The sequence below is a fragment of the Cricetulus griseus genome, chromosome 6 (genome assembly GCF_003668045.3).
Source record: "Cricetulus griseus strain 17A/GY chromosome 6, alternate assembly CriGri-PICRH-1.0, whole genome shotgun sequence".
Lineage (NCBI taxonomy): Eukaryota > Metazoa > Chordata > Mammalia > Rodentia > Cricetidae > Cricetulus > Cricetulus griseus.
In genome coordinates, this window is record NC_048599.1 from 12,517,125 (window position 1) to 12,661,303 (window position 144,179).

At 45.7% G+C, this 144,179-nt stretch overlaps 2 protein-coding genes across 4 annotated transcripts in view; both read right to left on the minus strand.

Moving 5' to 3' along the window:
* Cse1l (chromosome segregation 1 like) overlaps positions 1–17,327 on the minus strand; it is a 42,665-nt gene extending 25,338 nt beyond the window's left edge. The window contains exons 1-6 of one of the 2 annotated variants that reach the window (XM_027423372.2): positions 10,288–10,324; positions 9,732–9,826; positions 5,016–5,158; positions 2,917–3,018; positions 2,676–2,821; positions 2,296–2,386 (exon numbers count right to left, since the gene is read on the minus strand). In XM_027423372.2, coding sequence (XP_027279173.1) covers positions 2,296–2,386; positions 2,676–2,821; positions 2,917–3,018; positions 5,016–5,158; positions 9,732–9,816 — 567 coding nt within the window. In that variant the 5' untranslated portion in view covers positions 9,817–9,826; positions 10,288–10,324. Of the gene's footprint in view, positions 1–2,295; positions 2,387–2,675; positions 2,822–2,916; positions 3,019–5,015; positions 5,159–9,731; positions 9,827–10,287; positions 10,325–17,191 lie in introns of those variants that run through there. The other variant, XM_027423371.2, reaches the window with a different exon arrangement.
* Positions 17,328–25,697: 8,370 nt separating this feature from the next.
* Arfgef2 (ADP ribosylation factor guanine nucleotide exchange factor 2) lies at positions 25,698–104,175 on the minus strand. Of its 2 annotated transcripts, XM_027423373.2 has the most exons (39): positions 103,863–104,173; positions 88,515–88,545; positions 87,818–87,941; positions 81,349–81,495; positions 79,770–79,949; positions 79,132–79,387; positions 74,722–74,790; positions 72,642–72,793; positions 70,543–70,673; positions 68,824–69,058; positions 68,117–68,216; positions 66,708–66,847; positions 65,086–65,194; positions 63,669–63,852; positions 61,189–61,300; positions 60,588–60,793; positions 58,065–58,149; positions 57,658–57,829; positions 55,828–55,979; positions 53,860–53,988; positions 52,656–52,814; positions 51,576–51,723; positions 50,217–50,316; positions 50,026–50,066; positions 49,759–49,928; positions 47,946–48,097; positions 46,985–47,157; positions 46,026–46,186; positions 45,439–45,569; positions 45,179–45,308; positions 44,484–44,619; positions 43,129–43,267; positions 42,972–43,026; positions 40,494–40,608; positions 37,184–37,314; positions 34,164–34,332; positions 32,226–32,364; positions 30,145–30,262; positions 25,698–29,206 (listed from the first exon to the last, which is right to left on the minus strand). In XM_027423373.2, the coding sequence occupies exons 1-39, from the start codon at positions 103,981–103,983 to the stop codon at positions 29,030–29,032; spliced, it is 5,379 nt and encodes a 1,792-aa protein (XP_027279174.1). In that variant the 5' UTR covers positions 103,984–104,173; the 3' UTR covers positions 25,698–29,029. The 2 variants fall into 2 exon arrangements, 1 of the variants encoding a protein (XP_027279174.1); XR_004770625.1 differs by lacking the exons at positions 25,698–29,206; positions 30,145–30,262; positions 32,226–32,364; positions 34,164–34,332; positions 43,129–43,267 and having other exon boundaries at positions 37,287–37,314; positions 42,972–43,091; positions 103,863–104,175.
* Between the last annotated feature and the right edge of the window lie 40,004 nt (positions 104,176–144,179).

Below are 144,179 nucleotides of genomic sequence, written 5' to 3' on the forward strand. Positions count from 1 at the left end.
AAAAACAAAAACAGTTTCTATAAGAGATTCTTGCTGGGCATTGGTGGCGCAAACCTTTAATCCCAGCACTTGGGACGAAGAAGCAGGCAGATGGATGGATCTCTGTGAGTTTGAGGCCAGATTGGTCTATAGAGCGAGTTCCAGAACAGGCTCCAACCCCAGAGAAACCCTGTCTCAAAAAACCAAAAAAGTCTTGTACTGTTTGGTATTGAGATCATTTCCAACTGAGCATTATCCTAACTGTAGCAATGTGTTTATGTGCACAATGCTCTGCCTCTGCCTCTACTTTTGAGTCTGCGATTCTACGTGAATAGTACAAAGCACACAGACAGCACAGGCATGGTTTGGGAGGCCAGAGATCTGCATAGAACCCAGACTCCATTACTCATAAGGAATATTACTCTAGTAGTGAGTTACAGCTGGGTGTGGTCGGGCAAGACTGTGTGATCCAAGTACAGGCAGAAGGATTCCAAGGTTCAGGGGACCTAGTCACAAAAAAAAAAAAAACGTGGGGTAGGATGGGTGTAGAACAACAATGACATGTATGAAGCCAAGGGTCTGATCTTTGGCACCACATAACTTTGTCGGGGGTAGTGCATGCACGAACCTAGCTACTTAGGAGTTGAAGACAGGATCAAGGTCATCATCAATTATGAAAATTCAAGGATAGCCTGAACTATAAGAGACTATCTTAAAAATAAAGAAACAAGAGCCAGGTGTAGCATACCTCACACCTTTAATGCCAGCACTCAGAGAGTACAGGTGGGTCACTGAGTTCAAGGCCAATTTAGTCTACAGGCTAAGTTCTAGGCCTGCACAGTGAGATCCTGGGAGGAAAAATGGGGTGGCACCTAATTCCTGGACTCAAAGCCTGGTGGATCTCTTTTGTTTGAGGCCAGTTTTAGGATAGCCAGAGGTACATAGAGTAGAGAGAAGGGCTAGATAGATGACTAGTGGTTAAAAATACTACAGTGGATAAGAACCTACAGTTCCAGGTAATCCAACAGGCTTACACATGGTGCATATACATGCATGCAGGCAAAACATTCATATACATACAGCAAAATAAATCTAAAAGGGAGATACCCTGTCTTAAAATACTGAAAAAATGCCTACTATGTAGAATGTAATTAGCAAACATGATTTTCATATACTAAAAGTTCCTGCATTTTGCACACCTACTATGTGTTACTTGTTTATTCTGGAATTTAGAATTAAAAAATATTAAGGTTTTCTCAATGAACTACTAAACCAAGAAAAGCAACAGCATTCTTAACAGAATATTCAGAACAGTCATTTCATTCACTGTAATCTGGATAAAGATTCTTTCTTCTCCAGACAGTCTCACCATAAAAACCAAACTGACTGGTAGCATGATCATATAGCCCAGAAAGCCTCAAATTTCCAATCCTCCCGCCTCTGCTTCCCATGTGCTGGGATAACAGACATGTGAACTATGCCCAGACCCTGGCTAAGACTTTTTACATTGTTAGAAAACAAAACCCCCTGCCAATCCAAAAACTGATTACATTTTGTCTTAATTACTGAAAAAATTTATTCTAACAATAAAAACCCCTGTATAAGCTCCATATCTGAGTACTGCCTACGATACACTATTCCCTGTGAAGGTAAGAAATGAAAAGCATTTCTGCCAAAGGAAGTCAGACTTAAGCCCAACTTTCATGTTACTATTTGTGTGATCTTGACTAGGAAAAAAAAAAAAAAACTGAGTTAAATTTTTTCAACTTTATAGGATTCTTATAAACACCAAGAACATTCTAAAGAAAGTAGCCTGTGCTATGTAAAATGATGTAATTAATTAAATTCCACATATGGTCAAAAATACCAATCTCTCCTTAGAGATACATAATCACTTACTTGGGTGAAATGAAAGAATGCTTGGGTTTTGTTTTTAAATATCACTACAAAAATAAGGGAGCAGACCAAAAAAAGTGTCAGAACCTGATACTTATACAACATGGAAGCTCACTCCTCACCATGTGCATTTCTGCACAGGGTAGCAATTCTTCTAAAAGAAATGCTTCGGGCAGTGGTGGTGAATGCCTTTAATCCCAGCATTTAGGAGGCAGAGACAGGCAGATCTCTGTGAGTTTGAGGCCAGCCTGGTATACAAGAGTGAGTTCCAGGACAGCCAGGACTACAAGGAGAAACCCTGTCTCAAAACAAAAACAAACAAACAAACAAAAAAAAACAAAAGCAACAAAAACCCACATAAAATTTATGTACATATTTAAGCAATTTAAAATACGAGGTAATTTTCAAGACATACCATACCTTAAACAGATTAGTCAAAGGCAAAGCAAAGGCATCCAAAACGAGTTTAATCTCAGTCCATAACTCATTTGATTTAAACTCATGACGGTATCTAGAAAATAGAAAGGAAGTAAAGGAGTACAACTTTCTGTTAATTTAAATGATCAAGGACAGATGAATAGACACCTTCAACCAGACAGCCTTCTAAATTCTAAGTACAAATAATTTAATTACTTCACAGAAAAGGGCGGTGTGAGATGAAGTTCTCACTCAAGGAGAAGCAACACAATAATGATCTGTCACTTAAGGATGTTCATACTCAAAGGATTGAAGTTACACAGCAGAAAGTTACACAATGTAACAGAAAAAGCATACTAAAAGGTAAATTTGTACATCAATACCTTTTAAAAAGTGAATGTGCTGTACGAAGGACTCCATTAATAACATGGAAATCTCCACTCTGAAATCGATTCACCATTTCTGTCAACAAGTCAGGCCATTTCTGAGGGAAATCCTCTCTGCCTATGATGCTAATAGCGTCACTCAGCTGGGGAAGGAAGGGTTTCGTTAGCAGAGGCCCTCATAGGGCGCCCCTCCCCCCGCCCCCCGGGTGGGCTCAGCAGCGGGGAAGCAGGGCGTTACCTGCTTCTGAATCTGCTCGGGGCTGCTCAGCATCAGGTGCACGATATTGGCTTTAATGGCCACGCGGTCAGCTTCACAAATTTTGTTTGGTTCATCTTCAACCTAAAAGAGAAACATCAATGAGCAAGGGACACAGGATCCACTTTTACATCCATCTGGGGTCACAGATAAAATACAACCAATTTTATTATCTCAGGTCACCAAGGAAAATGGAGGAAGTTGCCATTTCTCAGTCTCCTCCTACAGGAATAACAACAGGTTTTAATAATCTGGCAAAAGCATGAACTCTTTCTTTAGAGACACCTATATTTGGTGACACCAAACAAGTCAATGCTCAGGGTCTTTCTTTCTAAGTACTCTCTTTCTCTAAAGCTTCATGTTTAAATTCTACATTAAAATATCTTTTTTTTTTTTTTTTTTTTTTTTTTGCTGGGGACGATGACGAAGACGGGAAAGACAGGCTTCTCAGCCCTGGCTGTCCTGGAACTAGCTATGTAGACCAGATGGCCTTGAACTCAGAGACCTACCTGCCTCTGCCTCCCAAATACTGGGATTAAAGACGTGTGCTGTCATCACTACCCAGTGTAAAATACCTTAAAAGAAACTCCGCATAAAAATAAAATAAACTAAAAAATAAAGGGAGCTGGAGACATGGTTCAGTGGTTAAGAGCACTGATTGTTCTACCAGAGGACCTGGGTTCAATTCCCAGCACCCACATGGCAGTTTACCACTGTCTGTAACTTCAGTACTAGGGACTAGACACCCTCACTCACCATATATGCAGGCAAAATACCAATGCATATAAAATTAAAAAAAAAAGAAATATATATTCCCTTCTAATTGTAATGTATGACATAAAAACCACTAGGGTTGGTTCTTGGGACTGGAGATTGCTCTGAGGTTATGAGCACTGGCTGCTCCACCAGAGGTCCTGAGTTCAATTCCCAGCAACCACATGGTGGCTCACAACCATCTATGAGATCTGGGTGCTCTCTTCTGGTGTGTAGGCATACATACCAGCAGAACATTGTATGCATAGTAAATAAATACATTTTTAAGAAAAACAAAAAAGCATTTTGGTTCTTGCCAGGCATGTTAGTGCACGCCTTTAATCCCATAACTTGGGGGGGAGAGGCAAGCAGATCTCTGTAAGTTTGGGGTCTACAGAGCGGGTTCAGGACAGCTAGAGCTACACAGAGAAACCCTGCCTTGAAAAAATAAAAAAAAAGAATATTGGTTCTGGGCTGGAGATGATTCAGCAGGCAAGAGGACATACTACTCTTGCACAGGACTCAGGTTTGGTTCCCAACACACATAGTGGCTTACAACCATCTATAAATCTAGTTCCAGGGATTTGATGCTCTCTTCTGGTCTTCCTGGGTACCAATCATGCAAGTGGTATTCAGACATACATGTAGGCAAAACATCCACATACATTATTTTAAAAAAAGAATTTTAGTTCTTAGGTGAAGCATGGAGACTGATAGCCTGTTGCAGTACATAGAAAATATTGATAGCATGCAGGAGCTCCTTGAGGCCAGAAAAGTGTATCAGATGCCCTGAAACTGGAATTTCAGGCAGCTATGAGCCAGGAGAGTACTGACAACCAAACCTGGGTTCTCTGTAAGAGCAGTAAGTATTCTTAAACTGATGGGCCATCTTTACAGACCTGTTACAACCATCCATAATTAGATCTGGTGCCCTCTTCTGGCCTGCAGGCATACATGCAGACAGAACACTGTATACATAATAAATAAATGAATCTTTAAGGGGAAAAAAAAACAAAAACAAAAACAAACAAACAAACAAACAACCATACACACAGAAAGTTATGTGGGCCAAGTGGTGGTGGCACTCTGGAGACAGAGGCAGGTGAGTTCGAGGCCATTCTGCTCTAGAGATCAAGTTCCAGGACAGCCAAGAATGTTATACAGAGAAACCCTGTCTCGAAAAACCAAAAAAGTTACGTGGAATGAAATAACAGGAGTTGTGGAGAAAGAGCTGTTTATGATGCATCTATATCTAAATATACTAAGGGAGTTGATATAAACCATATAAATATACAGAGTATTTAATTATGTATTCCCATGATACTTACAATTCTCCAGTTCCTTTTAATGTAGTTCTTGAAGGTTACTGAAGCACATACTTTAATGACATTATCCTGTGACTTTTCCAGTAATGTTAAAAGCAACAGTGGGTAATTCTGATTTCCTTCTACAGATTCAAGAAATTTCTCAGCTGTGGAAGAATTTTCATGTTAGATTTGTTATAGTAAAAACACTTACACTCCATACTTATATTGAACTATGTCTACAGTTAAAACATAAAGATACAAAAAAAAAAAAAAAAAAAGGAAAACAGTAGATGACAAATGATGATTCAGGATTTAATCTGAGCACCTGGAAGAGGCTCTAGGCCAACCCAGGCTAGAAATTGAACTTTAGGCCAACTGGAGGCAAACAACCCAGTTAGATACATAGAAACCAACCAACCAACACAAAGACTACAACATTTTTCCTACAGGACATTTGCTTTATCCGTTAAATGGCTTACACATAATGTTAGATGAAGTGTATACAAAACCTACAGTTTTCAAATGACCTCACTCAATTCTCCCACAGCTCTGGGTAGCCTACTCAGATAATTGCCCACCCAAAGCTGGTGCTCTCAGGAAAGTAGTGGATGTTACTGTAAGTTACACACCCCGCTTCCTTCCACAAAGATTATTAGGAGTACCAATGAGTGCATTTATGTGAACAGCTATTACCCATGAGCTAAACTGTCACTATCACCCATAAAGCCTGCCACTATTAGCTCATCTAAGATCACAAAAGAAAGACAAAAGATTTCTACTCTAGTCCTTTAGAAGATTTATTTATGCTCCAGTCTTGGTGGAGCACAGCTTTGATCCCAGCACTTGGGAGGCAGAAACAAGTGGATCTCTTGAGTTTTAGGCCAACTCAGTCAACACAGTAAGTTCCAGGCCAGCGTGGTCTACATACTGAGATCCTGTCTCACCTGAACAAATGGGTGTGGGGTGTGGGTGGGGAGGACACGTTTAGGAGAAAAATAAAAAAGATTTTTGTTTAACATGTATGAGTATTTTGCCTGCAAGTATGTACACGTGAATGTAGTAACCACATTGGCTTCCCCTCACGTTGTTTTGCATCTACCATGTCCTTCATGAAGAATTCAGACTGCTGAATTGAGAAATGTTTTCAGGAAAGGACATGTTGTTTTGTTGTTGTTGTTGTTGTTGTTTGTTTGGGGTACTTGTGTGATTGTTAAAAATTTGTTTTATATTTCTTTACTTATTTTTAAACTCTGTGTCTGTCTGCCCAGCTTATTGTGATGATATCCTATTCTACCATGTTAGTTCCAGAGATCAAACGCAAGTCATCCAGCTTGGCAGCAAGCACTGGTACCCACTAAGCCACCTCATCTACCTTCATTCATTCACAGACAGGGTCTCATGAAGCCTCAAATTTACTATGTAGCCAAGGATTAGCCTGAGCATCGGATCCTGCTGTGTCCCCTTCCCAAAGGATTACAGGGATGAGCTACCATGCCCAAATTACGCAGTTCTGAGGATTGAATCTCCAGGTTCAAGCATGCTAGACAAGCACTCTACCTATATCCATCGCTAGCCCTCAAGCATTCTTCTCAAAAGTTTAAGTCAATGTTTTTGTGTTTACTTTAACCTACATAATAAAGGCACCCACCATACATGTCTGTAGAAGCCTAACAACCTAAGTTCCATCCCTGGGAATCAGGTAAAGGCAGGAAGAAAGAATCAGCTCTACAAAGTTGTCCTCTGCCACAAGCACATTGTGGCATCTTATCTACCCCCTCTCTAAATTAATTAACTTAATTAAAAGTTTTCCATGTTGACCTTTGTCTACATAGCTAAGGAACCTCAAACGTCTTCCAATTCCAGACTGTGGAGATGGTTCAGTCAGTACACCAGTAAGCATGGTGATGACCAGAGTTCCTTCTGTCATCCTAGTGTTTGAAAGGTAGAGAGACGAGGATCTGTGAGGGCTCACTGGGGAGTAAGTCTAGTCAATGGGCAGGCTAGGTTCAGAAGAGATCCTGTCTCAAAAAATAGGTAGTGACACATGCCTTTAATCCCAGCACTCCAGAGGCAGAGGCAGGCGGATATCAGTAAGTTCAAAGCCAGCCTGGTCTACAGAGTGAGTTCCAGTACAGCCAGGACTACTCAAAAAAAAAATACCCCGTCTCAAAAAACAATAAACAATAAAGGTGGCATGTCAGAGGTAGAAACATGATACGGACCTCTTGCATCCACATACACACAGACTCTTTTTTCTTTTGGTTTTTCGAGACAGGGTTTCTCTGTAGCTTTGGAGGCTGTCCTAAAATTCAATCAGTAGACCAGGATGTCTTGAACTCACAGAGATCAGCCTGCCTCTGCCTCCAGAGTGCTGGGATTAAAGGATCGACCTACCACTGCCCAACTGAGTTTTTCAATTAAACTATGTACATCCAGACAGTTGTTACATCTCTATCAAAGCGGGGATCCAGCACACAATTTGTCTCTATCACATCATAAAGATGTAGACAGTCTAGCAAGTATGGGATCCTGGGTTCCATCCTCAGCACTGAGACAGATACAGACTGACTCTGTGAAAAATTTACTTCCCAGAAGGCAGTTTATTTCTATTTGTCCTGGGGTCATAAAGCTTTAGCATCCTCAAATTTTAAGGACATGCTTAAAAAAATTTTAAATTAATGTTGGTATAGGCTTTCTGGGAAATTCTAAGAAGATTAGAGCAATTAATTTTCCTATACCCAGGAACACATCAGGACAGTGTGACCTCTCAGAAAAAGACTGGGCCAGGGAGGTGGCTTGTCGTTCAAGCATGTGGACCTGAGTTCCATCCGTTACCCATATAAAAATGGGGTACAACAGAGCACAGTTGTAATCCCAGGGTTATTCAAGTAATGACAGGTTGATCCCTGGGACTTGCTGGCCACCCAATCAGTGAGCTCCTGGTTCAGAGACCCTGTCTGAAAAAATATTACAGGGAGGGGTCAGAGAGCCCTTGCTGCTATTCAAGAGGACCAAAGTTCAGTTCCTAGCATCCATGCGGCAACTTAACAACCAATCATCTGTAACTCTAGCTCCAAGAAATAAAATTCCCTCCTTGGGCACCAAGCACAGACAAGGCGTATATATACACACACAGACACAGTGCACACACAGGTAAAACACTCATATACATAAAATAAATTTTAAAAAAAGATAGCCAACATTTACCTCTGATTTCTGCATGTGCATGCACACATACATACACACACAGATATCACACAGGATGGGGCTGATAAAGAGGAGGGCAGTCAGATGAGGGGGTATATGTTCAAAGTACATTATATACTGGCTTGAAATGGCTTTAATAACACTGTATAATAACGAGAAAAAAATCACGCAGACTTCTCTAGAATAGGATGAGGCTAGTAATGTAATTCAGAAGTAGTTCTTAGCACTGGATTTCTTACCCAGCAAACAATGAGATGGAGAGTGAAGGGGAGTGGCATGGATACAAACCACCCACACAGTCCCAATTCTATTTACTGTATACAATCTTTCCCTCCACTCATGACTAACAGTTGTGTCTTCAGATCCTCTGAAGATAAATCCTCTCCACCAAACATGACATTATTAAGTGGTTAAGGGTATTTCTGATTCACACTGACATTGGTATCAAGGATCACCAACTGTCTGTTCATAAGAACTTTCTGACCCCCCCATTTCCAGTCTTTTGAAGTTGGTTATCATCATTCAACAATAGGGGTACTTCATATCAGTATCCTTATTTTCAAACAAAGTTTCAAATCTGACATAAAACTGGCTTGCTTCGTACTTAGAGTTACTATATTCCAACATGGCAGGTGGTGGTGCACTCCTTTAATCCCACCACTCAGGGGCCACAGGCAGGTGGACTTCTGAGTTTGAGGCCAGATTGGTCTACAGATGGACTTCCAGGACAGCCAGGGCTACACAGAGAAAAATCCTATCTCAAAAAAACGAAAACAAAGCCTGTTGGAGGCGCACACCTTTAATTGCAGCACTTGGGAGGCAGAGGCAGGTGGATCTCTGTGAGTTTGAGGCCATCCTAGTCTATAGAGCAAGTTCCAGGACAGCCAAGGCTACACAGAGAAACTTGTCTTGAAAAATAAAAACAAAACAACAACAACAAATCCAAACACTTACCCACCCTTAACAAGGACACATCTTTACAGACCACTAGTGTCCACCTGGCTAGAATCTTTTCATTTACTTTCATATCTGACTCTTAGAAACGTCTAGGGTTGAAATTCCAAGTTTATACAAGTAACTCTAGGTCTCTGACAATATTAATTAACTCAAGCTACCAGGGGAAGAAAAGAATCTTATTACTTGAATTCATTCATTTAATCACCTCTTGGGAATTACGTCTAATTTGATGCCTTAATTATTATGCTCCTAAACTTGGCAGATTTAAATGAGATTTTCAGAAAGTTCATGAGACAAAGCTTTCTAAACACACTGGTATTTTTATCCCAGGAGATGTCAAATAAAAGCTACTCAACAACAAATATTCTATCATGTGTTATAGCTACTGTAAGCAGCCAACCATGCCACATAAACTAAGCCTGAGAAAATAAGCAAACATGTATGTTAGGGTTTTTATTATTATTATTATTATTATTATTATTATTATTATATTTACAACCAGGCAGATTGCAAAAAAGGTTTCCGCCATGTGTCTCAAAGAATGAATCAATCAAAGAACAAAGACATCTTTACCTGGACGTCTAACGGCAGGATCTGGATCCAGGGTTTTCTTCAAATATTCTGTCAGTGTCTGCAAATTTGCATCGCTGAGCTCCATTGCTCTGAATCTAAAAATAAAAGAGAGTCTAAATAAGTGATCTCAAGGAGAAAGTAAATAACATAAATGAATCTTTTTGTTACTGTTTTCTTTTACTTTGCTTTAGAGAGGGTGGCCTCCTTGTTAGCTGGCCAGCCCAAAACTCTTTAGGATGGCCTTGAACTTGTGCCTTAACCCTGCTCTGTCATCTGTAAAGTATTCAGAATACAAGCATGCATCAGCACACCCAGCTAGGAATACTTTCGTATTACAACCCCTTTTCTAAAATCATGCAGTTGGAAGAGGGGTGGTTTTGGTTTTTTTTTTTTTTTAGGTGGTGGGAGCAGGATTTTTTTGAGACAGAGGTTCATATAGCTCAGTCTAACTCTGAACTAGGTATTTAGCCAATGATGACCTCAACCCTTTTTACAAATGTTATTATTTTGTATACTCATAAAAGTAAAATGCAAACCTGGCAGTGGTGCCACATACCTTTAATCACAGCAATCGAGAAGCAGAGGCAGGAGGATCTCTGTGAGTTTGAGGCCCATCTGGTCTACAGAGCTAGTTCCAGGACAGCTCTGGCAGCTGTTACACAGAGAAACCCTGTTTTAAAAAACCAAAATAAAAGAAAAAAAGTAAAGAGTAAAAACAAAAATATAAGGCTATGGCGACAGCTCAGCGGTAAAGGCACTTCCTGCAAAGCCTGGTGACTAGAGGGACTGATTCCCAGAAGCCACATGCTGAATATCGTATGCATCCCCTGCACCACACACACACACACACACACACACACACACACACACACACACACACACACACACACACAAATAAAATTCTTAGAAAATTAAATGCTAGTTTTAAAAAGCCTAATACGGGCTGGAGAGATGGCTCAGCGGTTAAAGGCACTGGTTCTTCTACCAGAGGTCCCAAGTTCAAGTCCCAGCAACCACATGGTAGCTCACAACCATCTATAATGAGATCTGGTTCCCTTTGCTGGTGTACAGGTGGAACACTGTATACACAGTAAATAAATATTAAAAAACAAAACAAAACAAAATAAAAAAAACCCAGCCAGGCGGTGGTGGCACCTGCCTTTAATCCCAGCACTCGGGAGGCGGAGGCAGGCAGATCTCTGTGAGTTCGAGACCAGCCTAGTCTACAAGAACTAGTTCCAGGACAGCCTCCAAAGTCAGAGAAACCCTGTCTCAAAAAACAAACAAAACAAAAAATTTTTTTTTCTCTGTTGTGTGCACATCCAGGCATATGCCATGGCATTTGTGTGGAAATCAGGACAAGTTGAGGGAGTTGGTTCCCTTTTTGTACTGTGTTGGTTCTGATCATTAAAACTTAGGCTATCAGGTTTAGTAGAAAGTGTCTTAACTCGTGGAGCTGTTTCACTGGTCCTTTAAATATATATTTGGGCAGAATCACACACGTGGCTATCAAAGGATAATTTTGTTTTGTTTTGGCCTTTATATGAGTTCCAGGGATCAAACCTAGATTCCCCCAACCTTTTTGTTGGCCTGTACTTTTGTTAGGGTTTTAATTCATTTTATTTTTATTTTTTTGTTTTTGTTTTATCGAGACAGGGCTTCTTTAGCTTTGGAGCCTGTCATGGAACTGGCTCAGTACACCAGGCTGGCTGGTGCTCACAGAATTCCACCTGTCTCTGCCTCCTGAGTGCTAGGATTAAAAGCGTGTGCCACTACCACCTGACGGAGAAAAAAAATTTAATTCTCAATTTTTTTTTCCTGTGCTAGAAATGAACAAATGTTAAAAATACATACATCCCATTGAACTACATTCCCAGCTGTCACATTACAAATCTAAATTAGCTGACATAGATATGGCTGATAAGGAAAAACACAGCTCAGGAAACTGGAGCATGTGACTATGGTCAATAACAGTGGCTTTAAACTAGACACTAAGAATTGGTTTAGAGTGTTCTAAAACATATGGAGCTAACCAGGAAGGATGATCATTTGAAACTCTGGGTTCAATCACACCACTTAACTTGCAAAAGAGCTGTGAAGGCTGCTGGTAGCTTCTAAAACTGGACTAGTGACGGATGCAGAGTTGTATAACTTTATTATCAAACTAGACAGAACAGTACATTTAAAATAGACAAATCCTATGGTATATACATACCTTAATAAACCTTTTTAAAACCCACTTTTGGGCCGGGAAGTGGTGCCTCACTCCTTTAATCCCAGCACTTAGGAGGCAGAGGGAGGTGGATCTCTGTGATTTCGAGACCAGTCTAGTCTACAGAGCGAGTGCCAGGATAGGCCCGCAAAGCTACACAGAGAAACCCTGTCTCGAAAACAAAAACAGAAACAAAAAAAACAAAGAACAGACTCCCCTTGACAACTTCTACACATTCACTGTGGCACACTCTCCAATGAATAAATAGGGATAAAAAGACAGTGCCTGCTTGCAAGTGCTGCCCAAAACCCCACAAGGTATGTGGTGTAAAATGTGTTCACATATATCCCAAAGAAACTGAATTCTGAAAAACACTGTCTTCTGGAGTAAAAATGCCAAAGGAATCTACAGACAGTACTTAAAGGCTAGGAAGGTTACTGGAATATTAAGTCACCCAAGATTTATTAGGATTGAGTCCTGATTGAATATTGAGAATTAGGACTCATCTCCCTATGAGTAAAGTACCAGACCTAAGAAAAGACAAATACTGACTAGGAGAGTTAACACTAGATCTACTAGGTTCCTCAGAACCTAGTTGTTTCAGAACTTAAATGTATATACAGGGAGTTTTTCTTATCTTCTTAATTTATTTATTTTCTGTGCATTGGTGTTTTGACTTCATGTACCTTCACGTATGTGTGTATGTAAGGGTTTCCAATCCCCTGGAACTGAAGTTACAGTTGTGAGCTGCCACGTGGGTGCTGGGAATTGAACCTGGGTCCTCTGGGAGAGCAGCAATTGCTCATAACTACTAAGCCATCTCTCCATCCCCCTTTGATTTTTAAAAAATATTTATTTTATGTATTTGAGTGACCAGTCTTCATGCACACCAGAAGAGGGAATCAGACCCCATTACAGATGGTTGTGAGCTACCTACCATGTGGTTGCTGGGAATTGAACTCAGAACCAAACCTCGGGAGGAGCAGCCAGTGCTCTTAACCTCTATGCCATCTCTCCAGCCCCTTTTGATTGGTTTTTAAGACAGGGTCTCACTGTGTAGCTCTGGCTGTCCTGGCACTTACTATGTAGATCAGGCTGGCCTTGAACTCACAGATTCACCTGCCTGTGCCTGCTGGGACTAAAGATGTGTGTTACCATGCCCAGCTCACTGGAGATTTTTAAAGTGGGTGAAATTCAATTAAAGCAAAGAATTTGGAACTTTGAGCTGGTAATAGTTTGCAGAACAGAAGTAAAGAATGTTCAGACTGTTTTGAAAACAGGAAGGGGTAATTTGTATGAGCTAACCATACAGTGCTAGGTGAATTTATCTGCTTTACCATTTGTTTGTTTGTTTTTTGAGACAGTTTTTCTGTGTACCCTTGGCTGTCCTTAACTTGCTCTGTAGACCAGGCTGGTCTTGAACTCGGGGATCCACCTGCCTCTGCCTATCCCCAAGCACTGGCATTAAAGGCATGTGCCACCACTGTGCACCATTAATCTCAAACTACAATAAGGGAGGGAACTCGGTGGCTAATTTACATGCCCATGTTGCTATCAACTCAAATCTACCTGCCTGATTCATGATACTTTTTCTGCTCCCCAAGGCAGCCTCTAAGTGGAAATGACAAGGTTGAACTAAGAACATAACAGAAAGCCCAGTGTTAAAGAGAGCAACCTGGAAGCTGGAGAAAGGAGCTGCAGTCAAGGAGGACGACCAGACACCAATACCACCCTTTTAAAGAATGAGAGAGAGAGACAAGGTCTCACAAACTGGCCTTGAACAACTCTGTCAAGAACTGGGATTACAGGCATAATCACAATCACAGTACTACCATAGTCTGCTAAGCTTTCATCTTGATACACACTGAGAAAAAGTAAAGACAAGGACTACTCTCTAATGTGCCAACAGCCAGAAACCAAGACCCTCAAAAAAAAAAAAGAAAAGCTATGCTATCTGTATTCTTACTGCAGTCCTTTTCCCTTAGCTATAAAAGGACTTACCCCAAGGGGAGTCAATACTGAGCTTCAGAATGGGTGGCCAGACCTAACTTGGGGCACAGGTTATGACCCACAAGTTTGATACAATTTTGGGATAGCTTGTCTCCCACCCACAATGCTGGGCTTACAGGCATTCATGTTCCACATGACTATAAATGAGTGCTGAGATTTGAGTTCTAGTACTTGTGTTTGCTCTACTGACGCATTCACCAGCCCCCCAAAAAACTTGGGGTTGGGGAGATGGTTCAGCAATTAAGAGAACTTGCTGCTTGCTGTATGCTTTCTATAGCTATAAATACCATGCTCAAACTGAGCAGTGGTGGCACATGCCTTTAATCCCAGAATTTAGGAAGCAGAGGAAGATGAATCTCTGGAGCCTGTCCTGGAATTTGCTCTGTAGACCAGGCTAGTCTCAAACTCCAAGAGATCTGCCTGTCTCTGCCTCTCCCAGTGCTGGGATTTCAGCTTGCTTTCTTATACCACCCAGAACCACATGCTCAGGAGTGGTACCACCAATAGTGGGCTAGGCCTTCCTATAATAATCAGTAATCAAAAAATTAATAATAATAATAATCCCAGAGTCTTGCCTACAGGTAACCTGATGGAGACAATCCATCAACTAAGGTTCCTGCTTCCTAGATGACTCTTGCTTAGTCAAAGAACAAACGGCTATAAGAGGACCTTGACTAATTCCCAATGCCCACACTGCAACTCACAACCATTTGAAACTCCAATTCCAGGGAATGACACCCTCTTCTGGTTTCCTCAGTATCAGCCACACACATAGTACACAAAGGCAAACACTTAAACACACACAAAAAAATGATTACATCTTTTGAAAAAAATCTTGAATGAGTAACTGAAAGTCTAGCCTCTTCCTACAGTTACAAATGAAGGTTTTGGGAATAAACACTGTTTCCTATCGTCATCTCACAAACACCCAAGATAAAAATGACCCAAGATATTTGCCTTTTTCTTAGATATGTCTACTGCACTGAGATACCCATTTCTGAGGCCTTCCTTACATCTGAGGAGAGGGGAAGAAATCTAGTAAATGAAAACCTATAATACATAGTAAGAGCATAACTTAACACCTATCCTCACCTTAAAATTTTTAACAAATGTATGTGTATGTGTGTATCTCTGTATGTTTCTGCCTTTATGTATGTACACTTGACAGCAGATGCCCAAGGAAGGCAGAGGCCATCAGATCCCCTGGAGCTAGAAATATAGGCAACAGTGAGCCACCCATGGGTACTAGAAACTTACCTTGGGTCCTCTGCAAGGGCAATACATGCTTCTGATTCCTGAGCCACCTCTCCTGTCACCATAATTTTTACCATATGCATTTACTGTGTGCACGTGTGCTACAGCATGTGTGTGGAAGTCAGAAGACAATGTGCAGGAGTCAGTTCTCTCCTTCTACCATGTGGATACCAGGGAACAAATCCAGGTTGTTAGGCTAGGTAAGGATTACCTGCCCTCAATCCATCTTGCCTACCCTATCCTTAGCTTTTTTAAAAGAACAGTTATTAACTACACTTCAAGAGAACAGAAGGCTGGGCAGTAACTTGAGTGCCTACTGCCTTTCTCTGCTTCTAATCAATCACAGTAATCTACCACTCTGTATCATATCCAAACTCCGTGCACTACCTACAAAGTCCCATCTCTCTATTCTTCACACAACTGAACTGGATTTCCTAAAATATCCCAATATTCCAAGTCAGTTTCTAGACTTGAAATTGTGCATCCTACTCCCTCTGCCTGAAATGCTGTTCCCTCACTTTCCCCTGGATAGTCTCTGCTCTAATGCCACCTATTCAGAGAAAATGTCTTCACCTGTCAGCTTTCTGTCACTTGTCACTACCTGAAATAATCTAATTCATGTTCTCCCCGAAACTAGAATATAAGGTCCCCAAAGAGAAACAACAAATAAAGCAATAAATCAATTCCACAATTAGAGTACTGCTCTCACTCACCCAATCCCTGGTAGAGAATGGCTTCCCAAATCAAAGAAATCAAAGAAACCAGAGGGGGTTAAAATTGCTATGTGCAAATGGGAACAGGGTGAAAGGGAGTTGGGTGTGGTAGCCTACACTTGTAGAATGATGAATCTGAGGTCAGATCCTTCATCCAAAACTTAAAAAAAAAAAAAAGGCCTTCCATGTCTTCATGAAATAACAGGAGCATCCATCACGTGGCTTGCAAACGTGCAACCAACAAGAAAGGTTATCATCGAAGAGCTAACATCAGAGCAGATGAAAAGGACGAGAAACAAGCAGTAAGAACTACCTATAAGGTCAATGCTGTGGAGGAAAATAAAGCTGGGTGATGTGAACTGAGAAGTGAGAACTGATGCCTAAGAGGGGAACTTCAAAGGCAGAGAGGCGGGGAATTCTTAAAAAGGAGCGGGTCAGCATGGCTACAGTGCTTCTGGAGAGATGGAGTGAGGCGCACGGCAGCTCAGGTGAGACCTCTGGGAAGTACAGTCAACAATCAGTGGAACCCCAAAGCCGCTTAACCAAGTGTGCAAGTGATGAATGAATCTGAGTTTGAGGTGAGGATAAAAATGCCATTTCCGAGGGAGAGATTGCTCAACATGGGCGAGAACACGGACCCACCACCAGCATCACCTTATCAGAACATTACATTTTTTCACAGAGACGACGACCGGCTCTGAATTACACTCCTAGGGAGAGACTGTGTATGCAAGAGGCCAGATTATCCAACTAGAAAGCCAGCGCGCCCCAGGAAGGGTAACCCCGTTCGACTGTACGTTCCTCAGTTCCCAGGAGCGCGAACGACTCAGCCAGGTGAGACCCCGAGGCCCAGGTCCCCTGCGGAGGAGCCCGAGGACCCGCGAAGCCAAAGCGGTGCACGCTCCGGCCTCCTTCGGAAGCAGGGTGCGGACCGGCTCGGCCAACTCAGGCCTCGGCGCCCAACACCGCTCACGCTGCGGGCCCCGCCGGCGCGCCGAGAACGGACGCGCCGGCGCGGCCAATCAGCGGACACCTACGGAGCGAAGGGCGGCGGCGCGACCAATCAGCGCGGCGCCGGAGGGGAAGGGGCGGGAGCTGCGGGAGCCAGCGTGAGGCCGAGCCTCAAGCTGCCCTGGCTTCCCGGAGCGGTCAGGCCCGGCCCTGCGGCGGCGTGCGGGGAGGCGCCGGAGCGCGGCCGCACGCACAGGCCCGCACCCACTTCCCAGCGCTCGTCCCCTCCCCGCGGCCGCCCTGCTCACCCCATGCCTCACCTCGCGGGGACACCGAGACCGAGGAGGGAATCCCAGGCGAGAGAGAGCTGCAGCCGACGCTACCACTCCCGCCGCTGCTCCGCCTCACATTCAAACCCCGGCAAAATGGCGCGGCGGCGAGGGTGGCGGCCACGGCGCATGTGCGAGAGAGGCCGCGACAAGGGGCGGAGCCAGGGCTGCTTTTGGCCCCACCCCGGCTGCAAGGGCCAATCGGAACCCCGCTCGGTTCTGCGGTGGCGTCGCGAGAGACCACGTCCTTTGACGCAGGCTGCTGGTTTGGATTTCTTTGCTCAGACCATGGCTTGTTCTGCAAGTGGCTGTGCTATGGACTGTGCTCGTTCCCGTCAGAGAAGGGAGAGGCCGTCCATTCTAGGACAGGCAGAATAACCGAATGAGTAAGACTCCCAAGCTGAGGGATGGATAGCTCGGTTGGCTAAAGGTGGCCATGAAACTAACAAGATATGAGTTCGAATCCCCTGCAGTCAAATAAAAGTCCGCCTGGGCTGCTGACTGTAATCCCGTATCTGGGAAAGCAGGTACAGGAAGATCCCTGGGGCTGGTTGGCCAGTGTAGCTAATCGGTGAACTCCTGTTTCCATGGGAGATCCTGCCTCAAAAACTTAGGTGGGGAGGAACTGAAGAAGACGCATACGCGCGCGCGCGCACACACACACACACACACACACACACACACTGAGAATCACACACACACACACTGAGAATCACACACACACACACACACACACACACACACACACACACACACACACACACTGAGAATCACACACACACACTAAGAATCACACACACACTGAGAATCACACACACACACACACACACTGAGAATCACACACACACACTGAATCACACACACACTGAGAATCACACACACACACTGAGAATCACACACACTGAGAATCACACACACACACACACTGAGAATCACACACACACTGAGAATCACACACACACACTGAGGAAGACACACACACACACTGAGGCACACACACACACACAGACTTTAGAAGCCTAGAAGGATTTCTGAAGCTAGATTCCACAGCACATAGCACACGCTTATTACCCCCATCACTTGGCGTGTAGGAGGCGGAGGCAGGAGAATCACCATGTATTGATTCCACAGCACATAGCACACGCTTATTACCCCATCACTTGGCGTGTAGGAGGCGGAGGCAGGAGAATCACCATGTATTTGAGCCCTACATGGTCTACATAGTGAATTTGAGGCCAGTCAGAGATAGGGAGTGAAATCCTTTCTCAAAAAAAAATTTTTTTTTCAGTTGATGTAGCCAGTGGCAACTTGAAGATAACTGGGATGAACAGGGGAGGCCCCTGAATAAGAGAAAATTTACCTTTTCAAAAGCCAGGAGGCAGCTGTGTGCCTGTTGGCCTGGCAAGCATTGGGGAGAACGGTGAGGGCTTGGAAGCCAGCTCAGCTTGCTTGCTCTGTTCCTCCCAGCTCCAAGCTTACCCTACCTCACAGCACTGATACTTGCTCCTACCTCTGCCTGGATGCTCTTCTAGATCCAATAATGGTTGGCTCCCTTTGCATTTGGTCGCAGAACAATGGCAGCTCCTCAGGGATGTCTGAAATTGCCCACTCCACCTTAACTTTAACTCAACAGCACACCATTTAGCCAGTAAAAGACAGGCTGCCCAACTTGACACAAATTTCAGGGAGCAAACACTTATTTTTATAATAGATTTACAGGAGAACACTTGCCCTGCAAAAGCATGCATTGTTTATGTAAGGTTCCCATTGAACTGGGAATTCTGTATCTTTTTTGGTTTTGTTTTTTTGAGTCAGGGTTTCTCTGTGTAGCACTGGCTGTCCTAGCACTCACTCTGGAGACCAGGCTGGCCTCAAACTCACAGAGCTCTGCCTGCCTGCCTGCCGGAGTGCTGGGATTGAAGGTGTGTGCCAGCTGGGCATTCTGTATCTTATCTAGCAGGCTTGATTTCATTATATCATTCTGAGTTAAAATATTTTTAAACATTTATTTATGTAGGGGGAGGGGTAAAAGGGTGCCATGGTGCATGTGTAAAGGTCAGAGTACAACTTCTCCCCAGAGAGTCACTTCTCCCCAGCTTGTGGGTTCCAAGGATTGAACTCAGGCCCTCAGTCTTGGCAGCAGTGCCGTTACCCCCAGAACCAGCGTTCATTATGCTTTCTGTCTGGCATTTATAAGTCTCTGCAATTATCACCCATCAGCCCAAGGACTCTTAATGAAAGAGCTTAGGGCTTACTGTTCTTTATAGCTGTGACCCCAGTACTTAGCACACCCTAGATGCTCAATCAAGATGTGTTGGGTATTTTTTTTTAAGGTTTGTTTTTAATTTTCTGTGCACCACATGTATGCAGCTCCCAAGGAGGCCAGAAGAGGGCTTTGTTCCCCTGGAACTGAGATTAAGGATGGTTGTAAGCTACCATGTGGAAGCTGGGAACTGAACCTGGATCCTCTGGAAGAGCAGCGGGCATTTTTAACCGCTGAGTCACCTCTCCAGCCCTCATGTGTTGGGTATTCACATAGGAGTAGGTGAAATGTCATGTGTAAATACAATGCGTTTACTGTTGGGGCATGAGATTGAACTTGACACCTCATTTATACAAGGCAAGCACTCTACCATTGAGATATAACACCAGCCCATAAGGGAGTATCTTCTTTTAAAGATGTATTTATTTATTTATTTTGTATAGAGAGTTCTGTCTGCATACATTCGAGCAAGCCAGAAGAGGGTGCCAGTTTTCATTACAGATGGTTGTGAGCCGCCATGTGTTTGCTGAGAATTACTCTTTTGAGACCTCTGGAAGAACAGCCAGTGAGTGCTCTTAACCTCTGAGCCATCTCTCCAGCCCTCATGAGCAATTATCTTAATCATACTATTCTGCTTCTCTGAAACAACCATTTTCTTCTAGCCTTGGGAAGTAGAAAGCTAATGAGTTGCCTGTCTTTCATCTTTGAGGGCCATTCACAAGGCCTGGAGATATAACTCAGTGACAGAGCATTTCCTAGCCTAAGCAAGGGTGTTGTTAGAAATCTAAGTTCAAGGTCTTAAAGTAGGAGACGGCCACTCCAATTGAAATGTCAACAAGGCAAAATTTGATCTAGACTCTAAAGTCTAGACCAGTGGTTCTCAGCCTTTCTTGGTACCACTATGTGGTGACCCCCAACCATAAAGTTATTTTTGTTGTTACTTCATAACTGTAATTTTGCTACTGTTATGAATCATAATGTAAAATCTGTGTTTTCTGATGGTCTTAGGCGACCCCTGTGAAAGGGTCATTGGACCCCAGGTTCAGAACTGCTTGCTGCTCTAGATTCTAGAGCATGTTGCTCACAAAAGAGCAGGCATGGGGGTGGGAAGGCAGTAAGTGCGCTACATTTTAATTCTATGCAGGTGGTAACTGTGTCTTTTTCCTCATTGGCTGGTGTCTGACTTCACATTCTTTCTCGATCAGCTAGTTTCAAAAGGAACTGAAGAACCAGGCATGGTGATACAAACCTTTAATCCTAGTTGAAGTCAGCTTGGTCTACAGAGTAAGTTCCAGAACAGCCAGGGCTAAACAGAGAAACCCCATCTCCAAAATAAATAAATAAGTAAATAATAAAAAATTCAAAACAACAATGAAGCAAAAGGGAATGAAGGAAAGCAAAGGAAATAAAGGAGAGATAACAAGATTTGAGCTGAGCGGTGGTGGCACTCACCTTTAATCCCAGCATTCAGGAGGCAGACACACAGGCGATTCTCTGTGAGATCACCAGCCTGGTCTACAGAGCAAGTTCCAGGACAGCCTCCAAAGCTACAGAAAAACCCTGTTAAAAAAAAAAAAAAAAAAAAAAAAACCAAAAGAAAAAAAAAAAGATTTTAACCTCTTGTCATGAAGACAAGCTTTATAGTGTGTGATAAAAAGACTCTTAAGGTTTCTTACAATTTAATGCTCAGTCCCAATATCACACACACCACATACCCCATCATCACACACACATAATAAACACACATACACATATACACCATGCACACACACCACACACACACACCACACTTACACACACACACTCCACATACATATACACCACACACACACACACACACACACACACACACACACACACACACACACATATACCCTGAATGCAGGCTGGTATCCTGCAGCTACATCAGTACTTCTGCAGCTTTGGTGGATAGCTCACAAGTTGAGGCAAGATGACCGTGTCTGTTTGAGGATAAGCTCCTACCCCCTACCCCCATACCACGTCTCTGGGTAACAACAGAAGAACCCTGCAAGTGGGTGCCTTAGAGAAGCTCATTTGCATGGTGCATGGTGCATGGTCAAGTCTAAGGAGTACCGCTACCTATGCTCACTTAGTGTTGGCTACAACTATTCTAACAAAGACAATAACTGAGCCGAATTCCAAGTATCATTCATGCCATGCCTTTGTTTCCAAATACTAACAAAACAATCTGTCTAGTGTGTGGAAAATCATCCTGAAAAGATGCATTTCCTATGGTGCTCCACAGGAAGATCACCTTTATTTGGATTCCGAAGGGTGTGGGCATATCTGCTTGTGCCTGCAGAGACCAAGTCTTCTTTTGGCCCCATCTCACATTTAAAGCCCAGCTGAGATGAGAGAGATTGCTAAAACCAAGAAGCATCCCATTGGGTATTTTGTTTGTCTGTTTTAAACAGAGGCAGAGGGCTAGAGAGATAGCTCAGCAGGTGAGAGCCGTTGCTGCTTTGGGAGAGGACCTGGTTCAGATCCCAGCCCCATTCAGTGACTCACAACTGTGCATAACTCCAGTTCCATGGGTCCAACACCTTCTTCTGGCCTCCACCAGCATGCACTCATGTGACGTGCAAATGCATTCAGACAATCAAATCAGAATCAATCTTTTTAACCTTGAAGAGGGGCCTTTAGTTCTTATTGAGTGCAGTCCATGTGGCAGAAATACCCCCACAGTCCAGCACGGGACAGGGACGTGAGCTGGAAAGAAAACAAGTGTGATGTTTGCATCCTCTGCTTCTTCTCAGGTGGCTTTGGTTTTGGTTTTGAGACAATGTCTCACTCTGTAGTTCAGACTGGCCTTGAACGTGCAGTAGGTCTCCTGTCTGAGGCTCCTAAGTGCTGGGATCACAGGCCTAGGCCACGGTACCTGACTTGTTTTGGGCTTTTGAGGTCAGTTCTCATGACTGGCCTATGTAGACCATCTGGCCTTGAACTCCTGACCACCCTGCTCCATCTACCAAGTGCTGGAGCTACAGGCCTGAGCTTGACTTTTCTGTTCCCTTATTTAAAAAATAAAAAATCGGGGCTCCTCACATGGCTCAGTGGCTATTGGCCCTTGCCATCAAGCCTGCCAGTCAGAGTCTGATCCCCAGAAGCCATGCTGCCACTTCCACCTGTGCTGTAGCGTGCTTGTTTGCATGTGCAAATAAAGCATGCATTTGCATGTACATAAAAAGTATGACCAATAAAAATCCGTTTGAGAGCCAGGCATGGCACTGCAGGCTTTTAACCACAACTCAGGAGGCAGAGGCAAGGGGATCTTTGAGTTCTGGGCCAACCTGGTCTACAGAGGGAGTTCCAGGTCAGCCTGGGCTACACAGAGAAACCCTGTGTTGAAAAACAAAAACAACAACAAAAATAAAACAAGTCTTCTTGAATTAATTTTAGTTGCTGCAGATATAGCTCAGTTACTTGTCTAGCATATACTAACCCCTCATTCCCAGTGCTCCATAAAACCAGGTCTGGTAGTGTGCTATAGTTCCAGCATCTGAACGACAGAGGCAGAGGGATTACTATGAGTTCAAGGCCAGCCTGGGTACAGACTAAGACCCTGTCACAACCAGCCAACCAAATAAATGGAGGAGCTAAGACTGTAGGCATGCACCACCAGGCTTAGTTATGTTTGTTTTTGTTTTTTTGTAGTGTTAGAGATCAAACACAGGATCTCAATGCATGCTAAGCATGAACTCTACTGTTGAACTGCACATACCACCTCAGGCCCACCCATATTTTTCATAAATCCTTTCCCAACATCTTCATTCCCACAGGTGCTTCATGAGACCAGTCCCTGTTGTGGAATTATTCTTTTGTACACTGTGATTATATATTACTCTCATTGGTTAATAAAGAAATTGACTGGACTATAGCAAGGCACGATAAAGTTAGGCAAAACAACCAAACTGAGGATACTAAGATGAAGAAAGGTGGAATCAGAGGAGTCGCCAGCCAGCCAGAGAACAAGTCAGACACACAAAATAGGTTAGAGGTAAAGCCATGAGCCTTGGGGCAGCAGATAGAGGAACAGAGATTGGTTAAGTTGTAAGGGCAAGGTAGTAACAAGCCTGAGCTATTGGCCGAACATTTATAACTTACATGAGGCTTTGGGTCAATTATTTGGGAAGCAGCTGCCAGGTGTTTGGGAACAGGCTGTTAAGACAGGAAAACTCGGCCTACAAGCCCCCTCCTTAGAAGACTTCATTCTATCTCTGTTTTAGTTTCTCCCTCCTCACAGGCAATCTGTCCACTGGCCAAGTAGGTTAGCTCATCCAGAGAGTGTGGTCCCTTTGAGCCCTTCCTGAAGTCCACTTGCTCAACTACTTCTATTGGGTGTGTGCTAGGAGGAAGAGGCTCTCTCTCTCTCTCTCTCTCTCTCTCTCACACACACACACACACACACACACACACACACACACACACAGATGTGAAGAGGGTCACATAATGCAGGCCATGGGCCAGTCGGGTGGAGCCTGAGAATTCTACCTTTGAAACTGTTGGGACTGGAGAGATGGCTCAGAAGTTAAGAGCACTGACTGCTCTTCCAGAGGTTCTGAGTTCAATACCCAGCAACCACATGGTGGCTCACAACCATTTATAATGAGGCCTGGTGCCCTCTTCCGGCCTGCAAGCATACATGCAGGCAGAACATTGTATACATAATAAATAAAATCTTTAAAAAAAGATTCAAATGAAATAAAACTTGTTTCAAACCCATAGCTGCTAATCACTGAACTGAACTGGAATCCAGTTGCAGAGAAGGATGAGTGATGAGCAAAGGGGTCCAGACCAGGCTGGTGAAACCCACAGAAACAGCTGACCTGAAGAAGGGGAACTCTTGGTCCCAGACTGATAGCTGGGAAACCAGCATGGGACTGATCCAGACCCCAGGAACATGGGTTTCAGTGAGGAAACCTGGGAAATCCATGGGCACTCCTGTAGTAGATCAGTACTTATCCCTAGCATAGGTGTGGACTTTGGGAGCCCATTCCACATAGAGGAATACTCCCTGAGCCAAGACACATGGGGTGGGCCTAGGCCCTATCCCAAAATGACAGACCCTGAAGACCCCTTATGGAAGGCCTCACCCTCCCTGGGGAGCAGAAAGGTTATGTGATAGGTGGAGTTTTAGTTGGGGGGTGGTAGTGGAGGAGGGGGAGAGGGAACTGGGATTCACATGTAAAAAAAATCTTGTTTCTAATTCAAATAAAAAATGGAAAAAAAGAGAAACTGTTGTTATAGCTCATTGGTAGAGTGTTTGCCTAGCATGGATTTGAGTCCCAGAACTGCATAAAAACCAGTGCAATGCACACCTCATAATGCCAACACTGGGTATGTGGGGGCCGGAGAATGAGAAGGAACCCATCCTCTGCTTCATAGCAAGTTCAAAGACTAACCTAGGGTATATGAATTCCTCCCCCACCCCCCAAAAAGATTGGGTGTATAGCTCAATGACAGAGCACCCATCATGCCTTTACTCTGGAGCTCAACCCTCACCATGACATACTCAAAAGGGTCATCAGTATTACTATCTCCCTCCAACACTCAAGGGCCAGCATGGAGGAGGTGGCAGAAGAAAGGTGAGAGCTGGGAAGGTGGAGTGTTGCCGAATGCTGTCTCCTGGGCAGGGCTCGGCTGTTGCACTCTTGAACTCAGCGGCTGTGCAATAAGCATGAGGATGATACACTGTAACTACCAGACCACCCAAACAACCAACACCAAGAAATGAGGATTCTCCAGAAACCTCATGCTAGGAAAGGGAAAAGCCTAAATAGAGCCTGGACCAGCTGGACTACCACTGGTCCCACCACACACTTGACTACCCTGCAAGGGAGTGGACCCCAGACAATGATGGGTCAGTGACTGGTGACACCACACCTTGACCAGGACTGCTGCTGTACATATTTCTTGTTTTCTAATTTAGTTTTTACTTTATTATTGTGTGGGTGTGTGAAGCACCAAGTGTGGAGACCAGAGAAAGCCTCTTGAAGTGGGGTGTCTGTCTGCACCTTTATGTGGGTCCCAGGGGTCAGACTCAGCCCACCAGGCTTGCAGATCACACACTTTTACTTAAACCACCTCCTCCGCCTGGAACCAAGTCCCACTACCAACTGGAAAACTACAAGTTTGTATCTGCCCTGGCAACAAACTCAAACAAGCCCTACCTATATGGCTTGATAGAATATAAATTATGACATTAGGAGGAGCTTAACTTTTTAAAACTTTATTGATTTTCCACCTGATCAAAGCATGGGGTATTTAACAGTATTATACATAATATTTTTACATAGAAAACTTTACATAGCATTTCATATAATTCTGCTTTATTCTTTCAAAAATGTTTACATCCATAGGGCAAGGAATGCTTTTCATTAAATTATCAATATTAAATGCACTTAATCATTGTGTATGGATGAAATCAAAGTCACTAGTAACTAACTTGTAGGCATTTAAAAGAGGAAAACATACATTTTTTGCACATAAAGAAACATTTGATGCAAATATGCAAGATAAATTTTTTTAAAAAACTGAGAACACTGAGAAAAACCATACATTTGATGAGTGCCATTTTCTGAGAGCAAGGATTTTCAGACGGATTCATTCTTTATGACGCTCAGCTTTGGTTATTTTGCTTCCCAAACCACAAAGCTGCTGGTAGTACAACTCCAGGTCCCATGTGAGCCTCAGCTGTGTCTACCTTACCACAAACAGTGAAACAGAGTTCGGAGGGATGCGGTGCCTACTGCAACCGGTATCCACTAGCATCGTAGCAACAAACTCCTGAGTGGGGCGGCCACACCCGCCTGTGGCAGCAGCACCTTCCTTTAAAAACTAGAGAAACAACTAAATATATACACAATCACAAAAGAACACCAACAAAAATGATTTCTTAAGGGTGGTGTCTTTATAGATTTTCTGAATTTTGTACAAAAGTCACCTACTGGAGGAAAGTGCTGTGTTTCCAGATGTTGCCTACAATTTTCTTGATGTCTGGTTTAGTTGTACAGAATGAGGGAAGGTGTGTTTGGCTCTGAAGTGCACAGCAGATGTCACATCCCCACTCTGTTTGCTGCTCAGATGCCAAAGCTGGTGATTTTCTTAACAGACAACAACAGAACTGCTCAGAAGAGCAGCTTGGGGACAGAAGCTTCTTTAGAGACCCCAGCACATACAACCAACACTTAAAGCATTCTGATGAAGAAATAAGGCCTTGGAAGATGCTCCACCCTTCCTCCTCCGTGCTGCAGCCAGGCAGCATCTGCCTGTGAGGACACACAGCTGTTCTTTCTCTGCCCTGGTGTCCGGTGGGCTCAAGCTACATTTGCCATGAGAAAGAATAGACTTGTTCACCAAAAAGAATTTATACCGAATGGCTTGTTTCTGGAGGTCAGGGACACCACTGTCCACCGACAAAAATTACCCTGAATGGTTTTACATTGTTTTTAAAAGATCTATTGCTGTACAATTCAAATGCATCATTCAGAAAAATCAATCTTTTTACATAACAAAATTATAAAGACATTCAAGCCCGAATATCTCAGCAAGTAAGAAAACACACTGACACACTCCCTGCCCTGTAAAGGGCAAAAGTTACAGAGGAGGCAGAGAACACTGGGGGACAAGGGCTGGTGTAGATGGGTAGAATGTCACATGACAGGGGAGGGAAAGCTACCAGTCAGGGACACAGCTTAGGCAGGATGCACGACTGAACATGCATGCATGTTCCCTGATTACATGTGTAGTACAAATACTGCAGGGACCACTGATAGCTGAGGTCATGCTGAGTGGCAACACCAGGGAGAACATCTCAGGTGCAGGTTTGTGGTGCAGCAAAAGATGTAACAGACGCCAAGACCCGTCAGTCCAATGTGCTCACACCCTCCTTGCACTAACATTCTCCCACAGTCCCCTCCTTCGAGGTACACAGCCCTCTCAGCTGATGTGTGTTAGTGATAATCTCAACCTGCTTTTTTTTTCCTTTGGTAGAGAAATTAAATACTTTTTGGGAAATAAAAGCATAAATACAAGTTCTGCTGGCCAAACTGAGCATGTGACAAGGCTGTCAAAAATAAGAGAAAAAAAAATAGCAAAAGCACCAGGACTCCACTCTCTATAAAGAAAAAAAAGGATCCAATCCACAGACGCACTTCCAAGGGATGACTAGCTTCTAAGGCACCAGAGTTGACATAATACAACCCCAATTTGTAAGACTTGATGCAGGCAGAAGTCTGAGTGTCTCCAGGGCATTTCATGACACGGCTCAGCCCTGCTCCAGGTGAACAGAGGAGAGGGCACACTAGGAATCGTGTGTTCTTTCTTCCTCATGGGCTCCAAATCAATCAAGCTTCCTCCAGCCTGGCTGCTGTGGGTGTTGGGAGCACACAGCATTCACTCTACTGTGGTTCTGGGCATGGCACCCTTACCAACATAAGGATCCCAGAATCTAATCTTGCCAGACTCCAGCTCCTGGCTCTAGTTAACAAAAGCTCTAGGTGTCACCCCGGGCCATTGTCACAGTCCAGCTGTTCTGGCCCCACAGTAGCTCTAGTTCTACTCATGATGTGGCTGAGGGGGCACAGGAGTGACCCTTATTACACTAAGTTACTGTCCCTACCTCTGGTGGTCCCTTTAACAGAGATGACAAAGCAGCCACACTAACCATCAGGTACTCTACTGAGGGAAAAATTAAAAAGGTTTACTCAAAGAGAAACAAACTCTGGGTCAGTTATTTCGTTTTCATTACTATTTCATATTAGAGATTTCAGAGAGATGTGCAATGCATTCTGGAAAATTTACTGGGACACCCACACACAAATACTTCAAGAAAGGTTAACACCTTCATCAAATTATTTTTCCTACACACTTCGTCTCCCCACGTTACTAAAACAGGGAGCCATGAGGCACTACATTGTCTTCAACCTTGCAAGCTCTTTAAGTCTACTAAACTCTGCCTTTGATCAAATCTTCAATAATATAACTTTGTAGAATACTTTAGAAATCACTCAGACAATAACAAAACATAAGAAATAACCCTCTTTTCCTACCTTTCTTAATCTAACTAGGCTGACCCAAAACTGACATAACCATTCAAACTTCTCTAATACATTCAAACAACAAAACACCCAGCGTACTTAGGTGGCAGTTAGCCGTTACAAGGAATTTTATTAACATACTCTCTAATAAACACGAATCTATACAGCGAAGTTCAGTACTTCCAAGGAGAGTGACTTCCTCCAACAACACATTATCGCCAGTCTTGGAGCTCTGCGAGGGAATGGTAGTTTTCACAACAGATTTGACAGTTCAGTCAGCAAAATGGTACGACAGATGGAGAACTGACTGCCCACCTCTGTGGTACTGGTATGCAATGGTTTAATGAAGACACCATGAGCCTCTGCTTGGGGACTGTGGCGAGGCCAGTGTACAGATCACTGCTATCCAGGTCTGAACCCCAACAAGGTGGGTGGCTCCCTGTCTGCCAGTTGTGATGGCCCAACGGATACTCTGCAGAGCCACAGCAGTGACCGTGGGAGCCAGTGCTACCATGCCGATGACAATGCTGCTGGCACTTGTGAAGGCTCCTCTGGAATCCATATCTTATACACCAGGCCTATCCTCAAGAAGAACTTCCGAAGAACTGCTCGGAGCTCAGGGATCAGGTCGAACTGCATGATTTCACACAAGTAGGGGTAGTACACCGAAGCGTGTGCTTTGAACTTGTGGTGGGGAAAGCAGAGTACCAAGTTAGACACAGACATGGTTGTTTGTTTTCAGCAGCAGTTTTCCATTTGTCTCAATCTAAACAGCAATATTCTACAACACTGCTGCTTTTTCTTATTATTAAAACTTGCTGCAGCTAAAACTTATTTTAGCTGGATGATTGGTGGAGGACTAAAACAGGAAGACTGCAAGTTCTGGGCCAGTCTGGGTATGTAGCAAGACTCTCTTGTGAAGACGAAGCCTGGGTGTGACTTAGTTGGTAGAGTGTGTGCCTAGCATTAACAAAGCCTTGGGTTCAATCCCCAACACAATACAAAGCAAATAAATAAATCTTACAGTGCTGCAGAAGTAGAGACAAAAGGATGAGGTAACAGCTCATAGGGGGTCCTAGGCTAGCCTGGGCTATATGAGGCCTATCACAAAATACCTACACCCCCCCCCTTTTTTTTTTTTTTGGTTTTTCGAGACAGGGTTTCTCTGTGTAGCTTTGGAGCCTATCCTGGCACTCGCTCTGGAGACCAGGTTGGTCTCGAACTCACAGATATATCACCTGCCTCTGCCTCCCAAGTGCTGGGATTAAAGGCGTGCACCACCAACGCCCGGCACACACCCCCATTTTAATGATACTGAGTTTCTTTTAGTTATAATAGTGTTGCTGTCCTCAACAGGCTTCTTTCGCTCCATAGAGGGATTCCTAGTCTACATCACCACTCACAATCTTAAGCCTGTCTTCTTGTATTGAGACCATTATCACTGTCCCCAACAGCCACACACATGCTCACACTTTATCCTTTCTCAGCTGGGGTTCTTGGGAAAAGCCCTGTTATCTGAAGGTACCCACTTTCCTAATGAACTGTCTACAACAGTCATCTCAACTGGAGGAAAAACACCTACCCAGATCAGAGCCTACCAGAGACATTAGAGCTCATTGTACCTTTTCGTCATTTATTTTGAGGGTTTTGGTTAGAAGTAACAGCAGGAGATTCGTCCATGCTTCCCGATGGCTTTCAGAGTTGACAGTAATGAAATAGGCAAGTGCTTCGCTGCAAACACTAGAATTAAGAGGCAAGTATGTCACAACAGTAGTTGGCACCTTCACACCCAGATCCCTTCAGCGACCCTGCTGCATCCCTACACTGGCTCTGTCAGCTTGGGAAAACCACCAGGTCCTCATTTCTCTGTCACATGGTCACATGACAGCATGGCTCTGGCAATGGCCAGTGTGATGCTCAGTCTGTAGCACATGAAATAAAAGAGGACTTCTTCTCTGTCATTGTATCCCTCCTTATTCTGTTAACCAAGTGAAATTGTTCCAGACTTAAACATTATGCAGCAACCCTGACAAGAGAAGCTAAGAGTATATGCTTTAGGCTTGATTTAAGAAATGACCTGTTATAGCCGGGCGTTGGTGGCGCACACATTTAATCCCAGCACTCGGGAGGCAGAGGCAGGCGGATCTCTGTGAATTCAATGCCAGCTTGGTCTCTAGAGCAAGTTCTAGGACAGCTAGAGTTGTTACACAGAGAAATCCTGTCTCGGAAAAACAAAAACAAAACAAAACAAAAAGAAATGACCTGGGTATGGAGGAGTGAGGCAGGAGTTCAAGGCCAGCCTTAGATGGTCTAAGGAAACTTGGTCCCAAGGAAGGGAGGAAAGAACCATTGTATCTCCTTTAATTAAATAACTCTTCTTTCAGTCAAGATTTATGAGTGTCGGGTGGTGGTGCCCACCTATAATCCCAACACTTAGGAGGCAGAGGCAGGAGACCAGGAGTTCAAGGTCATCCTTGGCTACATGGTTAGAGGTAGCCTGGGCTACATTGAGACCCTATTTCAAAAGACCAAACAAAAGTCTATTATAATATCTTCACTGTAAGACAATTGAAAAGGGCATAAAATTATTACAGTAAAAAAGGAGAAAAGAATTCCATCATCTTAAAGAACACATGACAATATTTTATAGTTGACTTCTCCCCCTTTCTCTTTTTTGGGGTGTGTGTGTGTGGGGGGGCAAGCACGTGTGCAAGTGTGCGTGCGAGTGTGTGCGTATGAGTGTGAGCGTGTTGTGTATATATATGTTGTTTGTGTATTCATGTGATGCTAGGAAATGAACCCATGGTGACATACGTGGTAGGCAAGGACTCTACTACTGTACTATGTTGTACTCACCCCTCCTCCCCAAATGGCTATCAATACTTCATTATAGGAATACACCAAAATCAATATAAAACCAATATATTGATAATTGATATGCCACTTGACAGTTAAGGTCCACGGAATAATGTTCCTGTGTGTTGCTACTAGCTGTGTTGGAAACTGCACCTTCCCGCAGGGGGTCAATGCTGTGTGCTACTATATATTTCAGAAGAGCAGAAGGAGGCTCGGGGGACTTGAGGTGCAGGTCGGTGGTAAACCATGTACTTAGCCTATACAAGGTCACATTCATGCCCCAGAATCAAAGAGAAATACAAAACATGAGGCTCACCAGCCTTTTGGTGATGCCTAGGAAGTGGGTAGAAAAGAAACTGGTGGCCTACTGCTTACCCTGGTACACTTCTGTGTGCTGACCCTGTAACCCTATGACCCCGCATCTTCCCAGAAGGAAGGAACGACAAGATGCCAGGACTGACAGCAACTCCTTGGACCTCCTCCCAGGGGGAACAGCAACCTACCCCACCCGGGAGCCAGCCAGAGCCAGGGCTTCCCTCAGTCTCAGCACTCAGAAGTCACAGCACTTTTTACAGCTCTAGAGAGGGGTTGGAATGCAAAGGAATAGCCCTGCCTACTCTGCTCAGGATTCTAGGACCTTAAATAGATGAGGTGGCAGAAGGAAGCCAGTCACAGAGTGTTGCTCAGTAGGTATTTCTCTAATCCTGGCTGGCCTGAGACTCAAAGAGATACACTTGCTTCTACCTTCCAAGTCCAGGATAAAAGACACATTGCCACCAGACCTGGCTCTCCTATTCTTTTCAATTCACAGAATTAGGATGTGAAATTAACGGGAAAACAATCTTACGTTAAAAGTCGCTGCTGTATTTCACCCCAGGAATCCCTGCGGTCTTCATCGACATACATTCTAAACAGGATCCTCAAACAGCAGGCCAGGCTGCTGGTTTCTTGTTTGAGAAGATTGGGTTTGGACTTGCCCTTGAAGCCTAGAGGTAAGGCAAGCAGGTCAACAGTGCATGCTACCAGGCTGGACAGTACTAGGCTGCCACAGGAGACAGTCCTCTCGTCACCCCAGGACACGGGGAGGCAGATGGTGGCAGTCATAGATCTCCAGGGTGACCTGTGCAGATGCAGAGCTTCTTCCATTTGGTGAGGTACAGGCTCATCTCAATCCAACAGCTCTTAAGAATTCCAGTGCTGCCGGGCAGTGGTGGCACTTGGGAGGCAGAGGCAGGTGGATCTCTGTGAGTTCGAGACCAGCCTGGTCTACAAGAGCTAGTTCCAGGACAGCCTCCAAAGCCACAGAGAAACCCTGCCTCGAAAAACAAAACAAAACAAAACAAAACAAAACAAAACATCCAGCGCTGAGGCTGTCAAAAGGGCCCAGCGGGTAAAGGCACCTACTGTGTTAGCCTGGAGACCTGAGCTGTCTTCTGACCTCCACAGCACACATGCTATGGAATATACACATCTTTGTGTCATGCATACACAATAATTTTTAAATTTTAAGAAAGAATTCCCTTTAATTCCAGCACTTGGGAGACAAAGAAAAAAAAAAAGAGGGGGGGGGAAGATGATGGATATTTTTGGCCTACAAAACACATACGAGAACACAGTTTTTTTTTGTTTTTGTTTTTTCTCTGTGTAGCTTTGGAGCCTATCCTGGCACTCGCTCTGGTGACCAGGCTGGCCTCGAACTCAGAGAGATCTGCCTGCCTCTGCCTCCCGAGTGCTGGGATTAAAGGCGTGCGCCACCAACGCCTGGCAAGAACACAGTTTTTTAAAGAGCATAAAATATGTTTTATACATATATAATAGATAAAATGTTAATATATAATCAATGATTTGATTAATAATTAAAAATTAAAATTTTAGTACAGAAAATATTAGTATATTAAAAAAAACAATCATCCAGAGATGTGCCAACTACTCTGGACAAAACCTTCCTATGGGCATGGACAACAGTCATTAAGATGGGCTTAGTAGCCCATGCCTTTAATCCCAGGGAAACGTGGGCAGATCAATTGAGTTCTATAGAGTGAGTTCCTGGACAGGCTCCAAAGTTACAGAGAAATCTGTCTTGAAACAACGGACCAAACCAACCAACCAAACAATAAAAACAAAGAAACAAGCAAACAAACAAACAAAAACTCACACAAAACAAACCACACAAAAAAACTCAAGAGTCAGGCATAGTGGCACACACCTGTAATCCCAGTAATCAGGTGGATGAGACAGGGGAACTACCATGTTTCAGACTAGCCTAAGCTACTAGCAAGTTCTAGGTTAGGCAGGACTGATAGCAAAAACAATTTTTGTTTTAACAAAATAAGGCATGTGGGGAGAAGGTTAAGGGATGTTAACAAAAGACTGTAGTGTGTCTCTGCAAAGTTCAGAATTATAAGACCCTATACTCTCCATCCTTGGAGAAATAGATAAATATCACATACAAATATCATAAAAATGTAAGTATCAGAGATTGTCGAGACAGCTTCGTGGTCAGAGCACTGGCTGCTCTTCCAGAATACCCAGCTTCAGTACCTAGCACCCACATAGAGGTTCACAACTGTCTATAACTCCATTCCAAGGGGATGCTGTGCCCTCTTCTGACCTCCTTGGACACCAGGCACACGGCATACCAAAATACATGCAGGTAAAACACTAATACACATAAAAACAAACAAAAAATAAGTTAAAAAATTAAAATATCAGAATTCTCCAAAGACTTTGGTGTTTCAGGATGGTGGCCAGTGTGGCCTCTCACAGGACTGTCTGTGTACCTCACCTGCTCTCCAGAGGACAGTTCGCTGCTCATAATTGGAGTTGAAGGCCTTGGAGAACGAATGGGACTCCTGTAGGCAGTCTAACAGCTTGAAGAGGTGCTGGGAAGACATGAACTTGTACATGCCCTGATTCTCCGTCTCGATGTGGATATCTGCATCTAGTGTGTCTTGCTGGAGGGGAGAGACAAGATGGCTGAGTGAAGAGTTTAGGGGGGCTGAGGCATTGTGATGGCAGACAGACAAGGCTAACTCTTCCAGAACCATTCTTGGAACATTTCCACTCAGTCTGTTTCTGGCTACACCCTGAGTGGCTGTGCGGTGGTGGGCTGATGGGGGGTAAGTTTCCATGTTGTCAATACAGTCTATTTCATACAAAGGGTGTGTGTGCTTTCAGTACTTCACTACAGCACAGTGTTTTCCCCTTTCCAAATGTGACCAATGTGACAGAAGGCCAGAGTCCCAAGCATAACAAAGACAGGGAGAGGAGAGCTGAGCCCATGGTTCTCTGAGCTCAGTCAGGTGATCACTCAAGCCCAGTGACGGTCTTCAACACCAAAGGAAAGACTGGCTCAACATGTGTACAGTGCTCCAAACTGTTAGTGAGTATTAGCCTAAAACCTGACACATATTCAGAGATTCTATATTTCTGGAAATTTCTAGGAATTGGCCATCCTCCTCATAAGAAGCTGAGGAAGGCCAGGCGTTGGTGGTGTACACCTTTAATCCCAGCATTCGGGAGGCAGAGGCAGAGGCAGGAGGATCTCTGTGAGTTCAAGGCCAACCTGGTCTCCAGAACAAGTGCTAGGATAGGCTCTAAAGCTACACAGAGAAACCCTGTCTCGAAAAACCAAAAAAAAAAAAAAAAAAAAAAAAAGAAGCTGAGGAAGGAAAACCATAAAACTTCCCAGGTTGATCTAACTCTGGAGCAGTCCTTATCAAAATCCCAGCTGATACCAGATGTGTTAGCACACACCTGTTATCCTAGCTGAGGCAGAGACAGATGACCAAGACTAGCCTGGGCTACACAGTGAGTTCCAGGCCAGTCTGAGCTGTATAGCGAGACCCTAATTTAAAAAAATGGCACTACGCTGCACAGGAGATCTGAATTGGCAGAGAAATCTTGAAAACATACAAGATGGGAGGGCTGACGTGCCCAGCTTCCAAAACACACTAAAAGCTACAGTAACCAGGTCAGTGTGCTGCTGGTCCACGTAGATGCCAATGGATTAAACAGCACGGAGACACAAGAAACAGCCCTTGGTAAAGTGACTGCTGACAAGTGCCAGGAACATCTACTGAGGAAAGGAGAGACTGCATCCAACAGTGCTGAGGACGTGTGACCAGCACACACCACAGACAAAAACTGGGTCCCCAACTTACACAGCAGACAAGAGAGAAGTAAAACACACACTCTTCTTTCCTTTTGAGGCGGGTCTCTTTCATACAGTCCTGGCTATCCTGTGCATCACTACCTCTGGCTCAAAAAATAAAAAAACAAAACAAACAAACAAAAAAAAACTGAAAAACAGGTAGAAAGGGAGAGGAGTTTTCAGTCACTGTGGTAAGAGATGAACGTGTATCACAAACAATGTAACTTAGAGTTTAACAGTGAAGCAGTGATTTTAAAATAGTGAAGTGCCCACCAAGTTATTAGATGGTAATACTCTGCTGTTAAAGACACCTTTTTTTTTTTTTTTTTTTTGCAGTAGGGGTGTGGGGATGTGGGGGAATGTGGGGGTATGGGGTTGGGGGTGTGGGGGTGTTGAGACAGTGTTTCTTTGTGTAGCCCTGACTGTTCTCGAATTTGCAGATTCACCTGCCCCTGCCTCCCAAATTCTGGTAGTAAAGGTATGCGCCACAACAGCCCAGCTACAGTTTTCTTTTCTTTTCTTTCTTTTTTTTTTTTTTTTTTTGGTTTTTCAAGACAGGGTTTCCCTGTGGCTTTGGAGGCTGTCCTGTAGATCAGGCTGCTCTCAAACTCACAGAGATTGGCCTGCCTCTGCCTCCCGAGTGCTGGGATTAAAGGCGTGCGCCCCCAACGCTCAGTTTACAGTTTTCTAATGAGTAAGAGTACTGCCTGTTTTAGCTTCTGGAGTGTTGGGATTACAGGCAAGCACTACCACACCTAGTCATAATGGCCAGGGGAGCAACTGTGCTATGGAATGGTCATAGCAAAATGGTATTTGGCCATATGTAAAAGAAATACTGCTATGCTATGTAATACAAATAAACTCAAAACATTCTGCTAAAGTAAAGAAATCATACCCCAAAGCTCACACTCTGCACTCTATTTATATGAGATGCTCTGAACAGGCAAATCCAGAGACAGAGCCACTGGGTAACTTGTGGGGCTAGGAAGGAGGGAGGAGGGATTGCTGATGGTATGGTACTGTTTTCACAGGTCTCAAAGCATTCTCAAATGGCAGTGTCTGCGAGCCTTTGGAAAAATAAAGGACTGAACTGCTTACTTTTAAAAACATGAAAAAGGAGGTGGGCAGTGGTGGTGCACACCTTTAATCCCAGCACATTTTGTTTGTTGTTATTGTTTATTTTCTTTTTATCCTCAGGCTAGTGTGAAATTTACTGTGTAGCCCAAGCAGGCCTTGAACGCATGACAATTCTCTGGCCTTAACCTATCAAGTGCTGGGATCTCAGGCATGCGCCACCACACAGCTTTCTTAGTTATTGATGATGAAGCTATATACCAACAGTAGGGAGTTGTCCCTGAGATAAATAACATTTTCCCTAGCACCAAGGGAGGGTGGCATCTAAGCAGTGCTAGGCTCCCAGCTCTCAGGGGAATAAAGACCTGTGACTCTCAGTATTCTCCTGTCTCTCTGGTATGTTGTTCCTTCCCATCACGCTCAATTCCCAGTGACCAGCACAATGTTTCTAAATGTGAGGGTGGACAGAGATGAGCATGATGTGCTTGGGACTGCCCATCTGTGCTGGCTCCAACACGCTGCTGCTACTCACAGCCTCCCATGGAAAGGAGCCCCAGTCCAGGCCCTGGGGTGGTTACCTGGGCAGCAACCATGTGCTCCGCATCCTCCTTTTTGCTGGTGGCAGGGTAGAATACGATGTTGTCAATGGTCTGTATCAACTCCAGCTGAACCACACACTTGATGAGGAGGCTGGCCAACAATTTCTGATCTACATCAGATGACAAAGATTAACTCCGGCAACGACTCAGCACTGCTCACTGAGCTCCTCCCGTGTGCCCGAAACACTGCTTGGGCTATGGCAGGGCAATGAATGAAAACCCTGATGTATTCCCCGGTAGTGGAGATAATAGGTAAGACCTAAGAGTGATGTCTGCTGGCATGGCAGGGTAGAGAGAGGAACTACCAGCCTTGGGTTGCAAGTTTAAGCCAAATGCCAAGAAATGTCTCTCCAAAAATATGGTTATGAAACAACAAAATCAGGAAGAATGGGAAGAGTGAAGGAGGGAAATTGCAAAGGAAGGGAAGAAACTGAGCAAAGGTCTGAGGGTGAGAGAACCGACTGCTCCTGTGTCCTCCATTGAGTTTCACTGGCAACCGCAGCTCTACAGCACAGCTGGGGACTGTGCCCTCATGGTCGGCGGGCAGGTGGCTGATGCCAGCCAGGCTCTGTGAGCTGGCACTGCTCAGTCTATGGGGGCCAGAGAGCTCGTCTAAGTTCTTATTTTCTGGGCCACGTTTTTTTTCTCATCCTGGAAGTGGGTTTTCTTTTGTTTGTTTGTTTTTCAAGACAGGGTTTCTCTGTGTAGACCAGGCTGGCCTCGAACTCACAAGAATCCACCTGCCTCTGCCTCCTGAGTGCTTTCTGCATCTCCTACTTCTCTATGTCCTTGGCATGCTCTTTAGGGCACTTGTATCCATGAGGTTCTAGATTTGATGCCCACCCCAGGGTGGGGTATGAGGAGGTGCTTTTACCCTGTAGAGTGGTGAACCTTTGTCTGGTCACAGTTCTTTACCCTGACTTTTCCCTGTTCACATCTAGAATGCAGTTTCTGCCACTAGAGACTGACTCCATCCACCCTGTGTCTCCAGCATCTTGCAAGTGTTGTCCGATTAATGGTCCACTATGGGAAAAGGAAACATTCTCTCCCAGTGCACGTGAGAACAAGAGCGTTGGAAGTTCAGTATAGCTGCAGCGACAGAAGAGTGGAAAGTAGGTGTCTTTTTGAACGTGGGTGTGGAAGTCTACAGCCATGGAGCAACCCTTCCCTAGCATGTGAAGTCATTTGTCAATCTCTAGAGCTGCTGAGCCAAATCTCCAGCCCGCTAATCAAACTTCAATTTCATTTTATTTATTTATTTTTGTTTTTTTGAGACAGGGTTTCTCTGTGTAGCTTGGTAGACCAGGTTGACCTCAAACTCACAGAGACCCACCTGTCTCTGTCTCCCCAGTGCTGGGACTAAAGGAGTGCACCACCACCACCCGGCCCAAACTTTAATTCTAAAAAATACAAAGTCAACAAGGTGTAGTGGCCAACGACTTTCATCCCAGCACTCAGGAGGCAGAGTTAGGTGGATCTCTATGAGTTCAAAGCCAGCCTGGTCTACAGAGCAAGTTCCAGGACAGCCAGGGCTACACAGAGAAGCCCTGTCTTGAAAAACAAAGACAAAACCCAGTGAATTAACTGGGTGTGGTAGCATACCTTTAAGTCCAGCACTTAGAAGGTAGAGGCGGGCAGAGCTCTAAGTAGCAAGCTCTGGTCTAAGAGAAAGCTACAGGACAGCCAGGACTACATGGAAGTTAAGTCAGGGTTTACTTTACAGCCTGGCATGGGGAGAATGGGATAGGATGCTCTGAAGACAAATGATGGAGGACCCCACTTCAGACAGAACAGAAAACTTTGAAGTGCCAAAAGCATGTCTAGCCCCGTCTACTACACACACTGGTAAGTTATAGCACCTGCCACTCAAATGCATAAGGGACATTCTTCAAAGGCTAGCAGAAAGACCAATGACTTCACACATGGAACAGGACAATGCCTGGCACATAAACAGGGCGGATTGTGCCACCCTGGATAGCTTGATACTATCTATGTGGATCAGGATAGGAGCTTCAAACCCAGAGATCCACCTGCTAGGATTAAAGACATGCCCCAGCACCACATTCCAGTCCTTCCTTCCTTCCTTCCTTCCTTCCTTCCTTCCTTCCTTCCTTTCTTTCTTTCTTTCTTTGTTTTTGTTTTGTTTTTCCAGACAGGGTTTCTCTGTGTAACAGCCCTAGCTGTCCTGGAACTCACTCTGTAGACCACGCTGGCTTCGAACTCACACAGATCTGCCTGCCTCTACCTCCTGAGTGCTGGGATTCTTTTTTTTTTTTTTTTTAAGATGAATTTATTTTATGTGTGTGGGTGTTATGTCTACATGTAAGTCTGCACACCACAAGAGGGAATTGGATCCCATAGGACTACTGTTACAATGGCTGTGAGCCACCATGTGGGTGCTGGGAACTGAACCTATGTCTTCTGCAAGAGCAGCCAGTGCTCTTAACCACTAAGCCCTCTCTCCATCCCACATTCCAGTTCTTAAAGCTACTTTTCAAAATGAATGAGTAAAACACATGAACAACATTAAGAGACAAATCAGAGAAGTAACTGGAATTGGTTTGCACCCACAGCATCAGGTGTGTGTGACAGATGCAGAGCAGGTTCTCACAGGCATGGAAAAGGCTCCAGTCAACCATAATTAAACAGAAAGTCATTTCAGAGACACATAATTTTATTGAGGTATTCCCAAAGATCATGCAAACAGGAGTAGCCTTAACAGACGGCAATCTGGAAAAAACCGTCAAAATACCAAGTGCTCTTCTTAACCTCTAACCCCACTGCTAGTTAATTTCTAGGGATTTTTTTAATGACATGTGTTAAAATATGTCATGCAGAACAGTATACAAGGGCGATAGTCACAAATGAAGAATTCATAAATAAAGCAGCAAGTGTTCATTATTAAAATTCATTTAAACAAAGATGCATCGCTATATTGGGGTGACAGATCATAGCATGAAAGAATGAGAAAACTGTGTATCGAGAGTGAATGATGCATTACGTGAAGAGGGTGTGTTGCCTACTATCCTAACCCTGGCATGAAAAGGGGAGGAGGCATGTGTGTGTAGGTACCTGTGTGAATTGTATGTGCACATATTTGCAGGCATATGGATAAAATGACATGAGAGGCTGGAGCGAGCCTGGCAACACTGGGCCACAGAAGAGAGGAGGACTGGGGAGAACAGCATCCTGCTGGCACTTCTGTGCTTTCCAAATATCTGAGTCACATAAATGTGCTGTCCAATTAAGATAAAGAAATGGAAACACACCAATAACAAACAGGTCTTACTTGCATATGGAGCTCCCTTCCAGCTGTCATCAGTGGGGTTGGAGAACTGGCTCTGTCCTCTCTCTGAGGCGTTTCTGTCTATGCTACTTAAGGACTGGCGGTCCAGGTCCACATCCTGATGTAAACCAGATAAAAAAAAAAAAAAAAAAGACAAGTTTGCTTCTCTTTGTTGTCCAGCACAGATGTGACTCTTAATACCAATGGCTCGTGTTCAATTTAGTTAAAATTTCACATTCTTCTATTTAGACTCAAGACATTTCTCTACACATTATAATGATGAGTGTGACAGATTTTTAAAATTATTTATTTATTATGTGTACAGTGTTCTGTCTGCCTGCATGTCTGCTTACAGGCCAGAAGAGTGCACCAGATCTCATTGTAGATGGTGAGCCACCATGTGGTTGCTGGGAATTAAACTCAGGACCTTTGGAAGCACAACCACTGCTCTTAATCTCTGAGCCATCTCTCCAGCCCCAAGTGTAACAGATTTTTAACTAGGTCAAGTTAAAAAAATAAACCAACAATGTTGTAGTTACTGAAATTAAAATGAATATTTAAAGACAGAATTAAAAAGCCAGGGTCAACAAGATGGCCCAGCAGGTAAAAGTGCTGAACCTCGTGACCCAGATTTGACCTCCAAGCCCCATACGATGGGAGCAAAGGACTGACTCCTGCAAGCTTTCTTTCCAACTCTACCTGTGTACCACAGCAGACACACACACACACACACACACACACACACACACACACACACACATACACACACACAAACACACGGGGAGGGAGGGAGGGGGAGGGAGGGAGGAGGAGGAGGAGGGAGGGGAGGGAGGGAGGGAGAGAAGGAAGGAAGGAAGGAAGGAAGGAGGTGGGAAAATTAAAAAAGAAGAAAACGTTTATATTTATTTTAGGTTTTTGGAGACAAGGTCCCCCTATGTAGCCCTGGTCATTCTGGAGCTCACTACATGGAGCAGGCTGGGTTTTAACTCACAGAGCTCCATCTGCCTCTGTCTCCAGAGTGCTGGGATTAAAGGTAAGCACCACTGTACCCAGCACTGTACCCAGCAAAACCAACAAATACCATGCTTTACTTTAAACTGAATAAACTCTTGGGCCAGTGACATGGCTCAGCAGGTAAAAGCATGGAATCCTCATGATGAAGCTGAGAAGCACTCCTCCAAGTAGTCTTTTGACCTACACGGACAGACAGACAGACAGACAGACAGACAGACACACACACACACACACACTTAAAAAAATCTAAAAATAAAAATTGATTAAACTTTGACTTCATTCATTTTCATGTTTAAGGCCCAAATACCTTTAAAATCTAATATTCTTAGTGTTATTTGGGAATGCAAATGAATAATTTTCCTCAAATTCATACACCTTCCTGAAGTAGTAAAACAAAGAATTGTTTTGTTTGTTTTTTGAGACAGTGTTTCTCTGTGTAGCCCTAGCTGTCCTGGAACTTGCTCTGTAGACTCAATTGTCCTGAAACTCAAAGAGATCTGCTAGTCTCTGTCTCCTAAGTGCTGGGGTTAAAGGTGTGCACCACCATCGCCCAGTTCAAAACTAAGAATTTTAAAAGAGAGATTTAAATTAGAATTTTTAGGTTAAGAGCACTGAGTGTTCTTTCAGAGGACCAGAGTTTGATCCCCAGTACCCAATCAGGGAGCTTCACAACCTCCTGCAACTCCAGTTCCAGAGAATCTAATGCCCTCTTCAGGCCTCCATGGGTACTGCGCTCACATGCACAAATCCAAACTCTCACTCACAGATATACACATAATTACAAATATTTAAAATCAGAATTTATGTGACTTCATATAAAAAATAAGACAATCATTTCTTTGGTGAGCAGAATAATAATAAACAAGGAGCCATTCAAGGAACCCAACAGAGAACTGGTTCCAGAGAAAACAAACTTGCAGCACTGTGCAGCTCCCAAGCAGATCATTCTCAAAAGGACACAGAAACACGCTCACAAGGCTTTCTGCCCATCTGTCTTCATTTCAATCGAGTTAGAGTCCATGGCATGGGCAGACATAAAGGACAACAGGAAATGCACATGGTGACTTTTACTTCAGGAGACTTATTTATTTATGCCTGCTTTTGCCTTGAGCCTAGGGATCAAAGGTGTGCACTACCACACCAAGCAGGCATGCTAATAGTAGGTCTTGTGAACTTGTTTATTTCTATGAGAAAACTACAAACCATATAGGTTGACATTTTAAATCACATTTTATTTGCTTATTTTATGTGTTGGATGGGGTAGGAAGGGGTTGTGTGTGCCATGGTGTGCCTGTGGGGGTCAGAGGACTACCTGCAGGAGTCAGTTCCCTACCTCCACCATGTGGGCCTAGGGCACTGAACTCAAGCCATTATGCTTGGTAGCAAGTGCCTTTACCCACTGAGTCATTTTGTTATCCTAGGCTGACTAATCTTATGAAGATATGAGAAGAGAATAAAGGAACCTACCAAATGTTTATCTGATGACTCTTCCTCCATTCCCGCAGGTCTCCATGTCAGCAAACTTAAGGGAACAGGAGACAAGGCAAAGATCAGCATGAGTCGAATCTGGGAGTCCAGTGATGTCCCCTGGACACACAAACATGGTAACCGCCTTAGCACTTACACATGTGGAATGGTGGTTTTGAAAATATCCAACATGCAATTGCAGGTTTCGTCCCAAACAGCAGGGCTGAACTTCTCTCCATTGGATATCACTAGGTTCTCTAAGCAATTAGTACCTGATCTCGCCAACTGCTCATTATCTGCAAAATCCAACAGCATCTGCCATTAAACTTTAACTGTTATCCTGACACCAACCCCATGTCTGATGGTTCCATGGTCTTTATCTGCTAATGCGAGGTGAGGATTGTAGCTGGAGGTCTGTAGGCTTTAAAGAAACTAGACTATAAAGAGTCACATATTATAGCTAAAGTATGCCATTAAGAGGCACAAATTGGGGCTGGAGAGACAACTCAGTGGGTAAGAGCACTGGCTGCTCTTTCAGAGGATCTGGATTTAATTCCCAGCACCCACATGACAGCTCACAATTACTGTAGTTCCTACCCAGGGGATCCCTCTTCTGGCCTTCATGAACATTTGACACACACATACATGTAGGTAGAAACCCATTTACACAAAATTTTAAAAGTTAAAAAAAATATTTTTAAAGAAACAGTAATTCATTCAGTTTTGGTGGTGGTGGGGTGGAGGCAGATCAGGGTTTTGTTAACTTTAATTAACTGGCTCACATATAGGAAATGGCAGAAGATGCAAAAAAAGTTTTTCTGATTTAATCACCAACATCTCCAATTTTTCCATCAAAATAATATAGCTGTTTGCTGCTTACTTTAAAATGGAGTCACTTTTCAAAAATCTTAACTGAGGGGGCTGGCGAGATGGCTCAGAGGTTAAGAGCACTGGCTGCTCTTCCAGAGGTCCTGAGTTCAATTCCCAGCAACCACAGGGTGGCTCACAACCATCTGTAATGAGATCTGGTGCCCTCTTCTGTCATGCAGGCAGACATACAGACAGAACACTGTATACATAATAAATAAATGAATAAAAAAAAAAAATCTTAACTGAACTTAACTTTGCCCTGGCCAAAATGGGATCCAGGCCTGACTTGATACACAGTCTTTATCTGATATACACAAAGGTGAACACGCAACTACTCAAACAAAAGGATGATGAAGCTGTTGATCTTGACTCCAAAAGTACCCTTAAAAGTACTGTACTACAAAAAATTATAATCATATAAACCTTGAAAGCACAAAAGTGAATCTCATCTTTTACAACAAAAGCAATGAAATCTCTCTTTAAAATGTGCTTTATAGACCAGTCTGGGAAGGGACTAGTGGATTAAATTGTATACAGTATCCCTTGGCATTACATATACACTTAGACTTTCACAGACAGAAAATTTAGTTTTTTCTTAGACTTTGTAAGAGGAATGTTACCCTTCCCTGACTTAATGAATACCTTGTTTCACGCACCACTGCAGCTGTGCAAACACAGCAGAGAGAAGCACTTCATTTAAAGCCTCGTAGAACTGGGTGAATACGTCACAAATAGCATACAGTGCGTGATTGCAGGTGGTCGTCATCCACTCTGATTTCTAAAAACAGAAAAAGATGAATCTTCAAAACCAACTGCTCTGTAGTGAGATGGCTATTCTTGTAGCTAGAACAGCATTTAGCACTAAGTTTCAACATCTCAAGGCCACTCACTCAGAAGCACTACCTACAGAAACAGTCAGGTGTGTGAGCACATGTTTACTGAGGAAGATGTGCATTACCATGACATCTGTACTCTGAAAACAGCATGATCTGGGGAGTGCTTGTCATGTCCATGTTGTCCCTGCCTATCTTTTCACTGTGAGTCCTTAGGGACCAAGTGATGAGACAAAACAACAAAGGTGAGCAGCCAGGAGCCTGTCTAGCTGGCAAGCACAGTATCCAGGGCCAGGTGGGCAAACCACGAGTTACTCTTTTCCTTTCCCAGAAAAGGATCTCCCAGGACTAGCTGACACTGGCCTAGGAGGGACAGTCCATCTGTCCATCTGTAGAAACACCTTAAGTAGTTCAGTGTTTTCAAACCCCACAACCCCAGGAAGGTCAGCTAGGCTTTGGGTCCCGTCACGTCCACTCGTAAGCAATGCTGTAGCTGTCACCCACCTCCGACTGTTGCTCAGGGAGTTTCATGTTGTCAAAAATTCGAAACACGATTCTGAACAGGTCCTGCCACCAGTGCTTTGCAAAGGTGTGGCCATAGCTCTTCATGATCTCAAACATGACGGTCAGTCCCCTGGAGGAAAAGCAAAGGAGAAGGTGGGGAAGAAAACACTAAGACCAAGCCAGGGGAGGGAGTGAAGCAGTGGTGGACAAGCTGACTCATTTCAGTGACGTCAAGGTCCAGCTGCCCTGGGGACCATTACCTGGTGCGCACATCTAACTTGCATCTGCTAATGATGCAGGAGAGCTCAAACAGGATGGGAAACCAGCCTCTGACCCAGACTCTGTCACCAGGAGCCACATTCATGTCATCGCTTGTGTACTCTTGCAGTACCTGCAATGAAAATTATTTCTCAGACGCAGCCTAAGCAAGCAGCAGGAATCTGAGGCAACCACATAGACGGAGGCTCCAGACAACCTCTTTTCCCCAAATTCTCTGTTCAGCAGCATAGAAAGGGAAATCCCAGAGAGATAGGGACATTGACCTGCCCACTTGAGGTGTTATTCCCTCTCTCTGCCCCTCACCCAAGGATCTATGAACCTGAGTGAGGAAGCTCACAAGAGCCCTGGGACAGAGTGTGTTACATTAAGAACTGTGCTAAAATGCCTCGAACTCACAGAGGTCTGCCTGTTTGTGCCTCCTGAGTACTGAGATTAAGGCGTGCACCACCACTGCCAGGTCTTGGACACACTTTTCTAACACACTGGTGGGAAGGGCTTTGTCGGCAGCAAGAGTCTTGTCCCCAAAGCTTTCTGCTCCTGCCCACAAAAGCAAGGATGGGAGACACACCCGAGGCCTCTCTGAGACGTATTTCCCACAGAAGCGGATGAGCCGGATGGCCTCCATGCTGGTGTCAGGGAAAGCGGCATTGCAGGCAAACTCCGACAAGCACTTCACAGCATCCTGGAAGGAGTCGATGGCTGCAGGGAAATGGTGCTGGAAAATGGTTGCTGGGGAAACACAAGGCAGCAGCGTTTGGAAATGGAGGTCAGGGACAATGGCCTTCAAGAATTAGGACCTCTGGAGAAGGCTTTTCACAGCTGTTCTACTTCTTCTGTGCCTACAAGATGGAGGCCACAGAGGCTACTCATTGTAGTTGTGTTTACAATGTCCATTAACACCAACATGGAACACTAAATATCTGCTCCCATGGGAAACAGGAGCTTCCTATGAGCCTGTCATGTTCCCATCAACCAGTGACCACGAGCCTTGTTTTGGCTGTGTTTTTGATGCCTTGTGTAACAAGGCACTGTTAAGGCATCAACACTAAACCGACAACCAACAAGACCACAACAGCTGCCTACAGCAAGCTTGTCTTTCTGTACAAGACACATCAGTACATACTCGGAACTCAGCACCATACTCTGGGCCACTTTCAAAGTGAAATCTCCAACAGAAAGCATGAAAAGGTGAAAACTGGCACTTGGAAGACTCCAGAAAGGACCCCTGCTTGCCATGATGGGAGCTCCTCCTTGTTCTACCTCAGCTCAGAGTGTGCCTTGGGTGACTTGGTTTTTCTGCTGCTCCTCATACTCATGTGGTGGCAAGAACCACAAAAGCAGTGAGAGAGGAGCTGGGGTTTAGGTTTTAGGTGTACAGTGTAATGAGCCAGCATTGAGAACTGGCTGTATCTCCTTCCCTGTGCTGTTGCGAAGCTGAGCACATGCTTCTAACCGTACCCAGCACATTTTAGAGCAAGGAAGTCCCCATACAGGGGAGAGACACATGGGACAACCTGAGACACTTACAGACGATGTGGCCAGTGGTCTGGAAGGCCAGTTCCACGATGTTCCCATCGTGGTCAGAGGCCGCCTGGTGGAACACGGCAAAGATGTTCTTCCAGCCTGAGCGGATGTTGGCTGCCTGGGAGCTCACCATCTGGGCAATGCAGCGGATCACCATGTCCCGGATGGTTGGGGACCTGGGCAAGAGGTGGAAGGGTGGGAAGATAGACACATTCTGCCCTTCCAGGCAGCACATTTGAAAACCATGTTTGAAAGCACATAGTAACGCATATTTGACTAGGCTCAGCTTCTCCTCCTATCCCAGTACGGAGTTAGAGCAACCATTCTGCTGCAATCACAGAACCACAAGGTCAAGGAGAAAGTGCTACTTGGCATCCGACAGAAGCAAAGAATGGATGAGTCTGGGTTTATAAGGATTTGGCTGTGGAACCGGAGTTGGGACTGCCTATCTCTGACTTCTTGTTCATTGACAGTGCACAGCCTTCGGGAAGAAGCAGGCTGCACAGGCTGGTGTTCACTGACCACATCGTAGCCATTCAGAGAAGGCAGACAGCGCCCACAAAGTAAAGATGCAGCCTGCAGCAAAGGAGGGCTGACTGCCTACCCAGCCAATTTCAAAACCCCAGAAAACCGAATTTTGGTTGTTTTCCCATGTAGAATTTTCAAACTTAAGGGAGATGTATATGCATAAATATTTATGTATGTACACATATGAATGCATGTGTACATGTATCAGTGTGTGTATGTGGAAGGATGCATCTTAGGGACCAAAACAGGACAGCAGACATTCTAAGCAGGGCTAAGCTAGTCTTAAGCCCTTGGACTATGTGCTGATTCAAGGAGTTTGTACTCAGTTGTTCTACCACCAAGAGAGGAAAAAATTCATCATGTGGTCAGTGGTGGGTCAGACTTTCAGACAGCAATAGGGAATGGGACCAAGGGTCTCCATGATAGTGTTCATTACCTGTTTTTCTTCATGATATGCTCAAATGGCCTCAGAAAATCCTTCTGAAATCTGAAGTTGGCCAATTCTCCCTTCTCCAGAAACTTCATGGAAAGTTGCCTCAGTGAATCAACAGCAAAGATGGCCACATCTTCATTGGGGTTACAGCCAACCTAGCAGAGCAGGAAGTGAGAAGCAGGTTCAGTAGAATAGTTGTGGGTGTGGGGCTCTACAGCAAAGGCAGGCAGCCTAGCTGCAAACACTTGGGGAGGCATACCTAAAGCCAGAAAATGCTACTTCTCTGTCAAATGTCAGGTGTCACATGCAGATGTCACCGTGAAAGACCAGCAAGTCTCCAGCCTCTTTCCTGGGCTGGGGTTGATTACAGGTGTGCACTGCATTTCGGCATGCGATTGTTCTGTCTTTACTCTCAAGTGCTTACTTATTTTTGGCATGAGTGTAGTATATGCATGCGTGTGTATAGGGCTGTGTGCACTGCACGTGGAGGTGAGATGTTGATATTGGGTGTCTTCCTCATTATTTTACACCTTGTTGTCTGAGACAAGGTCACTCACCAATCCTGAGCCCATCAATTGGCGAGAACAGCTCTAAGAGCTTGTCTCTGTCACTACTGGGGTTACAAGTGTGCACTGCCTAGTCCAGCTTTTATTAGGTTCTAGGGGTCAAACTCAGGTGCTCAGGCTTACACAGCCAGACCTCTAAATAGAATGAAACCTTGAGTGGAGAAATGAAGTCATGGCTGGCTTACTCCAGCAGCTGTTTCAGAATGGCTGTTTGTTCAGGATGTCTTTGACTTGTCTCTGACTTACTAACAAATGATAGTTTTTCCAGCAGGGTTTTGGAAGGGGAGTGGTAATAGGGCCTGTGTGTAATAAGCTCTGACCCTCAACAGTATCTGAGCATGGCTCTGCCGCAGGTCAGGAGGAAAGGATGATAGGGTTTCCCACGTCTCCAAGCACCAGCAGGGATGTCCAGCTACTGTAACGACATCTGTGGTGTTAGCTTATTGTCAATATGGGATTATTTTTATTTTATTATTATTTTGGTTTTTTTCAAGACTGGATTTCTCTGGGTAGCCTTGGCTGTCCTGAAGCTAGCTCTATAGACCTGACTGGCCTCAAACTCACAGAGATCCACCTACTTCTGCCTCCTGAGTGTTGGAATTAAAAGCCTGTGCCACCATTTCCTGGCTAGGGCTATTTTTAAAACAAATGGCAATAATATGCACAGGTTGGCTGCACATGGTGGTGCACGCCTTTAATTCCACCACTGGGAGGCAGAGGCGGGCAGATCTCTGTGAGGTGAAGGCTAACCTGGTCTACAGAGTGAGTTTCAGGACATCCAGAGAGCTACACAGTGATACTGTGTCTCAAAAGACTTTAAGAAAAAGAAAAGAGAAAGAAAAGAAAAAAGAAAGGATCATATCCAGGCTGGCCTAGAACTTGCTATATAGCCAAAGATGACCATCAACTCCATGGTGGATTAAAGGCATGCACTACCATCTCCTATTTGTGCTGTGCTGGGGACTGAACTCAGGGCTCTGTGCATGGTGGGCAAACACTCTACCAACTGAGCTACTGTCCCAGCCATGGATGGGAAAGCACTTTCGTCCTGTAGGACTTTTAATTCATTCTACATGACTCCTATCCAAACATAAGGACATTACTCCTATGAAGCTATCCTTGATTTCACGGGGAAAGGAATTGAAGGCAACCCCCCTAAATGGGGCCAATTTTCCCCATTGCTTCCTACTAGAATGCAGTGCCTGCTCTCTGTCAGTTGCTGCTGCATGGTCTTCAGACACAGCAGTCACCTTGTTGAAGTGCTCTCCAATGACATGCCATATCCGAGACCACTGCAGCCGGATTCGGCTCATGTTGTAGTATGATATCTCCACAATCTTCTGCAGGCTGAACATCCGGGGATGGTGGGGAGAGGCCAGCTCATCCATAGACACAGCACAGAGCCAGCGGACAAAGTCAACTACAGGACGGAGACAAAAACGCAAGGGAAGCCTGGTTAGTGACAGTCACACGACCACAAGAGGCACACGCGGTTCCTACAAAAGTCAGCTACATACCTATTGCATTTCCATCCAGTCTAGTAGAGCCGGTAAAAATTCTAGGGAGGAAATACAAATTTCTCAAGTACTTAGAAAAGGAAGACAGAAAATATTAACAGTTAAAACAGATTAGAAATCACCACACCCAGAAGCTAATAAATGACGCCAGGTGCAGATGATGGAGTGTCAATGGAGAACAAAATCATTACCTGTCCACTGCAACAACCACACTCTGTGAGCTGGTTTCACCAACAGACTCCTGGAAGCTGGCCATCTGTCTTTTATCTACGCCACCACTCACCAAATTACCTAAAACACAATGCACAAAATCAGCAGGACTCCAAACACAGTCTAGAATTTAGAACAAAGTACTCAGGCTAAGCACAGTGGTGCACACAGGTGGTAGAGGCATAAGGGTCAGAAGTTCAAGGCCAGCCTCTGCAACACAGTAAGTTTGAGGCCAGCATGGGACACAGGAAACTACCTCAAAAAAGCAAAGTACATAAACAAGAGGAAACACCCTTTGCTTCAGGCAAATACAAAGGATATAAGTAAGAACAGGAATGCAAGTAAAACAAAACTAAGAACAAACAGCTCCACTGCTGACAAGAGTAACAAGCATACATTTAGGGTTTAAAATGCACCCTTGCAGCCGGGCGTTGGTGGCGCACGGCTTTAGTCTCAGCACTTGGGAGGCGGAGGTGGATCTCTGTGAGTTTGAGACCATCTTGGTCTACAAGAGCTAGTTCCAGGGCAGCCTCCAAAGCCACAGAGAAACCCTGGTTTGAAAAACCAAAATAAATAGATAAATTAATTAATTAATTAAATTAAATAAAAAAAAATGCATCCTTGCTATAGACTCCCTCGCTGATAGGCCATGTGCCAGTGCTTAGGAGAACAAGCCAGTGGCAAGGGCTCCAAGAACACACAGTGGCTCTTCTGCAGGGCAGTGGCGGGCTGTGCAGGGTTTCACAGCAGGTGCTGTCACTGTCCGTCCCCTGAGCCTGAACTGTACTGGCTGCACTGTGCCACCCCACTGTACTTGGACCCAGCAGCCTTGGCGACCTCCTTGCCACGTGACTCTGCTCAGGTCACTTTCCCTCGATTTAGTTTTCTCAGTGATTCACAAGGGACAGGTAGCAGCCCTCATATTATTGGATCATTATGAGGATCAAATGAGCTAAAGTATATAAACTGGGTGCTCACAATGTGGCCTGGCACATTTGCTTGCCATATTGACTATTATAATCATTACATAGCTGACCAGAGTACTTCAACACACAGCAAAGATGGGAACAACCATTTACACTAACAACATGAATGAAATGTAGTCAGGATCTAGCCTCTCCCAAGTAGAAACACAGACAGAACAGCTCATGCTGGGAAACAGACACTTTAAACTCAATCACAACAAGGCAGTTGAAGCACATGCCCATGGGACTCAGACACATGGCTTCAGCTTCACAGGAAGGAAGAGAATGGACACAGGACAGTCCTGATGTGACAAGAAGAGCTTTATCACTGTTGACTGGTGAACTCGTGCTGGACAGCTGGGCCTGGTGTCTTACCGAGGCCAAGACCCAGGAATTCTTCTCCTGCCAACGTGTGGCCCTTCAGGCTCCCTTCTCTTTCCCGCCCGGAGCCAGACAGGTATCGAGTCTTCACCCCAGTTCCTATCAGCTGAGCGAGCTCGAGCTGGCTGATGCATTTCAGGATCTAAGAAGGAGGGGTGAGAGTGAAGCCTTGCTTTATAGTCACGAAGACACCTCAGTCCAGTCAGTTCCCGTGTGTACTGGCACATGCAGTTTTCACACTAAGAATAAAACTTCAGATAGCTTCCCTGAAGGTCAGAATGGCTGCCTAGGCAGTCCTATCTACAGACTATAATTGTGGTTTTAAAAACATATTACTAGACACCACTGTTTCCTAACTATTAAAAAGCAAACAAAGAGTCAGCAGTGTGTGACACATGCCTTTAATCTTTAATCCCAGCACTTGGGAGGCAGAGGCAGGAGGATCTCTGTGAATTCAAGACCGGCCTGATCTACAGAGGTAGTTCCAGGATAGCCGGAGCTACACAAGGAAACCCTGTTTGAAAAAGCAACAAAACAAAACAACCCAGAAGAATTGGTACAAGACGGTTATACATACACATTCATAAATACATGTGTATGTATTTGTAAACCTCAATTGAAGTAGGGCTCTATTTCCCATGAAACTCAACCCATGTGGTCGAACCTAGCTCCTGCCTCCCTGGCTTCCACACGGTTCCTTTATCTTGCCATCTCTGTCTTTCCCTGGGGTCTTTGCATTTCTCCTCTTCATGTCTTGAAAGGTACTTCTCCCAGCCCAATCCTTCAGTTGTGACCAGACATGTGTCCCCTACCAAGAAAGCTTTATCAATGCTCTCCTGATCACACTCCCCAACACCACTCCAAGTTGCACTCATTGCTGTCTGTCATTATGCCACGTGATTACTCATTTGTTCTCTGCCACCAGTGTCAAGAGGGCTTGAACTCTGTCTTCATGGGCAACTTTGGAACTCATGAGGTAAAGGAAGGCTTAACTATACCAACAATAGAACTGAGAAGAAGAGAAAAAGGAATAAGAGGCCAAGAGCCATCTTGAGAAAAGGCAGAGACGCAAACCTCATGCCAAGAGTTGCCAAGGTAGTTGCCATCAGTGTGAGCCACGGTAATGAGCGTCTTTATGGTGTCAATGTTCTTCTGCTTCATTTCTGTGATGCTGGAGCTGGCTGTCAGCAGGGAAAAGCGGGCAAGGGCCTGAACATAGGCATCTCGTTCCAGCTGAAAGAGAAGCCCAAGAGAGCACCGTGACTCCACCCACAGTGTAGCCACTCATGTAGCAGGCTGGCACACGGGACTTCTCTGCTGTTTCCAAATGCACACAGCAGGCCTTTGGCTCAAGAGCCCTCCAGCCATCCCATACTGGCACGCTTCCACCACTGGACCACCTGCGGCTCCCTGGGCACAACTACAGTTGAGAACCAGTTCTTTGCAGTGACAAATCCCACGCTACCTGTCCTAGTCTTCTGATCTCTCTACTGGATGACAAGGCTGTCAAATAAATGCTAATATTTACAGCAATTCTGTAAGGTGAGCATAAATGAAGAAATAAGCAGTGCCTTTGAGTTTGGAGGGACAACACTACCAGGCTAGACAAGTAGCAGAGTAGGCTTTGAAACTCTGGTTTCCAGTTTCAGAACCTCAGGTCTTGATACAAAAGAAAATGCCCAGAAAGATGGATAGGGGCAGAAGACTGAAGCTTTCAGAACAAACTAATGGGCACATTCTTACCAACCTAGAAGCAAGGTGTGGAACAGACACCAACCTTGTGACTGCACAACAGCTCGAAGGCTGCACTGATTTGTTCACTGTTGCACAGTTCAAACAAGGTTTATAGACACATTAATGCTGTATTCAACCATCTGCTAGCCGCAGAGCAGGGTGGGAGGCAGGGAAATCATAGTAAAAATGAGTTATAAAAAGCAGCAGCAACTGGGGCAATGCTGGAATAAAACTGAGCATTTCCAGGCAGCTGATGACACCACACACGTTACTAGAGAGCTATGCCCTCAACCAGATGCGTAAGCATCAGGGCAGGTAAATGTGGCAAGTGGACAAAGAGGCTGTTTTGTCATTGCTAGAAAACCACCTGTTTTCTCTTCACTGGAACCACTGTTAGCACAAAGCCACAGGTTGTTTCTCAGTGGGAATGAGAAAGTAGTTTGCTTAAATACTTGACTAACTGGGAATTCCTGGTAGTTTCAAAGCTTTTACAATCTGAAAAAGCCCACCACGAATCTCTGGAGCCCCGCTCACTTCTACCCACCTGCATTCCAAAGATGCATGCGATGCGGACTGCACACCTGATGCCTTCCAAACACAGGGAGGCCACCTCTGTGTCATCACAGTTCTGCAGGCCAATGCTATAGGCTGCCAGCAGCGGCGTCCACACCAACTGCCAAGGAAGCGAGTTTCAGTAACAACCAGAATTTCAGTATGGCAAGAGCACTTAAGCAGTGGCTCTAAACTGCTAGGAACAGTGGTTTCTAAGGTAGAGGCCCTTACTATATAGTTCCTCATGCTGTGGTGATCCCCTCCCCAACCATAAGTTTTCACTGCTAACTCATAACTGTAATTTTGCTACTGTTGTGAATGTAATGTAAATATCTGATAGGCAGGATCTCTGGTATGCAAGCCCTATAAAAAGGTCATTTGACCCCCAAAGGTCAAATGAGAACCAATGACTTAGCGCATAATATGTCAGAGGAATAGTAACTTTGACTTCAATCTATCCCATTCACAATTTTTTAAAAGTTTCTTACAAACTATGGTCACTATAAATGTACAAATGTAAAAAGTTTATTAAATAATACATAGTGTCAGATTCCCCTGAAATTGGAGATACAGACAGTTGCTAGGAACAGAACCCTGGCCATCTGCAAGAGCAGTCAGTGCACTTAACTGGTGAGCCATCTTACTGGTCCTACAGAATCAGTTCTCCACACAGCCATTAATAATCAGAAGCTGGTGTGTAGAGTAAAGCATGTAAGCGAGCTGGACTTGGTGTACATGCCTTTAATCCCGGTAAAATCAAGTGGATCTCTGTGAGTCAGAGGCCAGCCTGGTTTACTGCTTTACCTAACAAGTTCCAGGCCAGTCAAGGCTACATAGTGAGGTTCTGTCTCAAAAACAAAAAACAAAAAACAAAACCCAAAAAGCCTCCCCCCCAAAAAACTAGCATAAAACAAACAAACAAAACAGTGAAGAGAAAAAGGATGTGGAAAGGTAATTCAATGGGTAAAGAAGCTTCTGCTAAGAAGACGAAACAAGTGTAACCAAAGATTCTCATGGTGGAAACAGAGCTATGCTCTGACTTCCACAGGCAGGCTGGGGCAAATGCAAACACACACTTGCCACTTTAAAAGTTACTCTCTCTCTCTCTCTCTCTCTCTCTCTCTCTCTCTCTCTCTCTCTCTCTCTCTCTCTCTCTCTGTGTGTGTGTGTGTGTGTGTGTGTGTCTTTTCTAAACACTTTAAAATAGACACCAACTACTACCTTTCTTCCTACCGATCTCACATGAGCAGCTAACCCTGAAGCCAGTAAGGTAAGAAGAGCACATGAAAACTGGCCTTGTAGGGCTGCAGAGAGGATCAGTGAGTAAGAGGACGGCTTCCAAGCCTGACGGCCTGAATTCAAGCGCTGGGACCCATATGGTAAAAGGAAAGCAGTCACTCCTATAGGCTGTCCTCTCATCTCCCTGCACTCTATGGTGTGCATGCACACAAAAGTAATTTTAAAAACAAAATGGTCCTGCTGGATGGTGGTGGTGCACACCTTTAATCCCAGCACTTGGGAGGCAGAGGCAGGTGGATCTCTGAGAGTTCGAGGCCAGCCTGGTCTACAGAGCAAGTTTTGAAAGGACAGCCCAAGCTACACAAAGAAATCCTGACTCAAAACAAAAACAAACAAAACAGTCCTTTCATAGCATCACGTGCCTGAACAATTATTAATTCCTTCAATCCCCATCAAATCATTTTGTCCTCATCTCCATTTGACAGAAAATAAGGACAGAGAGTGACCAAGGCCACATGGCTACAAAGTAGCAAAGCGAAGATTCAAACCCAGAGAGTGGAGAGCAGAGGCCGTGATGGTGCTGGCACTTACAGAAGGACTCCCTTATCGAAGCACCCAGGTTTTCCTCTCCATCCTCTCACTGTGATCTCACCAACTAAATTTATAGCAGACCAACTGCAAAATTAGGCTTGGCAGCATGCTAACTTTCTAGGATACTCACTTTGAACATTGGCCGAACATGGTCCAAGTGTGTGGCACTGGTAAACGGAGCTTTGGCGTGGCTCACGGCCTCCATCAGAGCTTTGGCCGTTTTAGCCATCTGTTCCATTTCCATGTTGTACAGCAGTCGCCGCTGCTTTTCACTAGCTACATCTGCAAAGAAGAGCACATACAGAGTGCTTGCCAGGTGCCAGGAGCTCCCCAACACCTTACATTATTAACTCACAAGTCTCCCAATCATCCCATGAGCCTGCTACACATATTACCATTTTACAGATGCGGATGATGAGGCAGACTGGCTAGGTGTGTGGGTGTGAATGCCTGCTAACCCTGCCCTGGATCACACAGGCTGGCACTAGCAGAGCTGCAGCTTGGATGGAGGAGTGAGGTTCTAGTCCTGTGTTCTAGGCACTGCTCCCGAGCTTCTCCAACAGAGACTGACAGACAGTACCACAGGGGTTAATTAAGACTTACAGCCACAACTTACACAAGTATCATGAGTTTAAAGTTTTGTGGAACACTTTGGGGAAGACAATTTAGCTCCTACAGTACACATTTTTAATTCTTTCTTGTTCCTAATTACAAATCTAGCAAAAATCATATTATTAACGAACCACATAATCATAATAATTTAATCACATTACTATTCAGGCGTCTAGATATGCAAATTTACTACCAGCAGTGTGTTTAATCATACTTTCTGATGTACTCAAAGGCAGAGCTGGGGCTGGAGAGATGGCTCCGAGGCTAAGAGCATCAACTGCTCTCACAAAAGACCAAAGTTCAAATCCCACCATCCACATGGCAAATAACAACTCTGTAACTCCAAGATCTGACACTCTCACACAAACATACATGCAGGCAAAACACCAATGCACATAAAATAAAAAAAATTCAAAAAATACTATTAAAAAAATCTGTTTTCGGCCTGGAGAGATGGCTCATAGGTTAAGAGCACTGACTGCTTTTCCAGAGGTCCTGAGTTCAATTCCCAGCAACCACATGGTGGCTCACAACCATCCGTTATGAGATCTGGTGCCCTCTTCTGGTGTGCAGACATACATGGAAGCAGAATGTTGTATACAAAATAAATAAATAAAATCTTTTTAAAAAAATATGTTTTCAAAGTATATTAGAGAAATGTATATGAAGCAATTTTGGGGGCCGGAGAGATGGCTCAGAGGTTAAGCGCACTGGCTGATCTTCCAGAGGTCCTGAGTTCAATTCCCAGCAACCATGTGGAGGCTCACAACCATGTATAAAAAGATCTGGTGCCCCTTCTGGCCTGCAGGAATACATGCAGGCAGAACACTATATACATAACAAATAAATAAATCTTTAAAAAAAAAAATGCCAGGCAATGGTGGCTCAAGCCTTTAATCCCAGCATTCGGGTTGCAGAGGCAGATGGATCTCTGTGAGTTAGTGGCCAGCCTGGTCTACAAAGCTACACAGAGAAACCCTGTTGCTGGGGGTGGGGGTGGGGGAACGGGATGACTGAGCCCTACCCCTAGCCAAAGATCTACAAGCAAAGCAACTAAGGACTGCTCTGGGGAGAACTAGTCTCCCACAGGGTTGCAGGGTCAGTTCTGAAATCACATACTTACAATAACACTAACTGGCCTTAGCAGATTGTATTTATGTATTTGTGTGTTTATGTGTATATGTAACAATAACAATGAAAGAAAAAGAGATCATGAATTTGAGAGGGACTGAGAGGGGAGCCGCAGGAGGGGATGGAAGGAGGAACAGGAAGGGGAAAATGGTGCAGTTATATTTTAATGGAAGAAAAGTTAGCGCGGATGGGCAAGTCTGCAGTAGGCAGGCCTTACTCTGCTTGGTAGACTTGGTTGCAATTGTGTGCTCTTTTGTCTCCTTCATTGCAATCTTCTTTCCCTCTATTTCTTCATAGATGCTGGACAGATACTCCTCTGGGAGGTCTTTACTATCATTGATACCCCGATTCATTTTAATATATTGCTCTTTTGTCATTTTATTCTTTACCTGAAATTCAAAAGAGAAAAACAAAAACCCCACAAGATCTCCTGAGTAAATTGGGAGCATGGGGGGTGGGGGGGCGGGTGAGAGGGGAGGAGGGAAGGAGAGTGGGGGGAAAATGTATAGCTCAATAAAAAACAAATAGACAAAAAAAAGAGAAAAAACATTTTTAAAACCCTGAAATGCCCAAACAAATTCAGTCATGTCTGTGCTATAATACATGAATCACAGGGTATTTTACCTGAGGGCTGTGCAAGTCTGTAGTTAGCATAATAATGGAATACGCCAGGACATAGGCGGTGTCAGCACTAGCAAACAGGGTTTGCCTGGAAGAAAAGAACCCAGATATGAAACACGGTCACAGTGATGACGGCCAGGGAGAATGGCACTAGTGGGGACCTGGGTCACCAAAAGCAGGCCTGCTGCACCATATGAGGTGGAGCCAGGGACGAGTATTCTCAACAAGCATCACCACCAAACAAGAGTTAACAGTCAGCATACAAAGGGAGCTAAGCAGTTTTAAGGAATTTTTAAAAGACTTAAGGAGCATTGTGGCAAGAGTACAGGCAAACAAGCACAGGGTGCCAGGAGATGCTCGTAGGCACCAAACCTGTTAGGGACCATCCTGGGATGGGTGACTCCTTACCCTTCCCATGCTAGCAGCTCCTCGGGCCTCCCCTTGAGAGCATCAGCTCTGACACAGAAGCACAACATAAACTCTTGCTTAGTTATTTACTGATTCCATTATCCACTGTGGTACTTAACAGCGGAAACACAAAGCAAAGTGTTTCTATTGTTTTAAAGCATTTGCCTGAGGTCTGACATTTTTGCCTTGCGCAAGGAAAGACAAAATCATGTAGACACTAAGCCACATTACATGGGAACTGAAGATGGAAAAACTGGTCTGTACAAACTGGTCCACCAGGAAGAGAATCCCAAAAAATACAGCAAAAGGAGAGCTGATAGGGCCTGATCAACTAACTAGACTAACAGAGCAAGGTCTCTAGGCCCACGGAGGGCACACTTAAAGTTAGCAACATACTATTACATCTTCACATCAAGTTATCATGTCTGTTACATTCAAATGACCAGAGGCTGCCTCTGCCAACCACACTGTCTCCTGGCCACACACTGGCAGGATTGGGACTCATTAATATGAAAATGGAATTGACCTGGGACAAAACTGTCATCAAAGTTTCCCTGAGCAGTTTCCATACCAGTCAGAGCATTAAGACACTCACAGCTAGCTGCACCTGTGGAAGGAGGCCCATGAGGACTCAGAGAAATTTAGACATCTTGGCTAGTTAGCTTCTAGCTGACTAATTTTGGACAGGATTCTCGATCTTTCACAGCCTCAGTTTCCCACCAGTAACACAGGCCTGCCACTGATTTAGCGTGAGGAATGGCTTAATGACACTTAGCCCCTTCCTAAGCTTTGGGTCAGGACACAAAGCAATGGGTTTTACCAAGCTTCTCCGCACATACATGTCATATTTTGGTCTCATGTTTCCCCACACAGCTTGCCTCTTTCCAGATGGTTCTCTTCCTTCTCCAGTTAGTCCTTACTTCTGCCATATGTCTTCTGCATCCCAAAACTCTACTTCTCAGCCCAGTTAGGATCAAAACTTCTGTTTTCTATAAAAACAGTAACTGGGGGCTGGGGAGGTGGCTCAGTGGTTAAGAGCACTGACTGCTCTTCCAGGGGACTCAGGTTCAATTCTCAGCACCCACATGGCAGCTCACAACTGTCTTTAACTCCAGGATCCAACACAGACATACATGCAGGAAAAACAGAAAATAAAATAAAATAAAAAAAGGCCAGGTGGTGGTGACATACACCTTTAATTCCAGCACTGGGGAGGCAGAGACAGGCAGATCTCTGTGAGTTCAAGGTCAGCCTGTCCTACAGAGTGAGTTCCAGGACAGGCTCCAAAGCTACAGAGAAACCCTGTCTCAAAAAATCAAAAACCAAACCAAACAAACAAAAAACCAGCAACTGACTATTATGCAACTAGGATTAGGGCTCATAAGATGGATCAGCAGCTAAAGGTTCTTGCATTGAAGAACTGAGTTCAAGTCCCCGAAATCACACAAAGGCAGAAGGAAGGAACTGGTTCTAAATTTGTCCTCTAACCTCCACACCTGAGTTGTGGCACTTGTGCCACTCCAGATCCACGGTCCTGCACACTTTTCTACAACAATAAACAAATGAAATTTAAAGCACCCAAGATAAAACCACACACTCATACTGTTTGTTATGAAGCCACTTCTATAGTTTATTTACCAGCATGTAATCAAACACACCTCTGTGCTGTTAGTTAGGGACGAGCACTCATAAGTGAAAGAAGACTTTACCTTAGTTGTGTGACCTGTTCCCCTCAATGCTGGATGTTGACCCCAAGGCCTTATGCAGCCAAGGCAAGTGCTCTACGACTGAGCCATATCACCAGCCCTTGTTTTTGTTTGTTTTAAGACAAGGTAGCCTCGGCTTGCCTCTACCTCTCAGTTCCCCTTGCCTCTACCTCTTCAGCATCAGCATACCCAGCTAGCCATGAGATCTTAGCAAGTTACTTAACTTCTCTGGCCCCCAACCTCCTTGTCTGTAGTACAGGAACACAAATAAGGTTGCTGCAAGGTCTTATGTGAGCCTGACTCTTAGTGAACAGACACATCTGAGTCTTAGCAGAATTGCAATGATTAAACCCAAACCTCAAGTCAAGATAAATGTCCCCAAAAAGGAAGAAGTAGTTGCTGCAGGGCTCACCCTTGGTTACACTCTATGTATCGTGCAGCAAACTTCTCCATTAACCGGTCAATTTTCTGTGCTTCTCCAGGAAGGCGGAAGCCTTCCAGGAATGTCCTCAGGGCTGAGACGAACTCTTTTTCACAGAAGTCCAGTTGGTCCACATAGGCATACATTACTTCCTTGTTGAACCTCGTGCTTTCACCCAGAAATTCACCAACCTGGGTCTGAAATACATAGATGCACTCACACGTAGAAACTGCCACATATGGCCCACAGCAATAAACACTGATGGGGTGATGGTTGTGGTGGTGGTGACTGGAATGCAAAAGCCCTAAAGTGGCCACATCAGCTGACTGCTGGGAAGCAGGGAAAGATTACCTCTGCTTCCATATGCAGGACAGCTTGTCAGAGAGGATGAGGAGAAGAAACATGAGGCTTAAGGCAAGAGACATACTCAGCCAGAGAATAACTTCTAGTAGTACAGGGCCACTTTGGACTCTGACACTGTCCCCCAAACAAGCAACAGTGGGCCAAAGCAGAGCTCCAGTTCACGCTCAGAGCCAGTCAAGCTGGAGGTACAAGCCCACAGGGCCACATGCTGTGCCATGCCCCAACTTACAGAATCCAGCCGTTCCTCCTGGTGCAGAAACTGGGCAATGTCCTCTACGTCTGTTCCCAACATGCCTTGCTCTTGGAGAAACTGAATTCCCCGCTTGGGCTTCTTGTTGAAGCTGTATCAAGAGGAGAGGAGACAGGTCACAGTTAGCTTACTTAGACCTCTGGGGCAGAGAGAAAGCGACTGTCCTGCAGCTTTCCAAATTCTACATCAAGTTCTTTCACATCTGTTTACTAATTACTTGTTTACATGTGTGCACATCCGATCAAGTGTGGACTCGGTCCTCTACAACCTTGTATCATCAAGCTGATGGCAAGCACCTTCAACCACCGAGCCATCTCAGCAGCCCTGTTCTGGTTTTGTTTTAGCTTTTTTTGAGACAGGATCTCACTTTGCAGCCCAGGCTAGCTTCAAATTCACAGAAATCCACCTGCTTTGCCTATGGAGTGCTGGGATTAAAGGTGTGTGTCACTATACTTGGTCTTATTTTTTTTCTGTAGGGGGGTGGTTTTGAGACAGGGTTTCTCTGTGGCTTTGGAGGCTGTCCTGAACTAGCTCTTGTAGATCAGGCTGGTCTTGAACTCACAGAGATCCGCTTGCCTCTTCCTCATGAGTGCTGGGATTAAAGGCGTGCACCACCACTGCCCGGCTTATATTTTGTTTTTTTGAGACAGGGTCCTCACTATATGACCCAAGCTGGCCTTGAAAGCCCCTGTCTAAGCCCGAGACCACAGTGAAGCACACCTTAGCAGCTCTTAATTTTTGACCCTGCAATTGCAGACTTAGCTGCCTGTCAATCAAGTAACAGAACCCTGGACATTGAACTGGGCACAGAGCCACCTGGAATGCAGGATAGTAGGAACATAAAGTTTAAGCCACTGTGAAACAGCAGCAAGTATGGGAACTTCTGACTCAGATAAGAGTGTTCTCCTGCCCTCTCTCCCTCCTTCTATCATGTGCATGTGATGGCTGAGGTCACAGATAGGTCACAGATGTTCAGAAGACCCACCATTCATAACAGCCTCAAACTTTCTCTGACCCTCCCATCCTCTGCTAAGTAGGTACCAGACATTCACTTTATGCAAAACTAACTAGTGGGTAAGTTCAACATTTTGCCAAGTTCTGCATAGGAGAGACACAAATAGGCAAAGGCCATGAAGACACAAATGGATAAGAACAGGGAAAATTGGACTTATTTAGTCAGCCAGGCCATGGGAGGCCTCTTTGAGGAAGAAATAGTGCCCCATGTCTGAGGGATTAAAACAAACAAAGAGCATTAAGAGAACAGAGGAGAGTTCTTCACCATAGTGATCGAGGGGCTAAAAACAGGCCACGTGTGCCAGTGTGCTGTCAGGAGGTAAGGACAGGGAGGGAGGCCTGGGCAGGATCAGTTCATGGCATGGGATGAGAAGCCTGCAATGGCTTTGGCAGAGGAGGGGAGGGCCTAACTTATGTTTTCAAGTTCAACTATCACACCACTGTTGTCTAGCAGTGAACTCAATAAAAACTGTTACTTTAGTTGCTATGGGAAAAACAAAGCACCCCAGGGATGGTGAGGTAGGAACAGAGATCAGCACTTCCATTCAAAGCCTGAACAACAGTTGAAGGGAGCTTGCTCATTATTCAAAAGTAAATAGCACTGAAGACGATGTGCTAATGTGCACAAAAGATTTGGGAGAAATAAAGACTGCACAATTACCACAAGGATGATGGCACTGTGATGTGGAGAATGTTCTTAAGTTTCAAACATGTGTGCCCAAGTATGGTGATGGCTACTCAGCACAAATGCTTCTGAAAAACCTACACATGGTTAAAGCAAACATGCTGAACACTGCACTTTCTGCTCAGAGAAGAGACAGTGGCTTCTCCAGGTGCTATTTTGTTTGTTTTGTGATTTTTTTTTTACATTATTTATTGTTATTTTATGCGTATCAGTGTTTTGCCTGCATATATATTTGCCACATTCATGTAGTGTCCCTCAGAGGCCAGAAGAGGGCATCAGAACCCCTGGGATGAGAGGTAACAAATGGTTGTGAACTGCTACATAAAGTGCTGAACACTGAATCTGGGTCCTCTGGAATAACAGTCAGTGCTCTTAACCAATGAGCCATCTCTCCAGCCTGTTTGGTTTTTAGTGGCTTTGTTTTCTCAGAGTTTACACTGTAGCCCAATCTAGCCTTGAACTCAAGGCTATCCTTCTGCCTCAGCCTCTCAGGCTAGGAGTACAGGCCTAAGCCCCTTATGCCTGGCTGTTTTCTGAAGTGTATTTTGTTGTCAGAAAAGGAAGAAATCAAGGCCTCCTAAGCTGCACAAAGGGTTCCTCTGGACAAAGCATGTCTCTCCCTCTCATGCTCCAAAGCTCTCCCCATGCCTGACAGCCAGCAGGGGGCGCTGTCACAGAAGTCAGCCTCCAGGCCCTAGAGAGGGTGATGTAGCTTTGCCACCAGCCCCAAGAGACGGCACAGCCCAGCAGCCGCACTCACAGCTCGATGCCGTGCTCAATGATCTCCTTCTGTTGTTTGATGACCTCAAACTGCTCTGGGTCATCCTGAATGGTTGTCTGGGTCCCTGAGGACACTGTGGACTCCACTGATGTCACACTGCACCGTCTAGCCATGTCAAGGCCTTTTCCATCCCCCATTTCCTGATCTGGAAGCCTCTCCTGACCTGCAGTGACATAAAAGCAAGCAAAATCAACTAAGCAGATGAAGCAGATGTGACCGAACAAGTTTGAGCTTCAGTGCCCCTTCCTCAGACCTACCAAGGGTTTGCATCCAAAAGGGCACAGGGGCCAAGCCTATCACTTAAATATTTCCCTCAGTATCACATAGAAGTTTATTTAACATAGAACTCAAACTAATTCTAATATTCACAAGTAAAGAAAAAGCAAAAGCAAGATACTTAATTAGCGTAAGGACTTGCCTTATCAAAATCCAAACGTCCACCACTCTGCCTAATTCAGGAGTATGGTGTCTATGCAAGCAAGGATAAAAGAATGTACGAGGACAGGAAGACTCAGCAAAACTCTCTGGAGTCAGGCCTGACTCCGGGTGGTGGCAGGAATGAGGTCAGGAATGGAGGCCCGGGTAGGGACAGGTCATGGCACTGAAGGGTATGCCTGCAATGTCTTCATGAACTCCAGCTCCTGAGATCTGACACCCTCTTCTGGCCTTCTTGGGCAGCTGCACTTGTGCATATACTCATGCACAGACACTCATATACATAATTTTTTAAAAGTAGGGCTGCAAAGATGGCTCAGCAGTTAAGAGCCTTACTGCTCTTCCAGAGGACCCAAGTTTGAGTCTCTCATCAAACAGCTCACTCCAGTTCAGGGGATCTGGCTTCCTCAGGCACCCACACACACATGACATACACATATAGAACAACACAATAATAAAACAAATCATTTTGGCTGAGCAGATCAGTGGCAAATCACTTTACAAATATACATGAGGCTCTAGGTTCAATCTTTTTTTTTTAAGGATTATTTATTTATTATGCATACAGTGTTCTGTTTGCATGTATCCCTGAAGGCCAGAAGAGGGCACCAGATCTCATTACAGATGGTTTGTGAGCCATCATGTGGTTGTTGGGAATTGAACTCAGGATCTCTGGAAGATCAGCCAGTGTTCTTAACCACTGAGCCATCTCTCCAGCCCATCTAGGTTCAATCTTTAGTACTAAAAGTGCAAAAAGCCTTTCTCCTTTGGGCGCTTTACTCCCTTAAGTCAGGGTATCTTACTTATTACAGCTACAGGAAAAGAAATGAACACCTCCAACATCCCACATATATTAGAAAGCACAAGTTTTACAGGTATTTAAGAAATACAACAACTGTTTGTCACAAATCCCAGAACAACACGTCCCCACAATGGCAAGCTGCTCACATTGCTCACTCACCCAGAGTGGCCTGGTGGTTGGGATTCACATATAGATCCTTGCTCCACTCCACCATGCACTTGAGAATGGACACGAGACACTCCAGGCCTTTCTTCCTCAGACTGAGCTCCTAGAGGCCCAAAGTCAAAGTTACAGAGCCTTAATACACTTTACCATGGGCATTGTAGGACTCGTGGGCTGTCCTGTGAGGCTGCCAGTAATTACTAACACTCAGCTCCACTACAGACAAAACCCAGGGAACTAATAACAGCTGACAAGTGTTAATAATGGCACATCAAAAACCCTGGTCATGTCATCAGGGTTAGCACTCCAGTATACCCTGTGTGACTCCTAATTGCAAACGTTATCTGTATCATTTTAAAATTGTCTTTGTGTGCACACATGAACATGTACATATGTGCACACCTGTGGGTGCCAGAGGGCAATCTGAGCATCGTCCTTAGAAATGCCATTCACCTCCTTGGGTCTCTCATTAGCCTGGAGCTCACTAACTAGGCTAGACTAGCTGGTCAGCAAACTCCAGGTGTCCGTCTGTCTCCACCTCTGCAGCACGGCATCATGATCGGCTTTCTACATGAGCTCTGGGGGTCAACTCTGGTCCTCACACTTTCCAGGCAAGCACTTAACCAACTGAGCTGTCTCAAAGCCCCATTATTTGCTGTGCAATCTTCAGGATCAGAGTTTGGACCTCAGCACCCATGAACAAGCTGGATGACCAGCTAATGCCTGAAATCCTGGCTTTGTTAGGGGCAAGACAAGAGGCTGCCTGGAGATGCTGGCTTCCTGTCTAGCCAAGAAAATAAGAGCTTCAGCTTCAGGGAGACCCTGGAGGAATAGGCAGGGTGAGAGGGAGGAAAGAAGGGAGGATTGCTCCATTCATTGTTTATGAAATAAAATACTAGCAAGTAAGACAAAATCTGATAATATTTTAATATTTTAAATCTAAAAAAATCCAATTATTTAGCACATGAATAATTCTGGATAGAACATATACCCTAACTACCAACAACTGCATTTCATTTTAAGGTACACTACAGATAAATAATACTAATTTTACTTAAACAGGGTTTTTGTTTTTTGAGATAGGGTTTCAATAGATAGGCCAGTCCTGCTTGGAAGTTGTAAACCTCCTGCCTCAGAACCCTGGGTGCTGGAATTAAAGGTCTGGGACACCATTCCTGTCACATAAGAAGAATTTCTTACATTTAAAAAAATGAACACAAGTTAAAGATGATCTTGAAGAAAAAGAAAAAAAGCCATTATTTTTGACTCACAACACTTTAGACAGCACAAATCCTCCTGTGGCCTAAGGACAACTCTGGCCTTGCTCCAGGAAAAAGCCCCGATGCCAAGACCCTGTGCATGTCACTCAGGAAGGACTGAGAGCTGCCGTTCCCTGAGGGCACTCCAACGGGACCAGCCCCTGACACAGTCAGTCTCCTCTGTGCAGCATGTCAGCAGACAACTTGCTTCTTCACTGGTTTCATGACAGTAGGAGCTGTGCATCTGTGTCTTTTGTCCCTAATGGGGTCACACACCCAGCGACAGCGGTATGATGGCCCATTACGATGTGTATTTCAATTAGTAAACTTTAAAGACAACCATGCACCCTGGTTTTTTACCTGTAGAGGTGTCATCCCCAGCTCATGTCCACTTCTTCCCTGAGCGATTTTGGATAAATCATTTACTAGACGCTCGAAAATGTTAGCAGCATTTAAGTCACAGTCATAGTTGACATAAATATCCACAACACACTGGGCATCTTGGAAAATAACATACACATATTAGAAATCTGGATCTAAGACAAACAATTACATTTTCTTTCTTTCTATTTCTTTTTTATTGTTGTCAGGATGGGTATCGAACCCACGGCTTTATGCACACTAGACAAGAACTCTACCACTAAGGCCAGCTATGCTTTCTTTGCTAAAAATATACTCCGTGAACTTCTATCCACAGTGGCCACATCCTAAGTAGGAACTGCATGTCAGAAGCACGCGGTGGACTGGTCTTCTGTTCTTAGGCCCACCCACCTCTGTGCTATCTGCTTGCAGACACTCATTTCACCTTGCAAAGGCTCAGTTTCCTCATTAGAAAAGGGGCTAAAAGGGCTGGCTGAGGAGTCACTCAGAAACAGTGTTTGCCTGTCTGCAGAGCTCTGGGATGGCAGAAGATCCATTTAAATTTACCTCAGGCCCGGCAGACAGCAGCACCAAAACCAACCTGCTATGATTAGTAAGTTTCTGGAATTTACGAAACTTGATGCTAACATCAAAAGTCCCCAGCACATCAGCCTGAGCCAGTCATCCTCTACAAGAGGTGAGATGGGCCTTTCTCAGTCAGTGTGAATGAACCTTTTTAAAAAAAAAAAAAAAAAAAAAAAAAAAAAAAGATTAAAAAGTATGGATTTTGCTGCTGCTGGTGGTGGTGGCACACGCCTTTAATCCCAGCACTTGGGAGACAGGCAGGTGGATCTCTGAATTCAAGCCCAGCCTGGTCTACAGAGTGAGTTCCAAGACAGTCAGGGCTACAACAAGAAACACCCCCAAATATTTTCTTAACTCATTTTTTAAAAAATTATGTGTAAGCTGGGTATGGCGGTATACACTTTAAACCCTAGCACTAAGAAAGCAGAGGCAGGGGGCTCTCTTTGAGTTTGAGGCCAGCCTGGCTACATAGTAAGACTCTGTCTCAAAAAGAAAAAACAAAACAAATCATGTATATGTTGGTTTGAAGGTTTACGCACATGGGTGTAGTGCCTTAAGGGGCCAGAAGAAGGTGTCAGATACCCTGGAGCTAGAATTAATAGGCAGTTGTGAGCCACCTGAAGTGGGTGTTGGGCACCAAACTTGGGTCTTCTATAAGAGCAGGAAGGGCTCTTAACAGCTGAGCCATCACTCCAGCCCTGTGAATGAACTCTTCAATGGAAGGATTTTCTCAATCATTCATTAAAACACTAAAAGAAGATCTTGATTTGCGCTTGGCAGACAAAAGCTTCAGAAGCTGTTCCAAGTGTCCCAGATGAACATACCTGCACAAATCCTCGTCAGGGTCTGAATGACCATCCAGCGGTGCTCAAAAGAACTTGTGGATGTTTCTAAAATGTTCAGGAAAATCTCTTTGAAAAAGACCTGTGTGGTATGAAGATAAGGGAGGGTTCAAGATGCAAACACCTTAGGGTTGGGCCACTCTTACATTAAGTGAGGCAGCCTGGGCAGAGGGCAAAGTGGGAGGCACGCTTGCTGAGGGTCATGGGATCCCAGCCTAGTCAGTGGACAGTTAGCAGGGGCTCACCCAGAGCTGAGGAGCTAGTACAGGACCCACGTGTATTAATTTGAGAAAACCCAGAAATTTGTATCTGTGCAATATAATGTCTCATCTAATAACTAATTCAAATTATTTCAAACAATTTGAGCCCAGACAGACACTGGGGGTCAGGGTGGGTCTAAGTTGAGAACACATACCATGACCTTAAATCTCTGGTGAACCGAACTTTTCTGACAAGGTCTTTCCCACTCATTCACAAGTTCCACTAAGCAGGCTAGCTAGTAAAAGGAGTACCTTACTACAGCGTCAAGGCCACCAGCATCTTACTTGCTTGCTTTTTTTAGAGACAGGGTCTCACGTAGCTCAGGCTCCCAAGTGAACTACATACCCTAGGCTGTCCTTGACTTCCTGAGAGCTAGGCTTCTCGTCTGGCATTAATGTCCCCAAATAAAAACTAACTGGAGTATGTACCTCTATCTGCATTTTCAAGTGCATCTTGAAGTTTGAAAGAAGAGTAAGAAAAATAGCAAGTGAGAGCTCGAAGACATCAGGCACTGAGGACACGCCATTCTTGGACAGAGCCACACACAGGTACTGCTTAATGGCAGTGACAAACATCTCATGGCTCCTGAAGACTGGGCCAGCGTTCTGCAGCACGGAGAGCAGCAGCTGCAGGGAAACCACCTTGGAACGAAGCTCGTGAGACCTGCGAAAGCAGTGAAAGACAGTGATGGCATGCTAGTAGGTAGAACCTAGACAGAAGGCTGCTTTTCCTTTTGTTTTGAGATAGGGTCTCACTGTGTACAGCTGACCTGGAACTTGTGACCCTGCCCTCTGCCTGCCAAATACTGGGCACAGACCAAAACAGTATGTTTCTTGAAAAGCCTTTGATCTTTACCAGCTACTATGTGACCAAGGATGACCTTTAACTCCTGACCTTCCTGCCTCTGCCCCCCAAGGACCACATTACTAGAATGTATACATACCATGCCCAGCCAAGCAGAACCTCCTGAGGGCCATGATTTAAGAGTTAGAAACAGCACCTATATGCCAACAGGACACAGCCACAAAGCATGAGATGGGCCCTCTGAGAACAAGAATGGCCAACTCATACTCCTTTTTGTCTGTTCCCAGCACAATGTGGATAATGGGCAAGAACAAGGTGAAAGTTGAGCCTGGAGAGCCAGCTCTAGGCTGGGTCCACGCAATTATCTCACGATATTCTCCTGGAGATTTGGCCCTATACTTTTCACTCTCTATCTGCCACGAGCACAGGGCTGTGATAACACTGTCATTCTCACAACATCTAGAATCACCTAAGAGATAAGCCTCTGAGCATGATAGTGAGGGGTCAGGGAGGAAGTGGCTCAGCAGGTAAGGATACTCGATGCCTGATGACCTGAGTTTGATCCCTAGAATCCATGTAAAGGTGGAGGAAAGAACTGACTCCACAAAGTTGCCCAATAATTTCCACAAGTGCACACCAGCACACACATCACACACAAATACAATCATAATAAAGACAGAAAAAATGGAAAACACTCATTAGCCATTTTCTTAACTGTTGTCACGATGCTTAACAGAAGGGCTGAGGGTTATAATGATGAGCAGTCAGGACAGCACCAGCAGAGACAGAAAGTACACCTCCAGGTACTTAGGACAGAAATATCTCATTTCACTCCGTCAGTTTTCAAAATGCAGTTCTGTCATTTGGGCAGCCCTGGAGCTGCCCTGGAGTGAAGCACATAAGATCTGAAATAGTTTTCTGGCTCTAAACAAAGCCAGTTTTTTTCTCTCCACAGTACAGACACTGTGGGCCAGCTACTTCACTGTGGAGAGACACTAGGCTCTGAGGCTTCAATCTTTGTTCATGGGCTGAGGTTTCCCACCAGGGCCAGAAATGGAGTCTGCAAGCATCTTGTCCCTTCACAGCCTCACAAGATTAAGCCCATTAGTTAGCAAAAAGACAGCACGAAGTTCATGCTGTTTTCAGCAAACAATCCAAGAGTAAAGCCGGGCAAGATTCTAGGTAGTGAAGACATGGAAGGCTGTGGGTGTAGGGACTGCTCGGGTCTGGAAAGCTGTGAAGCCATCCCACACCAACACTGTGGGGGCCAGGGGAGGACAAAACACAGAACACAAACTCCCAGTTCACAGGGTAGCAGATGGCCAGAGCTGCTGCGAGCTTACTTTGGATCTGGAGGTCCTTCCCCGAGAGGCTTCATGGACAGCTTACACAGCGAGCGGAACACCAGGAAGGCATCCTTCTGGAGAATGTGGGAGAACCTAGCAGCCGCTGCATGGCCTGGCACATCTGCTTCCTAAGATTGGAAACAAAGGGAAATCCAAGAAGAAAAAGAATTATGTCATGGAAACCTAAATTCCTGAATTTATTCAACTGGGAGGTGGGGTGAGAAGACACAAGATACATGCCCCGATTGTGTCAAAAGAGTAATTGTAACCCTGTCTGTGAAAGGCCAGGTATAGACACACCCCTGTCATCCCAGCCTTGTGAATGGAGGCTGAGGATCAGGAGTGCAAGGCCCTCCTCAGCTACACAGTGAGCTCAAGCTCAAGGGGGCTGTTTAAGAACCTGTCTCCAACAAATGAACAAACAAACAAACAAAAACCAACAAGGCAGTGGTGGTGTAGCTTTTAATCCCAGCACTCAGGAGGCAGAGGCAGGCGGATCTCTGTGAGTTTGAGGCCAGCCTGGTTTACAGAGCCAGTTCTAGGACAGCCAGGGTTACACAGAGAAACCCTATCTTGAAAACAAAACAAATAAAAAAACAAAACAAAACAAAACAAAAAAACCCAACGAGGCCAGCAAGACAGTTTAATGGGTAACAGTGCTTGCCATTTAAGCCTGACAAACTGAGTTTGATCCCTGGAACCCACGTAAAAGTAGAAGGATAGAGAGCCAACTCCAAAGCTTTCCTCTGATATATGTGTGCTATGGCACCCAATTCCAAAAAATATACATTACACACACACTCTCAAGAAAGAAAGGAAGGAAAGAAGGAAGAAGAGAGACCAGGCAATGATGGCGCATGTCTTTAATTATAGCACTCAGGAGGCAGAGAGACAGATCTCTATGAGATGGAGGTCAGCCTGGTCTACAGAGTGAATTCCAGGGCAGCCAGAAATATACAAACAAACCCTGGTTGAGGGAGAAGGAAGAAAAAGACAAAAAGAAAGATACTTGTAAGAATTCTGAAGCAGAGTGATTGGGGAAAAAAATGACATGCATTTCAAAATCAACTCAAAAATATTTCATTTGGCTGGGTGGTGGTGGTGCAAGCCTTTAGTCCCAACACTTGGGAGGCAGGAGCAGGCGGATCTCTGTGAATTTGCGACCAGCCTGGCCTACAGAGTGAGGTCCAGGACAGTCTCCAAAGAGGGTGAAGTCAAGGCACACAAGCATGAGAACCTGAGTTGACATTCCCCACACGCACATGAAAGTAAGGTACGGTAGCATGTGTCTGTAACTCCAGTGTCAGTAGGTATAGACAGGCAGATCCTGGGCTCACTAACCAGACAATGTAGCCAATCACTGAATTCCATATTTAATTAGAGACTTTCTTTCAAAAAAGTAAGGTGGAGAAGAGAGAGATACCTGGCATTGACCTCTGACCTCCACAAAAGCACAGGCAAGTACATGTGCACATATGCCACACACACACACATACACACATAAGCGCGCGCGGAGGGGGGATTAGGGACATATATGCACATAAGAGGCAGAGGCAGAGCAGAGGCAGAGGCAGACAGATCTCTGTGAGTGAAAGGCCAACCTAGCTATATAGTGAGACTTGCCCCATGACCTGAAAACAAACAAACAAAAACAAAAAAACCAGTTCAGAGCCAGGCGTTGGTGGCACATGCCTTTAATCCCAGCACATGGGAGGCAGAGGCAGGGGGATCTCTGTGAGTTCCAGACCAGCCTGGTCTACAGAGTGAGTTCCAGGATAGGCTCCAAAGCCACAGAGAAACCCGGTCTCAAAAAACCAAAAAAAAAAAAAAAAAAAAAAAACAACAAAAAAGACAAAAAAAAAAAAAACAAAACAAAAACCAAAACAGTTCAGTAGTGATAGTGTATATAAGCAACATTAGAAAAGTTAACTCTGCTTTACAGAGTCCGAGGCCAAGTCTATGCAACCAACACCTGCAGGGCCTCCTTGCATAGCCACTTCTCTGACAGAGATCTAATCTTGCATCTTCTAAAAGCGTGCAAATGGAAGGGTGTCCATAGGGGACGTGGGATGCAAGATGCGCAATGACATACATACCAGGTTATCTGCTGAAGACAGTGACTGCCTGTCGTCGGCTATGCCATTGGTCTGTGAGTTTTCATCAACTCCTGGGTGAACAGCATATTCCTGGCACTCTAAGGCACCCAGGACTCGCTCAGGCTCCGTCAGACCATGCTTTTCTGCTGCTTCTGAAGAGAGAAATGCAAGGTCATTGTCCAGTGAGTGTTCCCAAAAGGCTGCCTGAACCCGTCTCAGCACTGCATGCCCCTTTCCCCAGCCCCCCCACAACACAGTGGTGTCAGGCTTCTGGCCTGACTCTTATCCACAGCAGTGCGTAACTCCCCGAAGGGTTCACTCACAACCCCTGCAAAGCTGTGAACGGCAGCAGCCCTGCCCACCCATCCATTGCTGAAAAAGACTGGAAGGAACAAAACAGGAAAACCAGGATTCTATTTCAAGGGCTAGGGTTAATAACACAAGAATTAAGACACAGTTTAAAAGAACAAAAACCAAAATAAAACTTTGTTACAAGGAAAAAATAGACCTGAGCTTCCTGGAAACTATGTAGAAAACAGAAATTACACAAATTTCATCATTCAGCTAAAAAAAAAAAAAAAATATCTGACACTGAGAAAAACAATGAGGGAGGAATCTGTTACATACCTCTTCATATATGCACAGGATACTGAAGAACTTAATAAGTAGTCTTCAAAATATGGTTTCTTTTGTTTTGTTTTGTTTTGTTTGCTTGGTTTTTGAGACAGGGTTTCTTTGTGTAACAGCCCTAACTGTCCTGGAACTCACTTTGTAGACCAGGCTGGCCTCGAACTCAGAAATCCACCTGACTCTGCCTCCCTAGTGTTGAGATTAAAGGCATTTGCCATCACACCTGGCTTCAAAATGTTTTTCTTTTTCTTTTTTTAAAATTTTTTATTTATTATGTATACAATGCTCTGCCTGCATGTATGCCTGCAGGCCAGAAGAGAGAATCAGATCTCATTACAGATGGTTATGAGCCACCATGTGGTTGCTTGGAACTGAACTTAGGACCTCTGGAAGAGCAGTCAGTGCTCTTTCCAGCCCCCCAAAATGTTTTTCTAAATAGAAAATATTTTTAAATTATATTTATTTATTGTGTTGGGGGCTGGAGGATACCTTGTGGGAGTCAGCATTGTCCTCCCATCATGTGGGTCTCAGGGGACTGAATTCCATCTCCCCAGACTTGATGGCAGATACACTCTCCTCTGCTAGGTGATCTCAAGGGCCAGCAATAGTTTTATAAAATATTATTTACTTGACGTGTTATTGACCCAGTGCTTCTACATGACAAGCTGAGGTGTGGCGAGGCAAACAAACCGTGTGATGGATGGCAGGAGCCATGGCTGCTCCTTAAAGGCCTTGCTATGGAGTGAAATAAGTGCTGGGCTCTCAGGAGAGCCTGGCTGCACCCCAGTTAACAAACGGAAGCTCAGAGATACAGCTTTCCAACTATGATGTCAGGCTGTGATGTAACTCAGTGGCATCAAGTAACTCCCAAGTGTGGAGTATAGACACATAAAGAACTGCAACATTTTATGAAAAAGAATGAACATTTCCATGCTGCATGTACTCAACTACAAAATCATTTGTGTTCTACTGTGTCTTTCATTAAAAAACGCTGACTGCAACCTGCTACTATTTTTATAAATTTCTCGCCCAATTAATGGCACTGGAACAGTGTTCAACATGCAGCCAGTGACTGAGTCTGGAGCAAAGAAAAGGACACAGCATCAAGGCTAGCTCTATAAGCTGACTAGCACCGAGTGCACCGTGGAGGTGGACTGCAGGCTTCCAACGAGCACCACCTCCCTGTGTGCCTAATACCCACTGCTATGTGAACTGCACACATAATGTCTGATGCAGAAGACATATGCAGTGGACCCCTGTGTCTCCACTGTAAACCATGACCCTCACCTCAATCTAGACAGAACAGAACTAATCACTGCAACCAGAGCACAGCTGTGTGCCAAGTGCAGGCTGGGGGGCAACAGCAACTCGGTTTCCAAGAGCTCCATGAGTTCCCTGGGAAGAACCCCACCAAGGAAGAGGTGTCAGGAAAGGCAGGCTGTCCACTCACCTTTCACGGCGGATGCAACCACACCCTCTAAGATGTCCTTCACCACCTCCTGGGCTCCATCGTCAGTGCCTACACATACCCCAGACATGAGCACAGGGTGTTTCCAGGGAAGAGAAAGGAAAGAGGACGAGGTTATGGCAACGGCCTTCTGGAGTCCTGCTCTGCAGGGCAGCAGAGCAAATGTGCTCCCTCCACCTGTGTCTGCCAGCACTGAAACCAACCCTGCCCTATCCTCTCCTCCTTCCTAAGACCCAGCTGCTAAGCTCAGGCCACTCCATCCCCACTCCTAGGGAGAACCAAGGATGGCCTGCTCTGTGCCTGTACCAAGCTCTGGCAAGTGCTTATTGGGCTCTCCGAACCAAGCCTGCCTAGACTTTACCATCAGCTTCCTAACATGACACCTGAGGATTGACTACATTTCAGATGAAATTATTCTGCCAACTGGCAAATGTTTAAGTGGGAAAGGTCCAACATCTCTAACCATTTTGTAGAAAGTTAGTCCCAGAGAAGAGCTATTATAGAGTGAACAGAGTGAACAGCTCTGACTAGAATGTGGAAGTGACATCACTGGTTAGAAAACACTGCACTGGGCAAAAGGCATCATCTTGAATGAACAACAGCAAAGGGTGTGAGAATACTTGCTTCAGTGAGGACTCTCAGTCAGACCTGGGGAACAGAGCTAAGCATTTTCATTTTCAGCTGTCACTGAACACCCATAACCAAATCCACTCACATGAAATTACTGACATCATATTCTTTTCTTAGAGGGAAAAAAGAGCCTGAATGGAAACTGAGAAATGACCCAGCCACAACCAAAATCTTCTAAATTAATTTCTTTACCTCAAGACCATGACTTAGACTGGATTACAGTTACCCAAACCTCTGTTTGACTTTCCACAGCATCCTTCATGACTTTTGCTACATTTATGCTCCAATACATCATCACACATGCAATGGCTTTCAATTTACCTTAAACAATGAAACCCACAAATATCAATGCAAGAGGGGCTAATTACACTGTAGCAATACTCACTTACCCATATATGATCTACACCATGATCTGGCTTTTCCCCCTTCTGGTACTGGGACTGAACCAGGGCCTCACATATTGGACAAACGTCATACAAGGGAGCTCCACTCCAACCCATGACTAGGTATTTCTCAGTTCCTGTTTGGTTCCAACACACTGATGCTATGACCATAAAATTATGCTGATCGTTTCTTATCTGTACTGCCTGCTACACAGCACCTTGTTCACATTCAACCCGAAGTCATGTTAGCAGAGGCTCAGGTGGCTCAGTGTAACCAGAGGCCATAAAGTGATGGCTGACATATGCAGGCTTGCAGGTGTGTGTTGTTTACCTGCAAACTGCTCATAAAACCTTTGAATCAGCAGCTAATATTTATTAACTGAATGATTGTTCAGTAAGTAACACATCTGGCTTCTATGAAAAAAACATGAAGCCAAAGTCGGATGGTGGTGGAGCACGCCTGTATCCCAGCACTTGGGAGGCAGAGGCAAGTGGATCTCTGTGAGGTCAAGGCCAGTCTGGTCTACAAAATGAGTTCCAGGACAGCTAGAGGTGTTACAGAGAAACCCTGTTTCGAAAACAAAGAAACAAAAAACCTAAAGCCAGGCCAAGAAAACAAAGAAACAAAAAACCTAAAGCCAGGCCAAGTATGCCTTTAATCCCAGTATTCAGTAGGCAGAGGTAGGTTGATCCCTGTGGGTTTGAGGACAGCCAAGGCTACATAGTGAGACCCAATCTCAGGAGAGAGAGAGAGAGAGAGAGAGAGAGAGAGAGAGAGAGAGAGAGAGAGAGAGAGAGAGAGAAGAGAGAGAGAGAGAGAGAGAGAGAGAGACAGAGAGACAGAGAGACAGAGAGACAGAGAGAGAGAGAGAGAGAAAGAGACAGAGAGAGAAAGAGAGAGAGAGAGGTAGTGGACTAAAAGGGGAATTGTAGGGGATGCTGTAGCCACGCCTGCTTAGGGGCTGGCTACAGCATCCCCTACAGACAGAGACAGAGACAGAGACACAGAGACAGAGAGAGAGACCCACCGTGTCTCAAAACAAACAATAGTAAAAACTTCTCTGAAGCCAGGCCTGGGAAGGAGGCGGGTAGGCTGCAGCACTAACTAGATGAAGTTTAAAGCAGAAAGGACCCCTTACTCCCAGCACTTGAGGGGCAGAAGCAGATGGATCTCTGTGGGTTCCAGGCCAGCCTGGTCTACATAATAGGTGGCAGGCAGCCAGAGCTAAAAAGTAATACTATGTCAAAAAAGGAGGAAGAGAAAGAAGAGGAGGAGGTAGAAAGTTAAGAAAAAGATAACGGCCCCTTTAAAAAAAAGACCAGAGACAACTGTTTCATACAAAAGTAGGTTCAACAGGGGCCTAAAGTGAAGGCTCTGGAGATGGTGGGCTTGGTCCTCTACCCACGGTGGGGATTTAAGTCCCTCAAGTTCCCAAGCCTCCATCCTCACTTGTAAACCCTGAATGAGTGCGCAGGGAGAAGGCATTCATGCACCTCCTAGGGAGGACTGCTCATTCCTGTCACCTCTCTGGCCCTGGAGACTAAATCCACAATGAAAAATTCCAATTAACCAAATAGGAAGCACTTTCAATTAGCTAAAGCCTTCACTATTTTTCATTTCCAAAAAGAGCAATAAAATTTCCACATCAACATGAACTTCCCTTTCCTCATTGCAGATTTTCCACTTAAATAGCAGCAGGGTTGCCTTTTTCTGAGTCTTCCTGCCATTCCTTCACACTGCAGACTGGCAAGGGTACAGGCCGGACCTGTAATTGCACCCATGTAAACACAACAGTTGGCTCTGCATCCATGGGTTCCACAGCCACAGATCCAGTGAAATGCAGACTGGGAATCCTCAGGGAAAAATCACTTCTGTACTAACATGCAGAGGTACCCCCACCATCACCATTGCCAAAACAATACAGTTCTCCATCTGCACAGCACTGACTTGTACAGGGTAGCCTGATTCACTAAGAGAGAGTCAAGCCAATGCACAGAAGGCTGCCACACGATGCTCTTTATCACCATGACAGACAGCAGGAAGGTCATCACCAGATGACCAGACTTCGCCCCTTGCCCTTTACCTGGGACTGTGAGTAAAAATAAAAAAGAAGCCGGGTGGTGGTGGCATCATCAGTCATGCTACTGAAGCAGAGATATCTGCTGAAAAGACAGGTCTGATACACTGCATAGAGCAAAGAATGTGGGTGAAGAATTAGAACCACCCAGGGCAGACAAGGTCTTAAAAGCCAAAGATCTTTGGATCTGGTTCAGACCACTGGTTCCAGAGGTGATGCAAGCCAGATGGTGGTGGCGCAAGCCTTTAATCCCAGCACTCGGGAGGCAGAGGCAGGCAGATCTCTGAGTTCAAGGCCAGCTTGGTCTACAGAGTGAGTTCTAGGACAGCCTTCAAAGCCACAGAGAAACCCTGTCCTGAAAAAACAACAACAAAAAAAAAAAAACAAAAAAAAAAGAAAAGAAAAGAAAAAAAAGAAAAAGGAGATGCAGATATTCCTAATCATCACCATTTTATGCTTAAATCATTCACTGTCTGATCATAACCAGACCTGGCATAATATTTTAGTTTTTTTTCCTTTTTTAAAATTGTTCTGTATTTTTATATTTGAGTGTTCTGCATATATAATTGCAGGCCAGAAGAGGGCATGGGATCCTATTAAGACAGTTGTGAGCCACCATGTGGGTGCTGAGAATTGAACTCAGGACCTCTGGAAGAGCAGCAGTGCTCTTAACTGCTGAGCCATCTCTCCGGCCCCTATTTAGTTTTACAGTGGAAACAAAGGGCCAATAAGATGGCTCAGCTAGTAAGGGTGCCTACTGGCAAGCCTGACTTCATGAGTTCTATCCTCAGGAGAGCTGACTCCCGCAAGTTGTAGTCTAACCTCTATGGGCGCCCTGTGACACATGCATATCCATGCCCATACCCAAGTTTACACAAACAAACGTAAAAAATTAAGCAAACAAACAAACACACACACACAAATGAGTTTTGTTTGATGACTAGAAAACAACAAAGCTGATGCTGATCTGTCTGTTCACATGCCTGCCCATTTGGTGTTGTAGCTCCTCACAGGGGCTGTGCATGGTACCAGACTGCCAAGCACTAACTAATCACCTAGTTAACTTCCTATGAAGATCCAGTGTCCCAGACTGCACCTATGTGCTAAGACTGACAGGAGCAGCCTCAGGGCAGTGGCTCCATCCCAGGACTTCCATCAGGCTCACTGGCCGTACCCCATGCAGCAAGAGAAAAGGGAGTCCAAGAAAAGGCCCAGAATAGACAAGCTGCCACCAGGGGTTTCCTTAACTGTTAGCCCACACTTCCCAGTGTGTCCCACACCCCAGAAAGACGCCATCTCACCCCTGGAAAGCTCAGCCGAACCAGAGAGTGACGAGCTTCTTTCTCGGTGAGCCTCTCCATTTTCTGAGCTCACTTTTCCTAAGCCACTCCTGACATGATCACCGTTGGACAATTCTGTTTTTTCAGGAGTTGTTGGTTTGCTCTGGGTCTGGCTCTGCTTCAATCGGTTGAATTTGGGAGATCCTGCTGTGGCCTGGATCACAGGGGACTGAGGTTTAGACTGGATTGGCTTTTCCAGTTCTCTGGCCTCCTGTAACTAAAACACAATAGAGAAGGATTCCATCCTAAATGGTTCTAGCATTTTAGTAAGAAACAAAAATTACAACAGACTATTGTTTTTAAACCAGCTAATAAGACTTTTGTGCTGTTCTCCTGGGTGCTAGGGTTAAACCTAGGGCCCTGCATATACTAGGGAAGGGCTCTACCGCTAAGCTGTGTTCCCAGCCCAGTATAAAGTTTTTAAAAGGAAGTTAAGTCTAACACAAACTTAGAAAGTGATGACCAAACTTCAAAAGCCATGCTCCAGTTGTCCCCGGTTTTAAAACAGGAAGGAAAGGATAAACTTCCAAGTGCCGGTGGCCCTGCACACTTGTGAGCAAATATCAGCAGGACACGTGGCCAGCCGAGCTGTCACTCACCACTTGGTTTTCCATGCGGGTAAAGATGACATTTAGCATCTGGGTAAGCGTGGCCTTGGCAGTAGTTTGGTTGATGAGGTTTTTGCTGGCCAGATAGATGTTGTAGCATGTCCTCACTGTCTGCAGGATTGTGCCCTCGTGAATTTCAATGTGTGGGGAAGTCACTGCAGTCAGCAGAGCCTAAGACAGAGCACAGTCACCATCCAGAATGCCCATGTTCCCCCTGGCCAAGCTTTTCTATAATAGTTAAGATGTACTGAAATTTGTATTACACAGGATGGCCTCCAGCTTTCAGCAACTCTCCTGCCTCTGTCCCCCAAGTGCTAACATTGCATTTGTGCAGCAATGCAGCCAGCCTGATTTTTCTAAATTCTCAGATGGCCCTGCAAAATCATCTGGATGATTAGTACCCTAAGCCAACTTCCTATTGTTTGGGGTTTAGAATTGCTAATTCTAAAATTCACATCATTTGAAGTAATTATACTGTGTTCTAGTGGCAAGTTAAAAAAAATTTTTTTTAAATGCTGGGCAGTTGTGGCTCACACCTTTAATCTGAGCACTCTGGAGGCAAAAGCAAGAGGATCTCTTAGAGGCCAGCCTGGTCTACAGAGTGAGTTCTAGCACAGCTACACAGAGAAACCTTGTCTTGAAAAACAAAATTATATATATATATATATATATATATATATATATATACAAACAAGAAACTAAAACAAACAAACAAAAACAAAAAGAACCAACACCCCCCCACCGCTGAAAATTCTGATATTGGTTGAAAAAAACTAAAATGAAAACTAGATCCTTCCCTTACAAAACACACCCCCTGACTTCCCAACTTCACCCACAGGAATCACGAGTACCACCCAGTTTCCTACTGGGTTCAAAAAGCTTTAAGAATGCTGAGATACTCAGGCCCTACGACCCGGAGGGATACCTTCATCCATCCCCCTCATTCCCTGACACACTGGTGGCACCAGTTCATGTCAAGGCTCTTCTGACAGTATACATTGAACAGGGAAGAAGAGCTGGGAAGACAATAGACAGGACTGGGTTCAGGCTTTAAGAGTACCAGTGAAGACTTGCAGAGCAGCTAGGTGTTGGTGGTGCATGCCTTTAATCCCAGCACTGGGGAGGCAAAGGCAGGTGGATCTTTGTGAGTTGGAGGCCAGCCTGGTCTTCAGAGTGAGTTCCAGGACAGCCTCCAAAGCAATACAGAGAAACCCTGCCTTGAAAAACCAAAAAAAAAAAAAAAAAAAAAAAAAAAAAAAAAAAAAAAAAAAAAAAGAAAAAAGAAAAAAAGACTTGCAGAGCAATGGGTGGCTGGAACCCAGAATCTCAAAAAAATCTCAAGCAAAGGAGTTCACAGGTGACACTGCACTCATTGTTGGTGGGATTGTTTGCTAGGGACATATCTGGTCCTACTCCTTTGTGCTTGCTGCATGCTCATAAATCATGGTGCTAACAGAAGCTCTAAGTAACACTTCAACCCGTCTGTTCCAGCTCAACATCACCCAATCAACACATGGTAGGTAAATGAAAACCCCAGGTTCCCAAACCCAGACCGTGCAAACAGAAATACCTTAATTATTTGTAACTGAACCCCTTCATCCGTCTGAGGGCCCTGAAAACAATTGCAAATGGTTTCAACAATCCTGTCGATCAACCGCTTCCCAGGAGCTCCACTGTCAGGGGCGTTGCCAGTGATGTGACCATATGCGATGAGTTTCTGCACAAAGAAAAAAACAAAGGTTACCAAAGGTTACAAGTTTCTGCCTGGCTAGACAAGACAGGAGGGATGATGGCCTTGAACTTCTGATTCCCATGGTAGCAGTTGCTCCACTCCCAGGAGCTAGGCAAGCACAGCTGTTCTGAGTACAACCTTTAGCCATCTCCCAGTGGATGAGCTGCCTTTCAGAGGGTACCTGACTGTGCCACCTCCTATTAACCTGGACCGTGGCACAGAGAGATCTTCGAGACAAAGGTCAGGGCAAGCTCTACACCTGGCTGAGATTCCAAGTCATCCAGAGGGGTCTGTAAAAATGTAGTCAGTTGGGCTGGAGAGATGGCTCAGAGGTTAAGAGCTCTGACTGCTCTTCCAGAGGTTCTGAGTTCAATTCCCAGCAACCACATGGTGGCTCACAACCATCTGTAATGAGACCTGGTGCCCTCTTCTGGCCAGCAGGCATACATGTAGACAGAACACTGTATACATAATAAATAAATAAATCTTTCAAAAAGAAAGAAAGAAGGACAGAGAGAGACAGAGAGGGACAGAGAGAGACAGAGAGGGAAAGAAAAGAAAAGAAAAGAAAAGAAAAGAAAGAAAACAATTAAAACAAAACAAAAAATACAGTCAGTCTCCTGGACCTCAACCCAGACATACTGAACTGGAAGTTATGGGGCAAAAGCTCAGAACCTGCTTTTTTTCTCCTCAACTGTCCAGATGACTCTCAAGGTCAGTCCGACACAAGGCCCAGACTTTAAGGCACACTGTGCTTCCAGAGAGCAGGTACGGGTGTGACCGGCCTGTTCTGTATGTGGTTGTGCTTCCTGCCTGTGGTTGGACAAGTACTCCTGAGGTTGCCCACGGAGCCACCACCACAGTACTAGGACAGTGGCCACCCTGCAGAAGCTTGCAACAGTTCTGAATGGCTTTCTCCACCACTACCTACAAAGCACCTTCATTCAATAAACATAAACAAATTAAGAGTGGCTTAAGCACACACTCGAGAAGAGGCAGGTGGATCTCTGAGTTTGAGGCCAGCCTGGTCTACAGAGTGAGTTCCAGGACAGCCAGGGCTACACAGAGAAACCCTGTCAGGAAAGGGGGGTGGGGGGAAGAAGGGAGGGAGGGAGGAGGGGGGGGCTTAAAGCAGAAACAGTGCCCAATGGAGTGATGGAAGAACAGACTGCTTGCCCCTTCAGCCCAATTCTGGGACCCAGAAGGAAGCAGGCAGAATGGAGGCCAAGCCAGAACTGTTCACCCCACCGAAACCTGCTGCTGCTGGGCAGGCTCCTGAGAGGGTGGGGCTGGCTTCTGGTGGACAAGCCCCAAGTTCTGACACTGCTGCTCCCTCTTGACATAAGGATTCAAGTTCTATCATGAGCACTAAAATATGAGTGGATGAGTTTACAACTCCCCAAATACCAATGTTGGAAAAGAGATTCCCTGGGACCAGAAAGCAGCTTGCTGCTTCAGAATCACACCTGGATTCCATCCCAAGCACACAAAAAAAGAGAAAACTGGCTTCCAGTTAAACATGCATACATAGGCTTGTAATTGCAGCATTTGGGAAGTTGAAGCAGAAAGAGTATGAATTTGTTGATGGCCTAGGCTACACATAGCAAGAACTTGTCTCAAAACCAAAAATAGGGCCGGGTGTGGTGGTCTCATGGTTTGAGTCCCAGCACCTGGAAGGCAGAAGCAGGCAGGTCTCTGGTCTATGTAGCCAATTCCATTTTTGTCTCAAAAGTCAAAGTAGACAGCTGCTGAAGAACAACACCAGGTTCATCTCCTGCCTCTACATGTACCCACATACATGCGCACACCCCACCATGAACATGAACAAAACCAGCCAACAAAAAGAACTGAAACACAACATCTGTGATATATATAGGACAGCCCAGGCCAATCATCTCCTGTAGGCTTCACTGGGATCTAAAGAAAATGACATTCTATTTTTCTTTATCTTTTTTTTTTCTTTTGAGACAGAGACTTATATATACCACATCTTGAACTTCTGGTCCTCGGGCCTCTATCTCCTGAGTGCTGGGATTACAGGTCTGTATCACCATGCCCATTCTATGCTGTGCTGGAGACTGAATCCAGGACCTCATGCAAGTTAGACAGCACTCTACCAGCTGTCATATCCCTAGCACTAACTTTGTATCTAATTTTTAAAAAATTATTTATTGCTCAGGTGATGGTAGCACACATCTTTAATCCCAGCACTTGGGAAGCAGAGACAGCCTGGTCTACATAGTGAGTTTCAGGACAGTCAGGGCTACACAAAGAAATCCTGTTGTGAAAAAAAGTGATTTATTATTATTTTTTATGTGTGTGGGTGTTTTGCCTACATGTATGTCTGTATACCATGTACATGTCTGGTACCCGTGGAGGCCAGAAGAGGGCATCAGATTCCCTAGATCTGGAGTTACAGATGGTTTGAGTCACTATATAGGTGCTGGGAACTGAATCTGGATCCTCTGGAAGAGGAGCCATTGCTCTTAATCACCGAGGCATCTCTCCTGTCCCATTGTTGTTGTTGTTTTTGAGAAAGGGTCTCACTGTGTAGTCCTACCTGGCCTCCACCTCACAGAATTCCACCTGTCTCTGTGTCTACACATGACTTGTTTTTAATTTTTAATCTTGAGCTTATAAAAGTTCTATTTTTGCATGTTTATAATGAACAAAGTTTAGTAACAGTATATATAATGTTAAGTTAAAATATACTGAGATATATTCCAAAAATTATTAATATACAACCAGAAAAGCATTAGCTTAGCAAGGCCCTGCTCTGGGGCAGTGTGTACCACCAAGTGCTAAAGGAAAAGAACACAGGACTCCTAGTGTTGCAGAAGCTGCAGCAGGGAAGTCTCTAGGCTTCTCGCAGCAGGGAGGAACATCTATGCCAACTGTGTTCAGTACACAGCAAACCCTCGAGCATCTTTGTCCCCGGCACCTCTCCAAAATAAATGAATGACAAGGCACAGTGTAGGTGACTTCAGCTGGTTTCACATCTCTCAAAAATCAGACTCCAGCCCTAGATTCTAGCCTTTGGTTTCCAGGATATGAGTGTCCTCAACTGCCGGGAAATTCTAGTCAAGCAGGCTTGACAAGGCAGCAGAGGGTGAACTCCTTCTCCATTTAGTCTTCCAGGGAGCCCACCCACTTCCTAACGTCATAAAAAGGATAGTGCACTTTATGCCTTGTATACTAAACAAAGAGACCCCAGTGTACCTACTAAACTCCAAAGAACTCCATTCACAAGAACCATATACACTTTGAGCCTCAAGACTCCCAGTGAGCTGAAGAGAAACAGATGCCAAGCTGTTTAAAATCATGCATATACGGAGTTCCAGGAACTGAAAAGGCCAGGTCACAGGGTGATAGTTAAAAGCAAGTTGCCAGACGTAATGTGATGCATGACTTTAGTCCTAGCACTTGGGAGGCAGAGGAAGGTGGATCTCTAGAGTTTGAGGCCAGCCTGGTCTACAGAGCAAGTTCTAGGACAGTCAGGGTTACACAGAGAAACCAAAAGAAAGAAAAAAAGAGCAAGGTCAGCCATCTCTCCATGGAGGACCAGGTCAGGTGGTCTCCACTGCAACTGCTCACCAAAGGTAGCCTCACATAAGCAAATAAACATACATCTCTCTGTTGCTATGACTGAAAGCTATATCCCCCAGGTCCATATTCTTAAGTCCGAGAACCCAATGACCATTACAAAGTTGGGTCTTTGGGAGCTAAACAGACTTAAGGTCACAGGGGCAGGGCCCTCACAAAGGCCTCTGTGCTTTATAAGAAAAGATCAGAGGGCTAGCTTGTACACACTAGGGCACAGTGAGAATATGGCAGTCTACAAGTTGAGCCAGAGTCCTTACCAAATCAGCCAGGGCCTTGAACTTGGACTGCCCAACCTCCAGAGCTAGGAAAGAGGGCTTGGTGTCCTGCAGGACTCAGTTATCACTGTCCAAACTGAGACAACTGTGTTCTAACAAAACTCCACAAAAGCAGACAACAGATCAGAGTTAGCTTTCTGGTAAGATCATTAAGTGTGGGGTTAGGAAGTCCTACATAGCCAACAAGCCCATTACTTATAGGACAGGCGACCTTGAGCTGACTGGCTACTTACTACCTTGCCTCAGTCTCCTTGACTCTAAACAGCTCAGAGGTTCTTAAACAAGGTGATGGAGATGAGGCACCTGGGGGGTGGGGGGAGAGGTGTGACAGCCCAGTGAAGGGTGTGAGGTATCATTCTCAGGCCATCATCAGGACCAGCTCCCAAACTAAACTTTGCTATGGGGAGGAAACAACTAAAATTAAACTTAAGTCAAATTTCCTCAGAAAACATTCACAGCATCAAATATTTTAGGATAGAGTAGGACTGAGCCTGCCATTTAAGAATTCTTGGCTCATTAGCTGCTTTACATAGGACAATCTGTACAGAATTATCTGGAATGAAAGAAATGGTTTTGCATTTAGAAGAACTACTTTTGTGGAAAAAAAAACTGTCATCAATTCTAAAGTGTATGCATATTAAAGAAAAGAGATTAATCGAGTAAATATTAGACTGAGGATGTCAAAAATGCAGTATGCCCTGCCACTTTGCAGTTCTTTGCCTTGGCAGACAAAACCAATCAATGATAACATTCTTTCTCAAAAATGTGGGTCTTCCAACGCTCTCTGAGCGACCCTAACAGAATCTGTTCACAGCTCACTGCTCCAGGATATACTTGCGACTTCTCCACTGACTGGACTGCCCACTAAGCTAAGAGCTGGTCAGAAACTTGGAGCTATCTAGGGAAAAACAAAAATGATAAAGTATGGCTTGGGAACTCAGGAGTCTGAGCCACCCAGTGTCAGACAGGCTCCCCTTCCGCAGGCCTGTGTCCCCAGCAGTTAGCGCCCTCTGAGGACATCCCTGAAGCTCTGACTGCTCGTCAGTCTGTGCTCGTCACCTCCAGACCGAGGGCTCCACAGTCACTCACTCCTCACTCACTCACTCACTCATTCATTCCTCACTCACTCATTCCCTCACTCCTCACTCATTCATTCACTCACTCATTCACTCACTCCTCACTCATTCACTCTCTCACTCTCACTCATTCACTCTCTCACTCTCACTCATTCACTCTCTCACTCACTCACTCATTCACTCACTCCTCACTCACTCATTCACTCACTCCTCACTCACTCATTCACTCACTCCTCACTCATTCACTCACTCCTCATTCATTCACTCCCTCTCTCACTCACTCACTCTCTCACTCACTCTCTCACTCACTCATTCATTCCTCACTCACTCATTCACTCACTCCTCACTCATTCACTCACTCCTCACTCACTCATTCATTCCCTCACTCACTCATTCCTCACTCATTCATTCTTTACTCACTCACTCATTCACTCACTCCTCATTCATTCATTCATTTATTCATTCACTCACTCACTCAATGGATTTGAAAGCCCCAAATCAGAACTGTGGAACTTCTGGGTTACTTGGAGAAACGCACAGAACAGTGAAAACCCCAAATCACAGCTGAGGTGGAACAAGATGACACTGCTTTCTTTTAGGTTTTTCTCAGTATTCAAGTGTCTTCTCTGTGATGTTTTTGCTGGCTGTGAACCCAATGTTAATGAGCCAACGACACCTATTAAGAGGTGTCTTTAAATAGAAACACATAGAAAATGAAGTTAGATACTCATCAGCTGGCCCAAACTGGAAACTTGGGGAACCCAAGCCTGCATTTCTTAGAGTTGGCTAGTGTTATGTTCATAGAGACTGTAAGATCAGAACTACCACAAATAATCAGGTGTGGCTGTACCTGTTTCTGAATTCGAGAGTACACATTAATGTCATCATTGAACAATGAGGCTGGGAGCATGTCAAATGCCCATGTATGCCGGGCGTAGGTGCCGTACGCCTTTAATCCCAGCACTCAGGAGGCAGAGGCAGGCGGATCACTGTGAGTTTGAGGCCAGCCTGGTCTCCAGAGCGAGTGCCAGGATAGGCTCCAAAGCTACACAGAAAAAAACCTGTCTTGAAAAACCAAAAAAAAAAAAAAAAAAAAGAAAAAAAAAAGAAAATGCCCATGTATATCAAACACAATCGACCTACAAATAATATGCTTCTGGGGAAATGTGTATTGTAGTTAAGGAGCACAGATCCCACCCCTTCCCACCAACGTGAGGTCTTCACAAAGGAAGATTCGAAGTGCTCTAGTGCCAGCACCTCCAAGGGCACCCTCAGTGCCAGAACAGCATGACTGTGGGTAAGGGAGAGCCTGTGGCTCTGAAGGGCCCCTCGCACCAAGTTTACATATGGTACCTGCAAGCAATCCAGAGATGTGCTGACCACCCGGGGGGACTTGGACTGGCAGGCCAGCTCGAATGGAAGGAAATACTTGTCAGCTTCAATGAAGTTTGCCTTTGGCGGAGCTGCAGCACCAAGCCTGGAAGAGCATGAAAGGGCAGAGAGGAAAAATGAAAGAAAAAAAAGGGGGGGGAGCTCACTTCTCTTCACTTTACTCTATCTTCCCACTCTGCTTAGTTAAAAGTGCTACAAGCTCTATCTTGGGGCAATGTGGCTACACGCTGACTACATGTAACTTAAGAAAGAAACCCCCAGAATATCATATGTAGAAAGTAAGAGCTCTGACTTACAAATGGACTCACTGGCATTGTGGAGTGACTGCTGCAGCCATGATGAAACCATGTTTCTAAACTATAACTGGATGGCTCCCACCATCAGAATAAGGAACAGGCACCAGAGCAAGCTGTCCCTCCACACGAACTAAGGACAAGGCTTCTGTCTCCTCAAGAAAAGGTTAAAAGCATCAACTTGACCTTCTTTCACCTCCCTCCAAGTACACAAGCACTGGGCCAGTCACCTGCCCAAACTGGGAGTTCCACTGTGCGAGCACTACGCTAGCACAGAGTGTGCTGCCCCTTTAAATGTGAGAGGAAAGGGGTTCCCATGGCCACCACCTGCTGTATTCCCAAAAGGAGGAAGCACCACTGCTTACCTCTGTTTTTCTATTTCTGCTTTAATCTCATCTGGTGGAAGAAGAAAAAGCACATTAGAGCATGTAACACAGACAAGACAGGCAAACCACTGGGAAGAGCATTTGAGACTACGGAGCACTCAAACATGCTGTCAAGTGAGGCAGGCCTCATCACAGCAGCAACTGCTGGCCCATGGCAGTTACTATGCTAGGACCCTGTGGCTGGCCACGCTGTCCTCTTATGTTTAGAGGAGGTGCACATCTTAGGCACTCCTGACACTCTTGGAGTCATCCTGTGCAGACATCCACCCACTAGGGGGCAGCAGCACTTCCCATCTCCTGCAATGTTGTGTTGTGGTTTGTGGTAAGGTCTTTCTATGCAACCAAGGTTAACTGGGAACTCAGGATCTTCCTGCCTCAGCCTGTTGAGTGCTACTGGAAGGTACTAGCATGCTCCCCCATAGTCCTGAATACCAAGTGGTCCCTGAGCAAACTCCCTCCAATGAGAATGAATGATTTCAATGAGGAAATGCAGACATCGTGAGAATAGAGAATTTCCCCACATAAAGACCTGGGGGTGTCTAGCTGGGTGGTGGTGGTGCACGACTTTAATCATAGCACTTGGGAGGCAGAGGTAGGCAGGTCTCTGTGAGTTCAAGGCTAGCCTGGTTTACAGAATGAGTTCCAGGACAGCCAAGGCTACAAAAAGAAACCCTGTCTCAAAAATCCAGAAACAAAACAAAAACAGAACTGGGCGAGTCAGAATTTGAACCCAGGTCTTGGCTATGTGCTCTACAATCTACCTTCTCTGCGCAGTAGGTGTATGATAAAATAGTTAACACAAAACATTTAACTTTGCAAAAACTATACACAGGAGAATGGAAACAGGAGAAGACTGAAGCAAGTAAGGCAAATATCGGAAGTTATCTAAATAGTGGAGTGGTGATGTTTTGTTCTTAAATTACCTTTATTTATTTATTTAGTTAGTTGGGGGAAGGGCAACAGTGTGTATGTGAAGATCAGAGAATAACTATTAGTTGTTTGTTCACTACTTCTACCAAGTGGGTCCTAGGGATTGAACTTACTTAGATCATGAGGCTTGGCAGCAAGCACCTTCTTGTGGTGAATCATCATCACGCTAGCCCCCGTTCTATTTATTTTTCATATTTTTTCTTTTTCTTTTATGTGTACGAGTGTTTTGCCTGCAGGTATGTCTGGGCACATGCATGCTTGATGCCCAAAGAGGCCAGAAGGGGGCAACCAATCCCTGTAACTGGAGTTACAGACGGTTGTGAGCCACCATGTGGTGCTGGGAATCAAATCCAGGTCCTCTAGAAGAGCAGCCGGAATCTAAGCTCTGAGCCATCATTCTAACACCCTTTTTTCCCTCACATTTTCTATGATCTAAACACTTTTGAGATTGGCACCATGAAAACAAGAGAATACCCTATCTATACTCCTGACGCCAGCCACCAATCTACTGCATGTGCTTCTGTATGTTAGCCCCCATCACCCAGGCGAAGTAGTATCAAAGCAGTGGGGGAGGGAGGGGAAAGAGGGAGGGAGAGAGGGAGGTTTTTGTTTGTTTTTTGAGACAGGGTTTCTCTGTGGCTTTGGAGGCTGTCCTGGAACTTGCTCTTCTAGACCAAGCTGGTCTCGAACCAGGCAGGAAACATCAAGAGAGACATAGTGGGATAAAATCTTAGGACAGGAGAGCAGCAGCCCCTCAGCCCCCAGTGGCTGGCACTGGTACCTCTAGAGACCCTGATCCAGGGGTGTCAGTTGCTCTGTGGTCAAAATCCAGATTTTATAGGAAAGATCAGATTGCAACTCAAAGAAGCTTCCACTATTCTATAAATACTATGCCCAGATAAGACTAATCAAATGGGTGCCCGGGTCATGAGGTTACTGGTTTACAATTTTTCTTTCGAGGAATGGGGAAAAGCTCAAAAACAGTACTTTTACTGGCTGCAGAAAAACACCTGGAGGTGAGAAAGGTGGCTTTAAATACAACCAGCCATGGGCAGGGGAAAGAAGCTCTCCCCCACCCCCTTCCCCTGTCCATCAATGTCTGAGGCAGGTGGGAGAACTGTCCCTGATGTCATAAGAGTGGAAGAGCTGTCCCTGCCCCTCATCAGCTACAGTGCTTGGGAGAGTGACCCCTATACCATGCCTGGACAACACAGTACAGCTGCCCCTGAAGGTGTGGGAAGAATTGACCCTGAAGACTTAAGAACAGGAGAAATGGCCCCACTGTGAACTAGCCAGGGCAATGCAGGAGAGCTCACCCTGGTGGTGGGGACAAGGCAGAGCTAGAAGGCTGACCAACCCTGCAACTACCCAGGCCTAGAACCAGGGTAATAAGTTGGTCCATCCCAACATCCACTCCATCTGTGATCTTCTGGAGCACAGAAGGGACGAGTTCTGCAGATCCAAAGCTGCAGGATCTCCATGACACAGGGCAACAACAGGATAACCAAGAGGAGTTCCAGTGAGGGCCCAGCATCCATAGTGTAGCAGAAACCAGAGGCCTCAAACCAGACCAATGGTTCTTTGCAATGAACACGTGCAAGTAAAGATATATGGATAGAAGGGTTTTCTGTGTGACTCACTGTGTCATACCACAGCTTTCAGGAGACTGATTTTTCTTTTCTTTTTCCTATTAAAATTTATTTTATTTTGGGTAGTAGGTTCCAAGGGCAGAGGGCAGGGAAGGGACAGGGAAATGAATGGGATGGAGATGGATGATGTGAAAGACACAAAGAATAAATAAAAAGAATTAAACAAACAAATAAAAAAGAATACAGCCAGCAAGTGGGGATGGAACAGCAGGCTCTGCTCAAGTTCAGTGTGTCTCAGCTGATGAGAATAAGTGAAGCAGGCCAGAGTCCATGGCCAGACTCAGTACAAATCACAGACAAGGAAACAAGAGCCAGAGAGCTTTCCAGGTAGAGGTGGGTGAATCCAGGAAATCAGTCTAGAGAGCCGTGTTCATAAACTCATGTATCTCTAGTGTTCAAAGCACGCACAGAGAATTAATCTGTAAACTATAAGCAAAAAAATAAGTGTGGCTTTGTTTTCACTAACACAACCAAACAAAGGGAAAACACAGGCGCTTTTCCCACTGTGACACTCTTCCTGTCAAAAGCTAGTTTATAACCCAACTATGGAATCTCCCAATCACCTTTCCCATCAGGACCAAGGTAAAAGTACACTCTGGTTTGCCTAGAGTACTAGGGAAGCCTACAGCTTTCCTTATACAGCAATCACTCTATCACTGGCATATACTCCACAGCAGCAGCATGGGGAAACAGGAGGGCTCTTCCATTAGCTATTGCTACCATGGAGTTCAAGAAATCTCAGATGGCTGGACATGGTGGTACATGCCTTTAATTCAGCATTTGGGAGTCAGAGTTAAGTAGATCTCTGTGAATTTGTAGCCAACCTAGCCTACACAGAGATTTCCAGGACAGCCAGGGCTAAGTACAGAGACCCTGTCTCAAAAATAAAAAACAAAAACAAAGCAAATCTCAGATGCAAATCCCATAATCACAGACTTTTAATTTACCCTTAAGAGTTAAAAATTAGAAATTGTTGCACTACCTAAACTACTTCTATTAAAGAAAAAAAAAAAAAACAAAAAAAAACACCCTGAAATCCTGTCCACTGGGCACAATGGCACAGCATGGCATAGACAGACAGTACAATAAATACCTTCGTAGAAGTAGGAAGCTCCTGAGCCTGCCTCATGTGGGGCAGCTTACACTAGCCATGAATGTAAAGAGGAAGTCAGGACAGAAGCCAAGATTAGCCAAGAGCTAATCACACACAGGCCAGTAAATGCTCTGGGACCATGTGCAAATCATCCAGGCAGAGAAGCATTATCAAATAGGCTGCCAGAGCCCTTTTCACATGCTGTACATGTCCAAGAAACAGCTCTGGTGTCCATGGTTCTAACTGATTGATGGGCCCCAGATGTACCATAGTTCTGGCTGAGAGATGGGTCCTGGATATACCATGGTTCTGTCAGAGATAGGCCCTGGATGTACATGGTTCCAGATGATTGATGGGCCCTTGATGTACTATGGTTCCAGGTGACTGATGGACCCTGAATGTCCATGGTTCCAGGTGAATGATGGGCCCTGAATGTCTATGGTTCCAGGGGACTGATGGGCCCTGGATGTACTATTGTTCCAGCTGAGACAGGCCTTAGATATACCATACCATGGTTCTGGCTGAGATGAGCTCTGAGCATATTTAGAGAACACAACTGTTTTCTCAGTAAAAAGAGGGAGAGTATGGGACAGAACCTCACTGACAGCCTGTTAGTGTGAGATTCAAACACAGCCATATTCCCAAGCCAGGCATAGACACCTGTCAGCTGAGTCTTGACTTCCTACTATAAAAACTTTGGATGACAAGAAGCAGCCCCAGACCCCAGAGACTGCAAGAGGACTTGGGTGCAGCTAACTGTATGAACAACCCCAGGAAAGAAACCTTGCCATGATGAGCAGGACAGAGCAGGCACAGAGCAGGTAGCCAGTGACACGTTAGCTCTTATCTTGCACTGAAAGCCAGTAGGAATGCACAATCATAGTGTCCTGAGAGAAGAGAAATTCGGGACAGCTGCTGGCTGCACTGACCTGGCACTGGTGACAGTGTCGTGTGCTCTGCAGCGCAGGGTGGCAGAGCAAGGCCATTCATGAGCCAGATGACACATGTGACGCCAGTCCTCAGTGAGGACCTCTTAGCAGGCCACTTAATCCAGAACACACTCTCCCCATCCACTTAAGAGGACAGGGAGGATGACGGGAAGAGAGGATAGCCAGTGGGACTCACCCCTGCACTTCACTTCCCCACATGCTAATAGCACGGCACTCCCAGCTGCCAAAGTGGCAGCCATCAGCAATAAATGAGCAGGAGGGAGCAAAGGAGGGAGACAGGTCTAGGCTAGGGCAGCCACAGCTAGAAAGCAGATTTCCCCAGAGATAGTTTCTGGGTGTTGCCGTTACCTACGGAAACAACACCCTATTCGCCAGCAACCTGGCAGCAGCACACCCTCTCCTTCCCAACAATGACCATCACAACCCTCACATCCAACCATATGTCCCTGCCATCCTCATCAGCCCTGTCCCCCTTCCAGTCTCTCTCAACCACCTGTTCCTCTACCCCAAATCCACCTACAATGGTTGGCCACACTCTGAATCTTGGCCCTAGGTGGAACTGGGAGACTTCCAGCTCCTTGCTAGCCTCTGTGCATGAACTCCTCTCCTTTCAGCTAGTGCTCCCAGCGGACTTTACTGCCAGCCTTCCCATGGCTGAGCCTTCAGCTTTCCTCTGCCTGCATTTTCCAGGTGCAGCCCTTCAGCAGGACTGCTGTCAGAATGAGAGGCTGCAGCAGCCATGACTTCTGACCTCCGCTTCTGCTTCTGGCTCTTCTCCTCCCTCTCTCCTCCCTACAGTTCTTCAGTACACAGCAGCCAGAGGGACTGTTCTAGAGTGTGTGACGGTTACTATTGTCACCTTGACGGGATCTAGAATCACCTAGTAGACAAGCCTCTGGGCATGCTTGTGAGAGACTGCCTCGATTAGACTGGCTGAGGTAGGAGGACCCACTTAACTGCGGGCAGCACAATCCTATGGATTGGAGTCCTGGTGGAGAAGAAAGAGACAGAGAGAAAGCTGAGCATCAGCAGCCATGGCTCTCTGCTTCCTGACTGTGGACATCTGATCAGGACCTCAGCCCCTGCAACAATCAATGCACTGTACATCAAACTGTGAATTGAAACAAAGTCGTCCTTGCAGAAGGTAAGCACTATGGGAAGTGGCTCACATAGTGGAGCCAATGGCCCTCATTTGCCCAACTCTCTCCCACAGCAAGCCAAGCCTCCATGGTCTGACTCTGGTCTCCCCATCCACAACTTTGGATGCCACCCTCCACCCCCAATCATATCCAATGGCTCTCCCAGGCTCACACGTCACCACTGTAAAGAGGCCTTTCAGCATCATTAACAACTGCCACCTGGTAGCACCCTGCTCTGCATCTCTCTAACCCTTTTACGTTTCACTCTGGTTTCCTCTTCTCATCTTTCTTCAGATTACCCTTGATACTCTATGTGTCAGCTCCTTTACACCTGCTTCCCCAGCAGAGCAGAAACCCTCTGACAATGCCCTTAAGAACGTACAGCAGACAGAAGCAGGCACGCTGTGTGTGCTGAGGACCTGTGTAAATTGTCCTTTTCCTTTCCTGCATTATTTAACCTCTCCCACAGTGGAGCCCTTTTCAATGCCATTTAGAAAATCCCAAGTGAGCTGTGCATGGCGACACACCTATAATCCCATCATTCAGGGGGCTGAGGAAGAACTGTCACAAGTACCAGGCCAACCACCACTACACAGCAAGACTTGCTTCAAAACCAAAGAAAAGAAAAACCTTCCACGGGCCACACCCCCTCCTCCTGACAGCAGCCCAAGCACAGTCTGCATCCTTTCTTTGTTTCCTCACCCCCCACTCTCACTTCTGACCATGCCAGTCTGGACTGCACCTGCAGCACTCCACCCAAACAGTTCAAGAGGTCATGGGTGACACATGTCTCTACGCTGACAGGCATGTTCCCAGTCCCCATCTGACTGGCCTCCCTCAGCACTTGACTTACCAACCCCGGGCTCCCAAAATTGTTCTCTGTGCCTGCCCTGTGCTTCTCAGCTGTCTCTGCTCTAGCTCCCTGTGCGTACCCTGCCTCCTCTCCCAGGCAGGAAGAGCTGCAGGTCCTCACACCAGGCCCCACTCACAGATTCCAGGCTCTAGACCAGGCCTCTGGCTTAGGAATCTCAGGCTTATCTATGCAGTCACTTTCTATTGCATGTGTCAGGATGAATCTGGATATGGATTTGTATATAGAATGCCTTCCGAAAGGCCAAGCTAGCTTGCTTCCTTCCTTTCTTTCTTTTCTTGTTTTTGCCAGACAGGGTTTCTCTGTGTAGTTTTGGAGTCTGTCCTGTAACTCTCTGTAGACCAGACCTACCTCTGCCTCCCAAGTGCTAGGATTAAAAGCATGACCTGGCATGGGTCAGGTTTTAAAGATGTGGTCCCTAGATGGTGGAGCCAATCACTGAGAGGTGATTAGGTCATAAAGGTGCTAACTACATCAATAGGTTAATCCACAGGTGAGTTCCTGTGGAGTGAGCTATCAAAGGAGGACCTGACTTGAATAGATCATCATGGATCCAAAATAATGAAACTAGCCACAAACAGTCAGATGGCTCTGAAACCGTGACCCAACTTTTTCCTCCTTTAAATCACTGTGTATGTTTCTCTTATTGGTTAATGAATAAAACTCTGATTGGCTGATTGGCCCAGGCAGGAAGTTACGTAGCTGGGCAGAATCAGAATATAAACAGGGACAGACAGGAAATCACTCTCTTCTCCTCTGTGGAGACACTGAACAGATGTGATGTAGACCCCAACGAAGTGGGAGGCCTGGACCTTTCCTCTGGTGAGAAGACCATGCGGAAATACTTAGATTTGTAGAAATGGGTTAATAATTAAGTCAAAGCTAGCTAATAAAAACCATAGCCAACGACCAACAGTTTCATAATTAATATAACGTCTGTGTGATCATTTGGGGCTGATGTGGCAGTGGGGCCTAGCCAGATCAGAAAACCCACGTTACAGATTACTCCTCTGAGATATTTGCCACTGCAATGAAACACTGACTAATGAAAGTGAAAAGGCAGATCCCGGTTCTAGCTCAGATGAGCCCCCTCCCTCCCCCTCCCCATATAGTCTCCCCTCTTCCCATCGGACAGTTGAGACCACTGAGTCAACAATCTGGAGCTGGTTGAACAACTCCACTTCTTAGGCCCAACTGTCATCAGGTTCCCTTAGCTCTACTTTCCAGGCAGGCTGACAATGCATTTGCTTAGTTCTGTTTGTGTTGCCATCACCCCAGACCACCCACCCCCTTCACCAGCATGATGATAACTGCCTCTTACTTGATCCCAAGCAATCCCTTTAGCCTCCCTGTAGGGTGTGAACACAGTGGCCAAAGGGACCTTCTCAGAGCACAAGCCTGACTGTGCCAGCACCCTTCCTCTGTTTCAAACTCTTCTGTGTCACCCCACAACCCTATGGGGCTTCTGACCAGGCTCTCCTACCTTACTCACAAATACACTATGCCTCAGCCACATGTGGCTCTGTCACAAAGCCTTTGTTTAGGCTGGTCCCACTACTGAAGAACTTCCCACCCCAACCTCTGTGTCTGTGCTCATCATCACTCAGACCCCACTCCTCCTTCAGGCTGCCACTCCAGTCAGTGTCCAGTGCTCTTAAAGAGCTGGCTTCTTGCTGGCATGGCCCAGAGGGTGTGACTTTGGCTGCATCAGAGCACAGTCCTTGTTTATTTTGCTCCTCTGGCATCATGATCCCAGCTGTGACACCCAAGACATCCCTCTGAACGAGAGTCAGATTGGTCTGGACAACAGACATGCACAGACAGCTCCCAGGCACTGTGGGGGAGAAGCCTTTACATACTACCACAGAAGGCCTGTTCTCCCCACAAACCATAAAACCTGGAACGCCATGCTAACCAAAACTATCCTGGCAGGAAGAGTCCAAGAGTGAATCAGCAAATGTAAAACTATTTTCTAAGATAACCTCACTGGGAAGAAAGGCAAGCAGTCTTCTGGTGGGTCCCTTGTGCCTGTAGAAGGCCAGGATAAGGAAACGCAGCTGGAGCTATTCAAGACTCTGCATCCTGTGATGAAGCACACGCTTTTCACAGGTCTGCTCTTCTCTGGAAGGAACAGGCTTGCTGTTTGCCCCAGCACTGCTTTCACTCTCCCAGGATTTACAAGTAGAGCAGATGTCTGGATTCATTGGCTAAGCCACACACTTGCTCAGCCAGTCAGAGTCCTGAGCTCCACAGACTAACTCAAGAGGCAGAGAAGGGAGAGTCCTCAGCTCCTCCTCCTTGGCCACACAAGCCTGAGAAGCAGCAGGTCACCACCTGCTCCAGTCTGTGCCCTTCTTCACAGCACTAGCCGCGCTAGCTCACTTAAACCAGGTCAGTAGGAACCTCATCATCTCAGATTAGTTTGTCTGTATAAGCAAAGGGTCAGCCTTTCCCACAAATCATGATAATACATTTCAGTTATCAACACAACACAATGTTTAGCCACTGTTGCTGTAAGGTGAGCTCCCTCCTGCAAACACTACAAAACTTTTCAATGAAGAGTAACCTGCAGGAAGCTGGAGAGATGGCTCAGCAGTGAAGAGCACATTCTGCTCCTGCAGTGGATCTGAGTTTGGTTCCCAGCACCCACGACAGGCACCTACAACTCTTCTTGCAGGGGATCTGGTACCCTCTTCTAACTTCCATGGGCTCTTATACACATGCATGTGCATGTCTGTGAATCATGTGTGTGCAAGGTACTGAGAAGCTAGAAGAGCACATCAGATCCCCTGGGACTGGAGTTTCAAATGGCTGTAAACCACCAACTAGGTGCTGGAGGTCAAACCCAGGTCCTCTTACAGCCTGTGGTCTTTTTCTTTTTCCTTCCTTCCTCCTTTCTTTTCTTTTCCTTCTTTCCTTTCTTTCTTTCTTTCTTTCTTTCTTTCTTTCTTTCTTTCTTTCTTTCTTTCTTTTCTTTCTTTCTTTCTTCTTGTTTCTTTGAGACAAGGTTTCTCTATGTAACCTTGGCTGTCCTGGAACTTGTTCTATAGACCAGGCTAGCCTGGAACTCACAGAGATCCGCCTGCCTCTGCCTCCTGAGTGCTGGGATTAAGGGCATGCACTACCTAGCATGAGGAGCAATCTGTAGAGGTCATGAGCCTTGGCAGTTCAGGTTTTATTTTAGTTTGGTTTCTCAAGACAAGGTTTCTCTGTGTAGCCTTGGCTGTCCTAGAGCTCACTATATAGACAGGCTAGCCTGGAACTCAGACATCTGCCTACCTCTGCCTCCCGAGTACTGGGATTAAAAGGCATGTGCCACCATCGCACAGCTTCTAATTCTTTTTTTTTTTTTAATGGAGTATATCACTTGCAGACAAAATTCCTAATCCAAACAACAGAATTTACTAAAATTGAAGGCTTCATTCTAGACTGTTTCAATTAATTACTCTATTATTTTTGGATTTTTGGATTTTGCCACAGAACCTTGGCTGGTCCACAATTCACTCCATAAATCAAGCTGGCCTCAAAGTCCAGCAACCTCCTGCTCTGGCTCTAGAGTTTTGGGATTACAGGTGTACACCTGATGCTTAATCAAACTTGTCATTTCTGAGAATCTCAACAGACAGCAGAGCATGGCTCCCAACTCATGATATTCCTGCCTTAGCTTCTAGAGTGCTGGGATTACGGTATGTGCCGTGTCAGGCAAGTAGCAATATTTTTAACACTTCTCAAATTTCACACTTAAGGTTGTTCCTAACAGGGACAAGAGGGTTTTTGTGCTGTGACTGGGACTTCACACATGCTAGACAAACACTGCACTGAGCAACATCTCTAGGCCTAAATGCTACTATTCACACGACCAGGGTTTATAAATATATCTTGTAACTGTCTCTCTTCTAAATGACATTTAAACATCTCAACCAACAAACTAACAAGCTCCACCCACGAGCCACCTCTCCTTCGTCCTCTTCACAGTACAGCTAACCCTGGAGAAAGCCTTGCTTGTGCTCACTATGTCCCTACCTCCTACCCACGTCTCCTCCCACACCAGTATGCCTTTTACCTGCAGTGTGCCACTCAGATACCTCAATGGATGGCCACTCGTGACCCACAGTACCAAACAGAGAGAGCAGCATGTCTGAGACTGGACTTCACCCTCCACTGGGTAGATAGACACATGGGAGTTGCAGCCTCGTTTGTCCATCCACTGTGTAGCTGTGGGCAAACACTTCCCTTCATTTCCCACTGCATAGGTACCCCAAACGGTCATTACTCCAGAATCTGTAGGGCAGAGCTCAATGCTGCTCCTGCAGACATCACGAATCAGAAAAAGCTAGCTCAGTGATACTCATATGAAATCACCTCCCAGTACAACAAAAACATAAAATATCTTTTGCTAGGCAGTGGTGGCACATAGTCCCAGCACTCAGGATGCAGAGGTAGGAGGTTCTCTGTGAGTTCGAGGCCACCCTGGTCTACAGAGCAAGTTCCAGGACAGTTAGGACTACACAGAGAAGCCCTGACTCAAAAAAGAAAACAAAAAAACAAAAAAACAAATTTTTTGACCATTTGCTGTCAAATTTATCTCAGAATTCAGCTACAGAAAATGATCTCTTCACTGAAATGTCAGAGTGTAAGACTGTTTCCAAAGGCATGTAACTACAGAGTCAGTTTTATATGAAAAATAGATAGACATTTGTTCTTAGGTTTTCATGACTGAGCATGACAGCAATTACAGAACACTTCGACCTTTTCATAGTACTTTCTGCATATTAAATTACTAAATACTCTTAAACTATAGACAAATCTTTCCATACTTAATTTAAAAACACTTAAGATTTTTTATTTTATTTTTTTGGTCAAGCTTCCAAACTCCATACAATTTAAGAACAGAAATATAAAGAGACATCTTGGAGAAAGATGGGCCTTAAGTCAGACCATTATAAAAGGAAGGTTTTAAGAATGGAACTAAATTCCCCACTGAGGACTGAGAGGTTGGAGATTATTAATGCATATCCAGTCCTCACTAAAGGGACAAGGGCAGCGATGTCCTTGGGTGAAGAATATTCTCACAGGCTCTTGATTTCTCCAGATAGACTTAGAAGGACACCACCCCCGATTCAGTCATCTATCTATACATTTGATATTTAGAGAGATGATTCATTGTGGTCACTCCCATCTATTTCCACCCTGATCATCCCTGCACTTAACAAGTTAACACTGTAACAAGCACAGCCTTTCTGTCATGCAATCACATGTTTTTAGAAAAGATTTATTTTTATCTTATTTGGATGAGTGTTTGTCTACATGTATGTATGTATACCATGTGTGTGCCTGATGCCCACAGAGAAGAGAGTGTTAGATCCCTTGGCACTGGAGTTACAGACTGTTGTGAGCCACCATGTAGGTACTGGAAATAGAATCCCGGTCTTCTGCAGAGGCCGTCAACACTCCTAACACTCTTAACCGCTGAAGCCAGCTGTCTAGTCCCACAAATTATTTTGTCTACAAACCAACAGAGCAATAAGTGACTTCTGAAAGAACTCACGGATTCTGTGGGAATAATGGTGTCATCAAGTGCCTGCTGAGCGCCCAACTAACATCAATCATCCTAGGTGTAACCCTGATAAACGTGTAAACAAACACAGCAAGTAACAACAGGTGATTTGAACCCAGAAGATCTTGAGTTGCATAAGGTTCAGAGCTTCTCACATACACGAGATACAGCCCAGAAGCCCTGATACTGTCCCCCACTCCCTACCCCACTATAACTGGCAGGAACCTGTCACAGAAACACTTTCTGGTCAGGACTCTTTATCATCCAAGCACTTCAGCTTTCATTGGTCACTTACAGTTTTAGCAAAGTTGATGACAATCTATACATGATCTTTAAAACACATTATACTTTTAGGGGTTGGAAAGACAGTACATCAGTTAAGAGCACTGGCTACTCTTCCAGAGGACCAGGGATTCAATTCCCAGCACCCACATGGTGACTCACAACTGTCTTGTTCTCCACTTCTAAGGGGTCTGACACCTTCACACAGACATATATGCAAGCAAAATACCAATGCACATAAAATAAAAATAAATCATTAAAAAAACAAAGCAAGAGAAAAAAATTCTGCTTTAAAAATAAAATACATTATACTTTTTACTCACTTCAGCCATTTTTCCTTATTTCTTCTTTTTTTGTGTGTATATATGTGGTACACACTCATGATATGCATGGTCACATGTAGGAGTGTATACTCGTGTGTCTACACCTGTGTACATGGTGGTCCAAAGTTGAAGTTGGACATCTTTCTTGGCTGCTCTCCACTTGTCCAGACAGTGTCTCCCACTGAACCAGAGCTTACCGATTCAGCTAGCTAGCAAACAGGTTTGCCCCAGGAACCCTGGTCTCTGTGCTGGTGCTATAGGCAGCCACTACACTTGCATGGCTTATTTATACGTGGGTTCTGGGGAATTGAACTCTGGTCCTCACTTCCAGCCCCACACACTCCTCTTCTCAAATGGGATTACTTAGACCCAAGACAAGGCCTTGAGATACAGAGTGAAGGAAGGAGCACCACGTACTGTTTTTACTGTTCAGGAGTAAAAGCAAGTCTATTCACTAACTATGCCCATGGCTACTCTCTTAAAACGATGGCTCCCTTAAACCAGCCCTGTTTGAATTCCCTAATCACTAGTAACAACCAGCCATCCCTCCAATTTCACATAACCTAGAGTCACTTCCTATTGAGGCCATTTCTTACATACCTGTGTGTATGTAGGGTGCACGCATGTATGCAAGCTCACATGTGGACACACATATGTACAATAATTCAAATGTGCATTTCCACATGGAAAAATCTGAACTTCTAAACAAAAACATGATCCAAGAATATCTAATAATGTATTAATGTTATGACCCACAGGACAATTTTGTAAGTAGGTCCTAGCAATGTGATATCTGATGTTAACATTTCTGAACAAGAAATTAAAACTATGGCAACAATGGAGACCAGGAGGGTTTCAACCTGAGACTCATGCCTAACTCACAAGGTGTTTTTCTAATGCTTATCTTACAGTAATTCCTGATAAAACAAAACCCACCTCTCAGGCCTGGTTTTCAAAACAGAAAAGCTTTAAAACTTCAGGTCTCACTGGGCGCTGGTGGCTCACGCCTTTATTCCCAGCACTCGGGAGGGAGAGACAGGTGGATCTCTGTGAGTTCAAGGCCAGCCTGGTCTACAGAGTTCTAGGACAGCCTCCAAAGCAATACAGAGAAACTGTCTGGAAAAACCAAAACAAAACAAAACTTCAGGTCTCAGTAAATCCCTTCCACAGACTCCAAATTTCACAAGATTAACTGCTTCTGGATCACACAGGCAGGAAGCACCTCCTACCAACAGCGGGACTCTCAAATGCTTCCCACACAAGGCCTGGACCTTCCACGGGGAAGTGCAAAGGTCACAGTACCTTCTGAGGTCTCCAAGTGAACTCTCTCCTATACCAAATGGAGAAATGTAACTAACAGAAAAGCAGCCTTTCTATTTACTCAATTTGTTAGGAAAACAGTCCCTTTAAAAAGACCCCACCACGGAACTGCCGAGGCATCAGGGTGGTAAGTTAGCAGGAAGACAGGTCAAATGCTCTGGGGCTCTCCACCCACAACTTTCCCTCTTGGAACTCCACAGGGTAGACTTGTCTCGCCTGTCAGAACCGGGCTCAAACATGACATTCTCAGGAAGGATTACTTTCAAGACCATCCGACCTAAGGCAGACCTCGGGTCCTCCATGTCACTTTTTGCTCTTTTATTCTCACAACAGTATTTATTAGTATTGTTTTGCCTGCTCTACTGGAATATTTGTAAGAGCCACAGAAGTAGTAAGCAAGGACTCCATTTCTCCTTCATGGCCATGTCCTTAGTGCCTGGTACACTAGCACTTGATATAAGTAACTAAAGGGCAAGAGACCGATGTCGGTGTCAACTACTAGGCTTCTATCTAGTTAGTAGCTAGAAATGTCCCTCTTTCCATAGTCCACGGATCCATTCAACAAGCAAATATTTACTGAGCCACTACTGTATTCCAAGCACTGTCACAGGGGCACAGGATACCGCATTGAACAGATCAGACGAGTATCTTTGCTGGGCAGAACCTTTATTTTAGGGACCCGCCCTAAAATGAGTAGATGCCTTGCACACTGTCCAGTGCCTGGAACATAGATCACCCGACACGCCTTCGAGGTGACGAGCTCTCAGAGCCCAAGCGTTCTCCAGTGGGACATTTCCAAACCTCCAAGCCTCCGGGGTTCCTCAGCACCAACTGGGCAGCTCTCTCACCTGCTCTGCTCGCTCACGTGGGAGAACCCCAACAGCACGGTCCAGGGAAAGGGAGAACTTAAGCGCAAAGGAGGCTACTGCTTCTGAGGACTTGGAGATGGCTGAGGGGAGGAACCAGGAAATAGGACGAGAAGTCGTGGCAAGGCCCTAGGCATGGAGGCTGCAGAACCAGCTTTGGCTGTCACCGAGTTGCTAGGTGACCTTGGGCCAGTCCCGGCCGCCCCAGCACCGGCTCCCCGGGGGGCAGGGGGCGGAAGAAGCCAGGAGGGTGGGACCCGGGTTGGGGGGAGCGGAGGCCAGCAGACCCGGAGGGTAACGGCCGGCGCGGGGAGGCCGGCGCGGGGAGGCCGGGGCGGCTCACTCACCGAGCGCCACCTGGCAGGCCCTCCGCAGCTGGGAGTGCTGGGGCCGCTTCACCTCCTTGTCGGCTAGGATCTTCTCCAGGGCCCGGGACACGAACATGCTCTTGGTCTGGCTCTCCTGCATGGCCCCGGCCGGCGGGGGCCGGCAGCCCCGCGAGCCGACGGCGCGAGCGAGCGAGCCGGAGAGCGAGGCTGGCGGCCAGGCGTCCCGGCCGGCACCGGCCGCGTCCGTGCGCGCCGCCCTGTCAGGAAGAGACGCCCCGGCCCCACGGCGCCGCCATGTTGGAGCGCGTCACGTGACCACGTGACTGGCAGTGCCGCTACGTCTGCTGTGCGTCCGTCGGTCGACCCTGTGACCCCAAGGGCGGGGCCGGCGGGGGCGGGCCACCATGAGGGGTGGGGCGTTCTGGGCGTGGTCTGTGCGGTTGGGGCGGGGCCTACACGGGCAGGGCGGGGTTGATGAGCCTTGGGATGCGGGTGGGGCGTGTCCGAGTCGGGTAGCCGGACCAGGTAGGGGAAGTGAGGGTCTCCGGTGAGGTGAAAGGTTGTAAAAGTGGGCAGTCCTGAAGGGGAGAGGAGGGAAGGTGCAGGCGACAGCAGGCAGGGAGAGAGGTGACAAAGGGCACGAGACAGATGAGCTGAGAAAAGAGAAAGGGAAGGGGTAAAATGTTGTGAAAAGAACTAATTAGTGAGAGTGATAATAAGCGAGCGGAGAAGGCAAAGAGGAGAGAAAGGAACGGGGGAGGCGACAGAAAGTAGGGGCAGTGAAGAGAAAGGAGAAGCCAGGGGAGGGCAGAGTAAAGAGGAAGCTCAGGCAAGTGAGAATGGGTGCTGAGGATGAAGCCGCGAGGTGAGGGCATGGGAGACAGGGGGCAGGGAGAGACGGGGCAGGGCAGAGCAAAAGGAACGGAAAAGAAGGCAGAGAGAGACAGTGGAGAAAGGTGGTCCTGGCTAGCCTGAGACTCATTATCTAGACCAGGCTGGCCTCGAGTTTGCAGTAATCCCACTGTCTCTGCAAGAGCTGGGATGATGGGCAAACAGCACCATAATCACCTTGGTTATGGAGTTTGTAGGTTTACTTGCTGGCTTCGTTTTTTTTGTTTGTTTGTTTATTTTGTTTGTTTTTTTGTTTTGATACATGCCTCACTATGTATCCCTGGCTGGCCTAGAACTCAATGTCCCCTGCTCAGTTGGGATTGTAGGAGTATGCCACCACAAAGTGCCAGTCTATGGTGGTGCTACCAAGAAGGACTCCCCCTTTTTCCTGGCCAGTTTTTATCGGCCTCAAGTTCTTATAGTATGGAGGGCAAGATAGGGGCCTTTGGGGCATTTGACAGGAGAAGAAACTGACTCAGGTGGCCAGTGTGGCATGCCCTGTACATGAGTGGGAAGCAGAGGCCCTGACCCCGGGGCAGCTTCCACTCCATGCATGGCTCAGCAGTACTGATGTCTTGACAGTACCAATGCCCCACCCCTTGCCCCCTGCAGCCCTGATGCTTCTGCTCACAAGCAGACAGTTGTTCCTCGTGGTAATTTTGGGAATGACCCATGCCAACAAGTTCAACTGCTCAGTTCAGATATCCCTTGTTAACCGTGTCTCCCTGGTTGATGTCCCTAATAGCATCTGTGGACCTTTTGTATTTGCCATTTTGCTGGGCTCTGTCCCTGGAGGTCTGTCTGGTCCAGAGCCAGGTGGAAGATTTCAAGACTGTAAATTCCATTGATTCCAATGTGACTTTGAAGCTCCCATCAACAAGAGGCAGTCTGTTTCTCCATGCCCCTGAGCCTGGGCTACCCTCATGATTGTCCTAACCAGCAGAGTGGCAGGGTGTGAGGCTGGGCACAGGGAGGCCTGGCCCATACCTTCCTTTGCAGGTGTTACATGTTCTGAGAAGAGTCCCAGAACAAAGAGGACATAGAAAGAATCCAGTTCTCCCAGCCGTAGCCAGCCCTCTGCCAACCTGTATTTAGCCGTGAATAAAGCAGCCTGAGATACTCTAGTGAGACCAGCAGAGTTCCTTAGAAAACCCATATACTAGAGGGAAACAACGAACAGTTATGTTAAGTCACAATAGCTTGGGGGTGCTTGTTACACAGCAATCAATCACGGAATCTCTTGATCCTTATGCCTTGGATGGGTGGGTGGATGGATGGATGGATGGATGGATGGACAGATGGATGGATATGTGAAACTCTCAAAGTACAGTGCCAGTCAGTCAAGTGATATTTTGAACCACATATCCTTCAGGGAGGTCAGACTGAGACATTTAGGGCTCACTGCAAGGGAACAAAAGGCAAACAAGCTCAGTGTCCTTAACTGCTGATTTGTTGAAAGGATGTTTTCAAGGGCTTTGACAAAACACCAGAGAGGGTCACCATCCCTTTACAAAGCAGGGTCCCCAGCACTAAACCGACCTGAAGTTAGTGGGACTCATGATGGCTGTGCAAAGACACAGACAAAGGGACTGTTACTGAGGGATATCTTGTCCCATACAATGCCCTTCAAAGCCCCCACATCAACCCAGACGGCACACAGATAAGCTCTCAAGGCGAAAGTCTCCTCTTAGTTGACCTTAGTGTCATTAAATTTGGAATTCACATAGTGAACAATAAGTTATGAGCCTCTCAGGAGCTTCCCTGCAGATGACACTGCTGATGTGAGCCTTATGCTAACAGCTGCCTGGTTACTTTTGCAGACCTCAAAGGCCACTTTTGCTACAGTGGTGACTCCTCACTAGAGCTGCAGGACCTGATGGGCGTCTGAGATGGAACCAAACTCTGGGGAACTCCATCTTCAAACCATGACTGCCCCCTTAACTATCTCACCAAGCCAGACTCTACTAAGTTGACAGGTTGGGAAATGTTTTATCCAAGACAGCAATCCAGGAAGGACTGACCTAATGTCCACTGGAGACAACATGTGTTTTTTCTGTTTCACCCTTGGCAAACCAAACACCCCTAGTTCTTCAGCCTAATTGTAAGACCCCAACTAAACCATACGTGGAAGATGATAGCTGTGAGAGCAACACAGCACTTCCTGAGCATCTTAGTGTGGTGATATATTAGTTATGATTTATTAAAGCTTGCCTGAATGTTCAGGAAAGCAAAGCCAGCCTCAAGATAGAGAGGTCAGATCCCAGAAGCCAGAAGCTAGAAGGTGGTGGCACACACCTTTAATCCTAGGACTCAGGATTAGGAGGTAGACGGATCTCTGTGAGTTAAAGGCCACCCAGAGCTAAACAAGATTGATCCAGTCCTAAAGAGAAGCAGCTCACACAAAGGTGATCTCAGCACCTGGGATCATGTGCCTTTAATCCCAGCACTAGAGGGGGTATAAAAGATAGGAGCAAGGTCTTCAGTAGTTAGTATCAGGCATTCATTCTCCAGCCACACTGAGGATAGGAAGACATTGAAGTCTCAGGATTCTCGAGCCACACTGAAGAGAGGTTACAGTCTGAGGTTTGGTGGGGCCAGGATTGCTTTTCAGTCTGAGGTAGAGTGAGAGCTGTTTTACTTTTCTGATCTTCAGCTTGAAGTTTGAACCCCAATATCTGTCTCTGAGTCTTTCATTTTTCCTGATAATCTTATTCCACCAAGCACAAAGCCAAGATGTTTGTGGACAAGAACATCCTTCTTTTTTATCCTTGAGGCAGGGTCTCCTGAACTCCATCTGATCCTCTTGCCTCTTCCTCTCCATACAGGATTAAGGAACATGCTATTATGCCTTGTCTATGTAGTTATGGAGCTCAAGTCCAGAGTTTCATGAATGCTAGGCAAATACTCTACCAGTTAAGCCACACCCCGGCCCAAAAAGAACATGAATAATGAATGAACAATTGCCAAACTTCAAGAAAATCAATAATTAAAAAAAAAATCCAAACTGCAGTTCCCTTTGTCAGGCAGGTGGCTAGACACCCCTGGTTTCCCTAGGCTTGAATCACAGTAAAGGAACCTTGCTGCCTCATGCCTTGGTCTCCTTTCTCCTGTTTGTACCATAAGATCTGCCACCCACTATGAAGACCATGCCACCCCTCTACTTAAAACCTAGAGGTTGCTCCCTGTTAGCTGTGGAGCTGACTCTAAATATTGTTCTATGGTGACAAGCTGGCACAGGCCTTCCAAGCTCTCAGACCTCATCTCCCATCTTCTCCTTCTCAGGGATGGTAGGCTGCTCTAAGCACCTTCATGTCCCTTTAAGAGTTTGGCTTATAGCCAGTTGGTGGTGGTACATCCCTTTAATCCCAGCACTTGAAGGCAGAGGTAGGCATGCAACTCTCTGAGTTCGAGGCCAGCCTGGTCTATCAAATGAGTACCAAGACAGTCAGAGCTATACACAAAGAAACCTTGTCTCAAAAACAAACAAACAAAAAAGAGATTTCAGCTTCTGTGTTCTTGTGCCTCTCAATGAGTGCTTCTCTATGAAGGCCAAGATCCCCAGAGGTGTTTTGAAATTTGGGAGTGGGGTACTGGAGATTGAACCCAGGGCCATGCATGTCTTTGGCCAGTGATATATCACTGAGCCACACCCTCAGCCTTCATTTTGCATTTTATTTTGAGACAGGTTCTCATCAAGTTACATAGACCTTGAACTCAAGATGAGCCTGAAATTATGATGTCCTGTCTCAGCTGGGGCTGCAGGCTTGGTCCACAGCTGGCATTTTGCAATTGTGTTGGGGAAATCCTGTTACTGTTATAGTAGGGACAGTGGAGATGCTGGATTTATACAGTCTAGATCTGGGTCAGCCTATAGAGCCAGAATTACATGTGTGCCATGTGGCTGGACAATCCTGGAGCTGAGAGGGGTATTAACAGAGACAGGACCGGGGAACGAAGTCTGCTTTGCACAGAAGCACATAGTATGTTTTGCATAGCTTGGGTCCATTCCCCCATCTGCATGCTGTAGAGACAGGCTCACATGTAACCCAGATTAGCCTTCAACTTGGTATGTAGCTGAGGATGATTTTGAACTCCTGATTCTCCTGCCTCCCTGTTCCAAATGCTGGGATTCCAGGTGTGCCCCATTACTCCCAGTTGTAGAGTTTTAATATTATAAAGCTTTCCAGAAACACAGCTCTCACTGTAAGTCAGGGAACATGCATTTTGTCTGGAATCTCACCAAGCAGTGCTTACCACCTGTTGTGTTTGAAATAACAGTGGTCATGTGATGGGGAATTATGTTTATCCTATTGGTTAATGAATAAAGCACTGTTTGGCTAATGAGGCAGAAAGGGGCAACTTCCTTCTTGCCCTTGCTTATATACTGAGTCTGCCTGCCATGTCACTTCCTGCCTAGATCTTTTACTACATTTCCCAGAATCCTCCTTGACTCCTAGTCCCACCTATCTTTCTGCCTCATTGGCCAAACAGTGCTTTATTCATTAACCAATAAGATCAACATGGACAGAAGGGCATTCCCCATCAGTCATGATCATATGTTTCAAGTAGTGCCACTTCTTTCAGAAGGCTGAGAACTCTTTAAGGTAGAGTCTTGCTGAAGGAAGTGGGGTGCAACAGCCCTGGCTGTCCTGGCACTCACTCTGGAGACCACGCTGTCCTCAAACTCACAGAGATCCGCCTGCCTCTGCCTCCGGAGTGCTGCGATCAAAGCGTGCGCCACCACTGCCCTTCTGGGGCTTGAGGTTTTATAGGCTGACCTCCCTGCTTGTCTGCTCTCTGCTTGGGGACCACTAATGTGACAAGACGCTCATGCTGCAGCCTTCTCCAGCATGACGGACTGTAGCCCTTCTCACACTGTGGGCTGAACAAACTCTTCCTCTCTTAAATTGCTTCTTGTCAGAGACTTAAGTAACCAATCATCACCTGAAAACCTGGGCACCATTGCTTCTGCTAGTGGCTGGTGCAGTACCGGTGGGCTTGTAGCTGCAGCTGTGTGTGTGTGTGTGGGGGGCTTTCGCCTGCGGGTGGCAGCTTCATTCTGTCTTCTATTGTAATTGTGCCTATTTATCCATTGAAATAAAATTAGCAAATTATACACTGCTTTCTTTTGGCTCATCCTTTTAAGGTCATTATCATTTATTAAAACCAGTGTAGGAAGATGCTATTATCTCTGAGTTTCTATTCAAAATAGTTGCTGGAGTCCTTTGGTTATGAAATGAGATGCACACTACCTACTAAAACTGTAAGCATGCCATTGGCTCCTTCCTGCCATCTCTGTTCTCAGCTCAGTGTCACAAACAGGAGGCCTCTACTATCCCCTGTCTGAAGCCTCTCTCTACTATCCCCTGTCTGACCACTTTCTTACTTTCAATGAGCTTAATTTGAAAAGATGGTGTCTAGCTGCTGTATACTATCTATTGCTTACAAGAAATGATCCGAATAACTACTAATTGTTTAAAATTATACATCAGAGCCAGCCTGGGTGGCCGTGCACATCTGGGATGCCAGCTACTCAGAAACCAGGCAGACAGAGAGTGAGTTCAAGGTTAGCTTGGGTAACTTGCTCAGATTAAAAATTAATAGTAATAATAACTGGGTATGATGATGCATGAGTTTAATCCTAGTACCCAGGAGGCAGAGGCAGGTGAATTTCCACACATTTGAGGTCTCCCTGGTCTTCATAGAAAGTTTCAGGACAGCTAAGGACACATAGAGAGATCCTGTCTCAAAATAATAAACAAAAAGAGTAACTAAAATGAAGCCAGACATGGTAGTTCACACCTATAACTCTGGCACTCTGGGAAGCTGAGGCAGGAGGACTGCTGCAAGTTTGAGGTCAGCCTGAGCTATATAGCAAGACACTGACTCAAAAAAACCCAGCCGGGCATTGGTGGTGCACACCTTTAATCCCAGCACTCGGGAGGCAGAGGCAGGCGGATCTCTGTGAGTTTGAGGCCAGCCTGGTCTCCAGAGGGAGTGCCAGGATAGGCTCCAAAGCCATAGAGAAACCCTGTCTCGAAAAACCAAAAAAATAAAAATAAAAAAAATGAGGCATTTATCACCTTATAGTTCCTATGAGTTGGATATTTGAGGCACTGTGTGCTCTTCTCTTGGGAGGGTAAAATCCCAGAGGGGACGGAAACAGAAGTGAGGAAGTTTTGTTTTGTTTTGTTTTGTATTGGTTTTTCCCAGACAAGAGTGTCTCTGTGTAACATCCCTGGCTTCCCTGATGACTCGGGTCATCGGGCTTGGCAGCAGGCATCTTTATGTGCTGAGGCCATCTATCTCTCTGGCCCTCCAGCAACAGTTTTATTTGAACACTTTCCTTCCTCTAACCAGGGGTGCGGCTTTATGAAGACAAAGACCTCTTTGCTCTTGGTGGACTAGGGGAGAACTGTGGCTGTTCCCCTTGATTCAGACCTGGATAGTCTGCTTTCCTCCAAGCATTCATTCCCTCTCCCCTAGCCCAGGTCAGTAGTCACTGGCTCTTCTCCAGTCTGCCTTTTCCTACTGTACGCTATCTGCGATCGCGTTGCTGTTTGTCCATCTCTCCCTTGTTCTTTGTCCCTAGCAGTCAGTGTTCATTGCCAAGTTGACTGGAGTTGGAATCACCTATGAGACACGCCTCTGAGTGTGAGGACATTTGTAGGAAAGTTTAACTGAGAGGGAAGGCCCACCCAAATGTTGATGGCACCATCCCGAGCATAAGTGAAGGAGAAAGCAAGCTGACCGCCTGGCTCCATCTCTCTGCTTCCATCTACAAAAGCCTTGTCACCTTAGCTAGGGCTCGCCACTGTGCCTTCCCACCTTGAACTGCATCCTCCAAACCTCTGAGCCCAATGAACCCTTCCTACCTTACCCTGCTAGTTAGACAGTCAAAGTAACAAGAGAAATAGCTCATAGTTTTTGCACCCCCCTCCTGTGGTGATGAAATATGCAACGTGAGTTCCAGATAAACAAGTGTATTTTGTGAGTGTGGGTTGTGGTTTGAATGAGGAACATTCTGCACCTGGGTCTCTGGCACTTGGAAAGCTAGGCTGATTCTGAAGAGAATACCTCAAGCTTCACATGAGACAGAACCTAGCATTTTATTGTTTTCTTCCTCTTGCAGTGCATCAGGGGTAGAGTTGTCCCCAGAGGAGCTCTCCCTGCCCTCTGAGTAAAGTCTCCATGTGGCAAGGCAGCTAGTCCTGAGGTCTGGTATCTGGGCATACGCCTGACTTTCCAACAGGCTGTCTGCTCCTTCCCCAGCAACACAAACTCTACTTATTCTCCTGACATGCTGGACAGCCCGCCTGCCTGCCTCTTTGGGTCCTTGGGTACCCGTTCCTGCATCATTGCTTAGCTGCCTTCCCCATACCTTGAAACAGTTTTTGTTGTTGTTTTAAGAGTCAGGGTTGGGTTTTTTTGTTTGTTTGTTTGTTTTAATATTTTAAGCTAGGTGGAGGTGGTGCACACCTTTAGTCCCAGCACTCAGGAAGCAGAGGCAGGTGGATCTTTGCAATTTCGAGGCCAGCATAGTCTACAAAATGAGTCTCAGGACAACCAGGGCTACATAGAACAACGCCCTCCCATAAAATTTAAAACTATGCATATTTGTGTCTGTGTATTGGTTTATACAAGTAAGCAAAGGTGCCAGTGGGGTCCGAGGGTGTTGGATCCCCTGGAGTCGGTGGACAGGAGGTTGTGAGCTACCCAGTGTGGGAACTGGGAACTAAGGTCCTCTGCAAGAGTAAAACATGCTCTTTATGGCTGAGGCATCTCACCAGCACCATATTGTAATGTGCAAACACACCCCTCCATGCTACCAGAGTTCAGAGCAGGCTCAAAGGAGCAGTAGTACCACAATAGGACTTGCAGATTTTCTTGGAAGTAAGCGTTTGCCTGTTCTCGTCATCCATCTTTCATCCGTCACTGGCTCCTCCCATCCTGTCACCAGTCATCCAGCTCAGCTGTGTTGCACTTGTCTGTGTGTGCCATGTGCACTAAGATATTTCAGACATCACAGAAGCTAGGTATGTCATGATGTGACTCTTGTTTGTATTTCTTGGTAGAGCAGGAGCTGCCTCTGCACACAATGAAGAATAGGAAGGCCGGTTTCTTAAGAAAATGAGCCTGGATGGACTGTGGTGGCTCAAGCCTTTAATCCCAGCGCTTGGAAGGCAGAGGCAGAAGGATCTCTGTGATTCAAGGCCAGCCTGGTCTATAAAACTACAGAGAGAAACCCTGTCTCAGAAAAAAAAATGAGATGGTGTAAGCAGTTTACAGAGACAGGGGACACAGGAGAAGCTGACTTCTGAAGGGCACTCTGGACTCAAGAGCCTATCTTCAGGTGAACACTGTCCTAAGCAATGTTGGCCCTCCAGCTCATCTCAAAGGGGCTGCTCACCTTGTAAGGGTGCCAAAGCCCCACTGTCTTCACCCATGTCCCAAATGGAATAGATTATCAGCAGCAGACTCTGCTTCAAAAGGACCGAGACCGGAGGAGCTGCCGGTCCTCTCTGGACTGTGGCGTGGAGTTCATCTCTGCCGTCTGAGTCTGCAGAGAGCTTTGCTGCCGGCCTGATCCCCACCCCAGTGCCCCCCACAGAACTGGCTCCTGCCCCCTCCATGCCTTCATGGAAGCCGCTGTCCTGGCTTTTTAATCCTGTCAGCCCAAAGAGGGCTGAGGGCAGGAACTGTTTCCTACATCTCAGATTCCTTAGAACTGGGGTGGTAACCACCTCACCCCCTCTCTCAACAGACTGTAGTCCGTGAAGAACAGGCCTTAAGCTCCTGAGTGTAGCACGAGTTCTAATTGGTCTTAATAATAAAAAACTTGGAGTCAGATATAAGAGGGGTAAATGCTGAAAGATCAGAGAGACAAAGGAGCAAGCCACAGCCATACCTTACCTCCCCAACTTCTCAGCCAAAAAAGGGTACAAGCTCCTACCCTGCCCTTTCCATCTATCCATTTCATTTCCTGTTTCCACCTCCCAGGTCTGGGATTAAAGGTGTGTGCCACCACTTCCTGGCCTCTGTTAACTAGTGGCTAGCTCTGTACTCTGATCTCCAGACAAGCTTTGTTAACAAAAAAATCACCTCAATGGCAGATGACGGCAGTGAACGGCAGATGATGGTGGCGCAGCAATCACAGGCCACTTAGCAAGGACCCCACAGCATCCTCACTGTGAGACAGTCATGACAGCAGCTCTGCTAACTCTGGCTGTGCTGAGCTTTCTCCCTCTTCGGTGTACTTCTTCAGCACTGGACTGGACTTCCTGGATGAAGCACCATAGCTCTTCAGAAAGGCTCCAGACACAGCCTCGGGTTGGGGTGGTGCTGAGGAAGGCCTTCTCCAGGATGTAGAGGTTGAACCCTTTATCTTCAGGCAGTTCAGAAACAAAACTCCTCCCAAAGTTGATGAGCAGCTGATCCCGGGGGCATTTCAGGAACACGTGTCCCGGAGGGCTGCATCTTAGGAGTGCCCACATTGCTCTAGCCCAGCAGCAGGAGAGTGGCTGCAGTCAGAGCTCCAGAGACTGGAGCCAGCTCGGAGATAGAACAAGCTAGAAAAAGCCATCCTTCAGAAGCAGAGTGAGGGAGAAGTTACAGTACCTGAGGTATCTGTGGGACTTAAACAACAGGCTCCTGCAAGCCAGGGAGAAGGACACACAGAGCAAACTCCAGTGGGGAAACTAGCATAGTGGCAGCCAGGGGCAGTCTACCTCACAGAAACCCTGAAAATGTTGCATTGAGCTCAGGCCATTTGGCTGTGCTCAGTTTGAATTCCCATCTCTGCAATTAAACTTGAAAACACAAATCCAACAGACAACAGAAAAAAGACAGTATAAAAACACAATCAGAAAGATAAACTCCAAAACAACAACAACAACAATAACAAAACAGATGAACTCAGACACATGTTGGCTGCCTTTACTCATATACCCAAACCAGAAAGACAGTAGAGTGTCCCCTCTGCCCTGAGACGGGATCTATGATCTTGCCAGATCTCACCTTTTGTCTCTCCAAATGTCTGGGCTCAAAACAACAGAACAGCTCACTAATAGGGCCATGCTTCAGAAGCATGTTGCCTGGCAATTCTTACTTTCACTTTGCAAAACTGGGGTGGTTGCAGTCTGGGATTCCCCAGGGCCCATCAGGAACACTCTGGCCTTACTTCCCCCAGGGGCCTATCTCAGATCCCTGGTCATGAGTCTGGAGTCTCATAGGGATTTCACTGGGGATCCCACATGTCATAGAGTTTGTGACCTCTGGGTAAAGACCACAGACTCAATCCAATTATGATTAAAAGCTTTATTGATTAGCTGCTAGCAGAATGAACACTCTCTGGGCCAAATTTGAGATTGCCATGAAGGAAGGGTGTGCAGAAGGACTTTTAAAGGGGAAAACCACACGAAGACCTTCCGTATCTATGCAAGCAAATAAAAACTGCTCTGTTCGCCAGGCGTTGGTGGCGCACGCCTTTAATCCCAGCACTCGGGAGGCAGAGGCAGGCCAATCTCTGTGAGTTCCAGGCCAGCCTGGTCTCCAGAGCGAGTGCCAGGATAGGCTCCAAAGCTACACAGAGAAACCCTGTCTTGAAAAAACAAAAAAACAAAAAACAAAACAAAACAAAACAAAAAACCCAAAAAACAAACAAACAAAAAAACGCTCTGTTCTTCCAAGTGAAGTGGTTAAGATAACTCAAAAAGCCTTTGGGTGTCTGTGTAAGCAAGTTAAAGAAGTAAAAAAAAAAAAAAAAAAAAAAAAAGCAGTCAAATCACAAGTAGATAGTCATGGCTGTACAATTTTGGATGGGGTCACTGAGTCAGGGCTACTGGGTACTTACCTTCCAGGGACTGGAGTCAGAGACAAATGACTGGTGGGTGCCAAGAGGGATGCCTGGCATAAAATGGAGCTTATTCAGCCATCGCAGAAGTAACCCCAAGTCTGAGAAATAGGCAAATATTCTAAAGGGCACCAAGGTTTTTTGTTTGTTTGAGACAGAGTCTCTGTGTAGCCCTGGCTGTGCTGGAACTTGCTATCTAGACTATGATGACCTCAAGCTTTCAGAAGTATGCCTGCTTCTGTCTCCTGAGTGCTGAGACTAAGGGCCTGAGCCACCAAGCTGATATGGCCTGAAGATTTTGTGGGCCTCTTTTTGTGGTGCTGATGCATTGTGCAGCAGCCTTAGACAGAAGCTAACTTTTACAAACAAGTACACAGAAACACACATACCCAAACCCTTGCACACATACAAACTCAAATATATACACATATATAAGCAAACCAAATACCAACATACAGACAACACACAAAGCAATCATATACAAGCATGCAAACAATATCTCACATATAAACTCCTGAAGATACACAAAACAAACTCAAATATGAACAAACACAAAAATCATACAGAGGTGCCCACACAAACACCCATAAACATAAATACAAAATAAACTCACAGGCACCCAAGTAGAAAACACACAAAATCAGGGGCTGGAGAGATGGCTCAGTATTTAAGAGCATTGTCTACTCTTCTAGAGGACCAGGATCCCATTTCCAGCACCCACACACAACTCACAACTGTCTTAACTCCAGTTTCAAGAGACCCAAATGGGCACTGCACATAAAATAAACAAATCTTTTAGTAATTTTTAAAATTTACTTATTTTGTATTCTGTGTTCATTGGTGTTTTGCCATGAGTGTTGGATCCCCTGGAACTGGAGTTGCAGACAGCTGTGAGCTGCCATGTGGGTACTGGGAATTGAACCCAGGTCCGTTGGAAGAGCAGTCAGTGCTCTTAACTGCTGATCCATTGATCTAGCCCCAACAAAATCACATATGTGGACACACAAATATATACAATATTCACAAACGCATCTCAAAACTAAAAAACTACACAATCACACAGAAGAAAAAACACAAACACACACAGAAATACATAGATATCAATATAGGCATAGAGTAACATACTAATATATAAACACACAGAAACACACGCACACACAAAAACACTCATACAGTTTCACAGGCACAAAAATACATACAGGGAAACACACACAAACATACAAAAATACCACAAAAATATTCACAAGTACACAACACATAGAAACATAGAACACACAAACTCAAAACACACACAGAAAGCCACACAAAGCACATCTAAACACACACAAACACTATTACACAAACACACAGAAATACACAAAACATTCATATATTCATAAGCACAAACACAGACACTCCCAAGGATACACAGAGAAATACATACAAACACACAAAAAATACAAGGACCAACACACATAAATACCCATGCAAACCACACACACACACACACACACACACACACACACACACACACACACAGAATACACAAATATATTCACACACACAAACACTCGGCAATGGAAGTTGTCTAGCTCAGCATGCTCTTCCTGGTTCAGTGTTAATTATGCAAATTAAACTCAAAGGTGCCTCCAGCCTATAGCTGATATTCTGTGAACAGCACAAAAAATGGGTGTGAGGGCTGGAGAGATGGCTCAGAGGTTAAGAGCACTGACTGCTCTTTCAGAGGTCCTGAGTTCAATTCGGTGGCTCACAACCATCCGTTATAAGATCTGGTGTCCTCTTCTGGTGTGCAGATATACATGGAAGCAGAATGTTGTATACATGATAAATAAAATCTTTAAAAAAAAGTTTTAAAAAAATGGGTGTGAGCGTGAGAATTCCTACATTCTGATCAGTTCAGCAGACACTTGCTCTTGTCCTTGATGGAAGAGCTCTGAAATACATCTTGTCTTTCTTTTGTCTCTATCAGCTCTTCTGGAACATTTGTCTGTCACTTAGATCCAAGCTGACTGCTTAGAGGCTGCTCCTCAGATAAACTTGCTTTTTTACACAAATAAATGGGGTTTTTGTTTGGTTTGGTTTTTCAAGACAGGTTTCTCTGTGTAGCTTTGGAGCCTGTCCTGGCACTAGCTCTGTAGACCAGGCTGGCCTGGAACTCACAGAGATCCACCTGCTTCTGCCTCCTGAGTGCTGGGATTAAAGGTGTGCACCACCACTGCCTGGCCAAATAAGTGTTTTTTAAAATTATATTTTGACCCAGGTGGTGGTGTCACATGCCTTTAATCTCAGCACTTGGGAGGCAGAGGCAAGAGGATCTCTATAAATTCCGAGGGTAGTCTGGTCTATAGATTGAGTTCCAGGACAGTCAAGGACATACGAAGAGACCTGTTTGTCTTGAAAAATTGTAGATGTATTTTGTGAGTGTTTTGATAAATGTTTAACTGTGCACCTCATGTGTGCCTGGTGCCATTAGAGGTTAAAAAGCAGTGTAAATCCCCTGGAACTGGAGTGATGGACCATTGTGAGCCAACGTCTGGGAGTCTAGCCCTGAACCTCTGCAAGAATAACAAGTGCTCTTAACCACTAAGCCATCCACTGAGCATTATAGCTCTGATGGAAAGGTATCCTGGAAGCCAGGAGCCAAGGAATAACACAAAGTCACAATGCACAACAACCTCACACAAGAGATTTATTGGAAGGGAATAAAAACAGGAGGGTGTCTACTTCTGTTCAGGGTAGAAACACCAGTGAACTGAACAGGACACAGAGCTTATATAGAGTTTCTTGGGAAGGGAGTGGAAACTTTCACCTTGGAGCTTTCTGGGGTGGAGATTGGAGGGATTTCTTGTCCAGAGATTGGGTTTTTACTTTGTAGGGTGGGGGCAGGGTCCAGCAGTTAGGGCAGTTAGAGTATTCTGTGGGTGGAACCAGGCAGTTAGAGGTCCTCAGGGGAGGGGCTTGGCCACTCCTGTGTGGCTCCAGAGGCATAATTATAGTCTCTCTAGCCCCTTCCACCTAGCCTTTTCGAGATAGACTTTCTCCCTGCACCTAGAGCTTGCCATTTTGACTAGAGAGTGAGCTATAGGGATTGCTTCATCTCTGCCCAATCCTATCCCAGGCTCCTCTGTGCCTGTTGCTTGTGTGGTATGGGATTAAGGACTCAGGTCCTCATGCTGGAGCAGCAAGTGCCTTACCCACTGAGCCACCTCCCCAGCCCCTTTGAACTCTTTCCGTTCAAATGAGTCTGCATCATTGTTTCGACACATTACAGCAGCAGCCTTTGAAACCTCTGCCTGTGTGTGCCCACTGGATTTGGCCCTATAAAGTTGTTAAATTTCTTCCAGATTTAGGCATCAATGCCATCTTTCTGCCCCTCTCTACCATGTGTTGCTCCTGTCAGGCTCTCGTGTGACTCTTATGTAACAGTTGAGATGTTATTTCTTTTTTGGCAAGAACACTACCTTCTGCTCTGCATCACATCCTATCAGGCAGCTTGTGACAGTCTGAGCCACTCCCTGGTGACAATAAGTGATGGGGGAATGTTCTTCTGTATGCTGTGAATATGTTTCTCTTGTTGGTTGATGAATAAAGCTGTTTCAGCCAATGGACAGGCAGGGAGGGAAATCCAAACAAGGATTGAGAAAGGTAGAAGGTGGAGTCAAGGAGACAGCACGTAGCTGTCGAGAAAGCAAGAGACCTGGAGATACACAGATTAATAGAAACGGGTTAATAATTAAGAGAGAGCTAGACAAATAGAAGCCTGCACCATGGGCCAAACAGTTTATAATTAATATAAGCCTCTGTGTGTTTATTTGGGACTAAACGGCTTTGGGACCAGGTGGGACAGAAACTTCTGTCTACATATGGCACACAAAGTTTGGCAAGAATTTTCACGTAAAACCAGACAAAAGCTTAAAAAGGTCTTGTTGTTGTTGTTTTTGTTTGTTTGGTTGGTTTTGGTTTTTTTTCCCAAGACAGGGTTTCTCTGTGTCTTTGGAGGCTGTCTAGCTCTTGTAGACCAGGCTGGTCTCAAACTCACAGAAATATGCCTGCCTCTGCCTCCTGAGTGCTGGGATTAAAGGCGTGAGCCACCACCGCCTGGCTTAAAAAGGCATTCTAAACACAAAAGAACAGAATCAAGCACAGCTTCTTGGTAATAGCATTTTCTTTGGTGAGCTCTGCTTGCTAGAGACAAGCAGAGGGTCAGCACCTTTAAGAGAGGCTTCCTGACTCAGAATTAGCAGCAAAAACTGCAAGGCTCTTTTAGAGGGCCATGCTGGCAAACACCTAAATGGTGTTTATGAGCAGCTAGCAGCATGCTTCTTGGTGGTGACATGGACCTAGAAACCCTGCAGAGTTATGGCAATAAACATGGCTCCCATCAGTACCTTCCTGAAGTTAGACTCTCAGGAAGACAAGGAATTGAGTGGAGCCAGCCACCGCTTTGTTTGTTTGTTTGTTTGTTTGTTTTTCAAGACAGGGTTTCTCTGTGTAGCTTTGGAGCCTATCCTGGCACTTGCTCTGGAGACCAGGCTGGCCTCGAACTCAGAGATCTGCCTGCCTCTGCTTCCCGAGTGCTGGGATTAATAGTCGTGTGCCACCAATGCACGGCTGCCAGCCACCACTTTAATCCTAGCCGTGCTGCTTAGCAGATTACAGACTCATGTGGTCAGAAAAAGATGGAGATATACAGTAAAGACTGATTCAGAGGGAAAAAAAAAACCCCTCTAAAACGTTTACAGTATGTTTAAAAATACACGTAGACTTGGGAAAGAAAAAAGAAAAGAAATAGAGGCACGTCTTTAATCCCAGCACTCAGGAGACAGAGGCAGGCAGATCTCTATGATTTCAAGGACAGTCTGGTCTACAGAGTGAGTTCCAGGACAGCCAAAGATACACAGAGTATCCCTGTCTCAAAATAAATACATAAAATAAATAAATAAATAAATAAATGAATGAAATAGAGTAATAAAAAAAGGCCACATAAAGATGGAAAGTATGGGCTGGAGAGATGGCTCAGAGGTTAAGAGCACTGGTTGTTCTTCCAGAGGTCCTGAGTTCAATTCCCAGCAACCACATGGTGGCTCACAACCACCTTGAATGAGATCTGATGCCCACTGCTGGCCTGCAGGCACAAGACTGTATACATAATAAATAAATAAAATCTTAAAAAAAAAAGATGGAAAGTACACAGAGAGTCTGGATACTGTATGTTATTGTGTGGTCTTTGAATTGTTTGATTGCTGAGAAAGAAGCCAAACTGCTGAGAAAGAAGCCAGACATTTGATTTGATTGTAAACGCTGGTGGATTAATCCAACCTGTATATTTTGAAAATGCCTTGACTTAAAATTTAAGTCTAAGGACATGTTACTGTGGAAAAGAGGTTCTGCTTTTGTTTCCACAGAAGATGAAAAGCTGTGGATTCCTTCCAGACTAATATGGTTTGATCAAGCAAACATTTAAACAGGGTTGCTTATAAATGGTTAATGATCACAAGCAATCTCTTTCTAAGGAAAAAAAAGGGAATATGATATAGAAATTAATACTTTGCATTGGTATGGATTTTATAATATATATATTATAATTAAGTTGTTGTTGGTGGTGGTGCACGCCTTTAATCCCAGCACTTGGGAGACAGAGGCAGGTGGATCTCTATGAATTCAAGGCCAGCCTGGTCTACAAAGAGAGTTCCAGGACAGCCAGGACTGTTTCACAGAGAAACCCTGTCTAGAAAAACCAAAAAAGTAATGTATAATTAAATATAGATTATAGATAGTCACCTATAATAGTCAAAACTTATAGTTATGCTAGTTAGTTAGGCTTTCTAGATATACAAAGATATATTTCAAATGGATATGCACTCTTCTTCAAAACCTTCCAAAGACCTACAGAATATGGCATTTGAAATGGTTTATTCAAGTTTTTCATGACAATGAGACACATCTCCTGGCATCACCAATTACATCAGAGAGGAAGATGGACATCAAAGAAACTCATTATGGAATTTGCCTTCAACATGGCAGGGATAGCCATTTGGACAAGAAAGTGCTCTTGCCTGAACTGCTTGACAGCATGTTGTCCAAACTGGACAAACAGGTTACAAAGAAAAGTGACTGCTGAACTTGCCAAGGGACAGGATGGTCCTTCAAGGTTCCTGCTTCATCAAAAGGTCTGCCAGACATTCTGGGCCTATAGGCTGAAGAGGGATGCCCCAATGTTACCGAGAAACTTTGGGTGACTGTCCAGGCAGTGAGATGTCTCTGTCAAATCTAGAGTTTATATATTAATCCTTCTTTGATGGAGTTGAAGACAGATAGTTATGGCTATGGTTTTCTGTGAATATATGTTTCTCTTATTGGTTGATTAATAAAGTTGTTTTGGCCAATGGACAGGCAGGATTTAGCCAGGCAGGAAATCCAAACGGATAGAGAAAGGCAGTAGGCAGAGTTAGGGAGATGCCACGTAGCTGCCAAAGAAGCAAGAGATCCAGGCATCACTGGGAAGCCAAGAGTTTGTGGAGATACACAGATTAATAAAAATGGGTTAATAATTAAGAGAGAGCTAGACAAATAGAAGCCTGAGTCATAGATCCAACCGTTTATAATTAATATAAGCCTCTGTGTGTTTACTTGGGACTAAATGTCTGTGGGACCAGGCGGGACAGAAACTTCCATCTACAACTAAGTTCAAGCTCCATTTAGTTAAAGTAGTATGTCCCAGTTCTCCCCACTGTAACATGAGCTGTTCTCTGGTGTAAATCATGGTGTATGAGAAACCACACTTGGGGATAGAACGCTTTGTGACCTAAAACCCTTTCAGCCAGCTACTTAATGTCTCCACTGGACACATGCCTGACTTTCCAGCAGGTTGTCTGCTCCCTCCCCAACATACACAGATTCTCCTTATTCTCCTGCCATGCTGGACAGCCTGCCTGCCTCCTTGGTCCTGACCCTGGGTCATTGCTTAGCTGCCTTCCCCACATTTTGAAACTGGAATTTTAAAATATCTTCTTTTAAGCTGGGTGGTGGTAGTACATGCCTTTAATCCCAGCACTCAGGAGGTAGAGGCAGGCAGGTCTTTGTGAGTTCAAGGCCAGCCTGGTCTACAAAGTGAGTTCTAGAACAGCCAAAGCTACTCCAAGAAACCCTGTTTCAAACCCCCCCTCGAGAAAGAGGTCAAAAGAGGACATTGGAGCCCTTGCAACTAGAGTTCCAAATGGTACAGGTGCTGGGAACCTAACTCAGGTCCTCTGCAAGAATAATTGATTCAGCCCCTGAAACAATGCTTTGTTTGTTTTTGAGAACGGGTTTCTCTGTGTAACCTTGGCTGTTCTGGAACTCTCTCTGTGAACCAGGCTGACCTGGAATTCACAGAGATCCACCTGCCTCTTCCTCCTGAGTGCTGGGATTAAAGACATGCACCACCACCACCCAGTTGTAACAGTGCTTTTAAAAATACATACTTAAGGGAATCTTAAATGCAGCTTCCCTAGGCCTCCTAGGGCTCAGAGTAGGGTTTGAGGCAAAAGCTTCATTGGGATGGTCCTCAGTGAGGGGCCTGAAAGAGGATTTGGGGATTTTCCCAAAGGCAAGATAGGAGGTTTCTATGTAGCCATCCATCTACCCATCCAACCATGTATGTATCCGTCTGTCCATCCATCCATCCATCCATCTATCCATTCATCCATCTCCTTATCCATCCACTCACCCGCCTACTCACCCATCCATGCATTCAACCATTCACTCACCCGACTCACACACACCCAGTAGTCCAAATTTCTTAGAGAATGAGGCAGGGGTATGGCCATTTACCGAGTGCGGAACAGGAGGCTTGAGACTCAGGCTCAAGGTTACACTTCCAGAAGCTCCCATCAACTCCATTTTCTCCACCCCAACGCCATTTCCATCTTGTCCACCAGAGGGCATAAGTGCCCCGCTAGTTCCTGCGGGCTCCCCGTCTGGTTTTACTTGGCAAAAGGGCTGAAGGTTCTTGCTTCCTTCTCTTCTCTTAGACACCAACCAACTCAAGAGCCAGAGCCGTCTGTCCAGGAACCAGAGTGAAATCTGACGTCACATCTGGTGCGGGGAGGGGTTTGGTACTGACCCGTTCAGTGCGCAGAACAAAATCTCTCCTGGTGCCTGAGCCCACCTTGAAGACTAGGGGCCAGTGACACACCTTAGGAGACAGCCTTAGGTGAGGCGCCACAAGGTGTGATCCTGATGCTGGTATTTTCCCTAGGATACCTGCCCATCACCATGACCTGTTCTCCCCAGTTCTTGAGGTCTCTGGAAAGTCGGAGGTTGATTCCCTCACCTTGGTGTCAACATCAGTTGCCTCCCACACCTTATTTCCCAAGGGGATTGGAGACTTGGAGTGTTCCCTGTCTCAGCATGTCTTCCTTTCGCCCCTTGAGAGCCATTCAAAAGCCCTCTGCACTGCGGGTGAAGCTCCTGGGACCGGAGATGAGGTCGCCAAAGCCCCACTGTCTTCACCCATGTCCCAAATGGAATAGATTATCAGCAGCAGACTCTGCTTCAAAAGGACCGAGACCGGAGGAGCTGCCGGTCCTCTCTGGACTGTGGCGTGGAGTTCATCTCTGCCGTCTGAGTCTGCAGAGAGCTTTGCTGCCGGCCTGATCCCCACCCCAGTGCCCCACACAGAACTGGCTCCTGCCCCCTCCATGCCTTCATGGAAGCCGCTGTCCTGGCTTTTTAATCCTGTCAGCCCGAAAAGGGCTGAGGGCAGGAACTGTTTCCTACATCTCAGATTCCTTAGAACTGGGGTGGTAACCACCTCACCCCCTCTCTCAACAGACTGTAGTCCGTGAAGTTGTTCTTTTGTTGGTTTTCTCACTTCGTAGTACTTTCGGAAAAACACAGTATGTGGCTAAACTTTCATAAATGCCAAATGCTGTTTCATATTTTAATTTTCATTGGTGGCAGTGATATTGATGTTATTTAAAACATTCTATTTTAGGGGCTGGAGATGCAGCTCAACTGGTGGTGTCCTGGTCTAGCGTGCAGAAAGACCTGAGCTCGATGCCCCAATAACACATAAAACAGCACAAAGGCACAGGCCTGTAATCCCAGCCCGGGGAAGTGGCAGCAGGAGGCTCAAATTCAAGGTCTTCCTCAGCTCTATAGAAAGCTTAGGGCCAGACTAAGAGACAGGAGACCCTTTCTAAAAATGATTCTATTTCCATTTATTTCTTTTTCATCTTTGAGACAAGATCTCTGTAGTCCTGACTGTCTTCAAGCTATGTGTCCAAGGCTGGCCTTGAACTCCCAATCTTCCTGCCTCTGCCTCCCAAATGCCGGAATTATAGGCGTGAATCACCATGCCCTGCTCTTACATAGTCTTTCATTGAAGGTGCGAACCGTCATACTTGGATACTACAAATATTTCTGATTGTTTTGTGGGTTTGTTTTACCCTAAACCTTTGCTTGTCTATATAAGAAGTAGGCCATCTTTAAGTTGACCTTTCAGGCCTGCATTTTGCTTTTAAGAATTGTTACTGACCTTGAGACATCCAAAAAGCTAGAGACTCTTGTCCATTCATGCCCAACTCAGACCCCAAAGAAGAGCTGACACCAGGAAACACTGGATTGTGATATGATACAGCAACGTTACTCTTGACTATTTAGTCATGAGAACTGAAAGCAAGACACAGACAAACATAAAGACTCGTGGCAAGGTTATTTCAAATAGAGAAACAATGCTAAGATCCCGAGTCCACAATGAGTTGAGCTGAATGGAAAATGAAACAGCAGGTCAGCTGGCTGGGGATGGTGGCACACACTTTTAATTCCAGCATTCAGGAGGCAGAGGCAGGCAGATCTCTGTGAGTTCAAGACCAGCCTGATCTACAAGAGCGAGTTCCAGGACAGACTCCAAAGCAATACAGAGAAACCCTGTCTTGGGAAAAAAAAAAAAAAAAACAGCAAAAAACCCCAACAAATTATTTTTTGCTTCTAAAATCATTGAGTTAGCTGGGCGTTGGTGGCCCATGACTTTAATCCCAGCACTCGGGAGGCAGAGGCCTCTGCCACCACCACCGGGTTTCTTTTTTGACATGTTACTCTGTGGCTTCCTGTGTAGCTGGGTGGTCATCCTCCTCTTGCTCCTAGATCCGCCCCCCCCACCAGATTTCTCCTCCTATTTATTCTTTCTGCCTGCCGGCCCCACCTATCATTTCCTGCCTTGCTATTGGCCATTCAGCTCTTCATTAGACCAATCAGGTGTTTTAGACAAGCAAAGTAACACAGCTTCACAGAGTTAAACAAATGCAACATAAAAGAAATGCAACACTTGTTTAATGCAACATTAAACAAATGTTCCACGGCATAAACAAATGTAACACATCTTAAACTAATATTTTACAGCACATATATGCACATGCAACCACAACACACACAAATGCTCATATTGCACAGGCACAGATAGATGTGTAATGCTCATCCACAATGTATGCACACACGTGTGCATGAAGAGACAAGTGATTTTAAAGATTTGTTTATTTTTCTGTGCATTGGTGGTGTTTTGCCTGCATGTATGTCTGTGTGAGGGTGTCAGGTCCTCTGGAACTGGAGTCACAGACAGCTGTGAGCTGCTATGTGGGTGCTGGGAATTAAACCCACTTTTAACCACTGAGCCATCTCTCCTCTCCAATCCCTCTCCAACACCTTTTTAAAAAGATTTATTGATTTATTTATTTTATGTATATGGGAGTTTTGGCTGTGTGTACACCTGCACATTAGAAGAGGGCATCATAAACCATGGGACTACAGTTATATATAGACGGTTGGGAGCCACCATGCGGTTGCTGGGAATTGAACTCAGGTCCTCTGGAAGAGCAGCCAGTGCTCTTAACCGCTGAGCCATCTCTCCAGAGAGGAGGGAAGTATCCCCACTCCCCTTCCTCTCATTTCTTTCTACCACTGACTAAACACCCTCAGAACTAGGGTGCTTCTACGGGCGCTGCTCCTCTCAGCCTTATGTCCTTGGGAGCTGCTGGTCAAACTCAAATCTCGAGAGAGCCTCCTCATGAGGTTAAGCGTGGCAGTGTTGGTGCTGGTGTTACACACGCAGGATAGGCTGTGGGGCTGTACCAGCTGATGCATGACGCAAAAACAGCCATCAGCACGCAGTAAGTGTTCAAGAAATGTGCTACGAAGTAGGCCAGTCCTCACGGCTGCCATCCACTGCAGCCTGGCTGTCATTGTGGTCCCACGTTGACTGTGAGGCTTAATGAGATTGAGAGCTCAAGTTTTCACCAGGGGGAGATACTCTCTCCAGAGCTGCTTTTGGTTGTCAGGAATGGGAGCAGGGTACTGCTGGCAGCTACAGAAACTGGGGATGTGGTGGCCAAATGCTCCAATCCAGGACAGTCCCAGAAGGGGACTTGTCTAAAGTCTGAAGTGCCCACAGTGACAAGGTTGTGGGAGTGCTTTAGACACCAGGCCCAAACCCAAGGAACTTAAGAGAGTGAGCCACCCAAGATGTACTGTACAGACCGAATTCCTCCCAGGCCTGGCCCCTCCGCTAGTCCTGTTAGCATCTTGGTCCTCAGCAGGCTGCCACCCTCCCTGGAGACGGTCCCTCTCTCCTGTCACTGCTGCCACTGGCCACACATGGTACTTTCGTTCCCCTTCAAGTCCCTTTCAATTCCCCACTGATTTCTTCTGGGAAGTCTTCCTTTCTGTTTCTAGAATGGCAGGCTTGGAGGATCCCTCGTCAAGCCAGGCCCTGGCAGGGAGCTGTGAGTGCAAGTTCACATCATCCCATCAACCCTGCAAGGGTTTGCAGAGATGGAGACAGGTCAAGGCTCAGAGAGGCAGAATGACTTCCCACAGTCACACAGCAGAGAACTGCTGAAGTTTGTATTCAAACCAGGGGCTGTGTTACACTGCGGGATGGCTGCTGGCCATCCTGCCTTGCTAGGAACCTTCCCATCTCCAAAACACTTCCAGAAGATACAGAAGTGAAGAAACAACCTACCCCATCTCCTTTATCAGCCATAGGACAATAAGAAGACTCAAACTCGAGAGCCCTCAGCTTGGTGCTGGGATTGCTAGGGAAGAAGGGATTCCTGCTAAAAGGGGCTGTGGTTGGCGCTGGAGGAGTCACAGGAACTGCCCTAGGGGGTCTTGTTGTGGAATATTGTTTTAACATGTGTTACATTTCTTTATTCTGTGAAACTTTTGTTTTAATAATGCAAAGATGTGTTGCATTCTTTTATGTTGAATTTGTTTAACTGTGTGAAGCTGTATTACTGTGCCTGTCTAAAACACCTGATTGGTCTAATAGAGAGCTGAACAGCCAATAGCTTAGCAGGAAAAGGCAGGTGGGGAAGGCAGGCAGAGAGAATAAATGGGAGAAGAAATTTGGGAAGAAAAATATCTAGGAGCAAGAGGAGGAGGCCTCCAGGGGCCAGCCTCTCAGCCACCCCACAAGCCATGGAGTAAGAAGTGAAGAAAGATATGCAGAAATAAAGAAAGGTAAAGTCCCAGAGGCAAAAGATAGACAGGACAATTTAAGTTAAGTAAAGCTGACAAAAATAAGCCAAGCTAAGACTGGACATTTATAAGAATAAGTCTCCATGTGTGATTTCTTTGGGAGCTGACTGGGGGGGGGGTCCCCAGAAGAGGCCAAGAGTAAAGCACCCAACTGCTGGGTCTCTGCGTCAGGGATAACGTACCTGTGAGGAGCAACTTATGCACTACTGGAGAGTCCCCTTGCTGTGTGAGATGCAGATGCTGGGATGTAGGACCCGACAATCATAGGAACGATGCTTGCCTTCTCCTGGAGGGAAGGGCAGCTTGGGAAATACTCGCTCAGCCCCAGAGCGATGGGAACAGTGGACTGCCCTTACAGATTACAGGAAGAAATCAAAATTTTTCCTGGCAGGCCTGTTCTGTCCAGGCCCCCAAGGGCAGCCATGTCCGCCGCATGTCCAGGAGATGGAGAGCTCTCCAGCCGGTGCAGAGCAAGGTTGGTAGTAGAGGATCCCAGTACCAAGTGAGGTTCTCAATAGCAATGGGACTGCCTAGACCCTGGCCTGGGAGGAATCCTCCCCAAAGTGAGACTGAGAGAGTTAGGGCAGAGGTGCCCTGGAGCTTCAAAGCCATTCAGTTCCCCTGTTGGTCATGCCAGCATAGTGGCATTCCTTACAACCAGCCTCGTTCCTTTTTGCTCCAAATTCACAGCATAGATCTACCCAAACAGACACAAAAGCAAAAAACATGAAAGCATCCTGCCTGCTTCTACTTTATACTTTATAGACTGGCTATAAAATGGCTTACCTGTCTTCCGTTTATTGCCATCACAAAGTCACTATACTCAGGGCATACGTGTACATTTCCATGGGTGACAGGAGGTGAAATAGCCCCACAGAGAGTCCATTTTTGGCTACAGCAAATTTGAGATCAACCTGAGCTACGTGAGACCATGTTTGTTTGGTTGTTTGGTGGGTTTGTTTGTTTTGTTTTGTTATGTTATTTTTTTTGTTCGTTTTGTTTGTTTTTGTTTTTGTTTTGAGACAGATTCTGACTATATAGCTTCGGATGACCTGGAACTCAATACACACATCAGTGCTGTGGGATGTCTTTCTGTTTGCTGTGAATATGTGTTGCTCTCATTGGTTGACAAATAAAAGTTCTTTGGTCTATGTCAAGGCAGGATAGAGCCAGGCCGGATATCCAAGCAAAGATGCAGGAGAAGAAGGGTGGAGTCTGAGAGATGCCATCTAGTCACCCAAGAAACAACATGGCAACAGACCACCATTAAGCCATGGGCCATGTGTCCATTCACAGATTAATAGAAATGGGTTAATTTAAATGTAAGAGCTAGACAGTTGTGGAGCTTATCGGGACAGAAAAGCCTCCAGTTACTGATCAGGTCTTAGAGAGATCTGCCAGCCCCAGCCTCCTAAGTGCTGGGATTAAAAATGTGTGCTACCATGCCTGGCTGAGATCTTGTCTTTAAAAAGAGAAAGATGGGGCTGGAGAGATGATTCTGTACTTAAAAACACTGGCTGCTCTTCCAGGATTCGGTTCCCAGCACTCACATGGTGGCTTACAACACCAGACACTCAAAGACCCAAGGGATCTGACCCTTTTCTGACCTCCACAAGCACCAGACACTCAAAAACATATATACGCAGGCAAAACACCCATACATGTAAACCTCAACAAATTTTAAAAAGAAGAGAGAGGGGGAGGGAGGGAGGGAGAGGGGGCGGGGAAAGGAAACAGCACAGCTGAGAGCAAAGCAATTTTAATTTCATAAAACCAAAAATTTGCCTCCAAAAGATGGTGTCAGCTTACCGGGACTTATGATCCTGTTTTCTGGTTGTCGCCAGCACGTGACAACATGAACTTCCACAGTGTGTATTTCACAACCCGCAAGGCTGAGGCATCTCATGTGCTCTCAGCCATCTGCTTTGCCTCTCTGTGTGCTGCCTGGCTCCCTCCTTCACCTCCTGCTGTATCCTACAGTTTGTTTTTTATAACACGAATCTGCAGCAATGGCTCTCAACCCAGTAGTAGAACATTTGTCCAGAATGCATCAGGCTCTTTGTTCGATCCCCACTCCCCACCTTCAACCCCCCTCCAGAAAGGCCTGTAGTTGTTTGTATATTTTGAGCACTAATCTTCTGTCTGTATAAGATGCTGAGTATTTCTCTATTCTGTCACTTTCCAACGTAGTTTTCTGGCTTCTCTCTTTGCTGTATGGGACATTTTTATAAAGCATTTCTGGGGAAGCTGCTATGGATGGAACCCGGTGCTCTGCCATTGAGCCACTCCCCCGTTATCTGATAAAGCTTAGCTAAGTAGCTAAGGTTGGCCTTGAACTCTTGACCCTCCAGCTTCCATTCCCATGTGCTGGAACTGCAGGTACACGTCACCATACCTCGTTTTATGGGGTGCTTTTTATGAACCCAGGCCTTTCATCCACACCAGACAAAGCAATCTACAAATTGAACTACTCCCCCTGCCCTATTATTACGATTCTCAACAACGGTTGCTAGCACATATTTGGCAGTGACTACTATAGCAGAAACAATGCATGTTGAGCTTCCTGCATGCAAAGGTCTGGGTGAGGTAACTGGTACAAAATATGAGGACCTGTCAAAAACTCCAGGATAAACAATCTTTGTGAAGCCACACATACCTATAAAAATGAAAATGGTTGTGAATACACCATGAGGAAAACACTAATGTTTTAAATCGTGACTGTAGTGCGCCTTCCACACATTGCCTTGACTCTCAGAAGATCTCAAAGATGGGATAATGGAGACATAAAAGAGTTAACTTTCCAAAGACTGTACAGACAACCAATAACAGAGATGGGGCTTGACCTCAGGACAAGTTCTCTAGAGCTTAGGCTGTTTGTCATGTGACCTGGGTAAGTCACCTGTTTTTTGTCTTTATTTTTTAGTTCCATTTCTTCTGTGATGGTCCTTGGGGATGATGATTCCTGCTGTGACCATCACCAATGCTTGGGGTTTTTTTTAGACCAATCTTATGTGGCCCATTCTGGCACCCAACTCACTGTGTAGACAAGGATGGCACTGGACTCCTCCTGGTCGGCCTGCTTCCACCTCCCGAGAGAGCTGGTTACAGGTGTGTCTCCCCACACCTGGCTTTGACCTTTCTCATTTCTTGTCTACTCAGAGGTACCTGTGCATCGGTGTCTGGCTTAGTAGGCTTGCTGTGAGGCTCCCGTGAGATGCTCCACACACATCTAAGGGATTTTGTAGACTGTAAGGTGGTGTACACTAGGAGGAAGAATGATGCAGTCATCAGCAGTGTGGGCCTCAGGTTGCAACCTGGCCCTGATATCCATTAGCTGAATAACTTTTGGGTTGCTCTTTAGCCTGTCGGTGCCTCAGTTCTGTCACCTATAAGATGAGCCTGACAATAGCTTCCCCATAGGCTTCTGGGAAGTTCTGTGTTTAAAAGGTGTGACTCTTATCTCTGGCCTTTACTTATCTAAATGTCCACTATCTACTGTGTAACCCAGCGAAGCCTGGGCAAAGTCACTGGGTCAGCACCTGGGTCAGCCGGGCAATCCTGACCCACAGTCTGTTTGTCTCTTTGAAGACTGGTCTCATCTGGGCCTAGCTTCTGGTGCTTCCTGGGAATTCCATGGCAAGTCCTAGGAAGACAGGCTGTGGGTTATACGGCCATTTCAGTACATGCTTCTGGGGTTCAGATCTGACTAAACAGTGCCCAGATGGAGGTCATTGGCTCACAAAAGATAGGGCCTGAGCCTGGGGTAGACCAGGCTTCTCTGTCATTGTATTGAGCAAGTGGCTTGGGTTCAGGAGGAAGGAAGTGAGAGGCCCTGTTTAGGGACAACCAGTGTCTCGAGGCAGAGCTAAGCAGAAACACTGCCTCACACCTAGTCCAACGCTAGAGCTTTGGGAACAAGACAGGGTTTCTCTATGTAGCAATCCTGGCTGTCCTGGAACTCCCTTTGTAGGCCAGGCTGGCCTCAAGCTCACAGAGATCCGCATGTCTCTGCCTCCTGAGTGCTGGAATTAAAGGCGTGAGCCACTACTGCCCAGCCTATTTATTATTTTTTGTTGTTGTTTTTGGTTTAGTTAGGTTTTTTGAGACAGGGTTTCTCTGTGTAGCTCTGGCTGTCCTGTAGACCAGGTTGGCCTCAAACTCAGATCCACTTGCTCTACCCTACCTGGCTTGATCTGTTCATTTGTCATGGCTTTTGCTGTTTTTAGAAAACTGTGGCACATGCTTGTATGAGATGTGGGCTTGTATGCATGCATATATGTGTGCATGTGTATGTGCATGCATGTGCATGAATGCCAGTATACATGGGGGCCAGAGGATTGCTTTCTGGAGCTGGTTCTCTCTTTCCCCTTGTAGATGCAGGGCCCCTCTTGTTTCTGCCACTGTGCAGTGTTCTCCAGGAGTGCTGTGCCTCCCATCTCGCTGGAATTTAGAATTACAGATGTGTGCCACCACCTCTGGCTTTTTGCATAGGCTTGCATGCTAAATGCTTTTTTTACCTGCTGAACCATCTCGCCAGTCTCCATGCTGTTTCCAGACCATCACATGGTGGGGACCATACAGCATGCAGTTTTTCAGAAAGGCTTCCACTTGGCAACAGGCATTTAAGTCTGTGGGCTGGAGAGATGGATCAGGGGTTAAGAGCACTGGCTGCTCTTCCAGAGGACCCAGGTTCCATTCCCAGCACTCACATGGCAGCTCACAACTCTCTGTAACTCCAGTTCCAAGGGATCTGACACCTTCACACCAATGCACATAAAATACATTCAAATTATTTTTAAAGGTCTCTGCATGGGTCGACAGCTCTCGCCTTCTTTTGCTTTTTGTTGTCCTCCTGCTGAATAATAGCCCATTGACTATTGATCGTTCCCACTGGTTTATGGAGGGACATCTTGGTTGTGTATAGATGTCTTGGGCAATGATGGATAAAGCTGCTTTAAAAAAAAAAAAAAAAAAAAAAAAAAAAAAAAAAAAAAAAAAAAAAAAACGCTTGGAGTCCAGGTCATTGTGTGGACTTGACTGTTTCATTTTGGGGGGAGGGAAATATCAAACCAAAGAGTACAATTGCTGCCCGAGTGGGATGTACAGATTGCTTCATTCTGTAAGACGTTTCCAAACAGGCGTCTTCAGTGGCCTCAGGGCTCTGTATCCCGTCAGTGCGGAAGAGCATTCCAGCAGCCCCACGGCCTCGGCAGCGCTCCGTGTCATCAGCTTGTGTCCCCAAGCAAAAGCTTCCCACACTCATGACTTTCTCCCTGCTCACACATTCTTTAAGTGCCAATATTTACTATAGAAATATTTACCACGCATGTGTGAGGAGGCACAGCCCCTGCTTCAGCGCCTGGAGAGCCAATAAGGAGACGGTACCACGCCCCTCCAAGGGCTGTATCCACAGGATGCAGATGGGCTGTGGCAGCCATGACGAAGACTGATATAGTCACCTTCCTGACTGTGATGTCTGGGTTTTATTCTGTTATCTTTTCAGGGAACCGAAGCCAGGCCTTGTGCGGGCTAGACAAGTGCATCACCGCTGAGCTTCCCTCCAATCATCTTCTTGTGTGTTATTCACTCCCCTAAAACCCAAAACAAGATGCACCGGCTTCCCTTGTCACTGAATGAATGCCTGAAGGGAGCAACCTGAAGGACAGGCATACTTTGACCCCCACTGGCTCCACCCACCGTTGTAAGATCATGCTGTGTAGGATTTGTACACTTCAGGGATCGGGAAGCAGAGAGCTAGACAAGGAGCTGGGCCAGCCAAGTCTACCAGCTGGGCCCCACGTCAAAAAGGTCCTGCACCATCCCAAAACAGCGCCACCAGCTGGAAACCAAGTGTTCAAATGCATGAGCCTGTGTGTGTGCGCGTGCTTGCGTGTGTGTGTGTGTGTGTGTGTGTGCGCGCGCGTGAGCGTGCACACACATGTGTACGCGCGTGTGCGGCATTCCAGACTCAAATCCTAATAGGAAGTATTACTATAATTAACTCTATTTATTTATTTATTTATTTATTTATTTATTTATTTATGTTTATGTGTGTTTGTCTGTCACATGAGTGCACGTGCCTGTGGAAGCCAAAAGAGGGCATCGGATTCCCTGGAGCTGTAGTTACAGGCGGTTGTGAGCGGCCCTATGTCAGTCAGACCTGGGAACCAGGTCCTGTGTAACAGCAGTGAGTGCTCTTAGCTGCTGAGCCATCTCTCCATTTCATAGACAGGAAGTAACAAAGGCACAGGGAGATTTGAATGATTTGCCTGGGATTGATCAACTGGTGAAAATGAACCCAAGAGTCCAACACAGGTAGACTGACAACATATGCTGTGGCCTTTTGTCCAGGAATGCATTCAAGACAACTGGGCTTCATTCACGTTGCTCTAGCATAATTATCGATGGTAACTCTCACAGAGCTCAAATCTCCTACTTTGGATGGTAAATGATGTGGTCATTTTACATCTGGCTGCTCAAAATCTTTTTGCACAGCTGGCTTATAGGAAATGCCAGCATTTGCAAGGCCAGGGGTTGGTGGCACATGCCTTTAATCCCAGCACTCAGGAAGCAGAGGCAGGCAGATCTCTGTGAGTTTGAGGCCAGCCTGATCTACAGAGAGAATTCCAGGACAGCCTCCAAAGCCACACAGAGAAACCCTGTCTCTAAAAACCAACCAAACAAACAAAAAACTAAACTAAACTAGAGGGTCTTTATAGCAAACAAACAAAAAAACCCAGCGGGTACTTTTGAAAACATTCCATCCTGCAGCTCCTGCTCACAGACCTAGGAGATTTATAAACACAGCAAATGTTCAGAGAGCTGTGCAGTTAAACAAAACAAAACAAAACAAAACAGTTACTAGGCTATTGCACACCTTCAATCCCAGCACTCAGGAGGCAGAGGCAGATGGATTTCTGTGATTTCAAGGCCTGCCTGGTCTTCATAGTGAGTTCCATGGCAGTCAGAGCTATAAGACTGTCTCAAAAGAATACACATATCATCATATCATCAAGCTCTGTCCCTACACACACACACACACATACACACACACATGAAACTTGCCCTTGAAGGTTTGTGACATTACTCACTGTAGCCCCCAGTTAAAAACCACCCACACATCCATCACCTACTGGCTAAACAGTAGAAATATGGATACCATGTGAGAGACAGGAAGCTCTGACCTCGTAGGCAATGCATTGAACCTTGAAGGCATTATGTTAAGGAAGCAAGCTGCAGCAAAAGGGGGCGATTCTAGAACTCTACAGAGAGAATAATACTCAGTATGGGGGAGAGAGAAAGACACAGAGGGAGAGAGGGAGAGAGAGAGAGAGAGACAGACAGACAGACACAGAGAGAAGTTCCAGCTGAGTGTGGGGAAGTGTGGGGAATAGAGAGCTACCAGGGTGGGCCTATGGAGCAGGTATGGAAGGGTTCTAAAATTGGATGTGGGGATGGTCACACAACAGCAAGCCATCAGTTGATGCTCTTTGAAAGAGCGAACTTAACGATATGTGTGGCATCTCAAGACAGAAGATAAAAATACATCAATAAATAAGGAAAGTGGATTTTTTTAAAGGTTTAAAATATGAGGGCATGATTACAATAGAAACTGCCTGTCAGTTGAACTCCAAGCAAATTTATGAAAAGGAACATTCTAAAAGTAAAGAAATTACTTCATAATTGAACTTTTTATTAGAGAAAAAAAATTAAATAGACACCAGAATGAAGGCAAGGGCCAGGCAAGCCCCATCTCCTTCACTCAGTCTAGTGGCCGCCACTGCCCATCTGCTTTTAGCTACAATCCCGCCCACTCCCTTGAGCTGAATTTTTGAAGTAAATCCCAGTATATAACGTCACCGGGTAATTGCAGACATGCTTTGCGAATGTCACTCACTGGTGCCATGTCGTCCTCACTCAGCCTCAGGGAGTTCCCTTCCCAATACCTGCTTTGGGGAAATGACAACAGATTTGCTTTTCTTGTTTACATAATGCACTTAACATTTGGTCATTGGCAGCCAGGTACCTTAGAGGTCCTTAGGGTGACAGTTTTGTGAACCTGCTTAGACCTCAGCTTCATCTCAGTTTTCCCACTTTGCAATTAAGACTAAATTCTGAGCAATTATATGTGTACACATACATTGAAGTTTGTGGTTGAAACATTCAGGGAGCTCCTTAAAAATCAAAACAAACAAACAAAAAACTGGATGGTAAAGGTTTTTCTCCTTGCTGCCTGAAAAGTAGCTGCAATTGCTGGAGCATCTGCAGCCTTGTTGAAGTCTGAGGAAGGCTTAATGGTGGATGCCACTTTCTGAGAATAATGGAACAGGGTGTAGAAGGACTTGACTGTCTCCTCAATTGTGTGCACTCCTGTTCTTTCTCCATCTAGACTTAATTTATGAGAGGGAAAACTGCACATCTGTGATGTTGAGGCTGCTATGACTGTTGGACTCTCTTAGCAGGAGCTGAACACAATACCTCCCAGCTCTCCTCCTCCGTATTTTAACTTCTCCCACACATCGATTCCCCTTGTATATATATTTTTATAGCCCATTTAAGCCCTTATGGACTTATAGTTAAAATAAATAATATATTGAACAACTACATTACACAATCAAGCCCTTGGCTTCTCTTTTCAAAGACTGACAGCAGAAAACACTTCCAGACTGAGAGTCACAATGTGCCCAACAGTCACAAAACTGAAGCTTGAAGGAGAGAGGAAATCCGTCCTTTATTACCCCAAGATGGGCACCACATGGGAATTCAATTTGCAACAGAGTGAGTTTTTCAAATTCAGAAAGCTGAACAAAGGCAGACCATATGTCCCATCGTGGATGAGGGCAGCCAGCCAGTGGGCAGTAAAACAGACTCTCAGATCACGACTCAGAACGACTCAGTGACTGTGACTTAGACACGAGGGCCTGGGTGCTGGACACAGCAAGGACTTGGATCTGTCCCCACTGTATACAATCAGGGCCCTGGTATCTCCAAAGGTCAACAAGGCGGGAGAGTCACACAGTAAACAGGGATTTGTGACAGGCAGGGGGCTGAGGCAGGGAGCTGCTGATAGTCCAGGTTTCTATGTAAATGCATCTGTGCTGAGGAGCCGAGAGCTGGAATCAGAGATGATGTTAAACACTACCCTCATGGGGATAGAAGGGACAACTTTGTCAGCAACACACTTGCCATATAGCATGAGGATTGGAATTTCAGCCCTAGAATCCACACGTAGATGAGCAGGATGCCTGTAATCCCAGGGCTTGGGTGGTGGAGACTGGGGGATCCCTGGAGCTTACTGGACAGGTGTACCAGCCTTTTTCTTCTGGGCCACCAACCAGCTCCCAAACAATGACACTGAGACTTCTTATTAGTTTTGAATGCTTGGCCTTAGCTTAGCTTGAGTCCAGCTAGCTCTTTTAACTTAAATAAACTTGTTTCTCTTTATCTATGTTTTTGCCTCAGGGCTTCTTATCTTTTCTTGCTTTCTTGCTGTCCCTATGTCTGTCTGTCTGGCAGCTGCCTGGCTTCTGGTGCCCTGGGTGTCTCCTTCTCTCATTCTTGAGCCAAGATTCTCTTCCTACTTATTCTCTCTGCCTGCCAGCCCCGTCCATCCATCTCCTGCCTAGCTGTAGGCCGTTCAGCTTTTTTTTTTGTTTGTTTGTTTTTTTGTTTTGTTTTGTTTTTTCGAGACAGGGTTTCTCTGTGTAGCTTTGGAGCCTATCCTGGCACTCGCTCTGGAGACCAGACTGGCCTCAAACTCACAGAGATCCGCCTGCCTCTGCCTCCCAAGTGCTGGGATTAAAGGCGTGAGCCACCAACGCTAAAGGCGTGAGCCACCAACGCCCGGCTGCCATTCAGCTTTTTTATGACACCAAATAGGTGCCTTAGGCAGGCAAGGTGAGACAAATGCAACACATTTTTCCTTGATTAAACACACATCCTTCCAGCGTTAAACAAATGCAACATAAACAAACATAACACGGCTTTACACAGTTAAAGTAATATTCCGCAGCATAAACAAATGTAACACATGTTGGCCTATTTAAAAATAATATTCCACAATAGACAGGAAGTCCAGCTGAATCAGTGAGCTCCAGGGTCAGTGAGAGATCCTGCCTCAAAAAATATGTTGGAGAGCAGCTGAGGAAAAGAGATCAAACTCTAGTTTCTACATGCATTGTGCACTTACAAACCACACAGGTCTGATTGCACGCACGTGATTGTACACACACATACACACACACACACACAGGTAGCATGGACAGGTAGCCCAGGAGCCTCTTGGGGGCGCTGTGGTACCCTCTAGGCATTTCCTCATTGTCTGGGCACATCTTGGAGAGCAGAGAAGCAGACAGTGGTTAGAACAGAGCTGCGTCAAGCATCAGAGGCAACAATCAGAGAGGCGTTTCAGTATTTAAATAACCTGTGCGGTCACACTGCCATCAAGTGAGCATCAATCCCAGGAACACTCAAGTCCAAACCTTTTTTTTTTTTTTGTAAGTAAATATTTTAAAAGTGGAAACATTTGAATCTCTGTGTGGAAGATGAAATCATGAAATATTAATTATGATGACTTCCATTTGTGGGGAGTGCTTCCTGCTAAATACTTTGTAGCTCATGGTCTCATGTAACCCTTGCTGGGAAGCCCTGGACAGGGCTCTCCTAGTTACAAAGGACCAAAACCCATCCCAAATTGGCTCGAGCAGAGAAGGAACCCTACCGGGATAAAGAACAGAGGAACCATGGGCTCTGTAGGTGAAGGCGCTTGCTACCTAACCTGACGACCTGAGTTTGATCCCTGGGACCTACATGGTGAAAGGAGAGGATTGACTCCCACAAGTTGACCTCTGACCCCAACATGTGTGCATGAGTGCAGGTGAGCGTGCACAGGGGTGTGTGTGTGTGTGTGTGTGTGTGTGTGTGTGTATGTGTGTGTGTGCAGGTAACAGAAAAGTCCAGTAAGATTCAGCTGAATCAAGGGCCTTAAAGCTGTCGTGAGAGTTCTGTTTCTTCATCTGTGACTTCACCCCCAAGGTCCCTCCCTCCATGTGGCTCAAGGCTTTCTCTACTCTCCAGCACTCTCAACATAGAGCTTTTTATTTATTGCTCATTGTTGTTATTATTTTGAGATAGGGTCTCATGTAGCCCAAGCTAGCATCAAACTCCATACATTGTCAAGGATGACCTTGAACTTCTTTAGCTCCTGCTGAAGAAGATTACAAGTGTGTCCCACTATGCTCTGTTTGTGTGGTGCCACGGATTGAACCCAGACACTACCCACTGAACCACATCCCTGACCCCAGAGGTTTTATGCTCCTAATAACCCCGAGGATAGTTCACACCTTCCCTGAACCAAATGCCAAATCATTCATAAAGTTTCTTGCTGTGCTCTCATTGGCCAGGCTTGGTCACATGTCCACCTGTAGATCGGAAGTGAGTTAACACTTCCTGGAACACAAGGTGGACGGGGAGGTGTCACTCAGTTGTTAGAAAACTTGGCAATGTGGTTGGACAAGAAGTGAGATATTCCCATTTTATTAGGAGACAAACCGAGACTCTGGCTTTGCCTGGCTGTTTGTGGATCCGAGGGAACCTTAGGCTGTAGGAGTGGTGAGGGGAGAATGTGGGAGGCCAGCCCGGACAGGACCCACTGGGGTGGGACCATCAAAGCTTTAGGGAAGACTTTGGCTAAGAGAGGGAGTCAGGATGCAGAGCAGAACAGTGAAGCGGTTTGATGTGGGCTTCTAAAAGGGCCATTCTAACCCAGGTGTGGCAGGCAGCACCGGATTGGAAACAGAGGCTGGAGGATCAGCTCAAAGAGAGATTAGACTACACAGGGCTCTGCCTCAAAGCCCAAGGGCTGAGGAGATGGCCTAGCAGATAAAGTACTAGCCACACAAGCCAGAGGATCAGAGTTCACACCCCAAGAACCCATGGAACACTGATGGGACGGGCGTGGTGGCTTCCCTGTAATTCCAGTATCAAAAATACAAAGCAGAAAGAGGATTCCCCAGCAATTTGTCTACCAGACTGTCCACATCAGTGAGCTCTGTGTTTGATTGAGAGACCCTTTATCAATGAATAAGGCTAAGAGCTATGGAGGATGATTCCCAGCATCAACCTTGGGATTCAACATGCTTGCACGTATGTTTGCACACATATACTTATACACGTGTGAACATGCAAACACAAATGCACACATACACATGAAAATAAGACAGAAAGAAAGGGAGAAAACAGGCAAGCTCCTGGTATTTGGTTCGGGGTTGGGGGGGGGTTGAGACAGGATTTATCTGCATAGCTCTGGCTGTCCTGGAACTCACTATGTAGACCAAGCTGGCCTCGAACTCATAGAGATCCTCCTGCCTCTGCACCACCACTGCCAGCCAGAGTACAGATTCCTTCCTCTCCAGACCTCTTAAGGGCACTGCGTCCATTACCAAGCTGTTTGATGAATGCCCCCTAAGTAGTGCTCACCACTTAGCCTGAGGACAACGCTTCATTTCCAACAAGATAGAGTTAAAGACCCAGGTTGGGCAGCAGACCTGCTCGCCTACCATGCCCACCTAGCAGGCCCCTGCTGACAATCACCCAGAAGGGGAGAAAAGAGAAAACAAGTCAGGCCCTATTCCACTTGGTTCCTAGGAGGAGCTGGCTTGGTGAGATAAGCCCCTGGCAGCCATCGCTCAAGTTGCCTTCAGTTCCAATCTGTCCTCTGCAGGGTGGACCCCACAGTCTGACCCTACAGGTTCCAACTTTCTTCTCCATAGCAACCAGCAGGGGTTTTGCCCGGGTATCCTGCCTCAGTGTGAGGGGTAAGATTGCCTAATCTGTCCCCCCATCTGCCAGCTCTTCCTTCCCAAAGGTATGTCTATGTGTGGAGAAAGAGTCCCAAACGGCTCACTTTAGTCCCTTGAGGTGAGAAGGCACAGGACGTGATAGGGCTTCTGCCATCTGAACTCGCTGTTCTCATCTCCCTGTCTGAAGGAGGAGCACTTCCCTAGTGTCCCTGTCCTCCAGACCCCCAGGCTCCATGGCTATCAATGTCCCTCCTTCCTATCCTTCCTTCACCAGCCCTGCCCCGCCCGCCCCGCCCCGCCCCAACTCTTTCCTGAAGATCTAGTTTACCTGTCCAAATCCCCACCCTCCCCTCCTTCTGCTGCCCCGGCCCCGGATGCCCGAGTGGAACTCTGATCTGTACATCGGGCTAGTACAGACCCGGCAGAGGATTCTGGGAAGGCAAGCACTCTATCGCTGAACTCCATGTCCAGCCCTGGCCTGGAACTTTCATCATCCTCCTGCATCAGTCTTCTGAAAGGTTTTGGATGCTACTCAAGAGGGACACTGAGATGTGTTGGACAGTAGCCTTACGTTATGAGGAATTGAGCCGGGAGGTGGTGGGGCTCGCCTTTAATCACAGCACTCAGGAGGCAGAGGCAGGTGGATCTCTGTGAGTTCGAGGCCAGCCTCGTCTGCAGAGTGAGTTCCAGGACAGCCTCCATAGCTACGGAGAAACCCTGTATCGCAAAAACAAAACAAAACAAAACAAAAAATAGAAAGAAAAAGTTATTTGGAAACTGAATCATACTGAGCTGGGCAATAGCTCTTAGCCATGAAGAATTACAGGTCCGATTCACCTGCAGAAACAATACGCCCAGGTATCAAAAACAACACACCCTGCTCTCAGTCAAACCACAAAAAAGCAGTTGTAACTTCTTGGTAGCTCCTTGTGTATAATACATACTTGTCCCCCAGTCCCATTAAATGTCTCGACCTCCATCCACAGATGATGGAGCGGCCTCTCACTGCTCCAATAAAGCAGTCTCAGCCTGTTGGGATTGGGTCTGTCTGCTTCTGCGTCTCATTTTTTCTTGCAGGTGGATTGTTGGGGAGTAAGGGGTTCAGTAGAAGTAGAGTTAGTGCCCTGGACATGCAGACTGAGAAGCAACAGCATGGTGGGGCTCCAAGAGAAGCGTTCAGGCCCCAGAGCCAGAACCAGACAGCACGGCAGGATCTGAAGAGCAGACTCAGAGACTGGCAGAAGTGGGGTCTGCTCTTGTACCTTTGGAGGGTGCTCATAGCACAAGCTGTAGCCAAGCCCTCTGATTCCCAGGCAGGAGGAGGGCAGGGGTGGGAGCCGCAGGTGTGGCCACCTATACCCCTTTGATGTAAGTCACTTCCTAGGTGAGAGGTCCTGGCTCAGGGAAATCTATTAGCAGGGGACCCAGTGTCTCAGCAGGGTGTCTGTGGGAGGGGAGAGGCTGCTGTTGTGTCCCAGGCACAGATGAACCTCTAACTTCATATTCTTTACACCATCCAGGTGCTGGATGACAGAAGTGAGCCACCGAACATATCCAACTGCTGAATCCCAATTGCAGACCTGAGCAGACTCAGTGACTCCATACTCTGCACATGACTGACCTGGGGCTGCCCTTGTCCTGCCCCAGAGCCGTTTACTGCTCTGACTGTTGGTTGCTCTCTGAGCCTGTGCCCGGGGCAGGCTCTGCTCAGCCACCCATCCTCAACTCATCATTTAAAGAGACAAATGAGTGAAAAACAACAATGACAAAGAGATGTGTTTAGTTCGGCTATGTTTGGAAGAGGAGCAAATAAGCAAGTCCAGGACCCCACCCACCCCCAAGTCCGTCTTCTGGTTTGACATCAAGTTTAGGTTTAAACAAAGGGTGGAAGGTTTTGTAACCAAGCGTCCCTGTTCAAGGTTGGCCTCTCTCATTACTGCAAGGTCATTTAAGCTGTCAGAACTGTGTGGAATCTCTTCCTGGGAGAGAGACAAGTGCTCTGCCCCCTCTGGGTGACATGAGCCTGTCAGCTTCCCTTAACCCCCAGTCATGGGTTCCTGGGGCACCTTTAATTCTTTGGTGCTGAGGGCCGTGGGACTGTACAGCAGGGACAACTAGTATTTAACAAGTCGACCCACTAGATGTTGTTGGCGACTCCATGACTCTGCACTCTCGGGGCCGTTGTGTTCCATAGCACAAGTCTCTCTTACTGGGACAGCTTCCGTCCTGTCTGCGGATGTGGCCTTTCACCTTTTCTTTTTGTGTTTTAGAGTTTCACATAGCTCAGGCTAGCCTCAAATATTCTGTGTAGCCCAGGATAACTTTGATCTCCTGATCCTCCTGCATCCATCTCCCCAGGGTTGGGATTGCAGTCGTACAACTATAACCAAGCCTGGGGGACTTCACCCTCGGGTATACAAATGAAGCCGCCCTCCTGTGGTCACATAGATGTGCCATGCCCCTGGAAACCAGCTCTGGTCAGCATTCTGACTTTGCCCTCTACCACCTTCCAACAGCCTTGCAGCTCAAGCCTCGGCCAGCTGCCCGGCTCCCTCCTTCCTCCCCGTGCTCCCCTGGACTGGACTGCGGTCCCTGTCTGTGACTCCCCACCCCAGCCTCAAAGCTCTCTCATGAGTCTTCTCTTTTGTTGACCTAGATTTCCTCCTTTCTCATCTACTTCACACAGCCTCAGGTTTTGTCCCCTGCTCAGGAGGCCCTCCCTGACACCGCCCAGTCTAGATGAAAGCCCAGTTGTGTGCTGGCCTCTCCCTGTGTTCCTGGTGAACATGGCGTCAGGTGCCTTTCCCCACATGCACACACTTTCTAAGACTGTGGTCTCCCCAGAGCCTGAGCAGAGGCACAGTGATGCCTGAACTTTCCTTGGGTCCCCAGTTTAGATGAACAGATAATGACACTTCCTGCCACTGCCACACTCCAGTCATCACATCCTGCTTTGTCATCCAAACATCCCAAGGGAACTTCTGACTTCTTTGGCTGAACTGTAGTGGCGGAGTGTGAAGGTCTTTCCCTCCCAGTTGGATTTCCCAGAGCACCTAGCAAAAATCCGGCATAGTAAACATGCTGCTTCACCCCAAACACACACTAGCCTGTCTTCCTGCACTCATAAGCACATGTGCACACACACACACACATACGAACACACATCAGCATGCACACACACACACACCCACTGCATGCACACACACATGAATGCACACGACCACACATGTATACACGGATGAATACACACACACACACACACACACACACACACAC

Excerpts from the sequence above, each read along its gene's own strand:
- Arfgef2 (XM_027423373.2), bottom strand. The coding sequence starts at position 103,983 with ATGCAGGAGAGCCAGACCAAGAGCATGTTCGTGTCCCGGGCCCTGGAG. Across the intron at positions 87,942-88,514 it reads GCAGAAATAGAAAAACAGAG|GCTTGGTGCTGCAGCTCCGC; the intron begins GTAAGCAGTGGT and ends ATGCTCTTCCAG. Across the intron at positions 57,830-58,064 it reads CAGACTTGCACAGCCCTCAG|GTAAAGAATAAAATGACAAA; the intron begins GTAAAATACCCT and ends TTTGAATTTCAG.